At 37.0% G+C, this 112,104-nt stretch overlaps 5 protein-coding genes and 2 long non-coding RNA genes across 10 annotated transcripts; 5 read left to right on the forward strand and 2 right to left on the reverse strand.

Annotated features, from left to right (window-relative positions):
• The first annotated feature begins 25,302 nt into the window (after positions 1–25,302).
• On the forward strand, positions 25,303–29,107 carry LOC109006016 (protein XRI1). Its single transcript, XM_018985150.2, has 9 exons — positions 25,303–25,636; positions 26,356–26,414; positions 26,508–26,627; positions 26,900–27,039; positions 27,579–27,642; positions 27,732–27,834; positions 27,914–27,951; positions 28,069–28,152; positions 28,524–29,107. The coding sequence occupies exons 1-9, from the start codon at positions 25,617–25,619 to the stop codon at positions 28,799–28,801; spliced, it is 906 nt and encodes a 301-aa protein (XP_018840695.1). The 5' UTR covers positions 25,303–25,616; the 3' UTR covers positions 28,802–29,107.
• Positions 29,108–32,892: 3,785 nt separating this feature from the next.
• Positions 32,893–36,867, forward strand: LOC109011117 (protein SICKLE-like). The gene is made up of 3 exons (XM_035684826.1): positions 32,893–33,074; positions 34,525–34,836; positions 35,845–36,867. The coding sequence occupies exons 2-3, from the start codon at positions 34,530–34,532 to the stop codon at positions 36,612–36,614; spliced, it is 1,077 nt and encodes a 358-aa protein (XP_035540719.1). The 5' UTR covers positions 32,893–33,074; positions 34,525–34,529; the 3' UTR covers positions 36,615–36,867.
• A 2,319-nt stretch (positions 36,868–39,186) lies between these two features.
• On the forward strand, positions 39,187–46,903 carry LOC109006017 (purple acid phosphatase 15-like). 2 transcript variants are annotated; one of them, XM_018985151.2, is made up of 7 exons: positions 39,187–39,690; positions 41,253–41,444; positions 43,393–43,726; positions 43,847–44,064; positions 44,377–44,567; positions 45,681–45,965; positions 46,435–46,903. In XM_018985151.2, exons 1-7 carry the CDS (start codon positions 39,360–39,362, stop codon positions 46,579–46,581), a joined length of 1,698 nt encoding a protein of 565 aa, XP_018840696.2. In that variant the 5' UTR covers positions 39,187–39,359; the 3' UTR covers positions 46,582–46,903. The 2 variants fall into 2 exon arrangements, with proteins under 2 accessions (XP_018840696.2, XP_018840697.2); XM_018985152.2 differs by lacking the exons at positions 45,681–45,965; positions 46,435–46,903 and adding an exon at positions 45,430–45,674 and having other exon boundaries at positions 39,224–39,690.
• A 3,463-nt stretch (positions 46,904–50,366) lies between these two features.
• On the reverse strand, positions 50,367–52,295 carry LOC109006018. Of its 3 annotated transcripts, none has more exons than XM_018985154.2 (2): positions 52,085–52,295; positions 50,380–51,684 (listed from the first exon to the last, which is right to left on the reverse strand). In XM_018985154.2, exon 2 carries the CDS (start codon positions 51,650–51,652, stop codon positions 50,453–50,455), a length of 1,200 nt encoding a protein of 399 aa, XP_018840699.1. In that variant the 5' UTR covers positions 51,653–51,684; positions 52,085–52,295; the 3' UTR covers positions 50,380–50,452. The 3 variants fall into 3 exon arrangements, with proteins under 3 accessions (XP_035540723.1, XP_018840699.1, XP_018840700.1); XM_018985155.2 differs by having other exon boundaries at positions 50,380–51,678; positions 52,085–52,292; XM_035684830.1 differs by lacking the exon at positions 52,085–52,295 and having other exon boundaries at positions 50,367–52,073.
• A 3,205-nt stretch (positions 52,296–55,500) lies between these two features.
• Positions 55,501–57,234, forward strand: LOC109006002 (NAC domain-containing protein 2-like). Its single transcript, XM_018985137.2, has 3 exons — positions 55,501–55,708; positions 56,224–56,504; positions 56,614–57,234. The coding sequence occupies exons 1-3, from the start codon at positions 55,501–55,503 to the stop codon at positions 57,232–57,234; spliced, it is 1,110 nt and encodes a 369-aa protein (XP_018840682.2).
• A 2,357-nt stretch (positions 57,235–59,591) lies between these two features.
• Positions 59,592–71,373, reverse strand: LOC109006019. The gene is made up of 7 exons (XR_004798073.1): positions 71,177–71,373; positions 70,567–70,699; positions 68,112–68,224; positions 67,952–68,005; positions 66,204–66,304; positions 60,740–60,841; positions 59,592–60,646 (listed from the first exon to the last, which is right to left on the reverse strand). It is a non-coding gene; the product is annotated as an uncharacterized LOC109006019 (long non-coding RNA).
• Positions 71,374–100,506: 29,133 nt separating this feature from the next.
• Positions 100,507–101,504, forward strand: LOC109019703. The gene is made up of 2 exons (XR_002000813.2): positions 100,507–100,615; positions 100,698–101,504. It is a non-coding gene; the product is annotated as an uncharacterized LOC109019703 (long non-coding RNA).
• The last annotated feature ends 10,600 nt before the right edge of the window (positions 101,505–112,104 follow it).

A 112,104-nucleotide genomic window follows, 5' to 3' on the forward strand; every position in this document is an offset into this window, starting at 1 on the left:
TGGTTTTAAATGATTATTTATATATTTTTAATATTTTTAATATTTAATTTATAATTTATATATTTTTTTAGACCTAGCTGTGAACCTCAGACTAATTGTGGATGACTGAGATGGACGCATTGTGGGATGGAGAACCCTCTAGCCCCTTTACTGGTGAGAAACTCATTACCATGATTACCATAATGCAAAATACGTCAGAGTTAGATGTGGAGGTGAGTTCATAATATGTCCTATTATATATCATATATCAATTGGCTTATGGCTTAGAAGTCTATAGTTAAATTGCTAAAGAAAAGGTAGTGCATCTGATAAGTAAAACTTCATGTAGGAAATCACTATCGAGTCATCGACTCAAATGCATAGACTGTCAAGACTGATGCGGGGGACTGCTACTATTTGAATCAAATCTATCACATTATTTATATTTTGGTGCAGTGAATTTAAATTTATTGCCAATTTGTAGTTTCAAATTTAAATTTATCGTTTGCACACATCAAATCACCTATTTTTGTATTGTATATGATTTAGTCACTGTATTTAAATTTTAGCTTTCAAATTATTTTTTACGGTATTTTAGATTTTTCAATTATTTTATCTTTTTTTTTAATATTTTTAAACAGTGGTGAGCCAATCTAAATTTCATATTAGGCCTTGGATATTGGGTCGTTGGCCCAAGTCCAATCTAAGTAGGGCAAGCACACTTCAATTCTGATCGGAGCTCCAAACTCTGATCCGAGTTGGAGACGAAGGGCATTTTGACCTCCAACCCCAGTCAGAGTCGGAGGTTGGAGGTAGATATTCTGACTCCATCGGAGTTGGAGCCCACCTCTAATGGAAAAGCACCAAATACTATTATCACATATCAAGATCGGCCAATGAGAAATGCGATCTTCATTGTCTTCCCTAACCTGCATTCTTGCCATCTTTTTAGCTAAATGATTCTGTGTATTGCCGGAAAAGTACATATTGAATCAGTGGAGGAAGAACATAAAACGTTGGTATACTATTATTCCGAGCAGTTATGACGTTGTTGATTAGATGCTCGAAACTCTCAGATATAAACATTTATTGAGTATTTCTTATGAGATAATAACAAATATAGCGTCGTGCGACAGATACACTGAGGATATGGTTTCAAAGTTGTATGTGATGAATGAGGTATACTGCACTTCGAAGCCCCACCCCATACTTTCTAATGTTGGAGTAGGTATTGTGAATGTAACTAAGGAAGGAAGTTCAAAAAAAGTACTAAGTTCTTATGTTGTCAAAGGTAAGGGCAGACCCCTACCTAAGAGAAAGGTATTGAGGATGGAGGAACACGCGAAGAAGAAGAAAATAAGGCTGCTAAAAGGCGCAGGGATAAAGAAAAAAGTAGACTGGTGAAGGCATCATACAATTTATGTTAATTATTACCTTTCTATCATCCTTGACTAGTTGATATTATATTATATTTGCACTTATTTTATGAATTAAATATTTTTTGGATTGTTAGTGACGTGTGATTGAGCTGAGTTGTTGCATATTTTATACATTTATAACTAATATATCTTATTTATTTCATTACATTATCAATGGTTTTAGATAAAAAAATGGTTAAAATGTATAAATCCGAGTTGTGATTTAAATTAATTTATAACATAGTTAATGTTTAATTTTATAACTTGTGATTTAATTAGACAATGTTCATTCATATTTGAGATTCTATTTTTTTTAATTTCTATTATTTTTATAGGTAAAAAAAAAATACAAAAGAGAAAAGTCAAGAAACACAAAAGAGAAAAGTCAAACTTGGTCTCTCAAAAGTTCAAAACCCATGCTGATAAGTGATAACTCACATGGGAAAAAAAAAAAAGCCCACGCATGCAAGCAACTAAAAGTGCCGCTGGGGTATTTAATTGCCGCTCCAGCCGTCTCCTCCACTACCTATCACCTCCATCTTTATTTATTTGGCTTGTTCTTTTCATTCCTTACTTTTTATTTAATTTCAGTTTAAAGTTTATGGAATATTTTTGAGATTTTGGCTTAGAAGTTTTGGCAATTTATTTTACTTAATGTCGATATTTTTCTTACTCTTTTAAGCTTTCATTGAACAGTGATTACAATTGCTATAGATTAATTTTGAGAATTTGTGATTTGAATACAAGAATGAACCTTAGAATCTTGATTTTGGGACTTTTCAATTCTTGGTTCGTATTTTTTTCAATTACTTTCTAATCTAGTTTAATTCTTAGATTAGTTTTATTAATCTCTTAGTTTCATTGCATATTAGATTAATTAAACATTAATCAAGACTTAAATAATTTCAATTTTATTATTTAATTTTTAAATTAATTAAGATTGTTTAACTTAGTTGATTCTTTGATTATTAATTTTAATTTGTTAGTCTTTTACGTTTCATTTTGATACTAAAAAATTCAAAAACATGAATCTAGTCCATAACTAGTGTCATTTTCATTCCCGTTGCACTTTTCAATTCATTGCACATACCACTACTTTTATTTTCTCTTTGTGAATATTTTCACCATTTTAAACAAGTTTGATTTTAAGTAACTTTCCCTGAGGAGACGATTTAGGAATTTATTCCTAATTATTACGGGTCATCCTCCTGCACTTGGGATAGCCTTTGTGCTGTTCATTTTTGAGTGAGTTAAGTTTTTGGCGCCGTTGACAGGGAATAGTTGCTTGACATAAATTTAGACTGTTTTTTTTTTTATTTTTTTATCTCAAATGTTTCTTTCACTATCTTATCTCTGATTACACATTTCACTTGTCATCTGCTAATCAGTCACTTGAAACTTACTTATACTTTTTGGACTGATATTTCATTTTATGGATGAGGGACAATTCAAACAGGTTGGTTAGAGTTACATCGAGTACTGAGAGTAGTATACACAATCCAGATATAGATAGCTCTTCTGTTTTTTCTACAAATGAGAACATTGAAATTGAACAAACTATGGCTGCACCTACACCACGAACTCTTAGGGATTATTTGCAGCCAACTCGCACCACTACACCATCATGCATTATTTTACCAGATGATGTACCTAATTTTTCTATTAAGCATGGGATGATATCAGTGATACCTCAGTTCCACGGGATGGGTTTTGAGAGTCCTTATCAGCATTTGACAGATTTTGAGTTGGCCTGTATGACTTTAATTAATCAGTCCCGCTTCTAAGCGGTCGAGCTGTTTTTTGAAGTAAAACAGCCTTCCTTTGCACTGCTGCCATGTCAGTAATCACACAAAAACATCAATAGTCTCAAACACACACAAACCACTCTCCTCTATCCCAGATCACGTGACCCTTAACCCACTCTCCTCTCTCCCATCCTTAATGTCTATGGTATCAGATTTTGCTTCAAATCCCAGCTCAGTGCAACCCAGTTTCACTTCTTTCCCAAGCTCCACATCGAAGTGTCCCTCTTCCAAAGCTCCCATTGACATACCTCAAAGTCCCCAAATAATTACACAAACCCTATTACCAAATTTCAACAAACGGAATGAAATAAATCATCCTAATAACCAAAAGTCAACAATAATAAGCTTAAAATCTACTTCTCGAATTTGTTCAACATGAAAACAACCAAAATAATTATGAAGATCAGCTAAAAGGAAAGGGGGGGAAAAAAATTCTACCACGTGAGATATTACCATCCCCATACTCCTAAAATCTGAGACCAAAAAACCAAGAGGAATAAGAATATTATTTGCTTCTTGAATTTGTTCAAGATGAAAACACCCCAATTGTGAAAAACCTGATATTTACACAACCATAAATAGCATATGAAAAACCTGATATTTACACAATAAACTTGTGATTTTCTCTTCTACATTTTAGCAAACACCTTAAATGCACACCGTGTTCTCCATCGCAGCAGCTCTTCTGTGTTTCCATCATTCTTTTCCACAATACAAATAGCCAACCTTTTGGGAAATTTTTTCTAATCCATCAAAACAGCTAAAATAGAGAAATTTTCCCGGTCTCCCATTTTCAAGCGCGAATTTTCTGGATTTTGCTCTCGTGCAGCATCGAAGCCTCGAACTTTTTGGGAAAAAAGACTCTGTTCTCCATATTCTTGTATATGACTCCTTGATCTCGAGATTTCACCTCATGTGCAGCGTCGAGCACCCTGGAGACAGCGACAAAGGAGATTTAACTGCAGTCGGAGATGGAGCAGCTGCCTGAGGAGAAGGAGCAAAAACTGGAGGAGTCACTGCCGGAGAGGTGGGAGATGAGACCAATGGAGATGTCTTTTGCGACGAGGTGGGAGACGAGCTTTTTTCTGTGAAAGGAGAAACGAGTGCCAAGGGAGAAATGAGTGGGGACGGAGATGCATAACATCTCCATGATAGTTGTGATGGGCTGTCTACGTGTCACTTAATTATTGGTGGGCTGTTAATTGGGTAATATTGGACGGACCGGTGCTAAGGTTTTCTCTTTATTAATAGAGTCACTACTGATGAATTTATTAGACTTTGTTTATTTCCTTTCCTTTAAAGGATAAAGTGAAGATTTGATTTAATTCTTTGAGGCCTAATTCTATTTCTAGTTGGTCTGATATGCAACGTGAGTTCTTACAAAAAAAATTTCCTTTTCAGAGAACTCAGTATTTACAAAAGCAAATTAGTCAGTTCAATAAAAAATCTAACGAGACTTTCCAAGCTAATTGGGAAAGATTTAAGGATTTGGTGAACATCTGTCCACATCACAGTTTTGAATCATAGAGGTTGGTGAATTATTTTTACACTGGTCTCACTCCACAATGCAAGCAGTTTGTTCAGATTATGTGCAATGGAGAATTTTTTAGCAAGGAACCTGATGAAGCATTGCTATTTTTTTACTATCTTGTTGAGAGCGCACAACAATGGAACATTCGGACTGATCGAGTTTCATTGACAACACATCCACTAAGGACTATTACTGGTGGGGATAGATATGAGCTTAAGGAGGACATTGACGTTCAAGCTCAAATAGCTGTTTTAACTAAAAGACTGGAGGTTATAGAGATGGAAAAGGTGAAGGCTGTGAAAACAGTAAAGGTATGTTCTTTAGGTGCTGATTCAAACCACAAGACCCAAGATTGCCCAATCATGCCAGTATTTCAGGAAAGTGGCTCTGAGCAAATGCAATCAACAAACTGGGTTAATAGAGCATAAAATCAGCTTTTCTCCAATACATATAATTCGGGATGGAGAATTCACCCAAATTTCTCATGGAGGAATGATCAGCCTAGTCGGTCTCCGCCACCTTCTTAGCAGCCATTTCATCAGGCTGCTCCTCAGGACTAGTATCAGTCATATCAGAGTTCTCAGAGCTATCCTTTTGTAGCACCTCCAGGATTTCAGTCTCATGTAGCTGCACAGAGTTTTCAACCTCAATCATCTGCGAAGAAGTCTCTAGATGACAGTATGGCACAAATGACCAATACACTTCAGCAATTCAACAGATTCAAGCCACCACAAACAATCAGAACACTCAGACCATAAATGACTTGCGGGACACCATCAATAAGATGAGCACGACATTGAGCATTATAGAGAAAGGGAAATTTCCAACACAGCCTCAGCTTAATCCTTAAGTATACCGGCAACAACAATAACAAGTGCATAATGTCTCAGGGGAGGTTTTTGAGACAGCGAAATGTGTTCTTACTGTGAGAAGTGGAAAGGAAGTTCCCCAACCAGAGATAACTATGGACACACAGGTAGTTGCTCCTACACCTAAAGATGCCACAGAGACTGATGAATTAATGCACTGACTTCCTAACGAAGCAAGTCAGTGCATTAATATTGAGCAAGACTCCTCAGAAGTTAGGAGATCTCAGCTCTCCCAACATTTCTATTATGATCGGTGAGTCACGCATTGGAAGAGCTTTACTTGATTTGGGGAGTAGTGTGAACTTGCTACCATTCTCAGTGTATGAGCAGTTGGAATTAGGTGAGATGAAAAAGACCTCCATCATGCTACAGTTGGCTGACAGATCAGTTAAGGAGCCGAGAGGTATTGTTGAGAATGTGCTGGTCTAGGTGGATAAATTTTACTACCCAGTAGATTTTGTAGTTCTTGATATGCAGCAGCCAGCCTCCACTATTTACCAAGCTCCTGTCATTCTTGGAAGATAATTTCTAACTACATCAAATGCTTTGATTAATTGCAGCAGTGGAGTTCTGAAGCTTACTTTTGGGAACATGACACTTGAGTTGAACGTTTTCAATGCTTGCAAGATGCCATCACATTTTGATGACACAAGTGATTTGAATGCTGTGGAGAGTTTGACACCAACATAATTTATTTGCTCAACTTTTACTTTTTCTGATAATGATTCTATTTTTCAGTCATATGATTTTTTACTTCATGAAAAAACTGACCATCTTGATGAAAATGTCTTTGAATTTTTGGACTGTTTTGCAAATTCTTTTTTACCACTTGAAGTATAATTTGCAGGCGTGAGATGGAAACCCCAGTTTGAAACTCTACCACCACCAGGCATACTTAAATCTTCATAGGAAAAAGTTACCCAGTTGGAACTGAAACTACTTCCTCAAAATTTAAAGTATGTGTTTCTTGATCCTGAAGAAGACAATTTTCCTGTGGTGATTTCCTTAAAGTTAAATCAGAAGGATGAAACCCAGTTGATTAAAGTCTTAAGAAAGCATCGAGGTGCAATTGGTTAGACAATAGCCGATATCAAAGGTATTGATGCTGCTGTTTGTACCCACAGAATCCATCTTGAAGATGATGGTAGACTGGTTCGTGATGCTCAACGTAGGCTCAATCCTACCATGAAGGAAGTTGTCAAAGAGGAAGTGCTTAACCTGCTCACAGTGGGTATCATTTACCCAATTTCAGACAGTAAGCGGATAAGTCCAACTCAAGTGGTACCAAAACAATCTGGTTTAACTGTTGTAAAAAATGATAAAAATGAGTTGATTCCAACTAGAATGGTTACTGGTTGGAGAATGTGCATTGATTGTAGAAAATTTAATTCAGCCAGTAGGAATGATCATTTTTCTTTATCATTCTTGTATCAAATTTTAGAAAGAGTGGCTGGTAATGCATTTTATTGCTTCTTGGATGGATACTCTGGTTATTATAAAATTGATGTAGAGCCTGAGGATTAGGAGAAAACCACTTTCACCTGTCCTTTTGGCACCTTTGCTTTTACCAGAATGCCTTTTGGTTTGAATAATGCTCCAGCTACTTTTCAGAGATGCATGATGAATATTTTTTCTGACATGATTGATGATATTTGTGAGATATTCATGGATGACTTCTCTGTTTTTGGGAAATCTTTTGAGAGTTGTTTGGTTAATTTGGCACGTATTCTCCAGAGATATGATGAAAAAAAATCTTTTACTTAATTAGGAGAAATGCCAATTTATGATTACTCAGGGCATTGTCTTGGGACATAGTGTTTCTTCTGAAGGTATAAAGGTCGACAATGCAAAAATTGAATTAATATCTAAACTTCTTATCCCTAAGACAGTTAAGGATATTCGTTCTTTTCTTGACCATGCTGGCTTTTATTGGTGGTTTATTCAAGGGTTCAGTTCTATTGCAAAATCTATGTGCACTCTTTTACAAAATGATATTGAATTTGTTTGGACTGATAAGTGTCAAAAAAATTTTAATACCCTTAAAGAATCTCTTACCACTACCCCCATTATGCAATCCTCGCAGTGGGATATTTCCTTTGAAATCATGACTGATGCAAGTGATTATGCCTTAGGAGCTGTTTTGAGACAGAGTGTGGATAATAGACATTTTGTGATTTATTATATCCGTAGAACGTTGAATAATGTCTAGAAAATTTATACCACTACTGAAAAAGAATTACTTGCAGTGGTTTTTGCACTTGATAAATTTTGGACTTACATTCTTGGTTCTCCTGTTACTATTTTCACTGACCACTCTGCTCTTAAGTATTTGTTGGCTAAGAAAGATGCAAAACCACGCTTGATTCGCTGGATTTTACTATTTCAAGAGTTCAACATCAACATTAAGGACAAGAAAGGAGTTGAAAACGTGGTAGCTGACCACCTCTCTAGATTGCCATCATCCTCCTCTTCAAATGTCAGCATTCCTCTTGATGATAGTTTCCCGGATGAGCAGTTGTTTGTGATTAATAGAGCTCCCTGGTATGCTGACATAGTAAACTATCTGGTGATTGAGCGAATTCCTTCTCAATGGTCCAACCAAGATAAGCGTCAATTTCTCTCTGAGGTACAACACTTTTACTTTGATGATCCATATCTTTTCAAATATTATTCGGACAAATTGATTCGAATATGTATTCTTGATGATGAGTTTTCTTCTGTGTTGAAATTTTGTCATATGGGTGCATGTGGTGATCATTTTTTAGCGAAGAAAACAGTTGCTAAAATTTTGCAAAGTAGTTTTTACTAGCCTTCCATGTTTAAAGATGCTTATAATTTTTGTAAGGCTTGTGAGACTTGTCAAAAATTGAGATCCATAGCAAAAGAGACATGATGCCTATTTCCCCTACTCTTACCTTAGAAATTTTTTATTGTTGGGGAATAGACTTCATGGGACCTTTTCCAGTTTATTTTGGAAATACCTTTATTTTATTGGTTGTGGATTATGTTTCAAAATGGGTGGAGACCGTTGCTTGCAAAACAAATTAACATTGTGTTGTCCTAAAATTTTTGTAATTACTGTTTGATCGCTTTGGCATGCCCAAAGTTATTATTAGTGAATGAGGTTCTCATTTTTGCAACAAACAATTTTTTACACTCATGAAGAAATATGGTATCACACACCGAGTTTCTACTTCTTATCACTCTCAAGTAAATAGGCAAGCAGAATTGGCAAATAGAGAGATCAAAATCATTTTAGAGAAAACTATCAATCATAATAGGAAAATTTTGTCAGTTAAGCTTGTTGATGTTTTGTGGGCTTATAGGATAACTTTTAAAACAAATCTAAGGATGTTCCCTTATCGATTAGTTTATAGTAAAACTTGTTATTTACCTATTGATATTCAACATTGAGCTCTTTGGGCTATAAAACTTGTTAACATGTCACTTGATGAAACTTCAGGGTTGAGAAAATTGCAGATCAATGAATTGTATGAAGCTCATCGGGATGCTTATGACAACGATCAGCTAGCGAATGAACGCATGAACATTCTACATGATCAGAAAATTCATCCAAAATATTTCACACTTGGCCAGGAAGTTCTTCTTTACAACTCTCGCTTACATATTTTTCCTGGTAAATTGAAATCCCGATAGAGTGGGTCGTACATTGTAAAGAAGGTTCAGCGTCAATGGACGGTAGACATTGTTCATCCGAAAAATGGCAATAGCTTCACTATCAATGGAAAACGTCTAATCTTCTAAAGGTCTTTGATCCACGCGAAGAGATCTTGCTTGTGCAAGATTTCAGGGAAGTGTTTTGATCTTTTCCCCCTTTACAGTTTTTTTACTGTATTTTTTATTATTATTATTTGTTATTTTGCTTTGATTTTATATTTCATGTTGATTTTTTTTGTTTTGCTTGTTTATTTCTGTGCACTTTGTTTTCTTTCATGAATACCATGTCTCTCACTAGTTGAGGGTAGCGTGTGTGCACAGATTTAAAAAAAAAAATTAAGATGATGTGCATTGATACATATATGATTGACACACACTCCATTTCTGATATTTTGTGAAATCTGAGCATCTTGGAGGAGTAGTTGAGTTGAATCATTTTGTGAAGATTTATTTTCAAGTTTAAGCATAGAGCATGATTTTTGAGGCATCATATTTTGTTGATGTGTGGCTTGAAACACCGGGATGCTATATTTATTGATATGAGACTTGATAAGATTTTTGTAGAACGAATGACAAATTTTAAAAGACATTTTGTACATGCTTACACTTGTAGTGTTTCTTATTTACTATTCACTGATTTAACACAGGAGAAGTAAACTGTAGAACTACCAAGCCATGCTTTCTAAAAAAAAAAAGAAAAAAAAATAGATTTGAAAAGAATAGAAAAAAAGGGATAAAGGCGACTTTGTGAACTTTCCTAAGTAAAGGGTTAGAAACAGTTACCCAAGACTTTAGGGTTGAGTGTTCAACCTTTAAAAACAGATCTGGCGTAAAAACTGTTAGTCCCTTAGGCTTTGAGGTATTTAGAATCAGCAATGATTAATCTTAAGGTTGAAAAATCCTATGACAAATCATGACTAATAATGAGGAACACATAACCAGTTTAGCTCCATACACACATTTGAGTTCTGGGACATTTGCCTCAATTCTATGTGAAAGATTGTTGAGATAGTCTTGGTGGATATAACCCCTAGGAGTTGAGTAGTAACGCGTCACTTTTGTGAGAATTCAGAATTGTGTTTGATTGTTTCTGTTTGGTTTTCAATCTTTATGCAATATTCAAATCAATTAATTTTCACAATTTTATTCAAGGATTAGCAAAACGCTAGTTGGGGGTTGTGATTGAGCTGAGTTATTGCATATTTTTCACATTTAGAACCAATATATCTTATTTACTTCATTACATTATCATTGGTTTTAGATAAAAAAAAAATAGTTAAAATGCATAAATCTGAGTTGTGATTCAAATTGATTTATAGCATAGTTAATGTTTAATTTTATAACTTGTAATTTAATTGGACAATATTCATTCACATACACAACATATTTTTGATATTCTATTATTCTTTTTTTTTTCTAATTTTTATTATTTTTATAGGTAACAAAAAATACAAAAGAGAAAAGTCAAGAAACACAAAAGAGAAAAGTCAAACTTGGTCTCTCAAAAGTTCAAAACCCATGCTGATAAGTGATAAGCGATAACTCACACGGAAAAAAAAAAAAAAAAAACCCACGCACGCACGCAACTAAAAGTAACGCTGGGGCATTTTGAAAAGGGGGAGTTTTAATTTCATTTTTTTTTCTTTCTTTGGATTCGGACAAAGAGAGAACGCCGCAACACCGCTTGAAGAACTCTTTTGGGATCCAATTGCCACTCCAGCTTATCCTCCACTACCTACCACCTCCATCTTCATTTATTTGGTTTGATCTTTTCATTTTCTACTTTTTATTTAATTTCAGTTTAAAGTTTATAGAATATTTTTTGAGATTTTTGGCTTAGAAGTTTGGGCAATTTATTTTACTTAATATCGTTATTTTTCTTGTTCTTTTAAGCTTTCATTGAAAGTGATTACAATTGCTATGGATTAATTTTAAGAATTTGTGATTTGAATACAAGGATGAACCCTAGAATCTTGATTTTGGGACTTTTCAATTCTTAATTCGTTTTTTTTTCAATTACTCTCTAATCTAGTTTAATTCTTAGATTAGTTTTATTAATCTTTTAGTTCCATTACATATTAGATTAATTAAACCTTAATTAAGACTTCAATAATTTCTGTTTTTTTTATTTAATTTTCAGATTAATTAAAATTGTTTACCTTAGTTGATTCCTTAATTGTTAATTTTAATCTGTTAGTCTTTTACGTTTCATTTCGACACTCAAAAATTCAAAAACATGAATCTAATCTATGACTAGTGCCATTTTCATTCCCGTTGCACTTTTCCATTCATTGCACATACTACTACTTTTATTTTCTCTTTGTGAATATTTTCACCATTTTAAACGAATTTTTTTTTTTTTTTTTATCGAAGTGCCGGTAGCCACCCTCATAGCGACTATGTCCCAAGTTTATTAACCAGCCCTCACTTATGGCGGAGAAATAACATGATTACAAAACTAGCATCTAGAAGTTACAATAAACCTCCCTAACACCAACCAACCAAAAGAGAACAACAGACCCAGCATTGAAAGCAGAACTAAACAAGCCTAAAGAGAACTAAACAAGCCTAGTAAATAAACTAAACATGCCTAGCAAAACAGAACTACACAGGCCTAAAAGAAAAAGTAAACTAAACAAGCTTAATAAAAAATTAAACAAAAAGGAAAGCTAAACAAGCCTAAAAACAAAACAAAGAAAACGAACCTTCGGTACGAATTGAAGACAACCTAGCCTTATCAATCCGAGTAACACCCTTAACGAACCTCGGCAATTGTCAAAATTCTTCGTAAACAACATCACTGCCAAGCTCCCATTGTTTAGTTAAAAAATCAGCTGCTTGATTCCTTTCACGGAATTGATGAATGACACGAGTATCCATTCTTTGCAATTCATGACTATTTTAAACAAGTTTGATTTTAAGTAATTTTTTCCGATGAGACAATCTAGGAATTTATTCCTAATTATTACGCGACATCCTCCTGTACTTGGGATAGCCTTTGTGCTGCTCATTTTTGAGTGAGTCAATATGTATTGGACATCAAACTTTTAGAAACAAGTGAAAACCAATTCGGCCCACCGATGATGAGGATGCAAGAAACTGTACAACCACTAGTGATGTTGACGCAAGAAAGTGTACAACTACCACATTGAAGTTTTCATTGTATTTTTGGTTTTTATGTGACGCTTAATTTTTCTTATATTCAAAGATGCAACTAGGGATGGAAGGAACACAACCGGTGATGGCGGAGGGGACATAGCCGGAGAGCTTTTTGTAGCTTTGTATATTTTCATTATTGGAGTATGTTGAACACTACTGGAAGTCGGTTTGGGATGTTGTGTATTGCTTGGAATGATATATTGTATGTTGGTGGTTTGGGATTTGCTAGTTTGTAATGTTGTGTATTTATGTTTGTGGTTTGGAATGGTATATTACATGTGAACATGTATTTCTTTAGATTGTTGTGTATTGCATTTACAAGCTATTTCTTTTTCTTTATTTTTCTCATTTACTCATGAATTAATCTGTCCAAGCTGTTATACAAATTGGTAGAAGTTTTTTTTTTATATATCAGGTACAACAAAAACCTGTTAGGGTGTCATGGTGGTCAGCATGGAGCACTGGCGGGAACATTTCCTTGTGAAATACTTAGTATCAACATTGTTGTTGTTGTTGTTTAGGGTAACGTTGCAACAAACTTGTAGTTTATGTGGATGTTTAAGGCTATAGTTTATGGTGTATTTGAGCCCACGTTTTGTATCCAATCACTCGTACTATGTAAATTTGGTTGAACTTAGTAGTATAATTTATGTTTTTATTAAGAAAGTAATCAGGTTCATTATGTGCTATGCAAGTGTTACCCAATTAGGTTTATTATGTTGTGGTAGAGCACCATAATCACCACATCCATACACAACGATAACGAGACAGACAGTAAATAAATGTGGAAACACGAGAATCAAGCGCGCACACACGACACACAAAATTTAATGTGGTTCATCAACGTGTCTACGTCCACAGAGCTACAGGAAATTTTATTCTTGAAGAGATTACAATCCCACACAGTGAGTTACAACAGCACCACTCTACTCACTCAATCTTCACTCTCTATCTAGGGCCTTTTCTTTTCTCTTTCTTGCTCAACACCTCTTGCCTCTCAATATTCTCACAATCTGATTTGTTGATACAAAACATATGAAATAACATTCGTATTTATAGGCCCAGGCACAACAAACCCTAAGCGGCAAAATCTAAGTTCTTCACTCAAGCATAGTGTCGAGCAAACACTACGGTTTTTCTTCGCTCGAGCTCACTGTCGTGCAAACCTTGAACGAACAATCTATCTGGACTTTGCTCGAACCAACTATCGAGCGCACCTCGAGCGAACTCTTTACCTGAGCTTCACCAGAGCCAAGGTCGAGTGATTTTCAGCTCTTAAACCAGGCTCTACATACAACCCAACACATTATGTGTTATTCACTCATCCTTGTTACATGAAACCCTGCATGCAATGTGTCGGTGGCAGGTCTTAATTATAACTATTCATATACAAGTACGATGAAATTCATTGCTACATATATCATTGAAGATCACTAAAGCTAAATAAAGTCTTAAGTACATAACAAGAAAGTCTCAAGCCCATAGCATCCCTGTTACAAACGCTAACTCCCTAACACCAATGATGGCGACTGGTTGGTTCAACTTCACAATTACAAAGTTCACATCAATTTAATCGTATCAAATACAATGAAATAAATATGGATATTAGCCAATATACACGAAGTAGTGTGCATTCATGTCATATGTCTGCTTCTTGCCTATGAAGCTAGGCTTGCTTGTTGTGGAGTGTCAACTCCTTATTCCCAATTTATTCTTTTCACTTTTGAAGTTCTTTATCTTTTCTTAACAATTTTGTCTCTCTTTACAAGAGTTTTATCTTTGTATTCACTACTATCTGCCCACTTGAAATATTTATAATATGGTAATCCCTGATTATACACAAATAAACAAGTCTGTTTGATGTCAAAATTTTGAATAAAACATTAATATGTAAGTATTGTTAACTGTTTCTACCTTTTTATTATACTATGGACACTCAAAGAATGGTCACATCGGTTTTCTTGAAATATTTGATATTCTAAGTAGAGCTTGTTTCTCATATATGCACATTGGTTCGTTTATCAAAGTATGATTTAACAAACGATGAACAACTGATGATGACATTCTAAATTTGTCAAGCAATTACAATAACAACATCACAATTAAAGTTTGATAGGGGACAAAAACTATAGAGTACTCTCATACCAGATTGACTTAGGGATGGTTAGATGATTATTAAAGTTTGATGGGTTTGATGATTAATTGCTTAGGGATGGTTAGGATTTTATTACAATTTACAAAAAATAACTAAAAATCTTTAAAATTTGATGGTTGTTTGTTATTAAGTTAATGAATTTAAAGAGAGAGAAAAGAACGAGTCTAAGCAATCCACACCAAAGATAAGAAGACAATCACACCCTCAAAGCTTGAAGAAATGAATTACTAAAGTGGTGGTAGTCATGGTGGTGCAGGTTTGACTAGAGACTTTTTCTATCTTGGAGCTTTCTCTCACATTGACATTCTGAATATTGATGGCTTTGGTAATTGCATGAACACTTCCAACGAGCATCAAAATCAACTAGGGGTGGCAAATTGTGTTTCCAGGTCGTGTTTATATCGTGTCAAGTCATAAATATTCGATTGTATAGGTCAACCCGAACCCAACCCGTTAAGCTAAACGTGTCAAACTTTCAAATCCTAACTCAACTCATTTAGATAACGGGTTATATCATACCACCCGTTTTGACCTGTTTAATAATTAATTAGAAATAAATTAAAACAACATGACTTATTTAAACACGTTTCATGTAAGAATAAATATATTCATTATCCATTTTCTCATCATCCTCTTATCATCCCATGATGTGGCATTAGATGATAGGTTCACAAGTGAAATATAATAAATAGTTTTCAATCATCCAATGCCACATCATGGGATGATGAGATGATTATGAGAACTAGGATGATGAATAGTATTACTCTTCATGTAAATGGGTTGAACTAACACGCATAACTTATTTGACTTGATTAACATAATTTCACATAAAAGTTAAAATCTATATTTATTAATACCACAATATCTTAAAAAATATATATAAAATATTTTTCAAATTTTAACATATAATAAAACCAATATTACAAACCATACAATAATAAATATAAGTATAGGTCTGAAATTACAATCTCAACAACAACAATAATAATAATAATAAAAACATAAGCATACTAAGAAATATCAATATTAAAAATTAACAATAATAAAATTTTAATTTTGAAATAACATCTAAATGGATCAAAATAGGTTGATTTCGTATTAAGTGGGTCAACTCGTTATTGACTCATTAATAAATCGTGTTTAACGGGTCAACCCATTTTGACCCCAACCCGTTAACATCAAACTCAAATTTACTAATTTCGTATCGTGTTTGTATTTGGTTCACGGTTCGTGTCACATATTGCCACCTCCAAAATTAACTCCAAAAACCTTGGCAAGGTTAGCAGCTAAAACAAATTTAACACATTGAAACTATACTTTCAAGAAGAGATTTGAATTTTATGTGACAACTTTGTATTTTTAATAATTATTTTTATTGATTTGGCTTTGCATTACTTCTTTTAGGCAAAAGTTGAAGTTGAGAAAATTAGTGATTTATTTCTACCTTCCTAAATAACACTATTTTATATAAAACATAGTTATGTTAGTCTTTGGAGATATTGTAAAGCCATGAATAGAATATTTTGCCTCTCAACTTTGTTAAATGGGTCTACCATTTTGATGCAGGTTTTGTTGCATTAAGATTTTATCATTATTTTTCCTCTTAGGCTACATTTGGATGTTGAGCTGAATTCAACTGAGTTGAGTTCTTTATAAATAATAGTAAGTTGAGTAGTGAAGAGAGTTATGTGGAGTCCATCTAAACTGAGTTTAAAGTGTGTTTGGATGTTAAGATGAGTTTAATACTTTTTATGAGAAATCGAAAAAGGTTGTGGGTCCCAAGTATAAAGATGTTTTAAATTGAAAAAGGTTGTGAGTCCCACGTATAAGAAAGTTTTGAGTTGGGATGAGTTTAATAATTTGAGAGTTGAGTGCTTGGATGTTAGATTCAGTTTAAAGTTTGACTGAACTCAGCTGAGTTTGGAAACCAAACACAGCCTTAATGTTCATTCTTGCAAGCAGCAGTCTTTTAGGGTTCCTCCCACTAGTCTACTCTCCATGGGGACCAGGGGACCATGACTCCAAATGTTTCAAAAAAACCTAAATAAATATACAATAGTTGTCTCTTGAAACTTAATTCCAAAATTCACCATGAAGGCACTTTATACATTACCAACAAGACTTTACCACATAATAGATTTACCTTCTTCATTGAGAAAGAATATATGTAATTGAAAAGAAATGATTTTCTATTCTTTTTTTATTAATTAGCATGTATGTTACACAAATTACATTATAACTTTAACTCACCAAGTGCTACCAGTCATAAATGAGAGCATAACTGGTGGTTGTTGTTCTGGAGACTGGTAAAGCGAATATTTATGCACTTGTTTGACTCGAGTAATTACTGGGATTTCTTTTTTCCTATACACATTTAGCTTGATTATCAAGTCATACACATCCAAGTGATTCACTATCTTATGCAATGAGAATTAGAGATACAAGAGAGCTTAAAATAGTCGAGATACCAAACATTTCGAAGCTATCAAATACATTTAAGAAGATATTACAGAAACTAAGAGTTAGAGAGAGAGGACTCGCCGATTAGAGGAAGAAGAGGAAGTTGGTGAATAGAACCAAATGGGGCTACATCTGCCAATAGAAGTGAACGAAAATGAATCTATGACGAAGAAGGAGGAAGGACCGTCACAGTAGGCTTAGGGTTAGGGTTAAGAAATGTAAACACACCGTAATGGAAAGGGACTGTCAAAGGAGAATGGAGAATGGAAGGTATGTGGCAAGGGAGTTAGGGTTAAGGTTTTGTAATGAAAAGGGAAATGGTGAAGTTCATATAGGGGTGGCAATATGTGACACGACCCGTTAACCCAATACAAACACGACACGATAAAAGCGGGTTAGGGTTTAGCCTTAACGGGTTCGGGTCAAAACGGGTTGACCCGTTAAGACAAGATTGCTTAACTGGTCACTAACGGGTCAACCCGTTTTAACCCGTTATGACCCGTTAAGAAAATTAAATTTACCTTTATACCCTTAGACCTAAAGGGCAAGGAGGATGCTTCACTTTCTTCTTCAAGTTTTAAATTTGTTTAAATCTGTGTTTTTAATTTTTTATTATATTTGGGATTGTAACATTAATATATTTACATTGTATGTTTTGTTTATTATATTTGAAATATAATTTTAATAATGAATATTAATATAAATTGTGTGGATCATATTTGTTTGGATTGTAATTTTAGACTTGTAGTTAGTTTTTCATTTTTATAGACATTATTTATATTTAAATATTTATATAAAATCAATTAAGTCAAACGGGTCGTGTCGTGTCATATCTTGTCTGTTCAACCCATTAACATAAACGGGTTGAAACGGAACGGGTCTTGTCGTGTCGCGTCATGTCAATTTATTTCTTATTCATTAACGGGTCATAACGGGTCATGTCGTGTTAACCAGTTATCTTACCGTGTCGTGTTCGGGTTTGGAATTTTGACACGAAATCCTTAACGGGTCATGTTCGTGTCGACCCATTAAGTATAATGTACATATCTTAACACGACACGAACACAATCCGTGAATACGATTTGACACCCATAAGTTCATACATGTTGGGCGGAGGCTTATAAGGCTTAGTGGCATGTCACCTCAATAATAAAGTAGTTTCACATGTCTAATATATAACACGTTCACCCCATGCTCTGCTCGCACCTTCATAATTAAGTTCATGGCTTTATGTCCAATCCTAAAAGCTAAAAAGAATTAGAGAACCCGGCCACTATAAGCTCTTGTTTGGTTATACAGATGAAATGAGATGAAAAATATATAAATAATAATGAGATAGTTTGTAAATAGTAGTGAAATAGTTTGAGTTAAGATGTTTTATGGGATTTGGCAAAAGGAGAGAGAAAAATTTGAATAAAAATATTATAAAATTAAAATATTGTTATAATATAATTTTTTAATAATAATATTTTTTTTTTAATTTGAAAAAGTTGAATTAATTTTTATGTTCTGTTTGAAAGTTTGAAAAAGTTGTAATGATTAGGTAATGATTAGATGAAAAAGTTGAATATTTGAAAATTTGAAATTAAAAAGTGTTTTTGTTTGAATGGTGTTTGGATGTTGAGATGAGATAGGTTGAAACCGTCTGTGAAACCAAACGAGGCATAACTTTCGGCCGGTTCTGGCCGCCTATGGCCAGACTTACATTTAATTTTATTTTTTATTTTCTTTATATTTTGTAATTTATTTTTATTATAAAAATTATTTTTATATTTATATTAAATAATTCTAATTTATTTTCTTAGTAAATTAAAATTGACACGTGGCAGTTTGTAATTAGGCTATGTATTTTCTGTTAACTGTTATTGAAGATAAAATTAAGCGAATGTTGTATTCTAATTAACTCATATCACATGGTGTTCTTAAAAGAAATCGCATATAGACATAATCCTAAGTAAAAAATAGCTCATATCCTCGTGGGGTATTAAACCAAGTTTATTTTAATAATAATTTTCCAATTGGATATTTAGTGACATGTTCAGTATAATTAAACAAAATTTTGTTTAAATAAGTGGTTCAAGCATTACCTACTTATAGTATGGGTGTTTTTAAACTTCCACACTGAAGAAAATAAATAGAATCAAGAATAATTATTAGTGGGATATGCAACAAAATGAAAAGAAAATTCATTAGGTGTCTTGGAGTCAGATGGGGAAAGCAAAAATAGCTGGAGGGCTTGGTTTTCAAGATTTAGAGAGTTTCAACTTGGCAATGTTGGCCAAACAAGGATGAAGGATTATTCAAAGGCCTGATTCACTTGCAACAAAAATTCTGAAGTTAAAATATTTTTCAAAAACTACTTTCTTCCAAGCTAAAATAGGTTCAAGACCATCTTATATTTGGAGAAGTAAAATGGCAGCAAGGCACTTAGCGGATTGTGGAATATTGGCAATGGACAAAGTGTTCAAATATGGGAAGAGAAGTGGATTCCTCAACCAACTACCTACAAGATTCAAAGTGTTGTTCGAATATTGAATGAAGAAGAGTTAGTGGCTGCTATTATTGATTCAAATACTAAACACTAGAATGTAGATTTAATTGAAAAAATATTTTTGTATGATGAAGCTGCTATTATAAAGAGAATACCTATTAGTTTTTCAAATTGTCCAAATAAGATAATATGGAGGTGTACAACAAGTGATAATTTTACTGTAAGAAGTGCATATTATTTAAAAAAAAAAAAGATATTGGATCGAGATGAAGGCCAATTTACAAATTCAAATTGCAAGGAATCTATTTGGAACAGAATCTAGAAATTAAAAATTTCAAATGCTACAAAAGTTTTACTATGGAGAGCTTGCTTAGAGGCCTTACCTACTAATTTAAATCTCTTTAAAAGGAAAATAATAGTATAGGTCTGATTATTACAAATGTAAAAAATATGCTTATACAATTTGATCAATGGTTTGTTAGGCATGTTAGAAGTGAAGCCAATGTTGTGGCTCATTGGTTAGCCAAGAACTCTCTAGAGTTAGAGGATGATTCTATTGAGATGGATGATTGTCCATCTTGTAATCTTTTCCTCATTTGGTGGAGTTTTTTTAATAATATATTGATGTTGATTCTAAAAATAAAATAAAAATATATATGAGATTTAGAAAATATACTCTCAAATATATTTTAAAACCTATTCCATAAAGATCGGTATAAAAAAGAAGATTGATCCAATAAAAGAGCTCAAGATATCTCTCATTTAAGAAAAATAGAGTAATATAATATTTAGAAAGGAGAATTTAAAGAAACCTTATTAAATAATATTTGCTTGTTCTATATGTTGAATCTAAATCTCACTTTTTAAAAAAAAAAAAATTATAGAGGTATATAATATTGAGAAATGATAGTTGCAGTCGTGAGAGCGCAAGCGCCGTGCAATTACTTTGAAAAAAGTATATAAATACAGGACCCACATGGAAAAATAATAATTTTTGAATAGTGAACCCTACTCTTTTTCAAAACGATTGCACGGCACTTGCGCACTCCATGATTGCATGTAGCATTACTCTATCGGACAGTTAATACACCAAATGCTGGATTGGCTACAAGGAAATTATTTATGCAAGTTAAGTTTCAAATCTTTAATCCATATCATGCAAGTGTTTAATGTTTATCAACATTCGGTATGCCCCACTTGAGTTCCCATTGGTTTTCAAAGAAATCCAACATATTATTATCGACAATGGCATCCGAAACTACTTGTCACCACTAATTTCTCAAATATTACTCTTTCAGCCAATCAAGCATTCAACAATTAGGCCAACGGCCTATGGTTTGATGGCACAACACTCACATATCTAAAATGGAGATAATGAGTTCGACCCCCTCTTCCAATGTATCAAAAAAGCATTCAACAATTACCATGCCACATCAATGCTTGGGATTACCTGGTAGTTAGAAAGAACTTTGGAGTGAGCATTATAATTTGGATGTATTGGATTTGAATAGTCACTCTGTGCATTCACACTCTTAAAATTATTGGATTAATTGTCTATTAAATTATCTAAAATGTACTTGTGAGATAATTTTTATCGAAAGTCTATGCACCCCCTAAATTATTCGGGACTTAATTTATGAATACCTAATGCTAAACAAAAAGAAACTACCATACCACATTAGACATTGAATTGGCTCCAAACGAATTATCATGTCAATAAAATTTCAAACCCCTAACTTTTGTTTTTTTTTTTTTAAATCAAGAATGTTTTATTGATCAAACCATTTATAACAAGGAAACAAAGCATGAAGGGCAATAGTATGGGCTACTACGTGATCTCTCTTCAAATATGGTTCACAGTCCACTTAGGGAAGTTCTTAATCTTTTGCTTAATTTCATTGATTACCATCCCTGTACTTGTCCAAACTTCCTCTTCCTTTGTAATGGTATGAATCACTTGCAGTGAGTCCCCCTCAATTATAATTCTTGTTAGACCCAAATCAAGAGCAAGAAGTATAGCATGAAGAGCACTAGAGGCTTCTACAAGTAGAGGGCCAGTGAATAAATATTTGTCCATTCTCATTGTGGCTAGGACTTTACCTTCCCAGTCACGATCAATGACCCCAATTCCTATTTTGCACTGAACTTTATCAATAGCAGCATCCCAATTTATCTTAATAGTATTCTGTGGTGGAGGATCCCATTTATGAGGTATGCTACTAATTGACTCTGATCTGTTTGTGCTTTGGTAATGTGTTTCTTTCAGATTCTGCAACATATCTTTTGATTATTTCACTACTAGGTTTGGATGAGTAAAGTCAGCTTGGAAAAAAATATATTTCTTCTCTGCCAAATCCTTTTTTATAGTCACTGCTATCTCCTCAAATTATTCTTGCTCAAAGCTTTCACACATTGCCTCCAAGATTTCCAAAAATGAATTCTTACTGAAATGACTATTCTGAATTTTCTTGGAACACTAGCTCCATATGTCTTGTGTTATTGCACATCTCCACAAGACATGAGCTACTGATTCTTCCTCTTCTAAACATATTGGACAATTTAGGTTACAAGACTTTTTTTTAGATAGATTCAAGTTTGATGGGATAGCTTCATGACAGGCTTTCCACATAAAAACTTTATCTGCCTGAGGTATTTTCATTTTCCATATGATTCACCAAAAACTCTTCTGATTTCTACTGCATGATGTCTGTCCCTTGAGTTGATCCAGCACTTCCTTTTTGCATATGGTAAGCATTTCTCACTGTGAATTGTCCATACGAGGTTCCTTTCCAAATTATCTTGTTAGGCCTATTGCAATGGCTAATAGGAATCTGCTTTATGATCTCAGCTTCTTCATTTGGAAAAATATCATCAATCAAATAGGTCCTCTAACTTTTTGCATCATAGTCGATTCTCTCTTTCACTTTTACTTCTTTATCCAGAATTTTGACTGCACTTTGTATCTTGAATAAAGTAGGTTTTGGGATCCACTTGTCGTGCCATATTAGAGTCTTCTCACCATTCCCTATTCTCCAAAATGTTCATTTCTTCAGTAAGTTCATTGCTGCTAGGATACTTCTCTAGATGAATGACGGTTTATTGCTAAACTTGGCTTGAAAAAAGGACTGCGTAGGAAAATATTTATATTTTAACACTTGAGCTGCTAAGGAATTGGTGTTCTGAATCAATCTTCATCCTTGTTTAGCTAACATAACCAGATTAAAGCTTTCCAAGTCACTAAACCCAAGACCACCATCTGGTTTGGATTTTTCCATTTTGCTCCAATAGATCCAATGGATTTTTCTTGCATTCTCTTGCTGACCTACCAATAATTGTGCATTACTCTTTTTATATCTCTTAGCATACATACTAGAAGCTTGAACACTCCCATATTGTAAGTGGGTAAGGATTGCAATACTGCTTTGAGCAGAATTTCTTTCTCTACTTGAGAGAAGAATTTCATTTTGTAGTTGCTTATCCTTTGTCGAACTTTGTCTAGGATGCTTTTGAAGGAACTTGCTCAAGATCTGCATAAGGGCCGGTAATCCAAGATATTTTTCATATGATAATGTGGATCTTATGCCTGCAATGCTCAGTATGATTTTTTGTATCCCTCGAGGTATTCCTGCTAAACTGTATTGAAGTTTTCTCCATATTCAACTTTTTTCTAGAGGCCTTCTCATAACAACCCAAAATGCTTATCAAACTACTCCATTCCAATTAATTGACTTTACAAAAGAGTAAGTTGTTATTTGCGAAAAAAAGATGGTTAATGTGAATATTTCCTCTAACTAAAGGGATCCCTGAGATTGCTCTCAATTTTTCAGCACCATTCAGTAGCGAGCTTAATGCTTCAGTACATAAGATGAATAGGTAAAGTGATAAGGGATCACATTGCCTAATTCCTCTAGAGGGTTTGAGTAGGCATTGAGGATTGATAAGTATAGAATAAGTAACATACTCAACAAACTTCATCACCAGTTCAGTCCATCTCTGACTGAATCCCATTTTTCTCAATATTGTTATTAAGAAATTCCATTCAACAAGATCATATGTCTTGCTCATGTCAAGCTTTAAGGCCATGTAACTTGATTTTCTTGATAATTTGATGTCCATGGTGTGCATTGCTTCATAAGCTACAATGATGTTGTCTGAAATCAACCTACCTGAGTTTTTAATGAATGAATGAAGTACTGATTTCAAAAGAAAAAAAATTGAGGCTTTAGAATTCTAACAGAGTTAAAATCTCAATAATAATATGTTGACATAGCATTTCGATCTTCTAACATTCTTATAAGAACTATAAACACTTAGAACGAGAGAAAAACATATAAATTGGCTTTTGAAATATTTATTTACAATTTATACACTCAATAATAAGTGTTGTGGATCCCTTTTTAGGTATTTATTTGTCTTCACTTTAAGCCTCAAAATTTGAATAATAATTTTAGGAAATGTTGATCATGTTATATAAACTCTAGAACATGTGGTGCATGGAAGACATAATATTTACGGTTAAAAGCTAATGACATCCATCTTGGATTCTAAAATTCAGAAAAGAAAAACACTAAATAATATCTTAATAGGCTACATTTTAACTAGAAAGGAATAAAACTCGCCTCATTTTTAGCATAAAATTCATAAACTTAGTGGGAGACATTTCCTAAAACAAAAATTGGAGGATTTATTTTTGGAAAAAGCTTTTCATCAGCCACCGTTTCTCATCATCTGTTGCACATCTTACGTGAAAAGTAGCATTTTTTTTTTTTAGTTTTTTCCCTCCTTCGTACGTTTCTCTCTCACAGACCATTTTCAAGTTCTTTGAGCTTCGTCGCCCATCTTCTCCTCTACCCTGCGTCGTCCATCCTCTGCAAAGATGCAGAACAGATCCCCTCCTAAAGCTCGTGAATAGATGCCTCGCTTGTTTCCTTCTGAAGGGCGGCGAAACAGATGGACGGCGAAATAGAGTTAGGAGTCGCGGGTGTTGGGCGACGAGTCGAGGGTGCATCGCAGGGTGGCGCTAGTAGAGGGAGGGCGATGCAGGGTTCCCGTAAATAGGTGGGATGACAAAATGGTCTGTGGGAAAAATAGGTGGGTGGCAATGGGCTTCTGAAAAGTCACCGGTGCTGGACGACAGTTGGGACGGTGACGCTTGAGGGTGTTGGGCAACGGGAGGAGGGGGATGCGGGATGGGTATTCAAAAAAGAAGAAAAAATGGGATCTGAAGATGGAGGTATTCAGAAGAAGAGGACAAAAAAAAAAAAAAAATACATCCAAGTCAAGGATGAGGTATATTTGATGAACAGTTGCAGATTGAAAAACTCTATTTTTTAATCAAAATGAGTAGAAATGAAAAGATAAATGCTTTGGGTTCTGAATTTAGGATCTAAAAAATGTCTCGAATGAGATTTTTTTTTTTTATCGAATGATTAAGAAAATATTTTTTAATAATAATGTGAATTTTTTATTTTTTTTTAAATATTAATGATAAATAAAAAAATACATAAAAGAAAGAAAAAAAAAATTACACTATTTAAAATAATTTTTGAACCCCGAATCGTAGCAGTAATCAAATGAAAAATAAACTTAAGTAAAGGGATATCTTAACAAAAATAAATTATATATATCGTAACGGGAGTCAGGGGTGGGTCCCAGGGAGTAAAAGCGTGCTCCTGTACTTGTCGTGGTCATGGACCTTACCGTTCCTCCCTTCGAATCTCTCTCTCTGTGCGTGAGCCTCCCCCCTCCCTCTTTTCGATATTTGAAGTGAAAAATAAAACCCCAAAAAAAAAAGGGAGAGAACGAGAGGCAGATATAATATGAGTATGAAAAAATAGATAGTGAGAGAGGAAAAGACACAGCCGGCTCTTTTTCTCGGTCACCAAACAGCACAAATCTCAAGCAGCAGACAGTGTGACTGTGGACTGCCTGAAACGATAGACAGCAGATAATTTATATATAGAGAGTGTTGTGAGCGTGTGAGCTAATCGATCGCTTGGTAACGGCTACTTCTTATCGTGCTTAGGTAGAAGGACTCTCTGGTTTTTGGTTTGGTAGCCGCTGCTATAGTAATGGATTGCAGAAATGACAAGTAAATCTTTCTTCCCCTCACTCCCTGGTTTTGTCATGGAAATGTAGATTTTTATTGTGTTTTTTTTCTTAATCTTGTTTTTTGAGTGGAATTCTGGATTTTTTTAGATGGGTTTCTTCGTCTCAGCATTTTATGAAATCGTCTTTGATTGATTTATCTTTTATACTTATACTCGCCTTTTTTTGGGCTGTTTGGTTTATTTTTAAGGTTATAACTTACAATGAGTATATTATTTGATGGGTCATAATTATTTTCTCCACTTTTTCCTTTTGCTTTTTCTGTGTTTATCTGTTGGATGATATTGCTGATTATGATCCCTTTTACTCCAGCACTCTGTCTGTGTTTAGATCCAGATTACGCACGCATCCCTTCATTCTTTATTTGATGTTCTTTCCGGACCCTAGAATTAGACTAGACCCAATGCTTCCATTTTACTTTTTCTGTTTACTGATTGAGTATTTTTCGGCCGAACGGTTTTCCAATGTTGCCATTGTACTTGTCTAATTGCATTCTCTTTTGACCCTTAAATGGAAAAGGTTATCAATGTAGACATTACCAACTATCATTAAATGTAATTTGGAGCCGGAGGTTCTCGACCGCATTATGAAAATTTTCCACATTGGCACTGGATGAACTTGAATTTTCGTGCTTTTGCATTTACTTTGTTTAGCTTTAGAAATGTCTGAAGATGGGTTTTTCTTCTTTGTGTGCAACTGTAGTAGTGAGTCATGGGATTGGCGCAGAGAGGAACATTGTCCCCGAAAGGATCCCAATTGCGGTAAGTACTCATTCTGGTTCTTAGTTTTCTCATCAAGTGGTGTACTTGAATGAAGTGCGTGATGTCTATGTTGATAATGGTTTTTTTGAGCAGACATATCTGAATGCCTATGGAATGGAGTGCCCCAGAACAAAGAAGATCATTCCTACATGTTCGATGAAACAACCCCTGTCAAAGATTGCAGGGAATTGACTTACCACGTGTCTCATGGTGGTATGCTTTTTTTTTCTTCCACCGTCCTTTTCTTTCCCAATATTCTTTGACATAATCTTGCTTATTCGTGCAGTTCAGTGGATAGTGTCTTTTCTTTTGTTTGATAAGTAATTCATTTTACATTAAAAAAAATCTAGTTGCTCCATTGTTTTTCTTTTTGATAAATTGCTCGATTGATCTCCCAAAAAATCTAGTAGACACTATCCACTAGACACTATACTAGTGGATAGTGTCTTTTCTTTGTCATGATAACTTGAAAGTGTGCATTTCAGGGAATATGAACAAGGAACCAGTAGAATGTAGAGAGACTTCTTCACAAGCAAAGAGGCGCAGGATGCTACAGTTCAACATCCAACCTATGGATCCTTCCCATATTAGTGAAGAGAGGTCATCTGCATTCCTAAAATCACATGTAAGTGTTGGACAACTCTTGTTTGCACTGTCATATCAAAATTATTTCGCATGGTTCAAAAGCCATATTATGGATTGGGTTTTGTATGATGTGGAATAATATCAAATGCACGTATTAGACGTCATTGATGATGCTTAAAAATGTTTGCGTATTCATAATTCTATTTCAATAGAATATCAATGTTCTCAATTAGAAAAGGCTATTATCCAGATAATATTGCATCGCATTTCCTATTTGGTATCTATGTCATATAGCGGTGTGAATTATCCGACTCATGAAATAAAGATGTTATTGCTATTCAGTATATCGAGAACTTGCCTCCAGGCTTTAGCCCATTATGTCTTTGTGCCTTCTTGACCTCTAATTATTTTTCTATTATTTTCTACATGAATTTCACAATTTGCTATCTCTGGAACCAAAATGCGGTTTGGAAGATTAGTTTACCAGTGTCATGGCATCCCAATGCAAGAACAGAGATTCACATTTGACGTGGATATTGTTCTGAACTATCATCAACATTGTTGTTTTTCTATGTTTAGGAGAGGGAGGATTCACTTGAGGAGTTTTTTCCTGAATCATCACATTGGGATTCTGGGCCTTCGGGTTTGTATCTCGAATTATTCTTCACCGATATGATTATGCACTATTTTTTTTTTCTTGTTATTTTTTAATTGAAATGCGATATATCTCAGGAAATGCATCTGCCTTCACTAATGAGAGCCTGGATCAATCATCTGAAGAGTGGATTGCAGAATGCTTAAATGATACTGAGATGGATTTCAACCATGATTATTTGTATGGTTCTTTGGACTTTATCTTTTTAGTGTAGCCACTAAATTACATCAATCTGATTTCTTTACAATGTGAGACTCAGGAATTTTTCTGGGGCATCCGAACTGTTCGATATCACAGGTACATGTGATTGTTTTTGCTTTGTATATTATTTACTCTTGTTTCTTCATGATTTTCTTTCTATACTTTCTGCATGCAGCATCAGTGTTGATCATTTTAGTTAGTTTTATCTTGTAGAGCTGTGCGACATGCCACCCGAGTATGAAGCTAACATGGTTCAGAAGACTGTTACTCAAACTCCTCAAAAAATTGTTTTTAAAGGTTTTTCTCCATTCTCAATCTTTGTTTGTTGCTTGTGTTTATTGTAGTCAAAAGATCTATGGATCCGCTTTATACTAGTTATTTTCTCCATGTCAATGTCGCAACCATTCTCTGGAGACAATTGGATATGGTGCCATAATCTTTTGTTGCGAGAGCCATGCCATCATGGCAAAAAATAAAAAATAAAGGTTATGAGAGATGTTAAACACTATGGTCTCAAAATTAATGTTCTTTTCATGTACTTGAGCTTGAGGTTACGACATTATCTATCAAGTGCTGCAAGATTGTTATGCCTGGGATCAATGTAGATATGCACTATGAAATAACAAAAATAGAAACTAACTGGTTCAGAATCTGTTTTGCCTGCATAGGTAGGAAATCTTTCATAAGTACTCCAACTAAGTTGGCTGCTTCGGTTGCCTATCCATTTGCTTTCATTAAACCCAGTGGGGCCCATGGAGATGTAACTTTGAAAGAGATAAACCAGCGGATCCGTACACCACCTCCTTCAAAATCTGAGCAAGGTACTGAAGATCCTGTCGTTTCTTACCCCACTTCAGCTTTCTCTGGGAAGCCAGTGGTTGGAAAAACAAAAATTCGCACTGAAGGAGGAAAAGGAAGCATCACAATTATGAGAACCAAAGGTTGAATGAATAGATAAGCATTCTTCCGGACTTCACCGTTTCTTGCCCTTCTATCTTTCCCCAGTATGACCTGGGGTTGATTTTTGCTGTAATATTGTGTGGCCCACAAGTATAGAAGTTGGTACTTTGCTTTTTTGTTGGACTGGTTCTTGGAATTCATAAATTACATCATCAAAGTACCTTTTACTAGTTGTGTTGTAGGGGTTGAATAGCTCAATACATGGTGACTTTGAGCTAAGATTGTAATTAGAATCTTGATGCCTATGATATCCTTTTGTTAGTGCTTCAGAAAAGCAATGTTAAATCTTTCACTGAATTTCTTATGGTGAAGAAAGCTTAGATACTGTAATTTTATATCTAGGTTGTGCATTGGAGATGGAGTGGAAAGAGAACACTTCATATATTCATGCCCTATAGACCATTAACATCAGTCTTTTTTTTATGGACCATATTTTGGGAATCGGATCATTTGAGTTTGTCGCATCAAATCGTATTTTAGCTCTTTTTGAATATGATGTCTTTTCATTACATAATTGATACGGTGAGTTTGTGAACTGTTTCTGATATTTTTGTTACACATTTTACTTCACCCTTTGAGATTAATCAACTAAATATATCATGGATTAGATTAGTATTTGTGGGTTGGGCGTCCTCTGATAGATGATTGGCATCTTACTATAAGTTCATGTGTGCATCCTTTCAAATTTCATGCACTTCATCTCCATCTTCCTTTTGTCTGTAAACCATAGAATAATGAGGACTCTTTATAACCCAATATTTTGGTAATTGTCATTCTGGATTATATGTCGACAGCGTAATTCATGAGTAGTAATAAAGCTTGACAAATTAACAAGCAGATTGAGTGATGAGGTGGACCATCCCTAATGCAACGGAGGAAACATTTCAAATTAGATTATGAAATAAGATGTTAGTTAGAAGAATCTGTGGTTAAGGACATGCATTATAGCTGCTCCCTTACCTTAGGATGGATGTCTACAATTAACCCATAATTTTATGTGTTTTGTTTTGCTTTGTTTTCCAAATTTCCTTCCTTGGTTTTCGTTTGAGAACCAGAAATGGTTAAAGATAAGGTAAACAAAACAAACACGCCAGAAGTAAAGCAAAAGCAGGTTCAAATTTCCAATGTCTACTACATATATGTATTTTCTTAATTGCGTTCACATGCATGCTTTCATCTTTTCCTGTGCCTTTAGTTGTTGAGAATATAAAAGGCTGTTTTTGGTATGATGACACTCAAATTTTTTTTTTTGGTCCCAACAGCTCTCTCCTTGCGTGGGAGTACAGAGAAAGTAGAAATCCGAAGAGCCAAGGTCGTGCTAGGGGTGTGAAAAAAGGGAACCCCCCCCAAAAAAAAAAAAAAGAGAAATGAAAACATCAGCCTACATTCTCAACACACCGTGTTGAGTTGAAGAAAAAAAAAAAAAAAAAATTCTTAAAGGTGTGCTGCAGCTTCTGGCTGATGCTCAGCATTACTCAAAAAAAAAACCCCTCAATTCATTCCACAAAGCCTCACACTACCATACCAGGAGGAAACAAATAACCCAACATTTTTGAATTATGGAAAAATTCTATCCTCTAGTTATCATTTCTTCGTCATCTTCTTATTTGGCATCCAATAATTAGATGATAAGTAATGAATGATAAATAGTCTTACAATTATTTAATGCTGAATTAGAGGATGCGTATGATGACAAAAAAGATTGTATATAGCATTTCTCTTTAAATTATTGTTTTCATATTCTTCTTCACAATTGGAGGAAGAACTCATTCTGTGCTTGCTTTTGTAAAATTGACACGAAGCACCATGACCAATAAACCCATTACTCCTGCCATTTTTGTTTTCATATTCTTCTTATATATATATATATATATATATATACTAGTAAGATGTTACGTGCCTGAGGCACGTATGTGCAGTTCAAAGCACTAATATATTTTATTAAAATAAAAATAAAATACATATATCTTATTATTTTATTACTAATATATATTTTAAAAACTATTGAAAGATAGACTATTTGTAAATTATTATAATGCTTTCCTATTATAATGAATACGAAAAGATAAATTTACATAAATATGTTTTCCTATTATAACATATTTTCAAATTGGAAATTGAATCCATGATTATTATTATAATAAATCTGCTTTATTAGCATATTTAAAGATATTAATAGTGGAATAGAAACCAACAAAAACCATAAAAGTAGCCATAAATAGAATGTAAATGAAAATACAATTGTATCCCTGTGTTCTGTAATTATTACAAACGGATGGAAAGTTAATGAAAATCAGCATATTCCGTTAAAACAAGAAATTTTCGTTAAAACAAGAAAATTCCGTTTCATAGGCTCTTTATATATTTAGAGAGAGATATATATATATATATTTTTTTTTTCTTTTCTTTTCGATTGGGGGAGGGGGGTTTCGAACTCTAGACCTTTATTTTAGAGGCTGGAGGTTATGTCAATCAGAACATAGACGTTTGGCATATTCTTCTTATATTCATTTCCAATGTCTAGACATATGAAAAGATTCATATATTTAAGTTGTGTTCATCGTTATAGCATTTGATAATTTGGTGGATCTATCATTGTTAAGCCACTTTAAAGATTGATCACTTCTTCTTCAGAATAGACCATTTTGTTAGCCCATGGAGACTTCAATATATGTCTTGAGCCCTCCCTCAACAATCTTTGCAAGTGTAAGCTTCTCAATTATACTACATCAACAAAAAGATTTATAGTGGAAAATGTTGTGGTTTTTGGTAGTTTTAGGTGATAATTGTCAAAATTATTAGTTTGTGGATGATTGCAAATCCATTGAATTTGAGGGGATTTTTTTTATATTTATCCCTAAAAATGAATTTAGGAAAAGGCAGATTAATATATACTTGATTTTTTTTAGAAAATTTTGATCAAACAATTTCATGACATTAGATACTTAGGATTCGATCTTTGTATATATATTTTTTCGAAAATAACCTCTTGTAGTATGAAATAGTGAGAAATAGGTTTTTCAATTTATCTGTTGCAAATTTTTTTAGTTTTGTTTAAAATGAAGAATTATTAATTACTAGTTGTATTAATAAAGTGATAATAAATTATTATTATTATTATTATGTTATTTGTAGTGTTGAATTTGTGATGTTGAGATTTGAAGGTCAATTAATTTTAGAAGGAAGATGATTATTACAGCTACAAAGAGATTTCACTATAATTGTAAAAAACAAATATGGGAAAATTGGTGAACCAATTCGGTCTGGTACTGGTTCCTACCTAGCAAAACCGGTTAAAAATCGATTCAATTCCTGTTTTGGATTTAGAACACTGACTCGAACCTAACTGGACTAGTACATATATATTATTTTTAATTTGTTATATTATATATAAAATATTTTTTATATGATTTTTTATATTATATATAATTTTTTATATTATATTATATATATTATATGCTAAATTACTAATTAATATAACATAAAATTTTAAAATTTTATTATTCATGTCTATTAATCTTATAACATAAAATTAATATAACATTTGATTATGATATAACATAAATGAATCTTATGATTTTAAATATAACATTTAAATTTCGATATAACATATCATTTTTAATTTTATAACATAAAATTAATATAACGATATGGGTTAATTACTTGTCAAAGATTTGTTGGAGTATTATTTTGTTTATTTGTAAAAGTAGAAAATGGGACCGAATCGGACCAATTTGGATTTCGGTCTTGAATCGGTCCGGTATCGGTTCTTAAATTTCTAAAACTTGTGTATATTGGTTCAGTTTTAAAAAATATCTAAAACTAGACTGAATCGGATTAGATACACCCCTAGATTTCACAAAATAAATTTATAAACTGACGTGATTTTATATGATACGATAGATCTATTTTATAATAAAAATAATTTTATAATTTGATGTATAATATAAAATTACGTTATTAATAAATTTATTTTTATAAAATTATTTTATGGCTAAATCATTTACGTCTAAGAAATAGAATGTAACAATGATTAAAATGCTTTTGGATATTAAAAAGCAAACGGAGGGTCAAATTTCTCGGACTACATTTTATTTTGCTCTTTTCTTAAGCAACGGTTCCAAAAGGGGCGAGTTCCTCCGTTTCCCCCTCCATGAATGCTCGTGCTACCTATACGAGAGCATAAACTATAAACCGAGAAATCCAGCACATTCGTATCCAACTCCAGCTCAAACTTTATACTATCTTCGAGCTTCAAGGTACGCTATCGCTTAAAGATCCTCCCATCTTCATCCGCGGCTTTTCCAACTTTTCTCCAGCGATTCTTTATTTCTTGGTTCTATACTCTGAATCCTTTCGACTTAATATTGATTTCTCCAATCCTTACAGTTTCACTTTTCGCATAGATGTTTAGTATTTAGTTTGAATTTGTACTGGCGAACAACTGGATCAGTCATTAGGGTTTCTTCATGCAAACTGTGGTGGGATTTTTTGTGTGTTTGAATGCTCTAATTGGGTGTTTTTTTATATAGGGTTCATATTGTTAGCTTCGTCACCCATTTGCAATATGTTGCTGCTTATGTTATTTTACTCCTGTCTTATCTTGTTTTTTTTTTTTTTTTGGTAACTGTGCTAACTATCTAACTTATCAAAATATTTTATTTGATCATCCTTATATTGCTTATATTCCAACTAGGAAACTAATATCCAATGCGCTACCTAAGGTGTTCTGTCTTTTGAGTTGTAAGAATACGATGCAGTTAGTCCCTAATCTCTTGATTTGTGTCCAATTATTTGGAGGTATGATATTGATATTACATGATATTGACGGTGGATGCAAATACGATACCTCTATTGGCTGATATATCCACAATGTATCAGTCAAGTTGGCATTTGACCATTTATGGTAGCTATGGATCTGTGGGTTTGGGTTTGGAAATATTTCACATCCAAGATAACCATGACATCTGATGTAGTATCTGTTAGGTATGACTCCATGATACTAATATAAGATGTTGTATGAGGGATGAACATTTGTATTTTTGAATAAGGGGTTGTGGCTGTAGCTAAACAAACTTTCAATAAAGGTATTTTTCATTTTTCAGGGATTGTATGTATTTGTTGCTACTTAGTGTGCCCCTTGGTTAAAATATGGGAGAAAATAGTCATATCTGTGGTGAATTAGAATCTTAATCATTGAGTATTAAATGTAGGGGATTTTTTTTCCTCTTGAGAATTTTCACGTTGGTTATCGTCACCGTGTTTGATAGACAAGGTGGTTTGGTGCTTTGAATTATCCGATAGTTCACTCGTTTGTCTTAGTTTTTTCCTATGCCTCTCATAGACGACACCTACCCTCCACCTGCCTTTTTTTTATCCCTTTATTCTGCTTGTCCAGTTCCAGATTAAACCCCCCCCCCAACACCACCACCACCACCACCACCACCACAAGTAGGGCCAGGGGGGCTGAAGCATGTGTTAAACCATGCTTGCTAACTCATAAACTTTGATATCAGTTTACTTGTTTCTATTTTCCAGATTTATCCACTCCAATAAGTTTTGAGCTTGTTCAAGTGTAGCAAGGGATTAATCACCCATTGAGGTTATTGTATAAAACATAGAGCACGAAGTGTTTCATCAAGCTGGATAACTACGTGTTCATTCAATATCTTCCAATAAATGAGTTGTGACCACTATTTTGATTGCCAGGTTAAATGGAGGATTCAGCAAAGAGAAGAGAAAGGCTGAAAGCAATGCGTATGCAAGCTGATCAGGCTGAAGTTCCTAATAATTCTGAAAGTTCTGGGATGCCTGGTTGCCTCTCCAATCCATTGATTGAAACTGCAACTATGGCGGTGCAGGAGTCATGTGCTCCAAGGTTTGATTTTTACACAGACCCAATGTCAGCATTTTCTGATAGCAAGAAGAGCAACAAAGCTGGTAATCAGATCAGACCAGATTGTTTCACTTCTCCAAGTAATAGTGGTTCTCCTATGGCACGGTTTTCACCATCTCTTCCAGGTAATTTGTTATGTAACTATTTGTCCTCTCTTATAGTCATAGAATGACATCAGATTACTCCATATAAAAAAGACCTTTCCTGGTTTGACGAGTGCAAGCCCGTTAAAGAGGTACGTGAGCTGGTTCAAAACATCGTGAGACAATTCGGTCCATGTATGGTGTGGGCGTTGGAGCTTTTAGAGGATAGATGCATATTTTATAGCTATGCATGTCTTTCTTCTTGTTATTGTTTTCTGATCCATGAAATTGTATTATAGAGTGAGATGACATGATGGGATCCACTTGTATTAAGAAGGAATGAAACCATTTTCATTTTTAACGTATTTTTTTTTTTCTGGTGCTTGGAGCATTTGATGATTAGGGGAAATGAACCATTTTCATTCTATGGTTTTTTTTTTCCTGGTGCTTCAAGTATTTGATGGGATAGTTTAGGAGCCATTTGTAGAGATGAAACATGGGGTTATTAGAGCATACCATCAGTTGGGACGTTGGAGTTGGAAAACATTTGAAATCTGAAAACCTTGGGCAACTTAATCCCAATCACTGACTTGGAGACGTTTGGATTTGAAGATGACTTTAGATGACTTTAGATGAGCTGAGATGAGTTGAGATGTATTGTGAATAGTAATGAGATGAGTTTTGAATGGTAGTGAGATTTGTGAGTTAAAGTTGCTGAATAGTAATGAATAGTAGTGAGATGAGTTGAGATGAGTTGAGATGAGCTGAGATGACTTGCGAATCCAAACGCCTCCTTAATGTCTGCCATGGTGCAAATATTGTATAGACATGCGTGCCGCTAACCTTTTTATCTTATTTTGAAGTTCATTTGATATATGTAGGTATTATGTATGTAGGGCCAATTCTTTAGTTGCCAATGAAAGAAAAAATGGGATTCTTGTAGTGTAATTCAATTAATATTAATAGTCCAATAATGCCCAGAATTTTGTATGATTATAGCGAGTTATCTTTTCCCTCCCCTGTTAGTTTTCTTTTACTTTGATTAAACAGGACCAAGGAATCCACCTCTTGCTCATCAAATTCAGAGTAGTTGGTCACCCAACCAGATAATGTATCAACCTCAAGGTATGGCCGGTCCTCATCAAAGTCCAGTAGGAATGGCCAGTCCTCATCAAAATCTAGTAGGAATGGCCAGTCCTCGTCAAAGTTCAGTAGGAATGGCCAGCCCTTTCTCTATGCATCCACAAGCTCCTGAAGCCTGGAATGGATCCACCGGCCCAACTAGTCATAGCTTTTCATCTAATCCATCTAGAGGGGGCCATCTTCCAAGCCCTGGCTTTGGACCAAGAGGTAGCCCTTATTCAAATACTTGGCAAGGTGGCAGGGGTCACTGGGTCAGCCACAGTCCAAGCCCTGGTTCAGGAAGAGGCATTCCTCACCCTACTTTGGGAAGCGGTGGGAGCCGCCAGTATGGCAGCAGTATGAGCCCTGGTTTCGGACAGAGTAGTGGACGAGGGCGGGGGGGTTCTCATGCTCGTTTCTCGGCACCGGGCAGAGCACTTGGTCCTGAGCAGTTTTACAATGAGTCCATGTTGGAAGACCCATGGAAGTTTTCAAAACCTGTTATATGGAAGAGCATGTACGCTTCTGTGAATTACTTGAACAGCCCTGATTCCTCCAATTCCTGGACTACAAAATCTCATAGCTCAAAGAAAGCAAGAGTTTCAGAAGCTTTGAACAAGTCAAGTCATCAACCAAGCTTAGCAGAGTACTTGGCCGCCTCATTTAAAGAAGCTGTTGATGACGGAGCAAGTACATGACACTTGCTTTGGCTTCCATTAGTGCCGTTTGCTCCACTTATGCCCTACTCTCAGGATGGCTAACTAGAAAGAGTAGTAGTAGGAAGGCAGACAAGATGTTTATTAGATCTCTGGACACTTGAAGCGCCAGAAGTTGTCCGTGTCTAATCGCCAGTTCTCCCAACGACAAGTATCAAAAGCTACTAAAGCTTTTAATTTTATGTAAAATACCTGGAAAAGTTGACAATGCAATGAGCTTCTTTTTTGTACTCGAGTACTTCTTCTCTTGGACCCAATTCCCTGGTACTTTACGTCTACGCATTCTCTCTGGCTTGCCAAACACAATCAGAAGCCTCTATATTTTCAAGTGGAAGGAACATTTGAAGCAAAAAGCTTTACATCACCCGACTTTGTAGCCTTTGGTTAGCGGTATGAATATTGATCCATGGTTTAGGGCTTTGAGGGGTAGGCATAAACCAAAGCCACACTGAAAGCAAAATTTGACATTGTTGCAAACTCCTATTATCTGATGCTGGGAGAACTGTCTATACTAGGGTTACGTTTTATGGTATGAGATAATATTAACAACATCAAAATGACATTTATATGGGCTTCAAGAAGTCAAATATATCCTCCTCCTCCCTTTTTGGCAGTAAAAGCCAACCATGCACATAAAATTCCCTAATTCCAGCATCAATGCCACAAACTAAAATCAATACCCTAGTGTGATATAGAGAGAAACTTCGCAGAAATAACTCTATTGATGTGAGAAAATCGCACAACAGGCCGGAAGGAGGGAGAGTCATTTTCGGTCCACTGGTCGACTTGGGCCTTGATCAGTGTTGTTTAGAGCCCTCGGTAGTGTTCTAGTGCGACTGTACAGTATCAATGCGTATGTCTATGACAGTGAATGGAAAATAAGTGCAAAGAAAATAAGAGAAAGAGACTCAGATTTATGTGGTTCAGCATATTGTTTACATCCACGGGTGTTTGAGGAGGAAAAATCCACTATAATATACTTATTTACAATCTTTCATGGCTTCTCATTTATCACTGTACAAAAAAAGTTAGAGATCTTCTTACTAGAGAAGATGTTTCACTGGAGCTCTCCCTCGAGAGGTTGAAGAAGAAAAGAGAGCCCGATTGGTCATCTGGTCTATTGCTTTTATCTCACCCCCATTGCGCATGTATGCCTGTCATGATGTGACCAGTCCTTTTGTGTGTCTGTCAGCGGAAGTGAGGTCTGACCCTTAGCGTGTCTGAGCATCCATTCCTTTTTCCACTTCCTTCTAACCCCCTCCTCTTACATCTCCTGCACCTATGGTCACTTCTTATCTCATACTCTCTTCCTCTCTATTTTGTCCTCTAGTATGGCTTGGTGGGCTATGTCTAGCCTTTAACAAATCGGGTATTTTATTCTCCGCAAACTCCATTGAAGGATGGAGGTGGCATAACTTGAATCTTTTTATCTAGTCTATATACAAATACAATGAAAGTGGACTGCTTTGGATATAATCCTTAATGACAAACCCCCCGATGCCACACTTTGCTGCCTCGGTTGTGATGGTCTGTCTTCCTATTCATGCACAATAATCACTGACGTGGGAGTGGAATCTTTTCAAACTGGATCCGACAAGCAGATTTCAACCGAACATCATCAGGGGAAAAATTAATGCACATTTTAAAAGAATTTTATGTACGTGCAAATGCAATGTAATTTCAGCTTCAAAAACTGACCCCACGTCTATTTTCAGTGACTATGTTCTTTCTTTTAGACATGATTCCTTATCTTTAGAAAAAAAAAAAAAAGAGACATGATTCCTTATTTCCAATTCTGATTCGACGTGGAAAGTTGTAGCAAATGTCTTGGATCAATCAATCACGGTGCACTTGTATTTAACAGTAGTAATGAAAATCCTTTATGGTCGCTGGTTTTACATTCAAAACCTCCTTTAGGTGCTCATTTTATTTTGTACGAGAAGCATGGGCGTAGACGCATTGTTTTCGACTCATTTAATTATTATAATTATTTTAAATTTTTATATAAAATAAAATAAAAAATTTAATTTTTTTAAATTTTAATAAAAATAATATTAAAAATATATATTTTAATAATATTTTATTTAACTTTTAACTTTTATTTCAATTCATTTTATCTCATTTTATATATAATAACAAATTACTTGTGAGATTTCAATTCTGTATACAAATTTTAAAGATATACGTTTCGTATAAAACTTTTATAAAAAAATAAATTTTATTATAAAAAATTGTGAAAATTTTATTTTATTTTTTTATAAATTTACTTTTATAAAAAAGGTTAGCACTATTTAGTGTTTGTTACTAACATTACTATATGAATCTATTGTTTTTTTATTTCTAAAATGTTTTGATTCCATAGTCTTTTTTCATTTTTAAAATGTTTAGACTCTTTTATCGTACGTGTCGGATTTTTGTTGCTGTTGTTGGTTGTAATGAGTTATTTTGCTCGAGGCTCTCATTCCCACATTTTGCGTTTTTTTTTTTCAATAAAAATGTCGGATCCATGTCGGATCCACGGCTTAGGTGGAAGTGTGGCCTACCTGGAAGCAACACTTCGTGGTGGGTTTGGTTTTGTAGTTCTAGCAGCAATGAGCAAATGGACAAAACAATAAATATTCGGTTTGTTGCTTCAAACCTTATCGCTTTCCCACGACAATCCCAACGGTTACTAACTGTTCACCAACCCCTGTAATGCTTTGAATTGAAAGTGTTTTGGATCTTCGTATGTTTCCGAATCTATTTCTTTCTTTCTTCTCTCTCTGTTCTAATGGAGATTCACTAATAATGGCTTTCCCCAAGCCTTTTGTTCTCTCGCTCGTCTCGGTTGCGATTTTCCTTTTGCATGCCGTCGCCAGCGGGATAAAGATTCCGTCGACTCTGGACGGCCCGTTCGAGCCCGTGACGGTGCCGTTCGATGCTAATCTGCGTGGCAATGCGGTTGATTTGCCGGAATCGGATCCCAGGGTTCAGCGCCGCGTCAAGGGGTTCGAGCCCGAGCAGATTTCGGTCTCCCTCTCCTCCCACTACGACTCCGTCTGGATCTCCTGGATCACAGGTTACCTCCTTTTCCTTTGGATTTCCTACTTTCAACTGTTTTTTTTTTTTTTTTTTTCATGGATCCAATGCTAAAACTTATTCTGCCTCTCCAATTTTTCCTTTTCCACTTAAAGTTTTACGTTTTTATTGTGACAAACTTATAATTTTTTTTTTTTGATGAGTTTAGTTCATGGGCGAACATAATAATATTTTTCTTCTTCAACTTTCTGTTCGTATCTCGTTTTTTTTAAAACAAAAATTCGTTCAAATTTTATTCGAATTTTTGTTTTTGTTCTGGTTCATGCTTTTTTGGATTACTAAGAAATAACAGAGGAAAAAGTGAAAATTTGCCATTGACTAGTAATATTGCGCTTCATAATCTTCCTCGTTGCCCAGGCAATAGAATCAATGCGTAAAGAGTGGGTTTTAGTTATATTTTATTTGGAAATCATCCTTTTTGTCATTGTTGGCTAAGGATGAATGGATATATTTATAAAAAAGAAGAAAGTGCAGTATCTAATCTTTCTTTTTTTTTTTTTTTTTTTCTAAGCAACCATTTCATAGATAAACTAAGTAGTTGCAAGATACTAGATTCAATGGAGTGGAAGCCCCCAACAGTCATCCCAAAACAAACAAAAACAGCACAAGAAAAATAAAAAAGAGGGATTTGGAGCCAAAAATTTGGCTCCCACTCATTTCCCATTAAGGGGAAGCCGCTTGAAGCCAATTTTAGCATAGTCTGATAAACAGACTATAACACTACGACTACAAGTCGCAGTGGATTGTTATATGTGCATTTTACTGTTCTGAGCTGGCTGAAGGAAACTTTCATGACTAGTTCATCTTGATCCTTGGTTAAGGAAAACGGAAATATAGAAAAGTAGCAACCGGAAGATGGGTTAATTCACCAGCGAACGACCGTCACTGGCTGTGAAGGCGCATGTAGCTCATGCGCCACTCTTAGAAAGAAGATAAAGGTCAAATCTGAGAGATTCGAAGCCACTGGTCCCGATGTTGCAGCGCATGGTGATGTTAGACTCCTTGTGACGCGGCGGCACGTGAGACTCATGCGCTGTGTGAGCCGCACATGAGACGTACACACCGCTCTTTTGGTTGATTTTCTTCTACCGCCCAACAGATTGGCGGTTGTAGAATTTGATGGTTGGGCACGTGGCAGTCGTAGGAGGCCAGTAGGTAGCAGATCGGCACATCTTGGTGCTATGGATGGAAAACTAAAGAAAACCGGGAAAAAAAAACCTATGGACAGTTTCAACGTAGGCCAAACATGGGGAGGGAGGGAGGAGCGAAAGCTCCACCCCCTCCAGGCGGAGAGGCTGGGATGGTTGGGTCCTTTGGTAGAGAGAAAATAACTCCTCTGGGATGGTCAGGAGTGAAGTATGTAATCTAGCTGTTTAATCTCTATAATTCTGGAATTACTAGCTGTTTAATCTCTAAAATCATCCTTTAGTTTTATCTTTAACATGAGCTGTTTCATCGTTTGGAACTTTATTGTAAATTCCAGTGGGCACCTCATTTGCAATCTTTTTATTCACTTAAGTGAATTGACATGGGATTTTGCAGGTGAATCACAAATCGGTTACAACGTAAAGCCGTTAGACCCTAAAACCGTCTTGAGTGTTGTTCGTTATGGAAACTTAAGATATCCACTGATGCATGAAGCCACAGGATATTCTCTGGTTTACAGTCAGCTTTATCCTTTTGAAGGTCTCCAAAATTACACCTCTGGAATCATCCATCATGTTCGTCTCACAGGTTTAATATCAGTTTCACTGAAATAACTTGGATTGTTTCTGTTTATTTGTGGAAACATAACAGTGGTGCTTAATTCCAATAAAGCACTTTTTATATGGTCAAGAAGCTCCAAGACACATTCTTTTGCAGAATATTATATGTTTTCTTTTTCTTTTTATTTTTTTAAGTTTTAGCTCTCTTTTATTGAATAAATAAGTTCTTTTCTTTTGCTAGGGATTGCAACAGAGTGAAGGAAAAGCTTTAAATCATCTTCTTAACTTCTTAAGGATGTTTAACATGATTTTTTTTTTCCATAAATTCCGAGAAAGAAAGATAATGTTCCCAATGTAGGACATAATGTGGATAGATCAAAATAATGGTGGGTGATCATTAAATTTTTTAATTAAGTCAGTATTGTCTGTTCCTTGGTGGCTCATTTGCATTGTTAGTGGATTAATGGCCAAGATAACATCTCCAAAGAAGTTGTTACATCTTGTGGCGTATTATTCCATTAGTTTTTTATTCTGTGTTTGTTCTCTTACCTTGTTAATTGCCTAGACGGTTAAGTTATTCTTTTAAAAATAAGTTATAAAAAGGGATCGATGAAAAAGATCTAAGCATGATATCTTTAATTCAAATTTCTCAACACATAAATGTTTCATGACCTTCTCCAGAAATGAGGAAAGCCGGTGTTACCTTTTTGTTGGTCAATTCCGAAGTGTATGTGACTGCCTATGTTAGAGAGGGCAAATCTTTTCTGTAGACATCCCTGCGGCATATGATCATAAAAACAATGAAGAACCATTTAGCTTTCAAACATAAAAGTGCCTTTTTTTATTTATAATATTCTACTTAGTATTGCTTTTTTCATCAAGCTGTGGTACAACAATTTTTTTTTATTTTTAAGACCTAATCTAACAAAGTTGGCAACTGCCCTAACCTTAACTGTGAAATCAAATCTTAACAAAGTGAACTCTGGACTTGTTATCATAAAATGAAAATATTATTTTTTCAGTTTCCTCTATGGCAAACTATACTTCTGGTTCCTAAAATATAGATATGTTTTCAATTCTTGATCTTTGAAAGGTTTCAATTTCATTCTTAATGTTTTTATTAAGTAATTTCAATTTTAAATTTTCAATTGTGAGCATGTAGTCCTTCAATCCAAATTGGTATTGACCTTACAAAAACTAATGACGTGTTGAAAATTGAGGCAAGCCACACTGTCAATTTATGTAAAGGCATCACGTTAATTTGGATGGAAGGATGATAGGCTCAAGTTTAAAATAGAAAAAAAAAATCAAGGAACGAAATTGAAAGTTTTTTAAATCCAGGAATCAAACTAGAATCTAGTCTATATGTTAGGGATAAAAGATTTTGTTTAGCATTTTCTAATAATCACAACATTCCGTTTCAATAATGCTAGAGATCTTTCTTTAACGAAAACAAGATTTATTGTTTCTTTAATTGCATATGGATGACACTATTAATTTTAACTGGAAGCAGGAAATGATATGGAAATTGTACTTAGATGATTTGATCTGGTATGCCTATTGCCTGTTAAAAATATGAAGTAGGAAGTCATTGGAATTGAATAGATTGTTTCATTTATCTGAAGGGTACTTTGTGGCTTAATTTTCTTGAATTCTTGAGCTACCACTATGGGTTTGGCTTATCTAGTATATTACAAAAGAGATCTGAAACAAATTGATATTTGAAGGATACTTCATGGATCATCAAGAATAATAGTGGGAAGTGTCTTTATGAAGCTTGTCCTATTAGTTTATTAGTGGCATATCAATGGATTTTATGGTCTTCCAGGCCTATTAGCTTTTGACAAAGGAGCATCTAACTGACTGAAAAAATAGGTTGCAATGGCGAAACCAATGGAAATGTTACATTTTTTTTTTTTTTTAACCTTGTTGAACTTTTGATGTGAATGGTTTGTGTCCTTAATTTTTCCGTGCAGGGTTGAAACCAAGCACACTATACTATTATCGATGTGGAGATCCATCTCTACCAGCCATGAGTAAAATCTACTCCTTCAGGACCATGCCAGTTTCTCATCCGAGCAGTTATCCAGACAAAATAGCAGTTGTTGGAGATCTTGGTCTTACATATAATACAACTACCACCATCAGTCACTTGATTAGTAATAAACCTGATCTTGTTCTATTGGTTGGTGATGTTACTTATGCAAATCTATATCTCACAAATGGGACTGGCTCTGATTGTTATTCTTGCTCATTTCCACAAACTCCCATACATGAGACATATCAGCCTCGTTGGGATTACTGGGGAAGGTGAAATCCCCACCTTTTTTTTGTATATCCTTTTCTGCAAGCATGTGAAGTGGATATTATAAACCTTTTCTTAATAGGATTTTGTTGCTTATGCATCTGTCACTGAATGTCTCTTTTCAGGTTCATGCAGAATTTAGTTTCTAAAGTTCCAATAATGGTGGTTGAAGGGAACCATGAAATAGAAGCACAAGCTGGAAGCCAGACATTTTCTGCTTATAGTTCTCGGTTTGCATTCCCATCTGAAGAAAGTGGGTCTTCATCCACATTCTATTACTCCTTTAATGTAGGTGGGATACATTTTGTAATGCTTGGGGCCTATATTGCATACAATAGATCGGGTAATATATCCTGCCTTTCTTCTCTTTTATTTTCTTTTCCAGCCAACAATGTTGTTGCCTTAAGGTCTAGGGTGTATGTGGATATCCTTTCCTCATGTCAAGATGAAGATGGGTCTAAAAAAAACTGAAGAACAGGGAAAGACATATGGAGGGAATTGAGAGTTTATAGAAGTGTAACATTGTCGGGTAGGTCAAAATAATATAATATCTGGAGGCTATCATTTGTTCCTACATGAAGCATGTAATTATTTCGAGCTCCTTTTTGTTTTTCAATTCTAGCAACTTTTTAATAAGGCTTGCGTCTATTGACAGCGGATCAGTACAAGTGGCTAGAGAGGGACTTGGCTAGCGTTGACAGATCAATAACTCCATGGCTGGTAGCTGCTTGGCACCCACCTTGGTACAGTTCCTATCAAGCTCATTATAGAGAGGTAGAGTGTATGAGGGTGGCAATGGAAGAGTTACTTTACTCTTATGGTGTTGACATAGTCTTCAATGGACATGTAAGTGATGATGACCATTCTTCTTCTATAACATTTTTTACAGTTAAAAATAACTTATGTATAGTCATGCATCTGAATATGGACGGGATGATATTTTATTATCAAACATTTCTAGGGATAACAGTAATATCATTCAGGTGGATCTTTGCCAAATTAATAATAGGAAGTAGTAACATGTAGGTTACTATAATGCTAAAATGGTACCAGAGATGCGATGAACAAGACTTGTTTATAACCGTGCCATGAAATAAGTGGGATCGTTTTGTTTTGTATCTTTTTGGTATTCTTGTGTCTCTTAAATAGTCAAGCCACCCATGACAGCTTGTTTACTAAATATAAACAAGCTCCAGTCCCATTTTAAGGCTCATTTAATGGAGAACCAATTTTGAGCAACACAAAGCACAGCTCGTTCTAGTGTCTCTTAAATAGTCAAGCCATCCATGAGTAGCTTGAAACTCAGCTATAAAGCTTGTTTATATGTGTTTGTTTACTAGATATAAACAAGCTTAAGTCCCATATTAAGGCTTGCTAAACAGACAACCAAGTTTGAGCAACACAAAGCACAGCTCCTTTTTTGTGAGCTTGTTCATAAACAAGGTTCACGATATATCTATTCTTTTTTAATTCAGCTCAAGATCTTTCAGTTTTCTAACTTCAACGTGCCTGTATTTCAGTGCAGTCCTTACTTTTTGGTTCATGTGCTTAAGTGGTCATAATATCTAAGTTTGATCATGCTACATGACTGATTTTTTAGTTAAGAAAATTTTAAAAAAGTCAAAAATTGAAAAAAATAGAAAAAACAATATTTGATCATTTGGGGGGCTGACTATTATTTCCCTGTAAATTTCATGGTCTCATTAAGCTGCTCGTGATCTGGACAAGCTAATGTCAAGCTGAATGAAATCATGCTCAGGTTTTATGTCTGGAAATGAGCTCATTTCAAGCTCAAGCTTATATAATGTCTAACAAGCCAGGCTTGAATAGGGCAAAGCTAAGCTTCGTTGGCTCAACTCATTTGCAAACCTAAGAATGAGTTGGTGCCATCAATTTTACCTGAAGATTTATTGTATTTTTATTTCAGTGAAAGTTACTAGAATAAAAAGTAATCACCAGGTACATGCTTACGAGAGGTCAAATCGAGTGTATAACTACACCTTAGATCCATGTGGTCCGGTATATATCACAGTTGGAGATGGGGGTAATCGAGAAAAGATGGCAATTAAACATGCTGATGATCCTGGCAACTGTCCAGACCCGTTGACTACTCCAGACCAATACATTGGTGGCTTTTGTGCTACAAATTTTACATCTGGCCCAGCAGCTGGCAAGTTCTGTTGGGACCGCCAACCTGAATACAGCGCCTTGAGAGAAAGTAGCTTTGGCCATGGTATCCTAGAGGTAGTGTCTCTCTCTTTGTCAACAAGCTTTATAAACATCAAATGTTTGGGATTTCAACTTCAATTACATGTACCATCGCATAACCCATGCTATTTACACTTGGAATTTGAGAAGTGGCGGCTATTTGCAAATGATAATATTGATTTAAGATGTCAAATTGCTAGCTAGTATCAGATTTCATTACTTTGCACACCCAATAAAGGGCTTCTAATGTTTAAACTATTGTTACTTCTAGGATGAGTATAATGACCATTAATATTTGTGTTCGAAAAAAGTTCTATAAAATTAATTTGCTTACAAAATGAAGTGTTGATAAAGTAATAGAAGTACCATGTCGTTCCCCAATTGTTTGTCCATACTCCACACTTTCTTAGCCCAACCTGAGAGTATAGATGAGCTCCTATGAACATACGTCAGAGTCATCCCCAGAATTACAACCTGACCACAGGTTTCAATACTCGAGTTGCAGGTGAAGAATGAAACTTGGGCCTTATGGACATGGTACCGAAATCAGGACTCTTACAGTGAAGTTGGGGATCAAATCTACATAGTAAGGCAACCTAGTGTGTGCCCTGTTTGTCAACAGATACGTACTAATTGGTTTGCAGCCAGTTAACTACATTGCTAGAAAACTCACTGAGGTCTTCTCATCGACGAAAACATTACAACTGGCTTCTACCCTTTGTATAGATTATGGAAAAGCCAAGAAATTATGGATATAAAGACTTATAAAAAGTATAGGAGTGGATGGCATCTTGTCATTGTTGACAGGTTTCTACCCAATATATAACTAAATACACTTGAAACATGTATTTTGCTCATAGCTGTATTTAAATGGTAAAACACATTGTTGTGTACAAGCCACCGTTGTCTTTTAACTAAATCAAATGGTCAATGTATTTACATAGGCGAAATAAAGGAAGTGAAATATTGAAATATGGTCAATGTGTTGGAGTTTTTCTAGTTTTTTCTATCTTTTTAGTCTCTGTATATATTTCCTCTTGTATACTTCATGTGTACTTGAGCTATGCCTATTTATGGTAATAAAACTCTTATTAATTATATATAAAAAAAAACTTTTTTCAGCCAATTACGTAGGATTGAGGTTTATTTCTTGATCTTTTGATGGCATGAAAGTAAAGATCTTCATGGATATTGTGATGCACTATTTGCAGTAATCTTTTTTGAGTAATGATAGAGACAATTTTAAGATGTACAAGTTTCACGCATTCATTTAAAAAAAAAAAAGTGGAGTTCACGGTTAAAAAAATCATTCTTCTGTAGGAGAATTCTTAGCAAGTGCTAGTCTGTTAATCCTTCGAACCATTACTTTTGTTTTCTTTCTCTTGATGACTTGTTTAGAGGCATAGTTGCATGGGATTGAACCCCATGTCAGGACCTTTATAGTTTGTTATCGAATATGAGATGAAATGGAATGAGATACAAGTTGAAAGTTAAATAAAAAATTATTAGAATAGATTTTTTATAATATTATTTTTGTTTTAGAATTTGAAAAAATTGAATTGTTTATTTTATTTTGTGTGAAAATTTGAAAAAATTATAATAGTTAGATGAAATAAATTATAAGATGAGGTGAGTTGAGAAATATAGTGAAAACAAAAATAAAAACTTAAAAACTATTTTTTTTTTTTTTTTAATTTTGTTAGTTTGTTTTTTTTTAACAAAAAAATATATCCCTTTATTTTGTTTTAGTATTTTTATAGGACTGTTTTAATTTTATTTTAGAAGTTTTTAGTGTGTTATTTTTAATTATTAGTTATTTTTCTATTTTTCTTTACTTTTGGGTTTTTACCTGATTTTTATTTTCTAAAACTTGTTTTATTACTTTTTAATGGATTGGTCTGTAGAGATATTACAAGTCATCAACGTGTCTCTGTCATTCTGTAATTCTCTTTTTAAAAATCTAATAAAAAAATTAAGGAGGAATTAAAATATGACTTTCTTAAAATTCAAAGACAATATATACTAAAAGTTTTACAAAAGGTGGACACTTAAAGTGATTTTATAATATTTTAAATTATGATAGACAATAATAATATAAACTCTTGTATACTATAAAACTCAAAAAAAAAACAAAAATCTCTGTACTCACAAATTTGTGAGATAAAAAAAAAACAAAAAATTCTATTTGTAAGCTAGGGTGGATACCACCTATAAAATATTTATATTGCATAATTTAATTTAAAAAGTAAATTTTAAAATTTAAATCTTACAAATCAAATCTTAATCGTACCATTTAAGTAACGTAGAGAGAATAGAATAACTCTAAAAACACATCAATTATATTATTGAAGTGGCATAATTTTATTAGGAGATTTAGGTATTTAAATTCTGATTGTCAATCAAATCATATTATAAGGATATGCAAATACAATTTTGGAAAGAGTTCACCAAATGAAGCAACACTTAAATGTGATTGATTCCTCTTGCTAAAAAAACTTGTCAAATTGTGGGTTATGATTATAAAAACAATTCCACTTTGGAGTGGCTATGACCTTTTGAGCCTTATAGCAGCACTAAATAACAAACTCACATCTCAGTATTGTACAAAATAAAACCATGAGGATGACTACATCATATTGTTACCTAAAATACCCTAAAACGTATTTTCCTTCCATTCCTCTTTGTTTTAACCCCCTTTGCCCCTTTGTTAATCTCTACCAATCGCCGCCACCAACCAATCTGACGCAAAGCAGCCCGACAACACCACTCAATCCAATGCCAACCAGTTTGACGCAGCCACCTACAGCCACCACGCAATCTGACGTAGCCACCACCGTCGTCCTCCATGGTTTGTTTTGAAGATGCATTTTACCTTGAATTTTCTTGAATTTAAAAGACAAACTAGAACATACTGTCTATTCTTGAATTTTCTGATATCACTTTCTACAGAAATGGGTATAATATGTTTAGGTAACATTCAAATTTATAGGGATTGTTCTGAAATTATAGATGATCTTAATGGAATGGATAAAATATAAAGAGGTAACCTAGGCCTGGGAGGTTGAAATATGGGTGCGGTAGAAGTTAGAACTGTCGGCAAATCCATGGCCCAGAGGTAGGCACCAGGCTAGCAGTCTAACGCTAAGGTTATTTAAACAGAATATTAAATCAAGGCAAGCTTTGGTCCCAGTTTGAGGCATTATCTTCCTGTTTCTGCATATTGGTGGAAAATATGTCAGGGGTTCTCTGCTTTCCTATTTGCATGATGAGCTTTTCTTCCCACAGCATATGGGCATGACGGACCTAATCGTCTAAAATTCCATTTTGGTTTGATAGTATTGTTCAAGCAGTTGAACTTTAAATTCATTAGTGTTGTTTTAGTATGATCTGTGGCTTGTTTTCAGACGATAAACCTGGAGCCAATAAACCATAGAAAGAACACATATTGATCCCAAGAATATTTGTTTATATAAATTAAAGATAACAATAAAACAAAAATCAGAGTAACTTGTAAAGAGACGCCAAAGGAGAGGGGCAAGCCTACGTTTAGCATGCGCCAAATGGAGATAGGAGCTTGCGAGGGTGGCGTCGATGGTATCTGGGAATCCGGCATCAATGACCATAGAACGCGGCATTGACGGTTGAAGATGTCGATGGGAGAGACGTTCACAACGTTGAGGGGCGAGGGATTTTTTATGTCCTCAATGAGAGAGAGACGAGGTTCTACCAATGATCTGGGTTTCGGGGGGGTGAGGGAGCTGGGTTCAATGTGGTGCCGTGCGGTCCCATTTTGGGTCTAATGGGTGGCTACGTGGCAGAAGCACATTGTAGGCTTTAATGGACTAATCACTTGGAGCATTAATAGTGAACTCAATAAAATTATATTTTGACTAAATTTTAATTAGATTGCATAAAAATTTACAGTAATAGACTCAACAAATTTACAATATTTTTAATTTTGATCATTTTTATTGGTTAAATCTGTTGAGTCCAAGTTGCTGGTTAAATATTATTTTGATATAAAAAATTCCCTTCCCCGCGTGATATTCATTTAATGTGAACTCACAATTCCAAAAATTCCTCTTCGTCTCAAAAGCACGAAGCGCCCAAATCCCAAATTCAATCACAGAAGGCTGCCAATCTCCATCAATCATCATTTCAATGACATGATATCATCTTATTAGAGTGCTTCAAGTTTTAATTTTGTAATATTATGATTAGTTAATGTCAATTCTTTTCTTTAAAGTCTAATATTAACGTTAACAAATTAATGTATATTTTTTTAATAATAAATAAATATTTAAATTATAATTAAAATTAAAATAAATAAAAATATCAAAATTAATATTTTAATAGAATTGTGATAAATTTAAAGAGTATTATTTAGTATTCTTGAAAAGTTACTGGCTAAACTTATAAAAAACTCTCTAAGATCAAATTTTATTGAGTTACTACTAATTCACTTAGAAGTTATTCTTTATAAATGTCTTTCTAAAGAGAAAAAGAAAGAAAGAAAGATCAGATCAGAAAATGTCGAGGATTTCCAATATGAAGCGGTTACAGAGGGGGCAGTTACCCCTACCGACCATAAGCTCCCTTGAACACAGCCTGCAAAAAGTGTGGCCACAAGGTATAAACGCCGCACCTTTATGCCTCACCATGCACACGCAGCATTTATGCTCTACCCCTTCCCCTCCGCCCGCCACCACCTCCCCCTCCTCCGTTTTCACTTCTTCCTCTTCCTCCTCCCCTATGTTGTAGTCCATCAAGTCCATCAGTGACATCCTCATCGGAGGTTCCGCCGCCTCAGACTCCTCCGTCTCCGCTTGTTCTCTCTCGGCTGCTACCACCTCCTCCGCCACCGCCTCCGCCGCTTCCCGTGCTGCCACGGCTTCTCGTGCTGAGAGAGCTCTCTCCTCTGCCAATACTGTTGAGAGGCGGCGTCTGGGCGCCCGTACGTCACTATCGCATTCGGCGTAGCCGTCTTCTGTTGATGTTAAATCGGCGACGTCCCTGTTGTGCATCGAGTTCTGGCTCTGAGTCGCTAGGTAGCGAGCTGAATTCTGCCGCGATATTTGACGTCCGAAACCCTGAGCCTGTGATGGAGGAGGTGCGTGGTAAAAGTCTGAGTCGCCGGGTGGAGTTGACCTGGACTCAATCGGAACCGACGGGCCCAACCGGCTCGAGCTACGACGAGACATCTGCGGCCTGGTACACGGACTCGACGAGGAGGAATGGCCTCCGCACATATCGAAAGAAGTCGAGTCGTCCTCCAACTGAGTGGACTCGACCGTGTGCTGGAAACGAACCGAGTCGGTCATAGAAAACGAAAGTTCCCGTGACGCGCTACTATTGACAGTATCGTTGCCATTCTGGATAGGGATAACCGATGCTGGGATACGAGAGGTCCAATTCGCCCCAGCGCGCTTGAGAGAGAGCCTGTCTCTGAAGTTTTTCCAAGAGTTATTGTCCCTGTTGTTGCGGTGGTCGCCAATGAGATCCTTGAAGGACAGCCCGGCATCCGGATCATGCTCTTGGATCACATCCAGGAGGGTACGGTTACTGAGCTGAGGCTGAGGCCGAAGCCGAGTTGCCGGCGCGCTTTGATCTCGAGATAGAGGAACTGGAGGAGCCAACGCGGCTCGCTTCTCAGCCGTGCCAAATAATTCGCCCAGAGTCAAACCGGCCACCGGCTCTCGAATGCCGCCGTCCACCGCCGACATTTGATCTCGCAGTGTTAGCGTCCGCCCTGCGCCTTCCATAATCCCAAAAATATCACAACGAAAATTAGAAATTCAATGAATGTGAGAGAGAAATAATAATTAAGAAGGCTAAATAATTGGTAAGCGTGTATGGTATGGATTTGGAGATGGGGGAAACATATATGGATCTGAAATTTTCTCGGGAAAGAAAACAAGAAGTAAAGAAGGAAGACTTGGCGCTACTTTTGTCGTGAGACGAGAATGTTCGTACAAAATTGATGGACAGAAGAACCAAGGAAAAGAAAATTAAAAACAAATAAGAAAATCCTTCCACCTCCGGGGAGGGAAATCCACTATCCGAGAAAGGAATCGAGAATCCAAATGAGAAAAATATGGGATTTACAGAGCGTAAATGAACAAGGAAGAGAGAGATAGAGAGAAGCCCTTGGATACCTTAATAAAGATTAAAGGGGTCAGTGATGGCTGCTTTTGAATAAGTACACTCCAAAGAGAGGGCCAGATCTGATAATGTAGGCACTATTTCTTCCTTTAATTCCCACAGACAAACCACGAAAGAAAGAGAATTGAAGCAGATGATCAATGAGAGAATGAGGGAGGAAAGCAAGGGAGTAGTGATACAAAGATATCAGAATAAATCATTATCATAATGGCTGCCTCAGCGTTTCTCTTATTTATTTATTTTAATTTTTAAAAGTTATAAACGCTTAAAAATAAAGAGGGGGCTACTTTACCGCTGGCATACCGTCCAGACTTTTTTTTTTTTTTAAATAAAAAATATATGAATATATTTAAAAATATTTTTTTAATTCTTAAGTAAAAATAATAATAATAAATAAATTTTTGATCAGCGATCACTTTAAACGGTAAATGAGAGAGACAAAGTAACTTTTCTCAAAAATAAAAAAATAGGAAGGAAGGGAGGAGTTCAGAGTTCTGTTGCAACACGTGGCCTTCCTAACCTTTATTCTGCACCAATGATTAGCCAGATATTTTATGAGTGTTTTTTTAAAGAAAGAAAAACTAATGTTTATTTGTATATGTATAATTCAGGAGTGAGTGTAAATGGTTTTTCTTTTCTTTTTTTTAAGATTTATCTTCTTCATTTCTCCCTCCTCCATTTATATTCAACCAATTAACCTTAAAAAATTTCATTACTGTTTTACCGTTATTTCACTCTATTCACGTCTCAATATCTAACAACACCTTTTTTTTAGCAATTTTTAATTTACAGGGTATCAAATATTATCACATCTTGGCCCTTTTTATATATATAATTATTATATTATTAATATAGTATATAAAATATATCATTCATATTATTTAAATAATAATATTTGATTTGTAATATTTGAATTTTAAATTTTTTCTTTCAGATTAAATTATATCATGCAAATATTTTATTAGATATATTATAAACGGATTACTTATTTTAAATGCATTGATAATTTTTGGAAAATTTGAGTGGATTTTATTTTTCTTGTTCCAACAAGGGAGTTTCATTTTACTTTTAACAGGTGTTTATTTCAGTTTTATTTTTGCAACGAACCCAATTTTCCCAACCAATATCGTGTAAATAATTTAAAAAAATGAGTATATGTGTTGAGCAATGCTACACAACCTCTCATTCTCCATACACCATATTTTTTTAAAATTTTAAAATTTTTTAATATTTTAAAAAAAAATTTGAATTTATTCTTTTTAAACTAATTCAAATTTTCTATTAATTATTCATATATTAAATATTTGATAAAAGAAAAAAATAATAAAAATTAAAAAAAGTATAATGTGTGGAAGTTGTGTGAATAGTATGAGGTTGTATAAATTTTTTGATACATGTTAGCTCTTTTGTCATCGAGCAAGAACAATATCCCTTCAATCAGATTCTGCTCCATTAAAGCTTTTCCAACTCTTAAGAAAATCCTCTTATCTTAAATCAAAATACAAAATCATTCGGCTTAAAAACTATTATTTTGATTAAATTATTAAGGTCTAATACTAGTTTTCATTTTGGATTTTATTATCTTTAACCATGCAAGACAATTTAATTCGTTTCGTAATATTTTTGTTACGTTGAAAGTTTCTTTGATTATTTATAATGGTGTTAATATTTATTTAAAAGAGATTTGGATAGTGAGTTGAAATGAAATGAGTTAAGATAAAAATTGAAAGTTGGATAAAATATTGTTATTTTTTAATATTATTATTGTTTTAAAATTTAAAAAAATTGAATTGTTTATTATATTTTGTTTGAAGATTTGATAAAATTATAATAATTAGATGAAATGAGATGAGTTTAAAAATATTTTTTTTAATCCAAACCTCCCCTTCCCCCCTAAATTGTACAAATGTTAGAAGAAAAACAAAATAATGTTGTGGTTTATTTAGTAAAATAAGACAAAATGAACAAAATATAAGACAACTATATATATGTTGGACAAATAAAAAACGACGAACGATGAAGATAGATAGAAGATGCGTTGGTCCACCCACAATTGACACAATAACCCCTTTACATTTGGCACCAAATCACTTCCTTGTAGGCCTACAATTCAGGCCTTAAGCCCCACAGTTTTATTTTATTTTTATTTTTTGTAAATCCAAATTCTTATTCAAGCAAATGAATGCATAATTTTATTTAACTGTGTATGAAAAAGTTTAGATAAATACTAAATTTATTTAATTTATTTTCTTGTATCAATTTCGCTCTATAGATTAGCCTCGTTCTTATTCACATTTTATGTATTTTGACTGCATCTCTTATGATTTTTAATAAATCTCGTATTAATTTTTTTTAATATTATTATTGAGAAAAAAAAAAAAAAACAGTTGGGTAGTTGTTGAAACCGAATAGAGATTGGAGATAGGAATTTAGAAGCCAGAAAAAGTGGTGGGTTTGCCGGCTTAGCAATTGGTTCCTACTTCCCAGCAGTTCAACTAAACCCATGGCTTTATTTCCTAAACACTAATTTCTTCCCATATTAAATAAATATGATGTTAAGTTCATTGGGATGATGGATTTTGGACGGTTTTGATGTGACATTAGCATCTAATTATTGGGATAAGTTGGTTAGGATAAGTCAAAGAAAGCATAGTATTTTTTTAATTTAAAAAAAATAAAATAAATGGTTCTTTTTATTCTCATATTGATTGATGATCTCGCATGAATGATCATTATTATTGTAAGCACCACTTTTATTTAATTATTAATAGTTTTAAATATTTGAATCAATAGTGTATATTTATTTATTTTTCTATAAGTTCTTTTTTCTGAGAAAATCAACATATAAGATTGATTAACATTTGCTAAGATTGCCTTTGATTTGGATTTATCGAATTATGAACGAAATCATGATTAACTTCATGATTATTAAGTATTTAAATTAAGGAATTGATTGTTATCATGAAGGAAGAGTACTTTGCCAAATCAAGGGATAAATTCTTATCATACATATACACATTATTAACTTGAATTAATCGTTATCTTGATGATAATTTGAGCATATTCTTCACTCTTTTACTGTTTTATCTTCTTTTTTCTATATCAAATTTTATAATAACTGAATAAGGCACCATTTAAAAAATTATATATGGGCACATACTGAAGGTCGTCACTGATCATTATATAATTTTTGAACTATGGAGTATTATTCTTAAGATAAATCCTGGAAGTATCCAAAAAAAAAAAAAAGGGGGAAAACAATCCTAACCGAAGGATAAGATGTTTAAATGAATTTAAAAAATATTTCAAAAGAAGAATTACACTATTGGATAAGTCTAAGACTCCAAAAAATCGGTAGAATGGCAATTATATATAGAGAGAGAAGAGTCTGCTGCAATTACTTCGTGCCATGGAGGTTGAGAAGGGCAATTTCAACAGCAACAGCAAGATTAAAGAACAAGCTGGATTTTTTTCCAAACCTCCCGGGTACAGATTCCTCCCAACAGATGAAGAGCTCATCATATTTTACTTGGAGAAGAAAATATGGAACCGGCCCCTGCCAATTAACAAGATGGTGGAGGTTAACCTCTATGCATATAATCCAGATATTCTTGCAGGTAGGTAGTACTGATTTTATTGTACTGATCGTGGAGGTTTGAACATAACTTTACATGATATAAAGTTTGTTTCTTGCTAATTATTTATAATCTGAATGTGAGAATCATGGTAGATATTGTGCAGATACCTTAATTTTCTTGCTGTGCTTGTTTTTCTTGGAACTAATATTCCTGATGTCAACCATCTTCATCTTTCCATGTCGAATGCACTTAGCAAAACTAGAAGAGAATAAATATATGAAATTAAACAAATATTCATGGTACTCAACTTGCTAACTCTGACTCATGTTCAGCTTCAGTTTTGTTTAATTCATTGCGTTTGATAGTGCTTCATTTTGTTTGACTGAATCATGTGCAATTAATCAAGTAGAACTAATTATCTTGCTTGTGAGTGCATATTGCATGTGGTGCATACAGCCATGACATTCAATACTTTGAGCTTAAATTAAGACTATTTCATATTAAAGATCAAAAGTTGAACTAGAAAGTAACACTTGAATTTCTTCCATTAAAAGCAAAATACAAGGATTATCAAGAAGATCAATTATACATTTTCACCCCAAGAGATCGAAAGTATCGAAATGGAAGACGGCCAAATCGAGCTGCTGGTGGTGGATATTGGAAAGCCACTGGAGCTGACAGGAAAATCAAATCCAAGGGAACCGTAGTTGGGTATAGGAAGGCATTGGTTTTTTATATAGGAAAGGCTCCAAAGGGTAAAAAGACCAACTGGATTATGCACGAATTTAGAGTCGAGGATTCACCCTGTAGCGAAAGAGGCTCAAATGGCATGAGGGTATGTAGTTTTTCATCCTTTTACTAATTAATATATATGTTCGTTTTAAGGCTCTTAATTCTATTCTCAAAAACTGACCATCATCAGCACTAAATCTTGTACTATGCAGTTGGATGACTGGGTCTTATGCAGGATTTATAAAAAACCTGTTAAATCAATCAAAATTCAAATTGAAGATAACGTTCCTGCGAAGGTTGGTTCAACTTCAGTGCTAGATGATTATGATGGGGGGGATGATGAGCATGTAGATAAGATGAATTGTGGAAATCTCGAAGCTGCCGCCATTGCTGATGTTGAAGTACCAATAATAGGTGCCTGGGATAATATGCAGATCACCACGGCCAGTACCTTCCAAAATGGGTTCCAGCAGCCAGAATCTGCTGCTCAATGCAGCAACGCTCATGATCTCGATACTGGGGCTACTTTCAATGGCTACTTCAATCATGCAAGTCCTCTTGATCTTCCTGCCACGATGGTTCCACCAATTGGATGGTCCAACTGGGCGCATAATTCCACAGATCAGACAGTCTTTGGGTCTAACTATCTAAATGAACTGAGTGAATTCCAAGAGGATCTGTGGATGAGTTTGCCATCTCAATTGGATCCTAGTAGTTATAGCTTTTACCAAGAGTCGTATGTGCATCTTCCCGAGAGTGTCCCAAATAATAATCCTGATGATAATGATGGCAGTGAAGAGTCTGAAGTGAAGAGTCTGATGACTGATCTTTAACTTGATGAGGGAACTTAAGTATTATTACTGGACTTGACGTTTATATAGGATGATGATCTAGCTAGTTTTGGCAGCTTAATTTATGTATTTGCTTGACATTTTCTACTGGATTCATGTAGATGGTTTTTATTAATTCCTAATAAAACTTCGATTGATATTGTCATTAACCCTATGTGTTGCAAAACTCTTGCATTCATGTTAAGCATTGGATGAAAACAGAAAAAAGAAAAACATGTCAGAAATAAAACCAAAGCTTACATGCTCGAAGATTATGATCTTTAACTGATATGATGAGAATTATTCAAACATCATACACCCTAAAATCAATAACAATTAAGCATATTAGAGAGAGCTACCTTCTTCCAGACACGGCCTATCCATCCAAATAACACTGCAGACAATACTCCAAGAACAGGACCAGAATACTCTGCCAATATAGCTCTAGCACACATAAAAGCTAATGAATGTTAACTACTGACAAATAGAGACTATGAAGAAAAAAGGACACATTATAAAAATTTTAAGGAAAATATGAGCTATACAGTATTTTAGATCAAGTGATTTAAGAAGAAGCAAATATCAAATTCTTCACAACAAATAGAAATTAGGAAAGGGGATTTAGACATAATCCACGGGAAAAAGCAAGGTAGAGAACACATGTTTATAATTTTAAAGTTAAAGCTCCTTGGGTCTTTACCATCTAAAATGGTTTGCAAAAGCCACCCAAGTTTCTCGAGTTCTTAACAAAAACACTATGAATAGAGGATAGCAAAATAATAAAAATTATAACATATTTTTACTGATGGAGGCTGGTTAACAAAAACACCCAAGGAATATATGTTTCTCATTTCAAATGTAATGTGTTCATATACCTGCAAAGGCATCAAGACAGAAATAAGGTATTCTTTTTTAGATATTAGATTGAGTGCATCAACTTTATTGTTTGTCAGAAATTTCAGCCAAAAAGCATGCTACTACATATTTAAAGCCAATAATAAATGGAGATTTCACTTTGCTGGAAAAAAAAAAAAGGAAACTAACCCAAAGGAAAAATTAGAGTCCAATTAACTATTATTGCTGGTTGAGTGTGATCATGCCATAGACAAAAATGACAAGCCATCATGAGAGGTGATATCTCTTAACGTTTCTAAGTAATGTAGGATTCATGCTCTTTTCATGGTTATGACCTCCCTTCTTGTTTAAATATAATTGTATTTCTTGGTTTAGGAGGTTAACTTATGGAAACTCGTGGGTGATTTCAACTTCCATGGAATCACAGCATCAGATAGTGTTTCTATTATGTATAAGAATTTTAATTAGAGTTTCACCGTATTTAGCTGCAGGAGTTTATGGTGTGTCTAGCGTAATTTCTTATTGTAATAATTTTGGATTGGATCAAAGATTTGATAGAACTGTGTTAGACATAGAGTACTTACCTCTGATAATAATGCTTAAATCTTCACTTGCAGCTTAAAATGCCATCAGAGCTTAAACCAATACCTAATGATTTCCTCTGGGTTGCACCCAGATTAATATTTGCAATTCAGGTTCTCTACATATATTTAATCAAATGGTCAAGAAGATTTACAAAATCACCCGTACACAGTTAATCTAATGGTCAAGGAAACATTATTGTCCAAAAAAACATGACAATAAATTTCTGAAAAAAAAAAGAGTTTCCTTTTCTTAAGAACAACCCGTGCATGTCAACATTCATGATTCATAACTACAAATTTGGAAACCAAATGCTTACCTTGTCTGCTGAGGCAGTTAACAAAAAATCACCTCGAGCAACAAATTTTAGACTGGTAACCTATCAAATATAATGTCTAATCAGCCAGCAGATTTTCATGACAGGACAACTTCAAATACAACAAAAAATAGGCAAAGATAAACAAATAATGATCTAGTTGAAGAAGGGAAAAAATGAAATTTCTCTTGAACTTTTCTTTAGCCATCAATTGTTAGTGGCAGGGCAAACCTGAATTGCATTCTGGGAATGCATTCCAGGCTTCCTCTTTCATGGTGAGAGCATCTGCTGGTGCAAAAGTAGTAAGCCAAGAAGGAACTTTGCTGCAACAAGAATTAAAATAGTATGAGAATTTAAAAATTATAACAAGATATTCCAAGAAAAACAAAAAAGGAAGTACAAGAAAGAAAAAAAAATCCAAAACTTAATGGATGTAGCAGATCTTTCAAAGTCATGATAGTAATTATAAAAATTAGAATTAAAGTTATCCTTTGATAGTATTAATACTTGTGCCAGTCACATTCGCAAAAGCATATAAGGATACAGTTCAATAGATTATCTCAGCAATGGAGAAGAAGAGAAAGTGACGTTTTTTTTTCCTCGACAACAAAACAACACATGGTATCATTGGTAACGACCTTTGATAACATCTCAAGAGATTCAAGACACTTTCGCACTACTATGAACTTAAAAAGTGATGTTGGTTCATTTCTCGATTCAATGATTTGTCAACAAATTAAACCCAATACAATAAACCCTCAATTTTAATTGACCAAAACACAACCCTAACTCTAAGCCATCTATTCACAGAAACTTCAACCTCCTTAACTCACAGATTAGACCCAAAGATGAGAGAATAAGAAAGAAGATGAAGAAAATACAAAAACTGAAGAAAACCTCCATTCGTACCTTAACCAGCGGGTAACTGAGGAAGAAAGTCCACCAAATGCAACAACAATAAAAACTAAGTAAATAAACTTTGAATCGGTGTTTTGAGCCGAAATGAATGAGGGTTGTTGCGTCATTTTCGATAAGAAAAACTCATTTTCTTGTTAGTTGCAAAGTTTCTTCCTCCTCCTTTCTAGGTTTTCTGGGTTCTTGCTTGTCAAAAAATAAAAAGGTTTTCTGGGTTCTTGAAAAAATTCGAGAGAGAGAGACAGATGAAAATTTTAGGGCCAGCGGCTTTTACCATTTTGTCCCATCGAATAAAACAACCCCAGACAGAGGCATACAAAGGGACAAAAATGGAAAATGAATAAAATAGAGGGATAAAAATGGAAAAAAGAAGTGGTCGAAATTTTACTATTCATTCTTAGATAGCCTCTTTTACTTGTAGAATAAAAACTCATTTGTTCACACTAAATATAGATGTTCCTCTACAAGGATCTCAACATAATTAATAAACAATTTCACAAGTCTCAATAAACTATCAACATCCCAATAAACTTCACTTAACCAATCACCACCCACACATGTCAAGCAACAACCCAAAATTACAAGCTAGAAAAAATTATTATCGACATGCCAATAGCCAGACCGCCCACAAGCTGACACATTAACACACAGCACATTACTAAGTACACTTCTTCGTGGATCCACAACATCAAAATTAAAAGAACCCCCATATATCAACCCACCAAGAATTTACACATTCTGCAGATTCTGCCAAACAAATAAAGGCCAACTCATTTCCAATGATCAAATCATGTCATGCAATTAACACTGAAAAACGAGAATAACACTCGAGAAATATACCTAATTCCATGTGGACGATAAGACGAACTTAATGGCGAGAAGGTGTTGTCCAAGACTGATTTCACCCATACACGGGTTCTCCACCTTAATGGCGAGAAGGTGCTGTCCAAAATTGATGAACCAGATCACAACAAAGAATTGAATAGAACGTAGGATTAGAATGCAAAACACATTGTGTTGTGCAAAATGTTGGTAACTACAATCTAGCCTACAATTGGAGAATCCTGTATTGAGGTCTGTCCCTCAAGCCAGTTTTAAACCATATTTTACCCCTCATTCATGCCGAAAAGAATGCACGTCAGATTAGGAACAAGAAACCTGTACTGTAGTATGTACTTTTCCTCCAAAACCTCTATTCTAAGTGACTCATTGGCTGCAAATTGCAATGGTGTGTCTCTCTATGCGTGCACATGTGTGTGCTTGTTCCCTGCATTTTGTGAATTGTCCCTACTGAAATGAAATGTTTATGAACTCTCTCCAATGGTAATTATAGAATTTATTTTAATTGAAGTTATTCGGCTCCATTCCATTTTAGGTTTATATATATTGCATATATCTTGAATAGTATTGTTCTCTGTTTGCTTACCGATCAAAAAAGTATTGTTCTCTGTTTGCTAGTTAAATATGAATAGATTTATTTCTTCGTGAGTCAATTCCTAGTTATTAACTTACTTGTTCATTAAAGACGAAGTTGGCAATTGATTAAGTAATGGTATTCATGATTCAGGTGCTAATCTGACTAAACCATTGCACAAATCAATATATTAATGTGCCTCTGGATTTCTTTGGAAATTATAGTAAGTATTCATAGCATATGTGAGCAATATATTGAATGTGGGTTTTTTGTACTTTTGATTTCTGACTTCATTATGTTTGTAATTAGGTAACGTTTAAGGATCCCGATTCAGCCAAGAGAGCTTGTCAAAACCACTATCTTGTGATTGTTGGAAGAAGAGCTAATTGATGGAAAATTTTCTTATTTTTTGCAGACAATTTGTTGTGTATTGGAGTTTGATTAAAGCCATGTATGTGTTTTGTAATATTCTTAGCAAATTAGTTCAAACAATGTAATATGTAGTGGATTGCATCGTGTATATCACATGCATTTTACATGATGAATATTGAATTTTTTTTGTTTTTGTTTTACATGCATTTAGTTAAAAAATTAATTAGTTAATTGTTTAAGGGCTTATAGCTTTACCTTTTTTTGACATAAATTCAGTTTTCCATTTTGATATATTTTTAGTTTTATAAAATATAGGCTTTTAGATTAAAAAAAAAATGCTACTATGTACTTGTTTAAAAAAGATTAATAATAAATAAGCTTTTGTTAAAAAAAAGGAACCCGGATTCATCTGGGTTATGGCCCGGGTTTGAAACCTGGGTTCTGCGCCGGGTATCCGGTTCGGAACTCAAATGAACAGTCTTAAAAGCAAAGTTTTTTTTTTTTGATAAGTAATCAAGGATATTATATTCATAGAAATAGGCAAAACCCGAGTACACATGAAGTATACATGAAGAAATGCCTAGTTAGAAGTTACAAAAGAAAGAAGAAGATCATGGATACTAAGTCCGTTACAAACTATGGCCCCCGCCCATGAGAACAATAATTTAAAAAAGACAACTTTTAGCTCTTCTAGTGTTCTCTCCTGGTCTTCTAAACATCTTGTGTTTCTCTCCCTCCAAATACACCAACACAAACATATTGGTACCAACCTCCAAATTGCCGCTATCTGAGAATTGCCGCATAGTCCTCTCCAGCTTGTGAGGAAATCCACCAATCTACACGGCATGACCCAAGACAATCCAACTCTTGAGAAAATATCATCCCACATGCCTTTGGCCATCTCACAGTGTAAAAGCAGATGATCAACTGACTCCCCATACTTCTTGCACATATAACACCAATCTAGGACAATAACCCGTCGTTTCCTCAAGTTATCTGTGGTAAGAATCTTGTCCAACGATGCTGTCCAAACAAAAAAGGCTGCTTTTGTCGGGGCTTTCGTTTGCCAAATGCTCTTCCATGGATACATTGGCTTTCCGGGATTCGTAATCTTTTGGTAAAAAGATCTGACAGAGAAAATACCTTTCTTATTATTCCAAAACATCTTATCTCCGGTGCCCCCTGATATGCTTGCAGAATATAATGCCGCAAAGAACTCTGTAATAGGTTCCAACTCCCAATCTTGGGCTGCCCTAGTGAAGTCAATATTTCATTGCGGGGAGCCATTTGAAAAGACCAGAAGATCGGCGATCAATGTCTCATTTTCTCGAGCGAGCGCAAAGAAAGTAGGGAAGGTATCTTGTAGGCAATAGTGACCACACCAGTTATCAGACCAAAAACGGACCCGCGAACCCTCACCCACAACATGTTCATGTCCACGAAAGGTCCCCCAACGACTCCGAATGTTTTTCCACAACCCCACTCCATGAGTGCCTCAAGCCTCATTCGAGCACCATCCTCCCCAAGTTTTCCCGAACTATGAATCTATAACGGACTTCCATAAGGCCTCTCGTTCGGTTTGATACCTCCACAACCACTTACCCAACAGAGCTTGGTTGAATTTCAACAAGTGGCGAATCCCCAAGCCTCCCCCAAACATTGGGGTATAAACTGTTGGCCAATTAACCAGGTGGAATTTGAACTCTTCCCCCAATCCCCTCCATAAGAAGTCCTTTTGTAGCTTCTCAATGCGGTTAGCCACATTTGTAGGAAGTGGAAATAGAGACAAAAAGTAAGTGGGTAAGTTTGAAAGAGTGCTTTTGATCAAAGTTAACCTACCACCTTTCAACAAATATAGCCTCTTCCAGGCGGCCAATCTGCTCTCCACCCTTTCGATCACATCATTCTAAATCCTCACCGATTTAAAAGACGCACCCAAAGGTAAGCCAAGATACTCCATAGGAAGCGAAGTTATCTTGCATCCCAAAGTAGTAGCTAAAATCTCCACATCAGGGACAACCCCTACTGGCACTAATTCTGACTTTGCAAGGTTGATGCTCAAACCGGATACAACAGCAAAACAAAGGAGTAACGCTCTCAAGGCTTGAACCTGGCCATGGTGTGCACCACAAAAGATGAGCGTGTCGTCAGTAAAAAGCAAATGGGAAATGTTGAGGTCACCATTCCCCACCGCAAAGCCATGGAGTAACCCCCCGTCCACCAAACCCTCAATCATCTTACTGAGTGCTTCCATGACAAATAAGAAAAGTAGAGGAGAAAGCGAATCTCCCTGTCTCAGGCCATGAGATGAATTGAAGAAATCCACCGGTGTGCCATTTACCAAGATAGAGAAACGAACTGAAGATATGAAAAATTCTACCTATTTTTGCCATTTCCCCCCAAAACCACATCTACCAAGTAAGTAAAGTAAGAACTTCCAGTTGACATGATCATATGTTTTTTCCAAATCTAACTTGCAAAGTAGCCCGGGTACTCTAGACTTCAATCGACCATCCAAAATTTCATTTGCGATAAGTACCGAATCAAAAATTTGTCTACCTTTAACAAACGCATTTTGTGATTTTGAGATTAGTTTTTCCACCACCGAACTCAATCTATTTGCTGACACTTTGGAAAGAATCTTGTACACCCCATTTACAAGACTTTTGGGGCGATAATCACTCACTTCTCTTGACCCCACCTTTTTAGGGATAAGGGCTAAGAAGGTGGCATTGAGACTCTTTTCAAAGCAAGCATTAGTATGGAATTCATGAAAAACTTTCATTATATCTTCCTTGACCACCTCCCAACAAGTTTGAAAAAATCTCATAGTAAAACCGTCCAGACCAGGAGCCTTATCGCTTGCCATACCTCTGATAACCTTGCATACTTCCTCATCTGTAAAAGGCCTCTCTAACCACTCTGCACTCTGCTGGTCTAATGATGAAAAAGCAAGCCATCCACTTTCGGTCTCCAGTTGTGTTCTTCAGATAATAGTTGTTGATAGTAATGTTCAATGTGATTATTTATTATCAACTTATCCGAAGAAATTGCCCCATCCACCATCAATAAATCAATAGCATTGTTTCTCCTGTGAGAGTTGGCCATCCTATAAAAGAATTTCGTGCATTTATCTCCCTCTTTAAGTCAGAGCACCCTTGATTTCTGTCTCCATGAAATCTCCTCCATCAAAGTTAATCTTTCAAGATCAGCCACTACCTGATTCTTTCGAGTTTTTTCAAGTTCAGAAAGAGTTCTGGCCTCCTCCTCACCTTCTAAACCCTGTAACTCCTCCACGAGAGCGCCTCTGTTGAGACACATTACCAAAAACTTGCTCATTCCATTGCTTCAGATCCTGTTTCAGTGCTTTCAACTTTTTTGCCAAAATGAAGCTTGGAGAACCTTGGAAAGTGTAAGAAGTCCACCATTGTCTGATCATGTCCACAAAACCATTAGTTTTAAGCCACATATGCTCAAATTTAAAATACCTTCTACTCTCCTGGATGCCTCCATAGTCTAAAATGATGAGAAAGTGATCAGAGCATAAACGGGGTAATCTTCTTTGGACTACATCGGGGAAGTGCGACTCCCAATCGGGAATTAACAAGAATCTATCAATCTTCGACCAAGATGGGCGGGCAATCACGGTTGTTGGACCAGGTAAACGTGCCTCCTGATAGTGGAAGGTCCATGAGCTCTTGTTCTGATATAAAATCAGAAAAATCTCTCATGGCTAAAGAAATATGAGAAACACCCGACCTTTCGCTTGGGAAGCGAGATATATTGAAATCCCCCCCGATGCAACTTGATAACTCCCACCAACTTAGGACTCCCACAAGTTCTTCCTAAAAAAATCTTCTCTCTGAGTCAATATTTGGGCCATACACACCAACAAAAGCCCATTTAAATCCGTCTTCTATATTAATAAAAGAACATGCAACCAAAAAATCACCCACACATTCCTCCACCCTTTCCACTACCCTTGTGTCAAACATAATTAGAACTCCCCCTGAAGCTCCTTTGGATGGTAGGAAGGACCACCCGACATGTTGTCCTCTCCATAGGCTACGAACTATTTGTATTGTAATATCTTCCAACTTAGTCTCTTGTAAGCATATGATATCCCCCTTCCATTGACGAAGAAAATTTCTGACTTGGAGCCGCTTATTAGGATCATGCAGCCCCCTCACATTCCATGATACTATTTTTGGCTTCATGGGACAACCATTTTACCCCTCCCCTTACACCGCTCTCGATGAGAGCTCTTCTCTCCCTCATCCTCTTTCATTTCCCATGATAGTCTTTTGAGTTCTCTTTCCCTCTTTTTGGCCGAAGCCAAGGAACGATCAGATTTGGGTTGAGTATTCATAGCCTCAACGGCTGTGAGAAGGGCCAAAAATTCAGCTTAAAAGCAAAGTTAAAAAGAGTGAGTCTTTGAGGGAGGATAAACGAATATAAAAAGGACATATGAGGGGAGAGAGACGTTCCACAATAATGAAGAACCCAAGAATGTGTTACCTGTCCGAGCAGTAGAGCAAATAGCACTCAACATAAGTTTGCGATGGTGTAGCAAAGTATCCAGAATCTGCTGTTCAATAACACCAGCTAAGACTCGATACCTGTCAACAGAATTACATCCGTGATAAATACTTTGCATTCAACAAAGAGCGTACCCCTTTGCTCTATTTCACAGTAACAGGCAAGAATATTACTTAGACCAAGTTAAGGAAGAATTTACATATTCTTATTAAAAACAAAAAACAAAGGAAACTTTTACATGTCTCACAGAATCAGTCATTCCATTGTATCTCCTAAGAAAGCTTTTGGGGCCTCGTTTGTAATGGTGTCTTTACAGCTCAGCAACATAATCTCTTTGCCCATATATGTTCAGATGAGATGAGGACCACAACATAATTCTTGAATGATATGTTAACATGCCTTCCCCATTCTTTCTCAATGATTCCAGTTTCAAATATGTACTTGGTTGATAAATTTTATACAAAAAATTAAAATAAAAACAAAACAAAAATTTTCCCATACTATGGAAAATGAAGCGGAAAAAGCACATTATAAACATTGTTTTCTATTGAAAAGAAGGTTTGATAATATTTTTGATATATTCATATTCAAAGGTCTACCCATCAAAATAAACAGAAAGCAAGACGGAGGGGGAGAGAGAGAGAGAGAGAGAGAGAGAGAGAGAGAGAGAAGGTTGAACTTTTTATTTATTTTCCTCGACACTGAGAATGGTTGACACTCTAATCAAGCAGGACATGTTTTTTTCACAGGATAAACTAGAAAGGTTTCATTGTAAGTGCTAGACAGCATAAGCAGCGCTTGTGGATAGTATGGGCACGTTTTCCACTTCAACCGGAGAAGACTTATCAACAGCTTTCCTTGCATTGATTAATGCATTCATAACTGCTGTCCCAACTTTAATTAAGCAAAACACATTAAATTCCAGCATTTTGCATTAATGGTGCTCCAACTTGCATAACATTTTCTTAAGAAAAATGATGATAAAAAACCTTTGCAACAAAAGTTAGAGAAAGAGTGATCAATATTAGTCAAATCTGAAAAGGAAGTGCATGCTTCAGTAATCCATATACATTATTTCCCCGGCTATTTTATTGAGATCATGTAGAATCTTATCGAAAATTTCTAGAACTAGAGTTAATCCTTTCTTTTAGTATACCTCAGTCGGTCAAGTTTTCAGTTGAGGATTGGGGGCAGCTTTGGGTTATATCTCAGATGGAAAATCATTTCATTTTAGCGACTATAGATAACATAAGAGCAAAACTACAATGGGGAAACATGACTAAGCACACTGAAACTATGAAGATAACTACTCCGCGAGTCATAATAAATGAATTATCTTACCATAGCTTGAGGTTAGGTCCAACACTTAGAAATCAAGATAGGAACGGTCAGGCAATCCTTTCATGGGTAATCATTCATTCCTTGAGTTTGGACATGGGTTACACCTAAACCCAACCAACCTTGTCTAAGTCTAAAGCCTTAACTACATATGCCACTATATGCAAAAATCCTCAACATCTTGATCTCAAGAACAAACCAGGAAAAAAAATATACGTTGATTGCAAACTACTAACAAGTGATGAAGCTGTGCCAACTGCAAAAAGCTTTGTCCCATTATGTTACACAAACAAAACCAGAAAATGAAAAACATGCGATTTCATTGTTAACTTCAAACCCAAATTTTGGGGATCCATTTAAGCAGGCAAATATGGAAGCCATTTGCTCACCACCACAACCCCTAATCTCTGTAGAAATGAATATGAGGTTCCGGCAAGAGCAACCTGTGGACAGATTTTAAGGACAATGTAAGAAAATGTGTATCTTCAATTCAAATAAGCTTGGCAACATGCAAGTTGCCACATTAGTCTATAGGGCAAAAAATATAACCTGGAATGCATTATCAAGGCAGTTATGGAAGAACTTGGCAATTGTTCCAGCACTAGTTGCAAGTGGTGGTCGGAGAGAAACAGTAGGGGCAGGAAGAGAAACAAGCACGGAATCTGCAATTATTGCCATTATCCATGAAAGGTAATGACAGAAAGTACATATTCAAAATAAGACAAGGATTACTGCAAAAGATAATCTGTAGGATGCAATATTCTTCAGCATAGTTTTTTTTTTTTTTTATAAGAAATATTCCTCTGAATAGTTATACGTAAGTGCTTTCGATTACTTAGATGGTGTTGTAAAAATCATAGCAGTTATTCTTAATTAAACAGTTCAGATTTTATCACCTCAACATTTCGGACCTTGAGGTAGTAAAATCTGAACTATTTTTTTTTTTTTTAAATCTTCCATAGTGTCATCCTAAAAGTTTTAAAGAGATCCTCATCCATGCAGCAAGGTATAAAGGATGCGGGTTTGACCAAAAGAGCCCTCAATTCCCATGGCATGGATGATTTTACCAAACTATTCTTTTCAATCCACTCTTTAATAGTTTGGTTCTTGAAAACGAAACAATCTGAAACAAATGAAACCACTCAACCAATCTAGGTTGTGAAAGGCCAAAAGAAACTTTTATAAGCAAGAAACCTTTATTAAAAAGTGTAAAAGGTGAACACAAATACACAGGATGTATACAAGAGAGAACTCCACTAGAAGGATAAACAGATACAAGAAAACTATGAAAGTTAAGCACATTAAAGTCTTTTGAAGCAGTCTAAAGGAGGAGAATACTAAAAAATAATGGTTTGAGCTCCTCTTCACAGTCTTCAAACATTCTATCATTCCTTTATTTGAAAATAAATCATATGAGACAAATTGAAACCCTTTTCCACACTGATGCAACTTGCGTTCTGCCACTTAACCCTCTCAAGAATAAAAGAGCCTACAATTCTATGGATACGACTTGAGCCAAACCAACCTATCTAAAGAAGTCACTCCACACAAGCAATCTCACAAAAGAGTAAAAGATGATAAACGGGCTCACCACTCCCCTTACACATGCAGTACCAATCAATTGAAACGATGGCCAAAAAACTCTTATAAAAGACAATCTAAGCAGATGACGCACCTCAGTAGGGAATCGTATGTTTTACACCAAATGGTGCAACTATATATTAAACTAAACCATTTTTATGGATCTAAGTACATTTATGATAAAAGAGAGGAATCTGAACGAACATATTGCATGAAGATAACATATAATTTCTTGTACAAAAAGGAACATACACCAGGGTACCTCTTCTAGATCATACCCAATTGCATTTAATGATGTAAGGCCAAACCTACGGTGATATTAAATTACAAGAAGCCACTATGAGATAAATCACAAGCATCGACAACATATGCAAAAGACTTAGCATAAATAACAATTGGGGCAGACGCAAATTAATGGAGCATATATTTGATGGAATGATCCATACCACATCGATCTGCAAAAACAATTTCAAGCTCTTTGAAAAAATTCTCCAGACCTGTTTTCCAACAGAATAACATAACTAGGTGTCCAGCAAAAGAACTCTTCCTGGTTTGCCACGATGATAAGATGAGATTATGGTTCACTCACGTTCCCCATTGATTCAACAGGCCAAGTTTTGCCTCAGTCCATATATATATTTTTCAATGTTAATCACCAACCAACTTGATATTTCCAGAATACCTAAAAATTAAATTCTATGTCCGCACACTGCATTACATATTCTTTCAATGTAATAAAAACCACATGTAAATACAAAATCCTTCCTCATCCAGCTGAAATTTTGAATCAACTTCCGATGAATTAGAAAAAAGTTTGTTCATATATCACCCACCAAAAATAAAATTAATTACCTAAAAAACCCTTCCATCATTCTTTTTCCCAAATATCCATGGTTTCAATTTCGGAGCTTGATTCTCGTGGCTACATATACACCGGGCAAGCTGAAGTTATTAAAGTCTGAAAAGGTATTTTGGCTGTCAGGAAAGGGGTTGGAAACTTGTATAAATTGCTTGGAAGCACGGTTGTTGGTGCACAAATGGTGATAGAACGTGATGAATTTCCAGTGCGTTATAGCATAGAAGATATAGAAGATTGTGTCACATCAGTGAATAAGGTATGGAGATCTTGATGAAAAGGGAACTTATTCCCAAGATGTGCTTAGTGACAAGGGATTTTGTGAGTATTGTGTATATGGGAAGCATCATAAGCGAAGCTTCAAGGCCGGGAGTCACACTGGTAAAGGCATACTTGACTGCATTCACTTGGATTTATGGGGCTTGTCTCGCACTAAATCATGCGGAGGTGCATCGTACTTTATATCTTTCATTGATGATTACTCAAGGATCACCTACATTACACACGTAGGTACGAATTTCTAAGTTCTCGTAAAATGAATCACAGTTTATATACAAAAATCCGTACCATGGTGAACATTCCAATGCAGTACTTGATTCCGACCATGGAGAGGAACGGGTCGTCGGCTAAAAGGCGCTCCTTGAAGCCGCCGAACTGCATCAACCAGCGAAACAGCCCCGACTTCTCAAGCTCTAAGAACCTAGCAGATCTTTCAAAGTCAAGATAGTAATTATAAAAATTAGAATTAAAGTTATCCTTTGATAGTATTAATACTTGTGCCAGTCACATTCGCAAAAGCATATAAGGATACAGTTCAATAGATTATCTCAGCAATGGAGAAGAAGAGAAAGTGATGTTTTTCTTTTCCTCGACAACAAAACAACACATGGTATCATTGGTAATGACCTTTGATAACATCTCAAGAGATTCAAGACACTTTCGCACTAATATGAACTTAAAAAGTGATGTTGGTTCATTTCTCGATTCAATGATTTGTCAACAAATTAAACCCAATACAATAAACCCCCAATTTTTATTGACCAAAACACAACCCTAAATCTAAGCCATCTATTCACAGAAACTTCAACCTCCTTAACTCACAGATTAGACCCAAAGATGAGAGAATAAGAAAGAAGAAGAAGAAAATACAAAAACTGAAGAAAACTTCCATTCGTACCTTAACCAGCGGGTAACTGAGGAAGAAAGTCCACCAAATGCAACAACAATAAAAACTTAGTAAATAAACTTTGAATCGGTGTTTTGAGCCGAAATGAATGAGGGTTGTTGCGTCATTTTCGATAAGAAAAACTAATTTTCTTGTTTGTTGCAAAGTTTCTTCCTCCTACTTTCCAGGTTTTCTGGGTTCTTGCTTGTCCAAAAATAAAAGGGAAAAGCTTTGCCCACTTGATTTGTCCACTTAAAATGAAAATACTTGCACTTTTCAAATATTCTGATATTATTAAAAATATTTTATATATTAAATAATTTAAAATATTTTTAATGGGATCTATAAATCTACTTCAATCTTTATATATAATTATTTATAAATATTTTATAATATTTATTATTATTATTATATATAAATAAAAATAAAATCACTATAATATTTATTAATATTATATATAAATAAAATTATTATAATATTTATCACGATTAAATATAAATTAAAATTAAAATCACTATAATATTTATTATTATTATATATAAATAAAAATAAAATCACTATAATATTTATCACTATTATATATAAATAAAAAATAAAATTACTATAATATATAAATAAAAAATAAAATCACTATAATATTTATCACTATTATATATAAATAAAAATAAAATCAATATAATATATAAATAAAAAATAAAATCACTATAATATATGAATAAAAAATAAAATCACTATAATATTTATCATTATTATATATAAATAAAAAATAAAATTACTATAATATATAATAAAAAAATAAAATCAATATAATATATAATAAAAAATAAAATCATTATAATATTTATCATTATTATATATAAAAATAAAATAAAATCACTACAATATTTATTAATATTAAAAAATCGTTATAATAAAATCATTATAATATTTATGAGACCCACACTTTTTTCAACTACCTATCCAAAAGTCAACAAATTAACATATTTCACACATCTAAACAACTCAAAATATTCTCAATGGGACCCACAAACTCACTTCAATCTCTACTCATAACTATTCAAAAATATTCTCTACACTTCTCAAGTATTCTCACTATCCAAACTTACCCTTAGTTTGACTGCTGGTATTTTTTATTTTTTTATTATTTTTTTAACTTTATGATTAAAAAAATAATTTTAAATGTATTGATATATTTTTTTTATTTTTTTTTTAAAAAATATATATTTAAAAAATGTATAAAAACAAAACTAGGCGGCACGCCCAGCGGTAAATGTTGGGTGGCAGAGTAGCCTTGCCCAAAATAATAAGGTTTTCTGCGTTCTTGAAAAAATTCGCGAGAGAGAGAGAGATGAGGATTTTAGGGCCAGCGACTTTTACCATTTTGTCTCATCGAATAAAACAACCCCAGACAGAGGCATACAAAGGGATAAAAATGGAAAATGAATAAAATAAAGGGATAAAAATGGAATAAAGAAGTGGTCGAAATTTCTATTCATTCTGAGATAGCCTCTTTTACTTGTAGAATAAAAACTCATTTATTCACACTAAATATCAACATAATTATCAACATCCCAATAAATCAAATCAACATAATAAGTTCAATCTATTGAATAAAATCCTCGAAAAATCACAATATCTTTAAGTACTAAATCCACTATCCTCAATTAATCCTGCCCATTCTTCCTATTCCTGATTACGGCTAAATCATTAGAATCATCTAAAAATATTGAATGTAATTGGATGAGTTATCAACAACTCAGTAAGTAGTAAACATATACTAATATTAAATATGAGCCAATACATAATGAAAAACAAAACAAAAACAAATTATCAAATCGAACTTCAGAAAAACATTTATTTGCAAAACTAAAACAAATAAAATCATTTAGCATAAGCATAACTAAACAGCATCATACAAAACGTATTTCATGTTTAACCCCGATGTTAGGGTTGTCTAAACCCCGACGGCTAACCGAGCAGAAACATAATGTGAATCTTCCCCTTATTATTCTCAGAGCTCCGAGTGTGCATATAAAAAAGACCATGCAGAAAATTACTTTGTTTTCCAAGTAGGTACACAAAAAATAGAGATGTTTGTACCAACATTTTAACAGAGGCCATAGTTTTACACATGTGGTAAAGTCGGGACAGAAGCATAAATAAAAAGTTATGCCAAAAGTTTTCAGTTCCAACATCATATCATAACAGAGTACTGAATTGAACCAAACAGCCTACGTTTATCCTGACATTTCCAACAAAGCAAACTTATCCTTAATTTATCAAACAACAAACAGTCTATGTTTATCCCGACATTTCCAACAATCGAGCTCATTCTTGCACCCAACATGTCAAGCAAAACAGGCCTCATATCCATACATTCCTAAACTTCACTTAACCAATCACCACCCACACATGTCAAGCAACAACCCAAAATTACAAGTTAGAAAAAATTATTATCGACATGCCAATAACCAGACCACCCACAAGCTGACACATTAACACACAACACATTACTAAGTACACTTCTTCGTGGATCCACAACATCAAAATTAAAAAAATCTCCACATGTCAACCCACCAAGAATTTGCACATTTTGCAGATTCTGCCAAACAAATAGAGGCCAACTCATTTCCAATGATCAAATCATGTCATGCAATTAACACTGAAAAACGAGATTAACACACGGGAAATATACCTAATTCCATGTGACTGATAAGACGAACTTAATGGCGAGAAGGTGCAGTCCAAGACTGATTTCACCCATACACGGGTTCTCCACCTTAGCCCACCATACGCTGCCACCCATGGCTTCCAACCACCACCTCGAGCCTCCCCTAGCCACCATCAACCTACCCCAACCCCCCATAGCCTCGATCTGCCCCTCACACACCCTCACTCTCCCATGGGTTTCTCCACCTATTTGGCCTAGATCTACCACTCTCTAGCCACCGTGTCGCCTCCCTCTCGCCACCATCAGCTCCACTGCACCTCCCTCAACCCTCCATACTCAGCCATACCTTCCATTTGACCTAGATGCGCGACGCAGGGGTGCGGGTGGGGGAGAGGATAGCAACGCAGGATGTGGGTGGGGGAGAGGATGAGCGACACGGGGTGAGGGGTGCAGACGGAACGTGAGGGTAAGGATGGGGGAGAGCTCTGTTGGGCATTTCAAATGGGTGAAATCTAAGAGAAGGAACATGCTTTTTGTTGTAGGGACAAATTAGTCATTTTGCTAGGCCATGTAGAGTGTGATCCGGCTGCTGCCAAATATTGGCTGCTCCTTAGATTTTTTCTAACCAATATACATTCGTCCGACATGTCAAACTGATGTGTCCAAGAATGCAACAACAACACGTAAATCTCCAAACAGTCACACATCAAACCCAGACAGCCACATATCAATCCAAACAACCACAAAACTCAACCCACACAACCACACATCAACCCAATATCTCATACGTTCAAAGCAAACTTATCCTTAATTTATCAAACAACAAACAGCCTACGTTTATCCCAACATGTCAAACTGACATTTCCAACAATCAAACAGCCCATTCTTGCTCTCAACATGTCAAGTAAAACAGCCCACATATCCATACATTCCTCAACTTTGCTTAACCAATCACTACCCACAAATGTCAAGCAACAACCCAAAATTACAAGTTAGAAAAATTATTATTGACATGTCAATAACCAAACCGCCCACAAGCTGACACATTAACACATAGCACATTACTAAGTACACTTCTTCATGGATCCACAACATCAAAACTAAAAGAACCTCCACATATCAACCCAACAAGAATTTACACAATCTACAGATTCTACCAAACAAATAGAGTCAAACTCATTTCCAATGATCAAATCATGTCGCAATTAACACTAAAAAATGAGATTAACACTTGGGAAATATACCTAATTCCGTGTGGCCGATACGACGAACTTAATGGCGAGAAGGCGCTATCCAAGACTGATTTCAATGCCTTTGGCAGCAAAAGGTTGACGTTGATAACCTATGTTAGTCACGGTTCAAAACCAAAATAGAGCATATGTCTACGGAAGGGTTAGCGAGAGGGCATTGCATGACAGAGTGCAATTAATTCAAAGAAGGAAACGATAGCGAGAGGCAGAGCCTTACTGGTGTGGTAACCACAATAGTGTGGAATTGAGACGCAGCCTTCAACAACAAAAACCCACACACGGAGGCCTCAATGTATTGGAAATCTAACGAAGAAACACGTAAGTCTCACTGGGAGTTGCAACCAACTACAATAGAGAATCAAAGAAGAGAGAAAGAAAACATGTAGGGTGGGGGCATGGAGGAATAGAGAGAAATAGGATTCACCATTGCACAATAGAAATCTAGCGAAGGGGTTGTCGACAACCAACACCCACAAACAAAGGTGTCGGTGCATTGGTATTCAATGGAAAAAAAAAATCAATTTTGGAGCAAAGGGATAAAGAGAGAAAGGAAGGGAGGGAGAGAGAGAAACTTACCAAAGTGGCAACGTACGGCAGAGTGCGGTAGTTGGGATTGGACAGAGATGAGAGGAAAGAGAGAGCCTGCAGCAAGTGGAGCACAAAGTGTTAAAGACCTAACTGATCCAAAAGTCCTAGAATTGTTGGATACTAATTTGGTTAAGTCTTTAACCCTCGAGATCATAACATTCTACCACGCTTCCGAATTCGACATCCACAACAGACTACTCTATCGATATTGACCCTGTGGTAACCCTTTTTCTTTTGGCTGCATCACTCATCTATCAGTATTCAATGACTTAACATTATATTCATACATAGTATTAAGGTATTTTAATACAGCCAATAGGTCACCCCCTCCATGACTTAAACTCGTGATTTAGCCCCTACCCTGATACCACTTGTTAAAGACCTAACCATTGATCTAAAAGCACATAAAAAAAATGACAGATGATGATGTGGAGTCTGAGCACTCATGAATTTCTTCAAGAAAACCATCAAGGCATTCATGATTTTTTTTTTTTTTTGAAAGGAAGGCATTCATGATTTTTAAATACAAGCAACCTGAGTGTATTGCATGTCCTCAAATTATAAACCTATAAAAAAATACCCCAAGTTACAATATGTTTGAGCAATCATTTTCTTGGTTTGGCAACAATACCTAGCCTGCATTACAAATTAATAAAGCCATATATGCAACAACCAGCTTACATGGCAGCTTTAACTCTATTAAGCCGAAGACAACTCATATTGGGGCCACCTTCTTCTGCACAAACTCAACTTCACATATCCGATGAGTTTTGGCCGAGTTAGAAATCGATCCAAGTAATGTTCGTTTTGACATAATAATAATAATAATAATTTATTTTTATAACAACTTGAATTTTTCATACAGCTCTTTTATACACAGTCTCCGCAGGTAAACGCCGTGCAGTCGGCTGACGTGATGTCATGCCACGTCAGCTGATATTTTAAAAAAAAAAAAAACTAAGCATCATTTCTATCACATGGAAGTAAAAGTTGCACTTAGCCCCACCGAAAACAGAGACCCATTCCGTTTTCCTACCAAATCTCTTCTTTGTTTTGCCTTCCTCCACAACAGAAAGCAAAGCCGTCCGATAAAACCCACCAACGTGATTTTGGTCCCTTCAAATCGTCAATCCAAAAACTCCAGTTCCTTCAACCTTTAGTCGCCGGCCGGTACCACAACAATGAGAAGGCCTCCAAATCAAGAAGTTTTATTCATTATAATAGGCAAAGCTAAGTAATTTTCGCTCTGTAAAAGTTACCGACTTTTACAGCTTCAGCTCCCATGAGATAAATATTGATCCAAACAAATTCAGGATTCAACAAAAGTGAAAGCAAGAAACGGTAGAACAAGCACAAATTTAAAAAAGTCTTACGAAATTAAAATCTGTGAATTTAGTTTCTCCTTTTTTTTCCATTTTCCGGAGAACCAAACAGAAAATTCAGGATGAGACTGGTAACATGTTACCTATGAGAGACGAAAGCGTTCAAAGAGGTGTCGACGGAGACGAGCGAAGCAGTGGGTTGTTTGAGTGGAGCTGCTGCAGGTGCATGATGGTGGCGATGCTGCTGCGGGATGGAGGAGTTGTAAGCTGTCGGATTGGTAGGTAAAGGTTCTGAAACGATCGAAACGATGCGTTTTCATTTTTATTGATAAACGGTGCGTTTTTTGTTTGGCCACGTCAGATCCGTTTGCACGGCGACTGCAGCAAGCATTTTACTTTTTCATATAAACTAGTCTCTATGCACGCAATTCAGTATGGAGGTTATTTTCTTTCGTTAATTCTACCCCAATATAGATAAGCAATTTTCGATATTGAAATTACATATTGAAATTCAAATTAGCTCCTACGTACGTAAGAAGCATGCAATTGCTGCATGTAAATTCACATAAATAAACCTCGATTATTTATTTATTGTCATTGTCTACATACGTACCAATGACAATTGGATCCATCCAACCAAACCTCGATCAATCGGTCCCTTTTGTTTACAGACATTATTGATATACTTTATGTTTCTTTTTTTTTTTATATATATATAGGAAAGCAAATATCATGGAATACTTCATGTTTAAAATGACGATAAAGCAATAAAATATTTAAGTTGGACATACCTTTCAATACCATTCATTTTAAGTTATTTGAAGGTATTTACCCCTCTTCAATACCATTCATTTGCTTAGTTAATGTCAAGACCTTTCAATAATTTACACCATTTTCAATTATCTATGCAATAAAAAATGAAAAACTAAACATTGCATTCACTATCCACCAATTATTTTTATTACATGCTCAATATTCTTGTCACATCAAAGTAGTAAATGGGTACACCAAAAGCGCACCGCAAATTACAAGAGTTATTTAACAGTTCACTGTGAAGAAAATGACATAAAAGCTGCTAAAAATTTACAAATGAATACACCATAACTGATAACACCATAAATTTTAGCGGAAAAACTTTTAGACGGGCCAAAGTAGATATTGTTGTTGCACAATATTTCTACCTGCCTTTTCGCCTTTACCCATATATAATTGCCTTATTTTTTTAGTTTAGGTATGGTACCTTTTTATTTATTTATTTTGAAACTACATATGTTTCCTTTTAACGAAAGGGGTAGCTACTTTTCTTCCACGAAACCTCCGTTCCAAATAAGAACATGATTAATGCAATTGATAGGCAAGACTTCGAAGAGTTGTGAGAAGAAGGATTCAAAGTATCTAAATAATTGATTGATTTATATGTATGTTTATATATATATATATATATATATAATACTAACGGCCGGTAGAATACCCTCTCTTTCTAAATCATGTACCCTCTCTCAATCCACAAAATGAGTCGTTCTAATGGGAAAGGAGCTCCGGCTCCTCCTCTCTCCCCTCCCACTTACTCTCTCATGGCTTAGAAGATGTGGATGTAAAATGTTTGTATTTACTCTTCTTTGGTATGGAAAATGTTTGAGCAATCACCTTAAGCTCACTCTTGAGCTACACGCATTGTACTATCTGATTTCCAAGCCACCGATCTACAATAAGGAAAAAAATGTTTTGCAAAACGATGGGCAAGTATGCCTTACATGCCACCATTGTCAAAACTCCCAACGTCGCACGCACCCACTGCTGCATTGGATTCCTGGATCTCATACTTTTAAGATCTGGCCATCCACGCCCCTCTACAGCCGACGTGTGGGGCAATCCTTCATTCAAGATCATATCTATGTGCTTCTTGGATGCCTGCAAAGTTGTAATCTAGTCGATCATTTATTCCCACGCTACCTTATGGTTTTTGCTAAAACTTATAATTGACGTACTCTTATATCCCAGGTATATGGAGTAGAAAGCGAAGACCTTCTTTAGTTGATCCAAATGTAGTACAACTCATATACGACAACCTCCCAGGGATGTAATGGAAATCTTGGGCAAACCTTTTCAAGGATTGCATACAAAAAACACTTTTATGGTTGGTTTTCTCTTGAACCATGTTGTAGTCTATTAGCCAAAAAAGCATAAGACCTGGGCTACTCCATTAGTCTCAATTTCTCTTCCCTAAATATTCTTTCTACACTTCTTTGACTAGTTAGCAACTACCTTAAAAAATTTTTGGAGTGATTGCAGAGGCCTCCAACCCTCATGTAAAGGGATTTTTTTCCCCCAATTGGCCCATGGGGGGCCACTAGGAAGTAAGTCAGAGAGCCCGGCCGGGTCGACGATCCTCTTCCAAGGGAGTTAGTGGGCCCTTTCAAGGTACCCGGCCCGCAAGCAAGGCCCACTCTAGAAGTGATCCACATATAGAAAAAACAAACGAAAAGGGACAAATAAGGCTTGCCACCCTGACACCGCCCAAAGGACACCCTGCCCTCTGAAACCTGCACAAGCAGGTAGGAGGGAAATGTGAAAAATCCTTGATTTCCTGACAATTAGGCACAAAGAGGTTTACAGAGAACACTCGGAGGATATAGTAAATCAGGAAACCACGCCGCATTAATGGCACCATTACCTGGACTCCACACCACATTAAAGGCTACTGACAAATGAACAGTTAAAATGACATATGATCCTCAAAGTCAGGGATGGGTGTCCCATTTGAAAAACCTAGTATAAAAGTCAATCCTCAGGTACGAAGAACTCTCTATGATTCCTTTAAGCTCATGCACGAACTACTAAGGAGATATACTGACTTTAGCATCGGAGACTCCCAGGCCTCCACCAAAGCCCCAATCTCTTCGCATTTTCTTAATTGTACAGGTAAAAGACTCAAGACTCGAGTTGCTAGAACCCGGCCCAAAGGCGTACAAAACACGACGTTAATAATGGCACCATCTGTGGGATCTCTATAGACTTCACGTGTCCTTCGTATGCTTGCAACAACCCGTTCTCAAACAACTCGAGGAGAGGAAGAAACAACGTCAACAAACATGGAAGCGAGGCTCGCCGCAATGGAACAACAGGTGGGAAAACCGACTACCAAGGTGGAGACCCTTTAGAAGGAAAACTAGACACTCAAAGCGGCCACCAAAAAGCCAGAAAATGAAGCAGAACCAAGAAACAACAAGTACATGGGATCCAGGAATGCAAGAGAAGTAGGTGATGCAGAGGAAGAAAGAAAAAACGTGCAAGACGAACTGCGTAACCTCAAAGGAAAGTATGAAGAGATGGCAAGGAAGATAGGCACATTGTCATCAGTAGACTAATTGGTCACCAGCACAGGTCTCTCATACAACGAGGAGGTGATGGTCGTGCCTCTACCACCAAAGTTTCAAGTGCCCCTCATGGACATGTACGATGGGACTAGAGATCCCCTCGAACACCTGGAAACCTTCAAAGCCCACATGACTCTGCATGTTTTCTAGAGAGAAATGGCTTGCAGGGCCTTCCCACTGACTTTGAAGGGGCTGGCAAGAGTATGGTTTGGGTCTTTGACACGCAGGTCCATAGACAACTTCGGGGAGCTGGCTCGTCTATTCCTCATATAGTTTATGGCGAGTCGAAGAAGGAGAGGCCCCAAAGCATACCTCTTCACCATCAAGTAAGGGGAAGACGAGAGTCTGAAGACATACCTATCGAGGTTTAACAAAGAGCGGATGACTATGGATGACTAGAACGAGAAGATAATGATGGCGGCCCTCTTGGGAGGAGTGTGGCCCCAATCCTAGTTCATGGCAAAGATGGAAAGAAGAACTCCTGCCCCCTTGCGAGAATTCATGGACCAAGCCAACAATTATATCAATGCCGAAGATACAATTCGGGCCTTAACAGAGCCAAGGAGGAGAGAACCAGAACATGAGGGGAAAAAGGCCAAGGCGAAAACCAAAGGCAAGGCTCGTGAGAAGTTGGAGAAGTGGCCACACAACAACAGGAGGGAAGAAGCCCCTACGAAAGCCCCTGGCCTTCGATTTGACCGACCGATGCTTGCCATCTAGAAAGACTACCACTAGCCAACCCAAGAGGATGACTACAAGAGCGCGAGCCATCATTATTGCACCTACCACCAGTCCCCCACCCATAATACCGAAGATTGCCTTTCCTTGAAAGAGGAAAGAAAGTAGGTTGGGCTGCCTAGGCCTCGGTACCCTCCCACACAAATGTGGATGGAAGAGGTCGTGAGAAAGAGGTACGGAGAGGATCAGAAGGCCAATAAGGGAGGGAGCCCGAGGCAGAGAGTAGCGGCATAGGGATCCCAGCGCGATCGCCCCCGCACACTGCATCAAGGAGGACCACCACTAAGGGAGATAAGAACCATCGGGGGGGCTTCGCTGGCGGAGGTGCAACCTCATCCGGGCGGAAAGCGCACACCAGGCGGGCGAGATACCAAGAGGTGTATTCAGTGGAGTGCCGCCTTGCCAAGTACAGAAGGAACGACCCAGCCTAATCATTTCCTTTGGAGAGGACGACAAGGAGGGGTCCTCTATCCACACGATGATGCCCTGGTGGTGACTAAGCTGGTCGCCAACTTCATCACTCAGAGGATCCTTATCGACAATCGCAGCTCCGCATATATTTTGTTCTGGGAAGCCTTTATGCGAATAAGAAAAGACACCTTCTGACTCCAACCAGCCCCCATGCCACTAAAGGGTTTCTCCGGAGACATGGTCCAACTAGTCGAAACCATCACATTGTTCATCTTGGTGAGCAGCGCCCCCTCGACGACCTCTGTCATGATCGATTTCCTGGTAGTGAAGGCCCATTCATCATACAACGTCATAATTGGTCGACCCACCCTCAACAATTTAAGGGTGATAATGTCGACCTACCACTTGAAGATGAAGTTCCCAATCGCACAAGGTGAGAGAAGTTCTAGGAGAACAAGTCTTAGCACACCACCCTTTGGAATTGAAGCCAAAGGGTGGTGCGGCGCACATGGTCCACACCCACGGGACGCCGAGCTTTTATGGGAGCTTCACTGCAAAGGAACCTTATGAATTTTTTATTTATTTATTTATTTTAAGAGCCGAAAGCCCCAAGGAATGGCTTCATCCCAAATATATTAATAGTCCTCACTTGTGGAGGAGGAAAACTGTAATTTACAAGCCAAGTATCTATGGGTGTACAAAAAAAGACCACCCAAATACAAACCAACCAAGCACAAAACCCCATCCTTTAAAAGAACAAAACAAGCCTAAGAGCCAAAAAACTAGACCAAAAAATTTCAACACAAACGAATGTTAGCCAAATCCGCCCAGTCTAGCCTATACAACCCTTTGGCCTCCCGGCCTAACTGAGGTGCCTCCCTAACTGTCTTGTTCATCTCGCAAGCCCCTTCATGAGCAAGGCAGTCTGCAACTTGATTACTTTTTCTAAAACAATGACTAATACTGTAATCAAAATCTTCAAGTAAAATCATCAACTTGTACCAAAAATCCCAAAGGTACAAAATTGTACAAGCTTTAGCCAGTATCCAATTAACCACCACCAAAGAATCACATTCAATATAAAAGAAACCCAACTCCTTGCACCTAATAATGCCCTTCAATATTGCACGAAGCTCCATTTCATTGTTAGAACATACACCAAATGACTTAGAATAAGCAAAAAACAGTTTACCACTGCAGTCATGAAGAATGCCCCCTCCACCACCGAGTCCCAGGTTCCCTAAGCTACTACCATCAAGGTTAAGCTTTAATCTTCCCCTTGAAGGTCTAACCCACTTCACGACTCGAGCACTACAATTTTTTGGTTCTACGATTTTTACACCCAACCTGGAAAGAAAAGCTCTATCCACACATGACAACCGCTTGACTTTATTCATGTTGCTGGCAATATGATTTAGCCAGTACATGATATTTCCAACAACCAAAGAAAATGATTCAAAAGTACCTTCTATTCTAGCCCTGCAGAGTCGCCTCCACAATTGCCAAATAACCATAACAAGGATCACCGAATACAGTATCCCCATCTGGGAGTGCCAAAAAGCTCTATTAAACAGCCCTTGAGCTATTTCCTTCCACCCTTGTAGAGCAGTGAAATGAATGCCCAGTTCCGCATATACTCTCTTCCACACCTCCATCGCAAACTCTCCCTTGTTAATCACATGTTCCAGATCTTCCTCATGCCCCCCATGACAACAATTACAACATGATACCTAGGGGATACCACATTTTCTAATTTGAGCATCTACTGGAAGACAATTAAAAGCTACTTTCTAGAAACAAATAACAACTTTTTTGGGGATCCACTTGTTCCAAATCCAACAAGACCAGTCCAATTTCTGGAATTTCACTCGAATGATGTCCCATGCCGACTTGGAGGAGAACAACCCATTTTTATCCAGTAGCCAAATCATAGTATCCTGAGCCTGTTGCAAACTGCCTATAGAATTAACAACCTCTCTAGTCAAGTTCTCACCAATTAAATGATTCATCTTGTGAACATCCCAAGTATTATGAATCACCAAATCCTTCACACGTAGATTCGGTTCATTAATACTTTTCACCATTTCACATAGAGGTCCACATTCCACTAATTTATCATACCAAAAAGATATATTGCCTTGTCTAACCTTCCACCTTGAATTATGAACCAACATTGGGAATTTTTCTACCACTTTCTTTCAGAAGATAGACCCAGAACAAGCCCTTCCAGCTTCAGCCATAATCCCATGTTTAGTATATTTAGCCTTAAAATACCTTCCCCACAGAGAATTCTAGGTAAGGAACTGCCAAGCAAACTTCACAAAGAGAGCACTTTGAACCTCAGCCAGGTCTCGAACTCCTATACCCCCTTCCTCACTCGGTGCACATAAACTCCTCCAAGACTTCCATTTCCGCTTCGCCTTGCCATGTGTCTCACCTCAAAAGAAAGAGGAAAACAACTTGCTTAACTTGGTCAAAATAGCTTTCGGCATATGAAAAACATAAAGCAAATGAATAGGCATGCTCGACAAAACATGCCTCAGTAAAACTAGACGTCCTCCTTGGGATAGAAGTCGTAGCTTCCAGCCTGCTAGTTTCTTAGAGACTTTCTCCACCAGGGGATCACAATGGGATACCCTTAAACGTCCATCTACCATAGGCACACCCAGGTAGATAAACGGAAAAGTTCTTTCGAAAAATCCAGTATCTTCCAAAATTCCTCTAATTCTGCATCGAGACATGTGCTTTGAAAAATAAATGTCCGATTTATCAAAGTTTACACATTGCCTAGACCAAGCCTCATATTCAGTAATAACCTTCAACAATTCTCGGATTGACCCTCTAGAAGTGTTTGCAAACACTACAACATCATCTGCATATAATAAATGAGAAACCACCGGAGCATTAATTGGATAAGAATACAACCCAATTCTACCTTCCCCAACCTTAGAGTTGATCAACCTGGAAAAGACTTCCTCCGTAATAATAGACAAATACGGCGACAAAGGGTCACCCTGGTGGAGACCTCTTTTGGATTTAAAAAATCATTTAAAGGTCTCATTCATCATCATTGAGAACCACGGAGTAGCAATACAGTTAAAAGTCAGCTGACAAAAAATCTCTGGAATACCAAAAGCTCTTAGCACATCTAACAAAAATTTCCAATTTACTCTATCATATGTCTTGCTCATATTAATTTTTAACATCACATTCCCTCCCCTCGCTTTTTTGTGAAGGTTTTTGATCATTTCCTGTGTCAAATAAATATTCTGAAAAATATTCCTCCCTTTAACAAAGGCACCTTACTCCTGTGAAATAAATCTCTCAACCATTCAAGAGAGTCTATTCACAAGCATCTTTGAAAAAGCTTTTTAAAGAATATTACACAAGCTAATATGTCGGAATTTATCAAATGATGAGGGATCTTTAACTTTGGGAATCAACACAATGAAAGTCAAGGTATAAAATCTAGGCATCTCTGTACCTTGAAAAAAATCGTGACAATAAGTATAAAAAAGGGATCCAAAACCATCAGGTTCAAGACTGCTATTAACATCAATAGATTTGAAGACATCATACACTTCCTGTTCTTGTGGAACTGCATTGAGAAAACCAATCTCAATATCACTCATAGTCGGTCGAATAATTCTAGAAAGCATAGGGTCCTCTATGGGTAGCACATTACACAAGAGCTGCTCAAAGTATGCTACGGCCCCCTCGTGAACCATTTCGGGGGAATCTAGAGTAGAACTGTTTGGAAGACTCATCCTTTTAACACATGCTAGCTTTCGACATTGTGCAATGACAGAGTGGAAGAACTTAGAATTCTAATCCCCTTCATTGAGCCATTTCTTCTTTGCCTACTGCGCAAATCTCATATCTTCCCTTTTTATCCATGAGTCAAGTTCAAATTTAGTATGAACCAGGTCTGCATCCACTGAGGTTGAGAATTCATGTTGTCGCGAGTCCTCTAGTACCTCTACTCTCTCCTCAAGAACACGGATATGCCCATCTACTCGCCCAAATACCTCCTTATTCCAAACCCGGAGATCTACCTTTAATCTTTTCAGTTTTCCAACAAGAGTATGAAAGCCACTCCCAGCAACGATACTCTCATCCCAAGACCTCGTCACCGTAGAGAGAAAATCATCATGAGCCATCCACATGTTCTGAAACCAAAACGGTGCAGAGTAGTATCTCTTGAATTCCTTAACCAGCTACAAGAGTATCGGTGAATGGTCCGAGGTTCTTCTATTAAAAAACGAAGCAATAGCATCTCCAAACTTAGATACGAAACCATTATCAGCAAGCACCCTATCAAGTTTAGCTCAGCTCCGAGCCAGACCATGCTATCCATTGCACCAAGAAAGTTGTTTCCCCTCCATTCTCCAATCAATTAAACAACAAGAATGAATACAATTATTAAACTCCTCCATAGATCAATCTCAGATTACCCCCAACCCTTTCATCATTCGATCGAATGATGTTAAAGTCATCCATCACGACCCAAGGGATGCCTACACAAGACACGCCACACAGATGGTTCCATAACTCCCTTCTTTCCATCTGAGCACAGTTTGCATAGACAAAAGAAGCAAGGATGGACCCATTTGAATCAGAAAACAGAGCAGTGACACACTGATTCGAAACACCCACAACCTCCATATCAATCCCATCTTTCCAGCAAACCCAAACCTTTCCTCCCAGATCAGCATTAGAATAAGCGAAAGGAAACTCAAGAGATAACGCCCATCTCTGCAACTTATCTACAACCTGGAACGGTTTAGAAATAACCAGAATCGAAATACAATATTTATGCACTAACTCCCTTAGCCTCCTTTTGGAGGTCCCTAGGCCACGGACATTCCAAACCTAGAAGTTGTTAATCATAAATTAATTTTTAGGGAAGGGCTTTCGCCCTTTGGGACGTTCAGACCATACCTTCTCTTAGTTTTTTGGCTCCCTGTGCATCCAAGTGAGTACCAGGATCAGAATCAAAGTCTTTTCCCTTATCCAACTCCACGTTATTGGTGTCGTCCGACAGGACCCCAAATCTGTTTCCAACCGACAGGGCCTCAAATCTATTCCCCACCTCCTTATCTCGATATGCCCCCAGCGCAGGAGCTGAAGGACTCATTCCCAAGCCATCCACAACTGCTCCTCCAAGGCCACTAGCCTGTTACAATCTAGTTCCCCAACCTCCCCATCTTCAGCCACAACCACCACAATCCGCCCTTCACAACCCCCTGAGACCTTACCACGTTCTTCAATGACCCTAAGAGGAGCCGCAAGTTCAATACTCACATGCTGCCCTCTATCACTAGGTGCACCCTCTAACGTCGTAAATTCAAACAAGACATGGTGGTCATCCATGAAGCTCACCATAGGAACCTCTGAAAAACCCCAGGTTTTAATTATTTTCAACCTCAATATGTCAATAGATGGCCGGCTCGAAGCAAATTTCAAGACCAGAGCAAACTTCAAGTCATTCGCAACCCTTTCCATTTCGGCATGTGTAAATACAAAACCCAACTCACCTTGAATTAGCTCCAATTTATGCAACGACAATCGATACTTAGGCTAGGGCAAGGGATGCTTTAGAGCTTCCACAAATGACCATCTATCCAACCCACACACCCCCTCCACTGTACAAACCAAAGCACCCCCATCCTTTCCACCCGACTGACCCCCAGAAGAAGCTGTCGGCAACAGGGTTACAGGAGGGCCTCTCGTATAGGAACAACCAAGAAATCTCGCGCCGTAACAAGCCCTTTTAAGAACACTAGCATCTGCAGAGAAACAGATTGCTATCTTAGAGGGTCTTCTCACACAAGGCCTCTGAATCCCGGCGATGACGAAAGCCGCCCCCCAAAACTCTGTCTTAGGTGGTTAAGAGCCCCCGCAAGACTCGGTCAAGCAGAGCCCAAAGCTCGGTCAGGCGAGGCTAGAGCAGAGATCCCAACAATGCTGCAGATCTTACCGGCGAGTCTGTTCTCATGAGGCTGCGGTGACTCCTCCATCGACGATGATGGCCACCTCCCAAAGACAGTTGAGTCTTGGAGCAGATCAGATCCCAAGAGAAAAGGATCACAAAAGTGCCGGAAGACCCTCGGCGCAGTCGCCTGAGCCTGACGAAGAAGTCTGTGTCGGCGGTGAGCAGCCACTCGCCGGACTAAGTCGGCAATAGGTGTTCTCTCTCCTCACCGGCTTACTTTCTCTCTCTTCTTGGGTTTCAATCTCTAACATTTTTGCCTCGAGATTTGTCTATGCAAAGACTTTCTCTCTCCCCAGGAACCTTATGACTTGTAATTTACATTTCTACATCGATGTGCAAAATTCTATTAAAAAGAGTGTGACTTTTCAGGAATAAAATGTAATATCCGCCAACGTAATCTTCATTAATGTAATCTTTACCAACGCAATCTCTGTCAACGTAATCTCTATCAACGTAATCTCTATGAACGTAATCTCCACCGACGTAAACTCCGTTGACAGGATCTCCACCATCAGTGTATCTCCATCAACGACTACTTACCTTCCCCATGAGGCACCAAAGGGATAAGTTACACCAAAGACTGCTCTATCCTTCTCGCAGTGGAGAGCAGGCCAACTCTCGGTTGCTTGACACTTACCTTCCTCGTAAGTGTCAACAGGCGGGAGCGGGTTCAGTCCCAAATTGCCCGGTAACTTACCTCCCCGTGGGAGATAGAGGGTGAGATGGCCCCATCTCACCCATTCCGCGACAGAGAGCAAGTACAGCCCGACAACTGCCCGACAACTTACCTTGACCTCCGCTAGGACGAAGAGTAGGATCAGCATCAGTCTGACCCAACACTTACCTTACATGTGATGTCAACAGGCAGGAGCGAGTCTAGTACCAATTTGCTCGACTACTTACCTCCCCACAAGGGTAAAAGGCGGACAGGCGACCCAACCTCCTTCGCGGGGAGAGCGGGTCTATCTCCTCAGCTCTCTAAACAACATACCTCGCCCCCATCACGCTGAAGAGTAGCCAACTTCTTAGCTTCCCGACACTTACCTCCCTACGAGGCACCAAAGGGACGAGTCACGCCAGAGGCTGCTTTATTCTTCTCGCGGCGGAGAGCGGACCAGCCCTCGACTACTCAAAACTTACCTTCCTTGTGAGCGTTAATAGGCAAGAAAGAGTCTAGTCCCAAACTGCCTAATAACTTACCTCCCCACAGGAGATAGAGGGTGAGATAAGCCTAAGGTCATCTCACCTCTCCCGCGACAGAGAGCGGGCCCAGCCTATCAACTGCCCGACAACTTACCGTGAGCTTCGTCAAAACAAAAAGTGGGATCAGCAGCAGCCTGACTCAACACTTACCTTCCCACTGATGTCAACGGTTGGGAGATGGTCCAGTATCAAACTATCCAATGATTTACCCCACTCCCACACGTCAAAGAGAGGATTGGTTTCTCAACCGTCCGAAAAATTACCTCATCGAAGGACCAAATGAGCGGGTTTGGCCTAAGGCAACCCAACCCCTCCCCCGGCAGAGAGCGGGTTTAGTCCTTCGACTACCCTACACTATGCCATCTCCAACAATGGGACTCCTAATGAGTAGCACTTCGGACTCCTTGACCAACTCCCTCTCCACCAAATGGAACACAAGTGATTAAAGATGCGCATCTCCAACGAAACAACCCAGGTTTGCAAATTCTGGATAGATTATCTTACTTGTTTATTTTACCCAACGATGCATCAGATGCCCGCACTCGCCCCACGGTGAAGAGCGAACCACCTTCTTAGTTGTCTGGCATACTGCCTCCTCAAGAGAATTAAAGGGGCGAACTGGACCTAAAAGCGTCTCGACCCCTTCCATAGTGAAAAGTGGGTTTAGTCTTTTGACTAATTAGCATAACACCATCTCCAACGACGGGACACCAGGCATATAACGCCCATGAATCCTCCCAAACCCCTCCACCAAATAAGAAGCCAGAGCGAGACTACCCCTCAACTATGCGGCAACTCCCCCACCCCCCAGGGAGTACAGAGACGAAAGACCCGTTCTCTCCACCACCCAAGAAGTGTATCAATACTAGAAGGGTAGTGCCTAGCTGGAGAGGTAAGCGCAGGTGGGGTAACCTGAGAGAATCCTTGGCATCAACTCCTTTCCTGTCAAGGCCCCGTCTTCCAATGTTATCGAGTCCGAAGGAAGTACTTACACTCTCAATGCCCTCGAATCACTTCGGGGATTCTGGGGCACGTGGTCTCTCGCTCTTTCCAACCCTCCAAGTAGCCGAGATTCCAGGCATCTCCACGGACTTATCAGAGTATGAGACTGACGAGAAAATTAGGGAAGTTGCGTACCATGCCTCTAAGGACTTGCCTCTTCCCTTGCCACAATTACCGACATGAATACCAAGGGAGTCTAGAACCACATCTTCACGGACTTGCCCCATCCCTTGCCTCAGTTTGCAATGTCAGTGAAGAAGGCCACGAGACAAGACTCACGTCCCCCAGTGATTTATCCCTCGGGTTGGACCCGCCAAGCCGACAAAGGAAAATTAAAAGGAAAGAGAACAAAAATAAAAATAAAAGAGCAAATGACTAAGAAAAAAAAAGAAATACATTTTTATTGATAAGTTACAGGTATAAAAGCAGATAATATGTCTAAACTTTACAAACAGAGCGACATGAACAAGGACTAAGGTGTGGGGACGTCAGGGTCCTGCTCGGGAACGTTGGGGTCTGGCACAAGCACGTTAAGATCGAGGTTAGGGGCTTCAGAGTCAGGAGGGAAGGCGTCCGGAATCAAGTCCCTGCCCAAGGTGTAGCCATGCTCGAGCGTGTCAGGGTCTAGAGGGAGTTCACAGGGGTTAAGGGCTCTTAAGTGTGCCTTTAGGGCTCCTGAGTTTGCCTGAGGGTTCTCCAGAACGTAGTCTCGCATCTTCTTAAGACCTTCAAGGTATCCATACGATCAAGCCTGGTTACAAACGAACATCGCCAACCTCAGCTACCCTTCTAAGTGGGGAACGATGTCCTGAACTTAAGATAAGTCGCTCCGCAGATCTTCGATGACCATCGCTTGGGTTGCCAGCCTCTTCTAAGCTTTCTTTAAATCATCAAACGCCTAGTCGGCCCTCCCCTTCTCTTGGTTGGCGACGGCTTGGGCGACCAATGAGTTCTCCCATCCTTTCAAGGCTTCAGAAAGGGATTGGCGATCTTTATCCAACTGACCCAGTGACCTCTTAAGAACTGCCACCTTCGCTATCAGTACATTGACGCTCCTTGCCCCAACGCAATGAGGACATCATTATGAGCCAACTCAGTCTACTCTTTCACTGTGGCGAGCTCAGTTATTAACATCTTCCGCCAATGACGAATCTACTTGACCTGCGCTCGGCTCTTTTTCTCAACAAGCTGGGCTTTCACCAGTGTAGGTTTTGTTGTGCCAATGAGAGGAGGGCCTGATTCTCCTCTTCAACAACTTGCTGGTTGTCCACGATGAAGGCAGCCAGTTGAGATACACCCAATCGCCAACAAAAGCAAAAATGAAAATAGCCAGCGCATAACTCCTAAATATTGAAACAACAGTCGAGGAAAAGGCCAACACAAGAGACCTCGGAGAAAAAGCCCATTAAGGACTTGGTCACCCGGATGAGGGATTCTGCTCGGGCTCCTCCTTTCGACTGAGCGCAGAAAGGGATGGCCTCCACGAGGCACTCTTCAAGAGTTGGCCAGGCAGCCCCCCATCACGTCTTCAAAAATGCCCACGGCCCCCTCTATTGGGCGGATGAATGACTAAGAGGAAAGGTGGCCCACAACAGCGGAATAAAGTTTTTTTGCCAAGGTCTTGTGGCTCCTGTCCCTCTCCAAAACCTTGCAATGTATCTCCCTCACTCCTCACCTCCACCGCTGCCTCAATCCTAGTAGTTTGTAACTCGGCGACAAGCACGAGAGGAAGAATGGCGATCATCCTCTCAACAACAACATCGAGCACCAAGGCAGCCTTTGGCTCTGCCCTTTCCCCACCAAGAGTCCCCTTGCCAGGCTCCTCAGCTGAGGCCACCAGGTCGTCAATGGTAGTGGGAGTAGGTGTAGGGCCTTTTGGTGGCGACTTGGAGCGAAGTGGCTCGGGGGAAGCCATCCATTCCACATCTACGTTGGAACCTCCTGCGCAATCCTTGACAGTGCCCTCGAAGACTTGACCACGGCAACGGATTGTGCTGTGGATGGAGAGGACTGGATCATCTCCAGACTCACCTCTAGAGGTGTTTCCACCAGTGTTGATCAACGAGGGGCCGGTTCCAGAAGGGCCCTATAAAAACGCATCTAGAGCATATTTGCCTTGTGGGACAACCTACACGGGCCCATTGGAGTGACCGTGACGAGGTCAAGGGTCAAAACACCCGTGGGAGAAGGAACGACCGTTGTCTCTGGGATGGCAGAACTCCTGCCCCTCGGGCTACTTGGAGGATTAGGTCGATGGATAGGTGTCGTCGGTTGCGAAGGCGACACGAACCAGGGGGGATGTCGTACCTTGATCTGCACCGAGGACGGCCCCAGAGGGAATATAAGAAGGGACACAGGTCTGCTGTCGGCCCTAGTAACTTCCATGCGAACCTTATTTCCCTTCCCCACGACGGGAGGGCTCACTGAATGCTTTCGAGTTGAGGTGGCTATGGCCTGCATGGGATTGGTACGGTCGTCGAAAACGGTGTGGTCGAGGGGAAGCAGAAAGGTCCTTATGTTTTCCTCCCCAAGGAGGGCCTCCGAAAGGGCGTCGACCAGATGTTTCTGTACCCATTCTCTGACTAGAGCGATACGTTGTATCTCCTCAGGCAAGGCCTTCGGTCGCACCGCTTTGTCATCAGGGACCATCCCCCATAAGGCCCAAATGAGGAACTCGCGATGATTCACCTACCAGACCGAAAATTTCCACCCACGGCTAGACACGAAGAAAAATTTGGAAGTCCAGTCCATGACGTTGCGATAACGAGGCTCTAGAGAAACAAGGGCATTTGTCGCCCTAAAACTGCAAATAGCACATCAATATCCTCCAAGCATTTGGGTGCAGTTGAGAAGGAGCCAAGGTGTGGCGATCTAATAGATTGCGAGCAGGGTGAGGGAATGGTAGCCTTAGCTTACAAGAAAACATGCTAGGGAAGAGAGCGACCTTCGAAGTGTAACCCTCATTGTCAACAGCCCCCTCATGGGGCCTAGGAACCTAAAAAACCACCTTCTCCGAGACGTGAAAGGTGGAAACCAGCAACGATAAGAACTAGGAGTGACATTTGAATGCCAGTTATGCCAGATGTGGAATTGCTCGCGGTGCAAATCTCGGGCTGGTCCAGTTCCTTGGGAATTTCGGGTTGAACGGTCTTCTTGGGAGCCATGAAAACTGAAGTAGAGAAAGGCAATGGAAAGGATGAGGAGTCGAGCAAAGGGAATGAGAAAGCTATTGCAGAAGGAGACAATGATGCAAAAAAGATGGGTAAAAGAGGGCAAAGCCGTATTTATATAAAAGGGAAGTGATGGTTCCCCTTCTATACCCATGTGGCGGAATGGGGAATACGAAAGGTTTCGGATCTCGTGAAACGTGGGCACGATGGGACGTGAGAAACGAAGTGGCGTCTCAAGACTAATTTGAAGAGTCTAATTGTTAGAATGGGAAGGGCAAAAACGTAAAAGAAGGAAGAGAAAATTTAAATAAATGGTCGTGGTGGTTAGAATCCCAAAATCATGGAGACGCACATGCCCAACGAGGTTGGCAATACGTGGGTGCATCCCAACTGCATGTACTATGCATTACGACATGGTGAGAAGGACCCGCCCGACACCATCAATGCCAAGAGAGCGAAAAGGGTGCAATCAAGTGCGAGATCCAACCGTCATGAAACAGACCAATAAAGTCGGAAGGAGAACTGTTGCTCGATGTCATTCAGATAATGAAGGAAGCCACACAGGCATCATCTTGAGCAGGAATCTTGTAAGTAAAAGAGACAGAAGAATAATAAATGTCCACTTCTAAGGAAGAGGATCTCAATGACGGAGACAGCAGGAAGGTATGAAGAATGAAGACCGAGGTCAAAAAGAATTCTCATCGGACTAGTCAGATGAGAACTGGCGGGGTAACTGTAAGGGGATTTTTTTCCTCTATTGGCCCATAGAGCAAGCCCACGAGGGGCAACTAGGAAGTAAGTTAGAGAGCCTGGCCAGGGCCGACGATCCTCCTCCAAGGGAGTGAGTGGGCCTTTTTAGGGTACCCGTCCCACGAGCAAGGCCCAACCCCGAAGTGATCCACTTACAGAAAAAAAAAATGGACGGAAAGGGACAAATAAGGCTCGCCACCCTAACACTGCCCCATGTACACCCTGCCTTCTGAAACCTGCACAAGCAGGAGGCGAGAAACGTGGGAAATCCTCGATCTCCTGACAAGCAGCCATAGAGAGGTTTAATGAGGAACGCCCGCAGGATAAAATAAGTCAGGAAGCCACGACTCATTAATGGCACCATTACTCAGACTCCACAACGTATTAATGACACCGCCCTAGAAGTCACGCCGCATTAAAGGCTACTAACAAACGAACTGTGGAAAGGAAATGGGATCCTCAAAGTTAGGGACGAGGTGTCCCATTCAAAAAACCTAGTATAAAAGCCAATCTTTAGGTACGAAGAACTTTATCTGATTCCTCTAAGCTTACACACAAACTACTAAGGAGATATACTGACTTTAATATTGGAGACTCCCCGGCTACCACCAAGGCTCTCATTCTCCGTGTTTGCTTAAAGTGTGCAGGTGACAGCTTGAAAACTCGAGTTTCTGGAGCTCGGCCCAAAGATGCGCGATGGATTTTGAAATACCAAGATAAGAGCATGATGGGTTTTGAAATACCAAAACTAGTTCATGGGTTCCATACTCTAACTAGATGACTTACAAAATGGGTTTGGGACTTCGATACATACATCCTTTATAAAGGTCATATTTGCCATCATAAGGCATGTTATATGTATATTATTATATTTTTGTCAATCAGAAAATTATATTTTTGAACCATTAACTAACATGTGTTTTATGATGTAAACCATAAATTACGAAGATTGATGCATCCTGTTAAGGGGTAAAATCCCCTCGTCCATATGGCATCCCAAGTCCAGCCTAAAAAGCCATAATCAGGGAGTAAAAAAGAGACAATGAGGGGATAAAAAAAAAAGTAAGTGTCATATGGAAAAGATGAATGTGACAGGAAAGAGAGAAAAAATATACAGGAGAGGAAATCAAATCAGACACATAAGGGAGGAGTGACATAAAATTGATCTCCTCACCTACCACTGACAAGGCCACAATAAAAAGGATCTAAGATCTAAGGGAAGGGGGAGGATTAAGAGAACACAAAGCACTGTCTTCAACCTCACGACTATAGCTCTAAAGATAGGATCTTCTCCAGAAAAGAAGTCTCTGACCTCTATTGTATAGAAAGAAATGAGAAACCTAAGAGACTGTAAAATACTCATATTATAATAGATTTGCCCTACAAACAACCCATGAACGTAGGCCTTGTACCGAACTATGTAAATCTGTGTGTCTCCATCTCTATTCATTTCTTGTATTTATTTTTTATTCACTGCTATGGATATACGTACGGGCACAATATCATTACTATGTATTGTTATCATAGGTTGCAGACCACCTTGGTGGGCCGAAAATGACTATTTCTTCCGTTCTAACTTGTTATACAAAACATGTTGTTAACACATCTCATCTTCTAACTACTAACTCTACTTATTTATTTATTCTTATCAATTTTAATATTTAGAATTGGACGAGTATGTCATTTGATGGTCAAATATAATTGGCTCACCGGAGTAAAATATTGTTTTAGTGATGGAAAACTCTACTTATCACACTTCCATCTCACTTACGTCTTACTATGACAAGGTGTCATTGCTTATCAACATTTGATTTTCTTTTTTTTTTAATTAAAGAATGATTCAATGATAAAATAAGTGTCATATTCTACATAGTGAGAGAAAGATATGATGTGTAGTATTATTTTTTAGCCATGTATGGCACATACTATGCGTTGTTTTTCCTTTTTTTTTTTTCTTAATTTTTAATGTGAATGATTAAAAAGAAATATAAAAAAAAAAAACAAGAAGGATAGAGATAGAGAATGCATAGTACTAAAGAAAAAGTTGAAAAACACCAAAACTACATAGTGATGACTGATGGGCATACCTTATTCGGGACTAAGCTCCCTACCCGCAACTTAAGCATAATTTAAATAGTGAGATGAGATGAAAAATTTGTGAATAATAATAAAATAATTTGTTAATAGTAATAAAACAATTTAAGTTAAGATTGTTTTTGGATTTTAAGAAATAAGAGAAAAAAAGTTGAATAAAAATATTATAAAATTAAAATATTATTATAATATAATTTTTATTTTGAGATTTGAAAAAATTGAATTATTTTTTATTATTTATATGGAGGTTCAAGAAATTTGTAATGATTAGATAAAAAAGTATAAGAGAGAAATTGAAAAGTCTTTGTGTTTGAATAATGTTTGGATGTTGAGATGAAATGAGATAAGATGAGATTAGATGAGACTAATTGGCTATCCAAACGGGACCTTAGGGGTAGTTTGGAAGAGGTTTTATCTCATCTCATTCTCAAACATCACTTAAACACAAACACTTTTTCAATTTCAAATATACAACTTTTTTATCTAATCATTATAACTTTTCCCAACTTTCAAAAAATAATTAAAATTTTTCAAATCTTAAAACAAATATAATATTAAAAAATTATATTATAACAATATTTTAACTCTAATATTTTTATTCAATCTTTTCTCTCATTTCTCAAAATTCAATAAAATATCATTATTAAAATTATTTTAATATTATTCACAAAATATTTCATGACAATTATTTTTTTTTTATCTCATTTCATTCTCCAAACCTACAACAATTCTAAACAATCCTCGAAGAATTCAGTCTCTTTTTCGTCAAAATTAAAATATAATCAATCTTCTTTATTCAATTCTCTCTTTATGCAAACTCGTTCAGGCCCAAAAAAGAGTGAATATGCTTGCAGAAAGTAGTTTTTGAAGGAGACTTACTTCAAGATGTAAATGCAGTTAAAAAGCATTTTCAGGAGAATGGTATGCTTCAATGCCTTGTGCAGGATGTTTATTCAATCTTGGCACATTCAAGATAGGAGATCAGACATGTGAAGAGGATTGCAAATCAAGTGACTCATCAGCTAGCATAACAAACACTATACCAAAGTTGTGAGGTTATTAATATTGATTTTATCAACCCAGGTATAAGGGCTCCAGTTATGGTTGATAGGCATGGATTAGGTTTTGGTTCTACTGTAATAGATGTACCACAATCTAGTGTAAATGATGGAGGCCATGATAATGTAGGGTCTATTCCTGGTCTTGACAATGTAATGGATGAAGGCCATAGTGTGTTTATTTGAAATGAAGTTTTGCAGTTTCAAAAAAAAAAAAAAAAGAGTGAATATATTTCCGACTTTACTATACTCTATGAGTTTGTCATCATGACAGAAGGCTAAGCTAAAAAAATGCTGCTCAAATCTTCTTAAGCCCAAACTTGGCTTGGTCCAAATTCAAAACCAACCTGTTTATTTTTTTTTTTTTTTGAGAAATTATATTCATAATTGTGCAAGCACACATGTTTTTTTTTTAAAAAAATTAATAAATATAATATTTATATAAAAAAATTAATTTTTTAATAGTAGACACATCTTTTTTAAAGTACACAATACTTACACAACTTATGACTATATCATTACTCATATTTTATTGAGTTATTCTATTTATAAATTTATATATACCATATCATTTAGGATAATATTTTGTTCATAAAGAAATATTATAAAAATAATTTATTATGGTATATCAAATTATAGAATTCTTTTTACTATACAAAAGATTTTATATGGTTACGTCAATTTATAAATTTATTTAACCTATCATACACGATTACGTTAATTTCTAATTTTTTTTTTGTACAATCATTTAACGAATGTAACAATTTTTTTGTTCGTATATTGTGAGACTACATCAATAATCATAAAAAAATCGAAATATATATATATATATACACTAATACTAGTAGTAGAGTGACGTCCAATGAACGTTTGCCTAATTTAGTTAATTAAGAATATTATCATATTTAAATTATGTTAAAATTCTAATTATTTATATGATTTTAATTTCTTAAAAATATTTAGTAAAATTTCATCATTTATTTAATGATGGAAGATTAATATTTTATAAACTAAATTTGATAATTTATATATGATATGCTATTTATTTAGTTAATTAAGAATATTATCATACTTAAATTATGTTAAAACTATAATTATTTATATGGTTTTAATTTCTTAAAAATATTTAATAAAATTTCATCATTTATTTAATGATGAAAGATTAGTATTTTATAAATTAAATTTGATAGTTTATGTATGATATGCTATTTATATTTTAATTATTTAAATTTTAAATTAGTTTAAATCAATGTTTAAATTTCTATTGTTAGATCAAATCTAAAGATTTAAAATGAAGGGTGAGATTTAAAATCTCAAACCCTAACTTTTTCTTTCATTTTTCCCTCTTCACTCTCTCTCATCCTTCCTTCCAGCCGCATGCCCCTCTCTCTCTCGATCTCTTCGCCTCGGCTCCGCCCAACGCAACCGGCCGCCGCTACCACACCACCACCAAGCCTAGTCATCGACGACCTTCCCCACGCCGATCTTGTCCCTTCCCACAGACCTCTCTCTCTCCCCCTGCAACAGGCCGAAGCCCATAGCCCTCTTTCTTCCTCTATATGCACGGATTTCTCCCCGTAGCGCCGCCATTAGCCACCCCTACAGCACTGCACCACCACCACCAGCCCACCGAGCTCGTCCCCACAGACCTCTCTCTACTGCCGCAACAGGCCGAAGCCCATAGCCCTCTCTCTTCCTCTACACGCACAGGTTTCTCCCCGTAACGCCGCCGTTAGCCACCTCTAAAGCCAGCTTTGTGTTTTGAAGTTATGTGTATTTTAAATAGAATATTCTCATCGTTATTTAACTAAGTAATATTTTAAATAACTTAATTATAATATATTTGAAGAGTTTCAAAAATATTATAATTATGGGGAATCATTTTATATAAATGATTCCAGTTATTTAAAATATTACATGATTTAAATAATGACGAAATCTTTAAATTAATTTAATGGTTTTATTCTCTTAAATATGTTAAGTAAGATTTCATCATTTTATTAATGATGAAGGAATATTATTTTAAATATTATTCTATCTTAATTCCTTTCAGTGCTTTTAATTAAATTAACGTTTATCCATTTTAAATCAGTATTTGAGGTTCGTATCGTTGCGTAGATCCCAGACATTGGGTTTTACGATAAAACCCCAGCCCCTCTCTCTTTTTCCCTCACTTTTCTCCCCTGGCTCTCTCTCTCTCTCTCATCCCTCTCCTTCAGCGTACGTTGTACGCAGCTCTCCCCCATGCCCAATTCCTCCACTGCCCAGCCCGGCGCCCCGTGCGCCGGTGAGCCTCACCGCTCCTTCCACCGGCACCACCTCACTCCAACGAGTTCCCCCACACCGGTCTCTCTCTCTCACGTTCTCTCGGCAGTGCACAGCCCGAATGGGCTTGATGTTGTTGCGTCGCCGTGTGCCATCCTCCAGTGCCACCACCTCCACAGTAGCCTCCCCTCCCACCGACCATCCTCTTCCAGCGAGCTCGACCGCCATCTCCCTGTCGTTTGCCTCCACGAAGTCCACCTCTCTCTTGCACGGGTTCTCCACACCCACAGCTAAGCTCCACCTCCTCTGGCCACCGTACCACCACCGGGACCTCTTTTGGCCACCGACCACCTCTCGTAACCATCCCCACGTCCAGCCAAGCCACCATGCATACCCACCTTCCCTCACGGACGCCCACTTCCCCTTAGGCCACCTCTACCACCGTATGCCGCCACTCACAGCGTGTGACCACCCTATCCGGCATCCTCATGCCACCACTGACCCATCCCAACCACCCATGGCCCCGATTTGCCATCTATGCTCCCTCACTCTCTCACGACATCTCTTCCTCCCACACACTGCCATTTCCCCCTCCACCATCGTGATTTGTGTGGTGATTTTTTTATTTTGTAATATTTTTGTTGTGATTTTGTGATGATTTTACTGTGAAGATACATAGAGGGACGTATTACTGTTTATTACTGTTCATATTAATGTTCATTATTATTCACGTTATAGCAATTTTTAAATATAAAAAGATATATTAACTAATGTAATAGAATTCAGCTGGATATATTTGGTGTGGTTGCACAAGTACTTTTCTAAATAGAGCTTTTTTATTTTGTTTTAGTTGGACCTGAAAAACTTAATTCCTTAAGGAAAACAAAAATTATTATACACTTTTCGTAGTCAAAAATATGTACTATTAATTAATTCTTTAATTCTCATATTTTCATAATTTCACTCATCATGATAAAAAATATAATTATTTAAAAAATTAATAAAAATAATAAATCATAATTATCATTTTCAGTTGTAGCCATTTATATTCTTTAGGATAAAAATTTTAAACATAAATTTTACATCTTGCACATCACTTAAAAATATATAATTATACTTTTTTATTTTTATATTTTATATTGAATTGAAATATAAAATATAAGAATAAAAAAATAAAATCGTATATTTTTAAGTGGTGTATAAGAATGTAGAGTTTTTATATAATATAATTTTTTTTAAATAATTTGTTACTCGTCATTTCACACATTACATATTATATTTATTTTTTATTTTTTTATTTTAATTTTTTTATTCTATTCTTTTCAAATAAATTGAGTTATTATATTCATTATTTATATATTACGTATTTGATAAAAAAAATTAAAAAATGATGTGTGAAGGGTGAATTAGAATTTTTCTTTTTACGCGATTCCACGGCTTCTCGAGTCTTCTATAGATGTGCTTGATGCCTTTTTAAAGACACCCCCGGCCTCTTGTCAGAACTCAACAGTCTCCGTTCACGACTCTCTTCCCCATCTATTCTCTTCTCCGAATAAGGTGTAGTTGCTTTTCCTCTATTTTCATGTTTTTGGTGTGATATTACGCTAATTATTGATGTTCTTTTGTGTTTCCGATTCAGGACCTTCGTAATTTTCTCTGATCTTCTTTGCCCGTTCAAGAATCTATCTGTATAATGACTCATATCCTTCCGTTGATCAGCCTTTTTGTTTTTCCTACCATCTCGACGGTTTGTTGTTTCTTCCCGCCGTTTGGTTGCCTTCAATATTTCAGAAAACGAAAAAAGAAATAAAAATCATATTTTCGGATCTTTCCTTTCTGTTTTCAGTAAAAAAAAAAAAAAGGAGAGTTGAAGATTCCAGAAGTTTTTTTTTTTCTTTGATTGTTCGACGGTTTTTTCCTCGGCAACCAAACGGGTTATATATGGTTTTTGATAGCTAGTATTTGAAAAGATAGTTTTGTTTCGTGATCTTTGTTTGTTTGGCTTTAACTGAAGCGAACGCGGTAACCAGAGAGACCGGGACCGTGAGCGGGCTCAGGCTCGGGCCGGCAACAAGTCCAAGCAGCAGCCCAAAAGCGACGGCCTCACCCCCGAGCAACGCCGAGAAAGGGATGCGAAGGCGCTACAAGAAAAGATGGCGAGGAAAGCGGCGCAGTCCGTCGGGGGGAACAATGCTGGCGGCGGCGGCGGCATCATAGGTAAAAAATGACAGAGTGAATGGTGGGGGATATAGGTAGGTAGATATGAGAATACTTGTACTGGATCAGATGTGGGTTCATTTGGTGATGTTGTTTGAGATGAACAAACAAACTAATTAGGTTTTTTCTTGAAGGACATTGTTAAATTTGGCTTTTCGACCATCGATGTTATCTCTGATTTGGAATGGAACTCCTTTGTAGCTTTGTTCAACTGTTTTTTTTTCCCAAATATGTTTTGTATTTTATTCCGAGTTCATCCTTTTTGGCTTTGAAAAAAATATAATTTTGCAAGCATAGTTAGTAAGACTCTAACTAACCAAGTCTTGGTTAAATAATTTCATGGTATCAATGTCTCCTTCTAGTGATGTCAGAATCCATGGAAGCTTGTCACAAGTAGGTGCATCTTCAATGAAACTCACGAGTTCTGCCCGTAAGACAAAAGGTCATATGGCTTCTAGCCGAGGAAATGAAGGATTTTGGACTTTCTGGACTTGTTTTTTTCCCATATGTTATCAAGAAAAAAATTATCTCATTAGTCATTATTCATTATCTCATATCTCACATCTTATGTGACAAATTGGATTCACTAACAAGTGATTGGTTCTTGCTCCAACTCCTCTTTCTCGATCCGGCTTGAAGAAAGCAAGATAGATCTTAAGGAGAGAGAGCTGGAAGAGAGGTCGAAGAGAGTTTGAAGAGAGAGAGAGTTTGAAGAGAGAGGCTAAGGATTGAGAGAGCTTGAAAGAGAGGTCAAAGAGAGAGAACTTGAGGAGAGATAGGTTGAATAGAGAGAGATTGATGAGAGAGAGGGATTAAAGGTGATGGGTTTGACAAAAAAAAATTATCGGGTGGATGTGAAGATAAATAGTAACTAATGTATAATTAATTCCTATCAAGAAAGCCAAGAACAAAGCAGATAAATTTCTTGCCCGTGGGAACATGACTATGCCTACGGCTGAATGCTGAGTCCAGCTGCAACATCCAGTTGAGGTGATCTGATCGGGAGATAGAAGTGAAAAAATAATAAATAATTTATAAATAATAAAAAATTATAAATAATAGTGAATTTACCAAACATAACCTAAAATAGGCCACTCAACGGCCAAGAGAGCGGGGAAGAAAATTAACACAAAACTCCTATGGCATCATTCCAACATAGCATTAGAGCAGTCATCAATAAGACAGGATACCACATTAGAAGCAAGTTATTGCAAACTTCAAGATGAACCGGTTACCAGCCGACCATTGTCTTCAATTTTTCTATAAATCGGATAAAAATAAACACTAAATGTAGATTCTATTAGGGTTTATATGATTTGTCAAGAGAGTACGAAAGCAAATTACAACACAAAACCTCCCATGGCTTCATTCCAACATAACATTAGAGCATTCACCGATAAGATAGGACAAGACACCACATTAGAAGCAAGGTACCGCAAACTTCAAGATGAACAGGTTACCAGCCAACCATTGTCTTCAATTTTTCTATAAATCGGATAAAAATAAACACTAAATGTAGATTCTATTAGGGTTTAAATGATTTGCCAAGAGAGCGTAGAAGCAAATTACAACACAAAACCTCTATGGCATCATTCCAACAATGCATTAGAGCAATCACCGATAAGACAGGACAGGACACCACATTAGAAGCAAGGTATCGCAAACTTCAAGATGAACTGGTTACCAGCTGACCATTGTCTTCAATTTTTCTATAAATTAGATAAAAATAAACACTAAATGTAGATTCTATTAGGGTTTATATGATTTGCAAACGGTATTTGATGCATTGTGTCTCTCTTCAAATATATTTGAAGAAGAAGTCGAAGTAAAAAAGATTATAGAAAATCTCAATCCACTTCTAGAATCTCAATCCCCTCAGCTTTAATGATCAGTGAGTTGGTTATGGGAACATTGGGAATGGACAGGTTGGTGGGGCACAGAGTGAAAGAGTGATGGTGCTGTGGTGAATAAGAATGGTCAAGCAACATTCATTTTTAGGAAAATGATAGAAGAGCTTTTTTCACAATGGGTATTTTTACAAAGTTGTTTATAAAAAGTAACATCATTTTATATATCATTTTAAAATATGATTATATAAAATATTGTAAAAAAATTATTAGATGGGGCTTAATACCATTTCGAGATTTACTGGGCTGTTTCACGAGCCTAGGCTACAACTAAGGTCAATAACCCAATCCCCTGAGAGTCCAATCTATCTCAACCATTGAAAAAATAACCGATTGAGAGTCACTTGGACAAAGAGAGTTATCCGATCATTTAGATTTGGCAAAGCTCTCTATTCCAAGATTTGAATTTCAAATAATAGATAAGCATGTTATCGCATGACAACAAAAATCTTAAGGGCTCTATATATACATATAACCCAGGTATGTGATGATCATTTGATCCATTTGTCTAGAAAATAAGATTCTTATTATGATCACTGATTTAGGCATTAGAGGCGTTTCCTAGAACCCCCAAGCTACACAACTCTTTGGTTGCAGGTGATCGTGTGTGTGAAGCTATAAAACACCTACTGATCGTGAAGTAGAGGGAAAATGAGAGTCTAAAGGCATATCTGGCACGGTTCAATAAGGAGAGAATAATAGCTAACGATCAAGATGAAAAAATTATGTTGGCTACTTTGCTCATAGGAATTTGGCCAAGAGGTCCCTTTATGGCCGAGTTAGCGAGGAAGACCCCCTCCACCTTGCGAAAATTTATGGACAAGGTAGATGATTTCGTCAACTCTGAAGATACACTGATCACCTTGACAGCCAGACTAGAGATTAAGGAAGAACAAGCACCCAAAGGGAATTCAAAAAAGGAGCGAGATCGAGGGTTGAGATTGAGGACAAACCCATACGGAGGAAGATGACACACTCGCACAAGTAATCACGTGCATTACTATAGTGTGCACATGCAAGACAAAGTCAAAGAGGCCAGGCGTGGCGAGGAACAAGGGTAGGGGCGACAAACCCAGAAGTACTGCACCTACCACAAACGAGCAGCCACAGAACTAGAGATTGCTATATATTGAAACAAAAGATTGGAGATGAGGGGAAACAATGAGCTAGAATGCATTGTCGCTCGGAACGCTACTCCCCCGCCCCCCGTTGTCTAGGCGATAGAAGGCAAGAGCACAAGCACCAACGGAGCGAAAGCCCCAGAAGAAGAAGCTCACTAATAAGAGAAAGGAGATCACAAGAACCACGAGAGTGGCACCCTAGGCAGGACGGAAATCGAAGGAACCCACTTGTAGGTGAGATACAAACAATCGTCGGAGGATATGCAAGGGGTGGCCCCACTTCCTCTGAGAGGAAAGCATATGCTAGGTGGGCCAAGTTTCACCCACGATCTCTTTTGACGATGATGATTGTCAAGGAGTAGTCTACCCGCATGATGATGCGTTAGTAGTAACAATGATGGTAGCTACTTACACCACACGAAGAATATTGGTCAACAACAGGAGTTCCACAGATGTCCTATTTTGGGACGCATTCACAAGAATAAGAATCAATGTAGACAGTTGCGCTTGATGCAAACTACTTTGAAAGAGTTTATTGGGGAAGCAATACAACCCATAGGGTCTATCATGTTACCGGTGCCAATAGGGACAGATCCCCACGTTACCACTACCATGACATAATTCCTAGTGGTAAGAACCCGACCAGCGTATGATGCTATCATTGGCCAACCCACGTTGAATGCTTTAAAGACAATCACCTCCACCTACCATCTAAAAATGAAGTTTCCCACGAGAACGGAGATTGGTGAGGTATGCATTGAACATGTGCTTGCCCTAAAATGCTACTACGTCCAGGAGTTGAAGCAAAAGGGGAACGAGAAGTAGAAGTGGTCGAGACATGGGACGATATTGTCGCGACCCTCTCATCGCCACCTGAAGTTTTCATGACAGAAGTAGAAACAAGAGACGAAGACGCCTTGAGACAAGAGGAGGCAAACGAACCCTTGGAGCTTATCAACGTTGATTCAACTCAACTGGAGAACTGCGTGAAGATTAGAACCAGAATGACGAGTGATGAAAGGCGGCTACTGAAACAACTCCTTTTCGAGCACAAAGATGTCTTCGCATGGAGTCATAGAGACATGTCGGAAATCGATGTGGAGGTGATAGAACACAAACTAAATGTTAGACCGGGCGCTCAAGCAGTTAGACAAAAGAATAGGAGTTTTAGTTCTGAGAAGTATAAGGTGATTGCAGAAGAGGTAGATCGATTACTAGCAGCTGGATTTATAAGAGAAACTCAATACCCCAAGTGGTTGTCAAATGTAGTGTTGGTGAAAAAATCCAACTGGAAATGGCGGATGTGCATGGACTTTAGGGATCTTAACAAGGCCTGCCCAAATGATAGTTTTCCTCTTCCGCACATAGATTTGATAGTCAACGCCACAACATGACACAAGGTGTTGAGTTTCATGGACGCCTACTTAGGATATAATCAAATCTGGATGAGTCAAGTCGACCAAGAAAAGACGGCTTTCATAACCGATCGGGGATTATACTGTTACCAGGTTATGCTTTTCGGCTTGAGGAATGAAGGGCGACATACCAAAGATTGGTAAACAAGATGTTCAAACATCAAATAGGCCGAAACATGGAAGTAAATGTGGATGATCTACTGGGGAAGAGCATGGAGTTCAGACAACATATGGAGGATCTAAAAGAATCCTTCGGTGTGCTACACCAATACAAGATAAAACTTAACCCAACTAAGTGCACATTCGGAGTACAATCAGGCAAATTTGTGGGGTTTATGGTCTCAGAAGGGGCATCGAGTCAAATCCCAAGAAATTGAGGAAAATCATTGAGATGAAGTCGCCCATGAACCTAAACGAAGTTCAAAAGCTGGTGGGAAAAATAATTGCGCTTAACAGGCCCATGTCCAGATCGACAGATAAGTGTCTCTCATTCTTTCAAGTCCTAACAAAAGCATAAGGTTGGGACTCTAAATGCGAGGAGTCGTTTGCACAACTCAAGGAATACTTGGCTCTCCCACCGCTATATAGCCAAACTAAGCATGGAGAGCCATTGTCGTTGTACTTAGTCGCAACCCCAGATGACATGTCTATCGCATTGGTAAGGGAAGAAGGGAAAGAGCAGGGACATGTGTACTATGTAAGTCGAGCCTTAAGAGGAGTCGAGACAAGGTATTCGAAGATAAAATTAATTGCTTTCGCCATGGTGACGGTTGTGTGACATTTGTGCCCCTATTTTCAGGCTCACTCGACAAAAGTCGTTACCTTGTCGCCCTTACAGAAGGTGTTGCAAAGGCCTGACAGCTCAGGCCGCTTGGTTAAGTGGTCCATCGAACTGAGTGAGTACGACATCAGTTATGTTCCTAAAACCGCCGTCAAAGGACAAGTCTTAGCTGACTTTGTAGTGGAATTCACAAATTTTCAAGAAGAGATGTCCAAGACTCCAGGAAAAACATTGTGGCAGGTGAATGTCGACAGGTCATCTTGCATAATAGGAGGCGGCGTGGGTGTGCACATAGTGACAAATGACGGGACCAAGTTGAATCATGCAATACGTCTAAATTTCAAGGTAGCAAATAATGAGGCTGAATACAAAGCAGTACTCGCGGGGTTGGCCGTAGTGGAGGCTTCAGGTGAGGAGGAAATTAAGATGAGAGCATATTCGCATGTCATGGTCGGCCAAATCACATGAGAGTATTTGGCGAAAGGACTAAAACTAATCAAGTACCTCCATCAAGTCCAGGAAGGGTATAGTCACTTTTAGCACTTTCAAATCGAGCGAATCCCTCGAGTTGACAACATGAAAGCCAATTGATTAGCACGAGCAGCCTCGGCGAAGCAGGAAGAAACTTTACCATGGGAGGTCACTATGCGGGTTGTTGACATGCTGACCATAGGAAATGAAGTGTTGGAGATAGGAGGTAGCGCGCCGAAGAGGGCGGATAATATAATCAAATACCTACGAACATGAGACCTTCCTACCTCCTGCGAGGAAGCGAGGAAAGTCAGAAACATGGTGGTCCGATTCACCATGGTAGATGAGAGGTTATACAAGCGAGATTTTTCGTCCCAATTGTTAAGGTGCATATCGAAAGAAAAGGTCGAATACATCTTGAAAGAGGTGCATGAAAGAGTGTGCGGAAACCACTCAAGAGGGAGATCCCTTGCCACAAAGATTATGAAAGTAGAGTACTATTGGCCAAACGCCCTAAGAGATGCAAAAGAGTTTGTAAAAATATGTGTTCAATGTTAGCTGCACGCGCTAGTCCCGAACACCCTTCCCAAAGAACTGAGATCGATAATCTTCCCTTGGCCATTCGCTCAATGCGGTATAAACCTGGTTGGCCCTATGCCCTAGAGCAAGGGGAAACCAAATTCATCATTGTCGCTGTAAATTACTTTGCCAAGCGGGTAGAAGCTGAGGTAATGGCAACAACAATCGCCCAAAACGTGACGAGGTTTTTATGGAAGACTGTAATATGCAGGTTCAGGGTGTCACAAAGCATTATCTCAGACAACGGTAAACAATTTGACTCAACGCATTATCGCAAATGTTGTGTTGAACTTGGGATCAAGGTCAAAAACTCCTCCCCAAGACATCCGCAAGCAAATAGGCAAGTTGAAGCAACCAACAAAATCATTATTGGACTACTGAAGAAGAAAGTAAACGAGAGAAAATGGACATGGGTGGATGAGCTCCATGGGATTTTGTGGGCATAGAGAACACATTTTGCCTTAACAAACGAGAGCGAAGTAATAATATCAGTTGAGGTGGGGTTTCCAAGCCACAGAAGGGAAAGTTTCGAGGTCGAAGCAAATAACAAGAAACTAAAAGAAGTGAGGACAGATGCCGAAATAAGAGTGGCAGTCCATAAAAAGAAGATAGAGCAGTACTTCAACAAAAGAGTAAGACCGAGATCCTTTAAAGTGGGTGACGTAGTCCTAAAAGAAACCTGAGTAACCGTAGCAAAGCAGGGAAAGCTAGAACCCCGATGGGAAGAGCCATATGTCGTGGTTGCCAGCTATCGCCCAAAAGCATATCATCTCAAAGACGCTATCAGCTATGAATTACCTCACACTTGGAACGCCGAGCACTTAAAGAGATACTACATTCCTTGGGTGTATTACATTCAGTATAATAAGTTTGAAAGCATGTGAACACTTTGTCATTACTTTGCATATTTACGTAAGTTAATTTAGCTGTGGAATATTTTGTTGCATTGAACTCTTATCGTCAAGATTATGCAGTCGAAACATCCTCCCGCTACACCACTCGCCATAGTTGCAAGATCGAGGCTCTCTCTTGCTACACTCTTATCGCCAATGGTACACGGTCGAGGCATCCTCTCGCTACACCACTCCCCAGAGTTGCGTGATCGAGGTTCCCTCCTGCCACACTCTTTTTGCCAAAGTTTCGTGGTTGGAGTAATCTAACTCTAACCAAAATACTTGAAAAAGGTTTACATGCATATCCCAATGATCAACCACCTTATTCGAGAGGAGAAAATTGCAAGGTATAGCTATATATTTGATATCTCAGTTGAATTTCTTTAAGCAAATAACACAATATATTAAGATAACAAGGCAAACAGTACAACAATATTGAAATAACATTTACATCATTAAAGTCAGAAACAAAATTGCAAGCAAAACATAGTATCCGGCATAGTATCTTGTCCCTATTACAAAGTCTAAAAAGAAGAACTTCAGGAAGTATGAGGAGGGGGGAAGGCGTCCAGCGTAGTATCACTTCCAAAAGAATAAAAAATATGGTAAGCAGAAGAGCTGGCTTGGATTGACTTCTAGTCCAGGATGCGAAGATTCGCCAAAGGGTGGTTGAGCAAAATTTCACGCAATTGTTTAATCTCGAGCTTGAACATAAGACCTTAAGCTCAACCTCGAATGAAGTAGGCAACCGTCAGTTGAGGAAGAATGCGAGCAACCTCACTCTGAGAGCGACCCAACTTGGTACTCAATTCAGTCAGCTTAACTTCTAAGTTTGATAGCTGCTTTCTATAAGTCTCTAGAACCTGATTCAGCTACAAATAATGGTGGTCATGCTCCTTAACTTCTTTTTTCGCCACTGCCAGATTTTGTTTTGCCCTGATCTTCTCACCCTCCGCTATGCTTAATCTAGTATTGGCTTCTTGGTGCCCTTCTTTGGAGGTTAACAGGCGAGCGGCGTAATCAGCCTTTGCCTTTTTCAGCTCCTCATTTTCTGCCTTCATTCAGTTAAGGCGAGCAACTAGATCATCCTGCTCCTTCCCATTAGTTTCTGTTTCTTGACGATGACGATCAGATTCTTCCAAAGAGCTCACTAACTCCATTCTAAGTGAATCAACTTGGGTGCGTAAGGAAGCCATCCCACCTTCAAGCTCACGGGAATGAGACTCAGCTAGAGATAATTCGCCAGCCATCTCCTCTTTCTCGGCACGAGTAGCACGGACGACACTATGGGCTTGATCAATAAAGGATCGCATGGATTGGTTTTCTTCCTCTAACCCCAACGATCCTCAACCAAAGTGGCTTTCAGGCGATCAACTTCTTTAAAAAAAGAAGAGAAAAATAAAGAAGAGAGTAAAAAACGGCAGGAAAAAAAATAAAAATCTTAAGGCTAAGGAACTCACTGGCGAGAGGATACTTCAAAGGTTACGAATGGTGAAGTGAAAGAGCTCTTTATGGCGGGCATGCGAGTGGTGAGAGGAACTAGCTGGGCGAAAACTAGATGAACCTCGAGGATCAGGAACCTTAAAGGAAATACCACTGAAACGCGCTGAAGCAGGAGTATCTTGAACAGACTTTGATGAAACACTCGAGAGGCATGCTCATATTCGCTCTTGCATGTTGATCGGGGAGCAGCTCTACGTCATCCTCCCAAGTAGGTGATTCCTGAGAAGGACCGGTGAGAGGATTCTCCTCTAGAAAAGTTGAATAAGGCTCACCACTCTTGACGGGGGAAATGTTGAAAGGCAAATAGGGGATTAATACCCTACTTTCACTAGCAAAAGATTTTGTTGGAAAGACAAAAGGCATCTTAGGGGTAACCCCACCTGAGATGGTCGAGGCAAAGGGTGAGCCAGATGCAAGAGTGGCAGCTCCCACCAACATATCTTCAACATCCTCGACCCGAGGGGATCCCCCAGAAGCGTCGAAAGAAGGAAAACTACTCGGTACTGTCGGAGGTGCATTAAGGAACTCTGGGTTTAGAGTTACAATGTTGTTGCCCTCATCTAAGTTGATGCAGTCTCCTGTTGGCAGAGTAACTACAGATGGTATATTACGCGATAAGGCAACTGCAGAGTAACTCAAGCCAATAACCCAATCCCCTGCAAGCCTAATCCATCCCAACCATTGAAAGAATAACAAATTGAGAGTCTTCCGAACAAGGAGAGCTATCCGATCATTTGGATTTGGCTAAGCTCTTCATCCAGAGACTTGAATTTCAAATAACAAATAAGTCCACTATCACATGGCAACATAAATCTTATGAGCTCTATATATACATATCTCCCATATATGTGAAGATCGTTTGGTTCATTTGTCTAGAAAATGAGATTCTTATTATGATCACTGACTTAGGCATTAGAGGTGTTCCCCAGAACTCCCAAGCCACACAACTCTTTAGTTGCAAATGATCGTGTGTATGAAGCTGTGAAACACGTCCGTAAAAATTATATATCTAATGTTACTCCTTTTGGAGCTATTTCTTACATGCCATGCGATGATATATCATTGTATTAAGTAAACTTGGATTATGCATTTACGCATTGAGGATACTGAGCCAAATCATGGCTTGTAACTGCTCCTAGCCAAGGGTCTACGTAGCTTGCATTGGACCCAATTGAGGACTTTAACAAGGGTTTTGATAGAGACACAATTCATCATTCACGAACAGAATTTCATTGTTTATTTGAGCAGTTAAAATACTATTCATTCATCATTTATGATAAGAACATAAATGCAATCTCTTTGTGCTAAACTTCAGATTAAGACTGCGTTTAGATGTTGAGGTGACTTCAGCTGATTTGAATTGATTTGTGAATAATAGTGTTTTGTGGGTCTCATTGACATATGTTTAAATGCCAATAAATTGAGATATGTGTTTAAATGTATAAAGTATGTTGATATAGAGTTTAACTTTTTTATAAAAAGTAGAAAAAGTAGCGAGTTTCATAAATAATTAGTTTGAAATAAATTGAGTTGATTTCAAAAAACAAACGCACCCTAAATCCCCATACAAAGTTTGCCCATTTCCAAGCTGCATCCTAGGATCATATAAATAAGAACTTGTTTGTCCATTTCTTAACCTAGGTGCTGTACATTCAGTTCTGTTCCAGCCCCATTAAAATATAAATATAAATAATAATTTTTAATATTAAATATAATATGTTTTTGGTACATTTTAGTTTTTTAATACTTTTTTTTAACTAGCTATGTTGATTGTTGGGATTCAAATCTCCTTTTCATGCATCCTGTGATGGGCCAGACATGCCAGGCCTCATGTGTTTTAACATGATGATTACAGACTTGAACAATTGATCCGACTCAAGGCCCTTAGCAAAATTATTCAAGAAGGTTTAAGGGAAAAAAATAAAATCCTCTCATAATTCTTTTAATTCATCCACGAATTACGCCTTCACATTCTCCTTTTTAAGAGGAAAAACTCCTACTAAGTGGAAGTTTATTTACAAGGGCACCAGGTGTATGAGATAAAGTTCAAACTAATTCAGTGAGTGCATATGCTTGATTTCTCAAAATGGGTTTCGGGTAATTCAATTGGAGATTTTTTCTTTTTTTCGTTTTTTTTACTTTGATGGCTCCAAGAGTGT

Source organism: Juglans regia, chromosome 1 (assembly GCF_001411555.2).
Source record: "Juglans regia cultivar Chandler chromosome 1, Walnut 2.0, whole genome shotgun sequence".
Lineage (NCBI taxonomy): Eukaryota > Viridiplantae > Streptophyta > Magnoliopsida > Fagales > Juglandaceae > Juglans > Juglans regia.

Excerpts from the sequence above, each read along its gene's own strand:
- LOC109006016 (XM_018985150.2), top strand. The coding sequence starts at position 25,617 with ATGGATTGCAGAAATGACAA. Across the intron at positions 27,643-27,731 it reads TTGGGATTCTGGGCCTTCGG|GAAATGCATCTGCCTTCACT; the intron begins GTTTGTATCTCG and ends GATATATCTCAG. Across the intron at positions 27,952-28,068 it reads CGAACTGTTCGATATCACAG|AGCTGTGCGACATGCCACCC; the intron begins GTACATGTGATT and ends TTTATCTTGTAG.
- LOC109011117 (XM_035684826.1), top strand. The coding sequence starts at position 34,530 with ATGGAGGATTCAGCAAAGAGAAGAGAAAGGCTGAAAGCAATGCGTATG. Across the intron at positions 34,837-35,844 it reads GTTTTCACCATCTCTTCCAG|GACCAAGGAATCCACCTCTT; the intron begins GTAATTTGTTAT and ends TTGATTAAACAG.
- LOC109006017 (XM_018985151.2), top strand. The coding sequence starts at position 39,360 with ATGTTTCCGAATCTATTTCTTTCTTTCTTCTCTCTCTGTTCTAATGGA. Across the intron at positions 43,727-43,846 it reads CGTTGGGATTACTGGGGAAG|GTTCATGCAGAATTTAGTTT; the intron begins GTGAAATCCCCA and ends GTCTCTTTTCAG. Across the intron at positions 44,065-44,376 it reads TATTGCATACAATAGATCGG|CGGATCAGTACAAGTGGCTA; the intron begins GTAATATATCCT and ends GTCTATTGACAG.
- LOC109006018 (XM_035684830.1), bottom strand. The coding sequence starts at position 51,691 with ATGGAAGGCGCAGGGCGGACGCTAACACTGCGAGATCAAATGTCGGCG.
- LOC109006002 (XM_018985137.2), top strand. The coding sequence starts at position 55,501 with ATGGAGGTTGAGAAGGGCAATTTCAACAGCAACAGCAAGATTAAAGAA. Across the intron at positions 55,709-56,223 it reads TAATCCAGATATTCTTGCAG|CAAAATACAAGGATTATCAA; the intron begins GTAGGTAGTACT and ends TTCCATTAAAAG. Across the intron at positions 56,505-56,613 it reads GAGGCTCAAATGGCATGAGG|TTGGATGACTGGGTCTTATG; the intron begins GTATGTAGTTTT and ends TGTACTATGCAG.